This window comes from Colossoma macropomum, unplaced genomic scaffold (genome assembly GCF_904425465.1).
Source record: "Colossoma macropomum unplaced genomic scaffold, Colossoma_macropomum, whole genome shotgun sequence".
Taxonomy (NCBI): Eukaryota; Metazoa; Chordata; class Actinopteri; order Characiformes; family Serrasalmidae; genus Colossoma; species Colossoma macropomum.
This window is the reverse complement of record NW_023494784.1, coordinates 29,273,339-29,417,517: the sequence shown is the minus strand read 5'-3', so window position 1 is coordinate 29,417,517 and position 144,179 is coordinate 29,273,339. Positions and strand designations below refer to the sequence as shown.

The 144,179-nt window shown below is 38.9% G+C and overlaps 4 protein-coding genes across 18 annotated transcripts in view; 3 read left to right on the top strand and 1 right to left on the bottom strand.

Annotated features, from left to right (window-relative positions):
• Positions 1-18,741: 18,741 nt before the first annotated feature.
• tank (TRAF family member-associated NFKB activator) lies at positions 18,742-31,541 on the bottom strand. The gene is made up of 8 exons (XM_036567748.1): positions 31,336-31,541; positions 30,153-30,292; positions 29,946-30,057; positions 28,389-28,501; positions 27,240-27,301; positions 25,932-26,050; positions 23,487-23,851; positions 18,742-19,177 (listed from the first exon to the last, which is right to left on the bottom strand). Exons 2-8 carry the CDS (start codon positions 30,285-30,287, stop codon positions 19,022-19,024), a joined length of 1,062 nt encoding a protein of 353 aa, XP_036423641.1. The 5' UTR covers positions 30,288-30,292; positions 31,336-31,541; the 3' UTR covers positions 18,742-19,021.
• A 23,927-nt stretch (positions 31,542-55,468) lies between these two features.
• LOC118806312 (RNA-binding motif, single-stranded-interacting protein 1) lies at positions 55,469-109,358 on the top strand. 3 transcript variants are annotated; one of them, XM_036567740.1, is made up of 15 exons: positions 68,609-68,775; positions 68,864-68,995; positions 77,124-77,305; positions 83,528-83,586; positions 89,977-90,068; positions 98,789-98,946; positions 99,870-99,949; positions 101,070-101,185; positions 101,593-101,642; positions 102,228-102,315; positions 103,809-103,859; positions 104,458-104,568; positions 106,182-106,256; positions 106,344-106,422; positions 106,844-109,358. In XM_036567740.1, the coding sequence occupies exons 2-14, from the start codon at positions 68,945-68,947 to the stop codon at positions 106,413-106,415; spliced, it is 1,185 nt and encodes a 394-aa protein (XP_036423633.1). In that variant the 5' UTR covers positions 68,609-68,775; positions 68,864-68,944; the 3' UTR covers positions 106,416-106,422; positions 106,844-109,358. The 3 variants fall into 3 exon arrangements, with proteins under 3 accessions (XP_036423621.1, XP_036423633.1, XP_036423627.1); XM_036567728.1 differs by lacking the exons at positions 68,609-68,775; positions 68,864-68,995 and adding an exon at positions 55,469-55,649; XM_036567734.1 differs by having other exon boundaries at positions 68,609-68,995.
• A 4,925-nt stretch (positions 109,359-114,283) lies between these two features.
• cd302 (CD302 molecule) lies at positions 114,284-126,935 on the top strand. 3 transcript variants are annotated; one of them, XR_005007108.1, is made up of 7 exons: positions 114,284-114,705; positions 115,552-115,677; positions 115,786-115,896; positions 117,495-117,674; positions 118,479-118,499; positions 124,885-125,201; positions 126,509-126,935. XR_005007108.1 is itself a non-coding variant. In XM_036567727.1 (6 exons), exons 1-6 carry the CDS (start codon positions 114,621-114,623, stop codon positions 124,977-124,979), a joined length of 618 nt encoding a protein of 205 aa, XP_036423620.1. In that variant the 5' UTR covers positions 114,284-114,620; the 3' UTR covers positions 124,980-126,935. The 3 variants fall into 3 exon arrangements, 2 of the variants coding, with proteins under 2 accessions (XP_036423620.1, XP_036423619.1); XM_036567727.1 differs by having other exon boundaries at positions 124,885-126,935; XM_036567726.1 differs by lacking the exons at positions 124,885-125,201; positions 126,509-126,935 and adding an exon at positions 119,696-121,321 and having other exon boundaries at positions 114,287-114,705.
• A 5,526-nt stretch (positions 126,936-132,461) lies between these two features.
• The window catches only part of LOC118806202 (bromodomain adjacent to zinc finger domain protein 2B), a 75,114-nt gene continuing 63,396 nt past the window's right edge, over positions 132,462-144,179 (top strand). For 7 of the 11 annotated variants that reach the window (XM_036567724.1, XM_036567709.1, XM_036567725.1 and 4 more), the window contains exons 1-2: positions 132,462-132,681; positions 143,757-143,805. The gene's annotated coding sequence lies outside the window, so the exon portion shown is untranslated. Of the gene's footprint in view, positions 132,682-132,788; positions 132,883-133,201; positions 133,221-143,394; positions 143,555-143,756; positions 143,806-144,179 lie in introns of those variants that run through there. The other 4 variants (XM_036567668.1, XM_036567678.1, XM_036567687.1 and 1 more) reach the window with 4 other exon arrangements.

Sequence of the window (144,179 nt, the reverse complement as noted above, 5' to 3'; positions counted from 1 at the left end):
CACAGTCAGTCTAAAATTGACCACATGCTGAATTTTATTTTCTGAAATAATGCAGACACTCTCCTTTTAAGCCAGGCCTAAATTTGCACATTTTCTGGTTTGGAAGGCCATCCAAACCTTAACGAATCATGCAAATTCTGAAGTAAAATATTTTTACACAATCATCCATTTCAGAAACTAGAGATATCAAAGTTACATAAAAACATGTTAGGGCTTTGTTCTACCCAGGGTGGGGGTATTTCAACTTCTACGGGCCTTTGTTCCTTTAGCAATATACACATTCAATGATGTTGAGGGCTGGACTATGGGGTGGACAGTCAACTGTTGGGAGAACACCAGCAGTAAATGTTCTTCTTTCCTCTATTTTCTCAGTAAGCTGACAGCTGCACATCCTTCCAGATTTGTCTTCTCTCAGTGGAAGGATGGACAGAAACACCTGTGATTTTTTCAGATCTGAAGCAAGAGTGGAGCTTGATTTTTTTCTCTCTTCCAAATGTGTAGAAGGATATAAAATAATCTAACCCGAGGAGATTATTATTTTATATCTAATCTCCTCAGAAACATCAACTGAAAAATTAATACTTGTAAAAGAAGTACTTGTCATCTCTGACTTCTGCAGAGTACTGCATTTGAGAAATACTAGATGAAGTGTTGATCTTTTGTGTGGTATTGTCAGTATTAGATCTGCTAGAATCATGTTGGAGCAACATTTTGTCTTCACTTTAATGTGTAATGCAAATCAAATGGGAGCAGAAGTAGAGCACATTGATGGAATGTTATTCATGAGCTCTGCTCCTTCTGTCTTCCTCTGTGAACATATAAAGCACCCAAAGCCTGGTCTGGATTCAAACGGCTGTATATCCACACCAAGCCTTATGGCCTTTCACTGAGCAACATGTTATGTTACATAGCATGGCTGTCGTGTCAGAACCTTAACTCTCTCTTTTTTTTCTTAACAATTTAACTTCACCAGCTGCCCTGTATGTTATGTGAACATTACATGACAAATAGAAACAGTCCAACACTTTAATCTTCACATTAATGTCATTTTTATATATTAACATATGCTTTTATTATTCTCTATATTAAAATACACTATTAGAAATAAAGGTAATGTGTAGGTACATTGTTCATTCATCAAGGAACAATGTAAATCCACAATGTAATAACAATAACCCTCAGTAACAGTAACAGTAACCCTCGAAGTGACAAAGGTCCGATTGTGTGCGCTAAATAAGTTTGTCCCAGGCTTTTCATAACCTAATGTTTTAAAACAGGAACATAAAATTAAAAGCCTGGAGACGAGATGGGGTGTGTGGAGTCAATACAACTTAGAAAATACAATAATACAATTATGTTCCCTGACTGAAGGTACTGAGATGTACCCCTGAGGTTACCACCACAGTGACAAGAGGGGTACTGCCAGTGATAGTGTCATACCTCTATTTCTGACACTGTACATTAAACTTAGCAATGCATTATGCTGCTCCAATAAAGTTACCATTTGAGAGGTACAAGGTTTTGTGACGTCAGCGACAAAACACTTACATCTGATCACTTCTGTTCCGCTATCTATGTTTCAATATTTGAACAATATTCAATAAATCAGAGGAAACATTGTTTAACCTCTTTAGCATGGCAATCTACCTGTGTAAACAATGCTAATGGCCATTGTTTTTATTGTTCAGTGGTGACAAACATCTCTGCTCTACTCACTACAGGCCTTTTCAGCGTCTGGCCTGACAACCCTCAATGTTTTTGTAGCGGTAGACTACATTTCAGTCCCAAGCCTCTCTGAGTCAATGGTAGGCTGCTCAAGGCAACCAAAGCCAAATCACTGATGTGTATTATTGGTCTGAACGATAGCGAGGATCTAATATCAGGAATCACAGAGGGAAGAAAAGGGCTAATGTCCCAACTAAAAACATCTTTTATCACCAGCTATGGTCCCGTTAGCGACTGCTTAGTTTGTTGCTAGTCTCTTTAAATATTTAGCAGGCTGAGTGACCCGGGGAGTGCATCCGGGCTTTGTGACCATTTTGTTCTTTCTGCTGCCATGCACTGTCAGACGTCTACAAGTGAAGAACATCAGCCACTGTCCCCTGCAAGCCCTGGGCATTAAAAATTCAGGCTAACTCTACTTTTTAAGCCATTTCTGATGAAAAGTGCAGAGAAATGAAACTGACTTATGCCAAATGAATATCACTGGATTGCTGTGATTGTGCCTCTGATGTTTGTAGGGTTGAAATTATTTATAAAACATCAATTTTAGCTTAAGACACATGATGGCATGAAGTGTGCGCACTTCTCTTCAGAACCCTTGGAGAATTTCAACATATTTGGCCTGAACTTCAAAGAGAGAGAAACCTGAGCCTCAGGGTTGTTCAGATTTGCCCCTGAAGAAAAGCAGTACTGCTCACATGCAGTGAGAGCAATCCAACTTGCCGTTGCCTACTTTGCGCCTCTTGCTACATCTAACATTGCTAAAATATATGGTTTAATAACAGAAGTATTGCTAAGTCTGCTCGAAATAAAGCTGCACTCTTTTGTCCCATATCTGTAATGTCTCCAAGACCACTCTAAGCATGTATTACCTGAGAAATATATTCAAAATAAGACATATGCATGCCATACAAGATTCAGAGATATTAATTCATACTTTTATTACTGCTACACTGTTAAAAATAATGGTTCTTTAGGGTTTCTTTAGTAAAGGAAATGGTTCTATATAGAACCATGAACACTCAAAGAACCCTTTGCATTAAATGGAAATAGTTCTTCAGATTAATAGAGAATGTATTGTATATGGTTCTACATAGCACCTTTCTGAAAAGGTTTCTGCTATTGTTACAAGCTTGACAATGTAACAAAAGGAGAACCCTTTTTGGTGCTAAATAGAATCCATTCATAAAGGTTCTATATAGCATCACCTTCAGCACATTTCCCATCAATATGAAGAGCTGTTTCATCAGGCAAAGAACCCTTTAATGATGCAAAAGTGTTAATGTTTCTATATAGAACCATTTTCTTTACTAAAGAACCCTTGAAGAACCATCTTTTAAGTGTGTGCTTTGCATCTTGAAAGGGTTCTTCAGATTGATAGAAAATGTGCTGTGTATGGTTCTATATAGAACCATTTTAAACTGGTTCTATATAGCACCAGAAGCATTCTATTACTACTGTAATATATTGTCCATCATGCTGTCTGTCTAAATAGGCTCCAACCAGCAGCGTGAAAGTCTGAGCATCTTATTTAGTTTACACTGGCTCCCTGTTAAGTTCTGCATTGACTACAAGTTCTTGCTAATGACATTTAATGCTCTCCAAGGTACTAATTTGGGTATTAATAAGCTAAATAATCATAATACAAAATCATCACTTATAGGGTACTTTTTATTAGGAGGCGGCTGTTCCAAACCCTAACCCTAAAATTTAAACTTGTGAAAATAAAACGTAATCTTTTTTTTTTAAATGATTTGTTTACATATTGTTTATTTCTTTTAAAGTTGAAAGATTTAGATTTATCATGAGTTTCAATTTTAAATAAAAACACTATTAAATGCTGTCCCACTTTTTCAAGTCACTACTGAAACATAAAGAGTTTTAGTCCATAAGTGGAACCTTATTTTAGCCACTCCCTGCATACAGAGCAGGAGGTGAGACTGCATCCCTGTCCCTCATGGCCACATGGTGAGCAGTTAGATCCCATTATTTTGAAGTAAACATGTCCCAAACTCTGAACGTCAGTGTGTAACCTTAAGAATTGTCACTACTAAAACATAAAAAAAAAATAGTTTTAATGAAAATATTATGATTGTATGTGTGTACAACTGTTCAAAGCTGTGTTTGCTACTCATGTACTTGCCAACAAATTTGAATTATGCTTAAAATTACGTAAAATTGTCTAACTACCGTTGCTATGTCACGTTATTGTGTTATGATTGTTTTGGTGACAAAATGCTTTCAACAGTTCAATGATTAGTTTTAATAAAATAAACATAATTGGGGTATAGAGTCACTCAAAAGAATTCTAGTGTAAAGTCCAAGTCAGTTAAAAGTCTGAAATTTGTTTTCAGCTCTTGAACCTATTTGGTAGAATGATAATATATATATAAACATATCATAAACTCTGGAATAGCATTCCAGAGAGTATTAGGAATGCAAGCTCAATAGGTGTTTTTAAATCCAGATTAAAAACATATTTGTTTAGTCTTGCATATGCCCAGAAGTACTGTGGCTCATTTTCACCACTGTGGTGTGTAGAATGTGGTGTTTTCATCTTTCCAGTGTTTTATATTTCTGTGTACAACATGTTGAGATTTTATACCTAAAATGTAAAAAATATTATTATTGTTGTTGCTGTTATTATTATTATTATCATTATTATTATTATTATTATTATTATCACTAGCAAAGCACCATGATAAATGTATATACAAATACTCCATATAAATGAATTACTGGCATTTCTAAGGTAGTCAATCATAAAAAAAATATCTGCAGACATTCAGATCTGATACAGTGCAAATATTCCTGCACTTTGCTAATATAAATTTTACACATGGTTGTAAAATCGCCAGAAGGAGCAGAGAGCAGAACATTAGTGAGAGTAAACAATATCACACTGGTGAGACATCTTGGTTTGACTAGCTGAGTGTAGCAGCAGGCCAGAACGCCTGTTTCACTTAAAATGCACCAGCAGGTGAAGGACCCTCAGCTTGGCTTCCAAACTAGTAAATATAAAGCAGCAGTGCAGTCAGTATCTCATCCCCACAAGCGTTGTGCGCTTTAAGGCTCACTGTAGCTGTAACATTTTTACACAGTAAAATCTTTGACCACAGAAGAGCTGCTGCAGTATTTAAAAGACTCAAATTACACCTTCCCACAAATGTGATCAAATGTTTTAGTCCTATGGGATTAGTCTTAAATCACCCATTTATCAGTGCTCAAATAGAGTTATTTTCTTAAATACGTTCACCAGTCTTAAGTACCCTCCGCAATACAGAAATAAAATGCTATGTCCTTGTGTTCAGCTTATAAAAGCAAGCCCTGAGCCAATTTCTGTGAACTGGGTAGTGCGCCTATCTCCTCCTCCCCATGGCAAAGTGAAATGGAATTGCCTCTCACATTCAAAGACAGCTCAGTGAAGGTGATAATAGAGCTACTCCCTGCTGTCTACAGTCAGGAAATAGGAAAGTGGCATATGGGGCCAGGAACCAAACAGAACAGGAGCTGCAGCCTGGCAAGATAGGAAACCAAAGGAAAGGTTAATGATCATTCTGGAATTCTAGCGGGAGAAAGTCTACTTGAAGTTGAGAGAGTGGGGGTAAGGACACAGAAAGAGGAAAAAGATGTTTCGGTGGCTTCCTTTACTGCACACCTGCCACAAAACACTTCTGAAAGAAGAAACGCACTCCTGTCGATCACCTCAGTTTTGTACAAGGATGCTGAAGATTGCACAGTCCAAACTCTTCCTTTGTCCTTTAACTGTATTGATCTCCCCAGTTCTATATATATTTCAACATTCAACTGTAATCACATTTCAATACATCTGGGATAAAGAACATAATAAAATGTTACAGTCCTTACCTTCCAACCCCTAAAATCAATCCTGCATTTACAGAGACAAGCATTAAAAGCACACAAAATCCTACTCCACCTACACAGAAACACCTTCCCAGGTAACGTCACCTGGCCCTGCTTCCAGCCCGCAGAGCCGACACACACCGCCCCGAAGCCATGCTACGATGGAAATGAGAGGCAGAGCTCAGAAAGGCTGCTCAAATGGCCTGAGAGGCTAGCAGTAATCACACGTAGGAGAAAAAAAAAGAAGAAGAAGAAAAAGAAAAGGAAAAAAATACAATAGTCACTGATGTTAAAATTGTCTCTTTCACTACGTGAGAGTGCAAACATGAAAATGAGAGCTACGTGTGTAGCAGGGACGGAGTGCTAACGTTAAGCAAATGGAGAAACTTGCTTTCAATTTTTCACCCGGCTACCACACCTTGGCCGAGGCAGTTTGTACCCACTCAGCACTCATGTCTGCCTACCAGGCCTTTAAGTATCAATTAAACTAGCAGTGGGATTAGCCACTTCATCATGAAGCAATTTGCACTGTGTTGCTCCTCTGCTGTGCCTTTGCTCACATTCATTTGAGGCTTTTTTTCTTCATCACTGTTCTATGATAAAGGTATTTGTAAAAGCAGATGACAACTGTTGAAGGACAGAGAGTTCTGGCATTGTAGCTGCAAGAAACCATCGTACAAAAACAAAAGAGAGAGGGAGGGAACAAAGGGAGAGAGAGAGAGAGAGAGAGAGAGAGAGAGAGAGAGAGAACTCTCACAGCTCATCTGACTTACACAGTACATACACCCATCTAAGCTAAAATGCACATGAGTACATGTCAATTCAGACACATATGTAACGTCCTGCTGTATACATATCACATGTTCATATTATTTAATTACAAATGCATAACCATACATTTCTCTCTCTCTTTGTTTTTCACAAACACACACACACACACACACACACACAACCACAATCACACACACAGATTTGTTTTCATACATCAAGACATTTTCATATGTCCCATATGCATTATATACAGTACTGAGCAAGTCAAAGACCACCCTCCAATCTTTTCATTTCTAGTCAACACAGCCTTTAAGCACAAATTATTCATTTTTCAGGAGATATTTCTGAAGAGATTACATTTAAAATAATCCAGCTCCGCAGGGAAAGGGATGCTGAAAGGAAACTCAGTGAAAAAACAGGAGTGTCCAAACAAAATGGAATTCCTAACCACTGTCATCATCAGATAAACAGCGTTTAAAGCTTTCATCTTTGAGAGAGAGGAGAAAATCAAGCTCCAGTCTTGCTTCAGATCTGAAAAATCCACAAGTGTTTCTGTCCATCCCTCCACTGTGAGAAGACCACTCAACACTATGAGCCTGAAAGGATGTGTAGCTGTAAAGAAGCCCTTACTGACAAAAGCAAAACTGAGCAAAATTTGCAAATCAAACAAAGAAACTGTTGGTGTTCTCAGAACGATAGGCTGACCACCCCAGAGTGACTGAATGTGATTGGGATAATTGGATCATTAGAAGCATAAAATGCAACCAACTTCTAGAACTGAACTTTGGAGGGGTGGAAAATTATTCCTGCAGATTTCTTTGAAAAAACTGAATGCAAGCCTCATAAGAACAATAGACGCTGTGATAAAAAAAAGACAGGTCACTAATCTGAAATTCTGATATTATATTTAGTTTTTGATGTGTTTTTGTAATTTTCTGTTAAACAAATGTTTCTGCACTTTTTTTTACCAGAAAAATTATACTCAAAAAGCAATTTATCTTGGTGGTAAGCATGAATTTGATCAGAAAAAATACCAATATTACAATTAATATAAAAACATTACCAGAATATGTAGCGGTTTTATGTATGTCAGTGTGTTTGTTTATCCATTTCCAAACCTCTCCTTGATGAAGCCCAGTGGTATTTGTGGTTATGATCCAAGACCTGGATTGGCTGCTCAGTCCTTCACTAATAAAAATCAGGGCTGCTGCTGATGGAGTTAAACAAATACATGTGGCTGGGGGAGTCAAGGAGAAATCTGGAACTAAACCTGTGTTCTTCTAACCAGAAATTCTTTTTACTGTATTTGTTTACTTGTATTTATTCTAATGCTACATGCTGATTTTACTGGCAAAAACACATGTACTGTTGAGAGAAATAGTTTCTAAGTGTCTAAGGCTTTTGCCCAGTACTGCATAATATGTACTCAATATGTAATAAGGATATTTTAACCTGAGTAACCTGATTGAAATATTTTTGCCCTTTAGTTTAAAATAAGAAACATGCAGCTTTGGTTATGAAGCACTTTAAACAGTCAGAAATATTTTTCTTAATCATGACATTAAGTTAGTCATGACGTAAGTTACCCTGTTTTTCTCTGTGATTTCTACAAAATCATCACATTTGAATCCAGAAAATGCACAAAAACAAAAATGTACATTCACACGCAGACAGGCACACACACACACACACACCAAAATTCTCAGTAGTTATTTTGATCATCCTGTTAGGGTAAATGTTATTGAGTTTGTATAATACAGTATTTCTGTATCATTATATGTCTTTCCTCCTTTGCTTTTCCTCCTTCCCTAAATTGTTTTAGCATAAGGCTTTGTTATCCAGCTAGGGCCAGCTTGCTGCAGCAGATGACGGGTCTGGGAGGCATATGTCACAAAGACAACATCCAGCTCCCGTCTGACAGCGGCATCATCTCACCCTAACAAGTTATCGCTGTAATGCTGAGGTGACATGACAGTGTCTGCACGGGCAGATGGATCAATAACACAGGTGCCGCGACTCTGTGCCATCGACCTGCTCTGCTCTATACGGACAATGTCACTGAGTCCAGTATAGCGCATCATAGAAAAAGCCTTTCTCCAGATAAAACATCTCAGCCGGCTTGAGCTGTGTGTGTGATTTTTATGCTAGTGTATCCGAGACTATACTTGATTTAGTCAGTAACGTCTCTAATGATGAATCACTACACTTGACCTTATATTTTTACATGATGTTAGAGGTAAATAAAAAGGGTTAGCATCTTTTTGCCCCTTTCTATCAACATCTTCAAGCTCACACAAGAAATCCAATATATTGTTGAAATATTCAGCAGTGGTGTTTTATTTGTCCCTTTGGAGTGGCAGTGAGTATGATTTAGTAATGCAGATGGAGGAATCTGCCAGCACAAATCTCTCTCTCTCTCTCTCTCTCTCTCTCTCTCTCTTTCTCTCTCCATCTCTCTCTCTCCATCTCTCTTTCTGTCTCTCTCTGCTGCCATGATGGAAGAACTGACATGTCTGAGATGATACAAAAATAATCCGCACTTGATAGCCATCCACTATGTCTGTATGTGCCATCACTCTATAGGGAAAAGCTACTGCCTCTGACATGGAAACATATAGACAGACCCATAGCACACTGGATCTATATTAATCAGGATATGTATTAAAAAGATAGATATAAACCTGGATATGTATAAAATAGGACATATATACATTAGTATATGTATTAATCAGCATCTATACTAATTAGGATATGTATTAATCAGCATATATATTATTTGGGATATGTATTCATCAGAATGTGTATTAATCAGGGTATGTATTAATCAGCATATATATTAATCGGGATATGTATTAGTCAGGATGTGTATTAATCAGGGTATGTGTTTAACTGGATATGTATTAATCAGTATATTGTCACTGTCTAAACAAATCCTTATATTGCCAGTTTTTGTCCTTATATCATTTTTTGTTTTTTAACATAATGTAAAAATATCAGCTGTTCTTCATATTGTCATAAAGCCATATTGTTAAAATATTTACGAGGAATGGACCAATAGAAATGGTCCAAATGGCTTGGAATAAAATCTCCTTACATTAACTTCCACTGAAAATTCAGAACATTTTTTCCTTCTACTGTAAAGTTGCCATTTTGGAGTTTTTTGTCTGACAGCAACAATATGTATTACACTGAATATAGACAAAATAATAAAAATAACAATAATAATAACAACAATAATAATAATCATCATCATTAGTGGTAATATTAGCTTATTAATTATTAACCCTAATAATAATCATACTACTACTACTACTACTAATAATAATAATAATAATAATAGTGTGATCATATTAGCTTATTAATAATCCTAGTAATATCATACTAATACTGCTGCTGATAATACTACTAATACTTCTACTACTACTATTAATAATAACAAAAATAATAATTATTATAATAATGTCTATTTACTCTGTAATCACAAAGTAATATGTGTTTGCTGATCAGGTTAAACCTTCCCCATAAGTTTTCAGTCAAACATATGATACAGTTTAATGTATAAAGCTGATGCAACGCACAAGTTACAGGCTGATGAAATATCCACCATTCCTAGTGTATACATCCCCCTTTATGCACATTTTCCATGACGTAGCGCATACATAATGACCATCCATAATGACTTACGAAGGCAAACATGAGTAGAAGGAGCTGGGCGCTGCAGGAAAAACAACAGCAACTCACCGTGCTCTGGAGGTGTGGGCTCCCTGACTAGCAGATTAGGGTTGTGGGAGCACTTTGCAGGTTGTTGTCACAGGCTAGCCGAGGGAGAATTGCGCTTGCTTATCCCCAGACAGATGAGACTGTGAACATAAGTGCACAGCCAATTTGTGCTGCACTAAATTAAAAGGCTCCAAAAACATTAAATGAATTTTTTCCACATCATCAACACATCATGGACGTACACACTTTTAAAGACTCAATATGTCTAACATCACATCGCTAATTCCCGGCTTTCTACCCCTCATTTGCTTATATGAATTTGAGTATTCAGGCTCACGTGCAGATAAAAATATTGGTATGACTATTAAAGACATCCCTGATATATAGCATATTGGTACCCCAAGCCTTATAACACGATTAGTCAGTCTGCTGTAGTGCACTGTAAGAATGTGGGTGAGTAATAAGTGAGTTTACTATCTGAGAAGAACAAAAGCTACAGCTCAGTAGGAGTGCTGCTCTCGGACACTAGCGTTATATCCAAGGTGTCATTTTCACAGTGCTACCAATAAGAATACAAAAAGTGCTAGAAATCTCTCATAACACAACAGCTGACAAACAACAGTGTTGTCACAATAGTTTTTTTTTTCTGACTTTGTCTGGCCAAAAGGGACAGCTGTTAGTTCCTTAGTAAAAGTGAATGGGGTTTATATTGTATATTGGTTTTAAAAAGGCTCCTCTGTAGAGGCTCAGGGAGCCTGGGCACTAATGAAGCTGTCTACCCACTACCCGAGGTGTCAGTCATTCTCTCCTCCTGCCAGAGCAGACCCGCTCTCCGTTCCACCACGGCCAGATGGTTTCTTCACACTGCATAAATAAATGGACGCGGGTGTGTGGACCTCTATAGCACAGATCACAGTCTTACTGCACATACAGGATTCTGCCATGGTCATCTTAATGATGACACAAACTACGATCTCATAACCTGAGGGGTGAGCAGAGCGAGAGCGAGAGAGAGAGGGAGAGAGAGAGAGAAAGAGAGAGAGGGATAATAATAATAATACAGTAGCCACATAAGAGGTCCAAGCTGAGGCCACTGACGCTTTGGCTGTGTTTAAAGCAGCTCTGTGGACAGAGTGTTAAGTGCAGGCCTGTCTGCTCTTCACTGTACACAGATCACACCTCAAAGTGTTATCCCCTTAGAACTTGTCCACAGATTTGTTAACATCATTAGATAGATTGCCTCACCTTTGCCCATGGTGTGAACCACTATCAGTTATGCCACCGTCCTTTGATTATTATATTCCATTAGAATACCTGCTAATGAATCGTGAAACATGGTGTTATAGTGTAAATGTAGGTTCAGTATCACTATTCGGTGCACGTTCACAGTGGTGTGCACACACTTTTATTTAATTACAGGCTGAGTTTACCTTTAGGTGAGTGGTTGAAGCGAGGATGTCCGAACAACACGTAGACAAAAAGGTGTTTCCAATTCTGCTGTCTGCCTCAGTCATTAGAAGCTGGCAGCGGTGCAGCTCCTACCTGTAAATGGACTCGGAGGAAAACAGAAGAAGTGCCCGGTGAGAATTTCACCAGGGGCTTGAAAATTCACACCCATCCAAGGTGTTGTTTAGGCGTCTGATAAACATGTGAGAAAATAATGGGCTGGGAGAGGAGTGGGTGCTTCAACCACAGAGACCAGAGTCAAGATCGAGATTTTAGAATAATTAACATTGTGATCAAGATGATATCAGTCCGTTACTCGTCATTCATTCAATAGGAGCAACAAAGGAAAGCGAGATGGAGAGAGACAACATAGAGCTGAGAGCATCTTGGACACCAGAGTTGTAGATCCAATTGAGGCTGCGAACGGCCATATGGACTGGTGTGAAAATAGAATGCCAGAGTAGAGTAGGAGAAGAACGGGAGAAAAAAATAATAATAAATACACACAGCATTTTAGATATGATGCTACAACAAGGAGCCAAATCGCTCCTCAGCTAGGGACAAAACAACCGTGCTGGTTTTACACAACGTGCTGTCTTTCTTTCTCCTACTGTCAATTTTTATTCCTCCTCTTTTGTCCCATCACTGGATCATATGCTCTTCAGCTTGAGTACTATCAAGGAAAGCATAATGGAACACAATGCGATCCTGAGGTCCCCGAGTCCTTATATGGCAGCCATAAGAGTGGCCCAAACATTGGGAACAGGCAGAGAATGAAAAACAAAGTGCATGCGAGTCTCTCCTCCCCTCTCGCCTGCTGCCTGATGTTCAGAGCCTGCCTGTTATCGGAGGTGTTAATTGGCAAATTCAGTACAAGTCAAGAGCATGTTCCCCGTCGTCCTCGCCCAGCTAGGCTAGGTCATTAAGCCGAGAATGGATTCTCTCATGCTGCCTTAACCCTTGCAGCGCTCCAGAAGCAGCACAAGCTGCAGAGAAAAGCCTTTTATGTCCATTATGCCACTCAAGTGGATTCAAGATTTGATAACGCTGGTTAAACTGCTGTTCCCCAGCCTTGAAGAGCCGATGTTTCAAGTATCAAGTATTTCAAAAATAGAGCTGTAGGCCTACTGTCAGTATTCTCAAGCAAGTCACTACAGTCACATAATTTAGCATTTAGTTATTACTCAGCATTTCCTGTACCACTTCAGAAAGGTCATGCCTTTTTTCAGAAACTTCAGTTATAAATACACATGAAAAAGACAGAACACTGAGTCTCGAAAGTTGGCAGTTCTTTAAATACACAGCCACAATTGTTCTGTGTGAACGTCAGCAATAAGCTGCATGTAGCAGTGTATAGTTTAACAGTCTCCAGGCCTGGGCACTACAGAAGCCTCTCCTCCTTCCTCTGGTTCCCCAGTAACGGCAGCATCCTCTGGGGTTCTGGGTGCGATCTCACCAATGCCTCTGTCATCACTTGCTGTGACTGCCAAATCTGTGCTCCAGAAACGAGGGCTCGCAAACCAGCACCGAAACAAACACACAATGCAGGCAGGGCTGTTCAGAGACCTACCGAAGGCAGCCTTTAGCTTCAACACATTTCCGTTGACACGAGGAAGAATCACACGGCAGCTGAACCAACGGGGAGCGAGGCCTTTTGGATAACTCGCAAAGTGTGGGGTGGCTCCTCTGTCTTGTGTCCTTACATTTGGTTTGCATCCCAAATGTTTGCAGGCCAGAGACGCCCAAATATGTTTCTGTAGGAAGCTGTTGATCGTTCATATGACTCTGTTATAGAGATATGGAGAGATTGATATCAAGTCATCAAGATTTTTAGCTTATCAGCTGTTTTGTGGTCACAGATGCATGAAAAAATGAAGCATACTAAATATGCTAAACTACACGTAGAACCTGCAAGTGACATAAATGAATCAAATATCAAAGTATGTGATAATTAATCAATGTACTAGACTGGTAATTTGCTTGCAAAGAAGATTTAAAATTATAGATGCATTTCACTCACATGTAGGCTATAAAAATGGACGCAGAAATGAAATCACTGCCGTCAAATCTTACTTCTCAGACCTCTGTACAGAAACATTATGAAATACCACACGGAAGCTTCATCACAAACACTTTGAAAAATAATATGGGAAATATCCTTCTTCCCATTAAACTTTGTCAGTGGTAATGATGAGGCTGCCTCTAACTTCCTGCTAATTAACACTTCATGCTAATTCTACAATCCTTTTCTTTTTTCACCCTAACTGCTAGTTGGCAATACACTGGGTGTGCTGCAGTCATTGAGCTGCACCAAGCTTGTTTTTCTTTGGCTACTTCAAGGCAGATCATAGATCGAGATCTATCATTCCAATACAAGTTTAGTTATCATTTGGCAAAATTCTTCAAAGGTCTTTTTGTGGAATGAACTAAGCATGCCCTTATAGCTACAGCTGGAATTATTTTGCACAGAGTCAGTGATCTTGTAATTATGTGTCTGTCAAAAAAAAGAAACGAAAGCCAAGGCGAACAAAACAATGCTAGAACTCAAATTAATCTCACACTGCTTGTGGGAAATCTGCAAAAAACATATTTTTAAAGATGGCTACACAGATATCCTGCATTATTAATCAAATCACAACCGATGCTGATGCTAATATGCTGAATGAGTTAGTTCCACTCTATGTGATCCTCAGCGCTGTTCACAGACTGACTAAAAATACCTGTGCAGATATACACCAGCTTAAACATTACTGAAAGTCATATTTGCAGCTGTGTCATTAATGATAATTACAATGTCTAGTCTGGCTATTAGCTAGATTAATACCCTATTGCTCTATGTAATTGCACAGTAGCTGCATACATGGCAATACACAGGATATTGAGTAAGTAAAGTGACTGAATAAACAACACTGCTGTACTCAGGGGCCATTTCTCATACTCGGTTTAAAGCTATTGGACCTGCTCTTGAGACATGTTAGAACACCATCATCACTGTCTATAAACTTCCTGGCTATGTATATGCTACACAAATCTGGGGTTTCTGTAAAGTTGAGTGTTTCTGGTAATAAATTGTACAATAAATATGGACAACTTCAAGTTTTCTATTCAGAGTGTTAGAAAATAAGTTATTATATTTAATGGACACATAGAAACACTGATAGAGACATGTTTTGAAGGCAAACGGCTCCTTGAGGAATTAAGCAGGCCCACATAAAAACCTAACTAATTATGTGCCTATAATTTGATTAGCCATATTAAAACATATGTTGCAATATGACAATAAAAAGTTTCTCTGACTCATATGAAATGTAATTGAACAACATTCGTGTCATTATTCTACTGATTTGAAATTTTGCTACAACTTTATTTTTCACACAAAAAAAAAAGATCTCAGCACAATTACCAAAAAAAAAAAAAACACGTTTCGCTCTATTATCCGGTAAGCAGACATAAGGTGGCATTAATTGAAGTAAAATTAGGTACAAATGAAACAGCAACAGATGTTTCAAATCATGCTAATTTTATGTCATTACACGGCCCTTAATCTTTGACGGTAAATAGCAACTCAGATTGAATTCTGCTACCAAACCTAATTCATATCTCCACCGTGATACAGCCTTAATATTTTTTTTCTTTTTCTTTTTTTGCTGTTAGGCTACAGGTAGATACCGAAAAACAATAATAATAAAAATAATAATAATAAAAACAACCCGAGGCGATTTCTATATGTGAAACTGCTGCTCATTTTCCTCATCAAACATCATATGGCTAAAGTGAAGCGCTCACTTTCTAAACCGGAGTGTAAATTTAGAAGGCTCGCGCGCAGAGCTGACAGCCTACGAGCAATAGAACTCGATTCCTGCTTGAAGGAACCTTTTGGCTCATTCATGCGTTGGAGGATTTTGTGCCAGCACAAATATGTCATCTCTCTCTCTCCCTCTTCTCTCTCTCCCTCTCTTTTTCCTCGCGTTGGAGGTGACTCCGCTCCCCTGAAGCCGGAGCCTGTACTATTTTTCCCTGAACTGAGCGCGGCTCGGAGCTCTGGAGCGGCAGCGTGGCTGATTAGCATGCAGTAATAATGATGGCGAGCCGGGCTCCATTGTTCTAACACCTCCCCTCTCCTCCGCACCAATCTGTCACCGTGCAGCGGGCGCGCGCTGCCTCAGACGCTGCACTCCACAAATGAGATGGATAATTAGTTGCCCCTCACGAATGCCTCACTCTTCTCACCCCTGATTGCTTTCACCTTTTTGCTCCTGGCAATTTTGACACCTCGTAATCAGCCTGCTGCTTCTCCCTTTCAATCCATATCCATCCTCTTCCTCCCTCTCGGCCTTTTTAGACTCCTGCAAGGGGGGCTACGTAGGCTACTTCTCTTTTTTTGCCCAAAAAACACTCCGTGCTGGCTAGCCCACGCAGCTAGCCTCGTGTTCAACTAGCCTATCCTAGCCTGTTCTGGCTGAAAGAGAGGGCCTAGCTGATAGAGGACGACTGTAGAGCGAGGCTTCAGTCAGCTTCTTCGCTAACTTGTTCTTCAAATTTTCCCGTTCCACCTTAAATGGTGAGGCCCCAGAATGTGTGCTGCACCATTTAAGGTGGAACGGGAAAATTGTAACAAGAAGCTGCCGAACAGGAAGCCAACTTCAGCCTCGTGCTTGTAGAGCACATTTAACCTCATCGTTAGTACCCCTTAGGAAGACTGGGATACATGTAACTTTGTCGTTTTTTACTTTTGTCTCCTAACTTACATTGGTTCGATTCAAATGGGGAAAACTGAGTCAACGTAGGCTACAAGGAGCAGGGCAAAAAAACCCACATGAGTCTAGTAACTGTCAGTACAGCTTCCTTCTTCCAAATAACGAGCACTGACAACATAATTATGTAGAAGCATCTGTCCACGGCTCCAGTGAGAGAGCCTTCTCCGAGCCTTCACAGGGCTCATGGAGAGAGGGAGCCATTAGGGAGAGCGGCGCTAGCAGATACGCCGCAGCTCCAGAATAAATTCTCTCTTGTTCCCTGTGATCTGCTGAGGGGGACGAGAATTAAAGCGGGCCTGCTGGTCCAATTCGAATCGGGCATTATGCAGAACACATTGTACGCGTTCAAGATGTAATATTCAGCTTTGTAAATACACAGGACAATCATCTGATAATCAAACGTGTTTTCCTGCGGGGGCGTTTTTTTATTTGGTGGGGGGCGGTTACGATGCAAGGCTTGAAAATGTTTAAAATGCTAACCGGGTGTCTGGTGTCTATCTACTATTGCTGAATGTGTTATATACGTAGATAGTAGAATGTTTTCGCGACTATATTCGAGCTTGCTGACCACCATTATTTCATTATACTATTATTTTTGTAGGCCAATATTAACTGCTTTAAGAATGACCGCCTCAGTTACTGACAATCATTCTACACAGGTGGGGCCATATAAGCAGTATTAGTCTTACGTATGTGCTTGATGATCTGTATTTTATCTGATATCCACACTCTTAAAAAGATGCTTCTTCAAGGGTTCTCATGTAAAGGCTTTGTAAATTCTATTTAGAACAACGAAAATGATTCTATAATGTCAAGCCTGTAACAATAGAAGAACCCTTTTTGGTGGTATATAGAACCATTTCACAATGCAAAGAACCATTTAAGCATTAAATGACATGGTTCTAAATAGAAACTCATGTTTTTTTTTTTTGTTTTTTTTTTGAAGAACCATCTTTTTTTAATCGTGTAGATGATGTTATACTGAGCACATTACCACTGGAAAGTATGTGAGTCTCATTTGCAGACACTACGACAGACTGTGTAGGGAAACTGAGAACTAGTATGTAAGCATATGGAACTGCAAATATGCTGGAAATGAGAAAGAGAGCAAACATGCACTCGTTCTCACGGGAATACCACACTGCTTATAGCTGCAGTTATAGTTCCATTACATCTTTTTCCTCATAATCTATCATACTGCACCATATGTCCTATTTACACCACCGAAATTCATGCAATCATTACAGGAGATAATCCCTCACAGCACACTGATTACAGACTTATATTTTCTGCTTGCTATTTTCTCCCATCAATTCATTTGTATCACATTCACCAAAACCATTGAAAGCATCTCCTCAGTCAAACCAATGCAGCCTACGCTGAATCAATAAAAAATCCAGTTTGCAGTCTTCACACCAGCTCATCTACCCAGCACAAGTGTTAGCAGGCAGTAATCCTGGGGCCTGCAAGGTCCTCACTGCACACGCATGTGTTTCAGTACACATATTTTCCCTATTTCCTTAGCACATCATCACACGAGCTGGTGAAAATTATTACATTTGTTTGCGAAGCTGCTAATGATCTACTCCCACAGTCCAATGCTGCAGGAAGGTGACAGACTAAAACAGTCCATTAGAAAATACATCTAGTCTCACTCAAGCATTACTGTACTTATCAATATGACATGCTGTATAGAAAAAATGCAGGTTAACAATAGGTAAGAGAAACCTCCATGTTTTCATTTGAAAGAATTACGGAGGAGCTCACCCACATGATCAGAAGTCTGTAGATAATCTTAGGTAATACACAGATTTACCAATGCACAGTTAACCAATGTAACTGATGCGTTCCTTTATGTTTTGAAATAATACAGTGGCCTTCAAAATGCCTTTTGTGCATTCATCTGGATATGGAAAAAAGATATTTAATGCATGCCTAATAGCATCAGGGCACCAAACATTACACTATCAATAATAAAGTAATTGTGCATATAATTGCTCGGCAAATATGCAACAGATACACTGTGTAGTAACAAAGTTTTAATTAACCTGCAATACCTGTGCAAAACTGCTCTCAAAGACCATATGGCGTTGAAACATCAAAATAATTATCCAACAATTATTTCTCATTCTGCTTGGAATCTGCCATACAGCTGGTTCAAATTAAAATAAAGATATTAAATTAAGTCAAGAGTTATTGCTAGCTAACTTTTCATTGAAAAGAAAACTACACTGACCACATGCTTTTTAATGTAATCCCTTTGCCTGATCTGCAATGTTACTGAATCTGTTGATTAGAGTGTCTAAAGAAAACTAGACTGAAGTGAGTTTATTCAGTTGCTTTAGCATGAAGAACCTTAAAAATAGCTACAGTCTTCCAGCTACAGAGTAAAAACGTTTGCTTTGAAATCATGGAACATGACTACAGTACAGTAAATGCATTTCAAACGAATACAGTCTAATAAACTGGAAGCATTTCTTTATTATATGGACAATTCAAACTCATTCAAAAGTCCCTCATTGCAAACCAGACAGGGTAATTAACTTGTAAAGGCCACAAAATGTACCGTTTAAAGTTTTACAAATTAAATAAGTGAGCGCGGAGACCTCCCCTCCCTCTACACTCTCAATGAAAGCCAAAGTGACTGCCGTGTGGCGCACTGGTTTTGTAGAGAGATCAGGCAACAAAGGCATGAATAAGGCATGGCGTCGGCTTGTAGACAGCCCCTGTGCCTGGCTGTGTCAATCGCCCTGGAAGTGTGAATTGAGGTGGCTGTATATGAGGTCTAGGGGAACAGTAGCCTTGCAAAAAGCACACTGCCTCGGGCTGGCCGTCTGAGCAGACTCCATGCTTGATGCCTCCGACGCCATAGCGGAGAGATCAGGGCTCCATAGAGGCTGCTCAGAGAGAGAGAGAAAGAGAGAGGACACTACTTTAGCGACAGGTTAGTGTTTCATGCACCACAGTTGTAGAGTTGGTACTGCATTTCAACATGAGATATGTAACATTATACAAAAATTAAGATAATAACATACCAGTTCACCATCTGATATTTAATGATCTTAAAAATGACAAAGCAGTTGAGTAAAAATCCATGGACTCCATGGATGAGTGTCACAATTTGCTAAACTGCTATAAAATCCAACTGTAGGCTCCAGTATAATAAGGGGGCTATTCTGGGCTGCAGATGTGTGCATTAGTTCCCTGTCTATTAGGTTCCTTTCTGTTCCCTAACACAAAAAATCTCCTAATTACATGAATGCATACTACAAGGATGTATAAAGTGTAATTGCATTTATGTGCTACATGTTATGTGACACGCAAAAAGCACAACTCTAAATCACTCGCCACCCTTAGAAAGAATTTTTTTCTAGGGACATAATTATACACCCTATGCAAATTCTACAGTGCTTAGTTTAGAGAAAGTTAAATCGTAGACTTGAGTTTAATCTTTAATCTAACATGCAGTACACCAATCACATGTTGGCTCTCCTCCTACAACTTCATGTATCAACACTTAGTTTGACTTTTTTTCAGGACCAGGACTTGTGTAAGAGAAAAGGCAATAAACTCTGCTTAAATGAAGCCTAGATCAGGATTCATATTTAAGGGAAGGCATTCAAGTTGCAGTTCTCTGAAAATCATATTTTTTACGCACATTTCCATAACAGATGAGCCTGGGGAATGTGTGCTAATCTTCAACTAACCCAGAGCTAAAAGAACAGTACGAAGAGGTGTGTAAGGAGTGTATGACAACACAGAACAAGACAGTATGTGATTCTCAGCTCTCTGTGGTCTTAGCACATCTTAATTGAGATCTTAAACAGAGCAGCACAGTTTGAAACCCTCTGCAGATGTAGCACTCATACATGTATTTCAAGAATTTTCCAGTAAAACACAGAAAAAAAGGTTCAATCTTCAGTCAGTTTTTCCAACACAGGACAATACTGGAAGTCTCACAGCCAAAAAGTAAGCAGGATGTAAGTCATTCAAACCTAGAGCTGTGTGATATGGCAAAAATGTAATATCACAATACTCCAAGAATGATACATGATATATCACAATATTTATTTTTTTTCTGAGATCTAATATGTTGGAACAGACAAAGTAGTGCCTCGTTTAAAAATATTTTCAAAAACTATGAATACAATCATTTGTAATCAACATTTCACATACTGTGCTGCAGTAAAATTCATTTAAACAGGACTAATTATGCTCTCTTTGTAATCAACATGTAGTCGGTTCGTGTTTTTTGAGTACTGACAGTATCCAGGATGAGCTCAGAAAAGCATATTGTGACATATTGTGAAGTAAATGATCATGATAACAATAAATATTGTCAAACACTGTCATATCGCCCAGCTCTATTCAGACCAGTGGTTCACTTTCTGTCTGTAAAAACTAATCTACAGCCCTGCCAGCTATTGGACTAATCAGACCCAATATCTGCCCAAGGCTGCACTGTATTCAAGCCTAAAACTGAAGTAGGATATTTTGGGAACATGTCTTTTGGGCGTATGAATCCTTGGCTCTTTGGACTTGGGCAATACATGCAAATCTATTTACCTATTACTTTTTCAGATATGAACACATTCTTTCACATATCTATTACAGTCGTAGTCTGAGTGATCTCTCATCTGCCTAAAAAAGAGCAAAATACACCTCTCTCCGGTTTTTAGGGTTCCTGATCTTGTTTCTATAGGGGGTGCTTCTATAGGGTTCTGTAACAAAACATTAAGGATCTAGCCCTATAGCAGTTGTTTTCAACCCCAATCCTAAGCACTCTCTATTCCACATGTTTTGTTGTCCCTCATCTAACACACCTGCTTCAACTCATTAACTAATTAACAAGCCTCTTCTGTACCCGCTTTTGCTTTTCTTTACTATTTCTCTACATGAGCATCAACTTATTCCAGTACAGAGGAAGGCCTGCTCTTGTTTGGAGTTCCATGAATAAATGTGGATATGGAGCAATAATGGATATGTGGCACTGTCAGTGCATGACAGCTATTATATTATATTACTGGTTCTTCAGGGCACAGAGAATTTTAAGGAACCTTTTAGAAAGCAAAAAGTTTCAGAAAAATATGTTTAGGGATATGTGATATACTGGTAGCTGAAATATGATTTGTCAATAAGTGAGAAAATGTCATTATTTTTATCGACCCGATACTGGAATTACAGGTGATAATACCAACTGAAGCCCTATTTTAGTTGGAGTATGTACTGTAGTCACTAGTGTTGGACATTTCTATTCTTTTCAAAAGGACAGCACAGAGGAGGATTGGCATTCAACCCCAGCCAGACAGAAACACCACTGCTATTCTAAAGTAATATAGAGTATACAAACACAAGCCTTCCAGTGCTATATAACTCTAATTGTAAACAGCTCTGAAGTCTGTTTAATAATTTAAAATATTTAAATGTAATAATGTATAGAGTAACAATAATTAGCCACTGTCCAAAATAAAACGTTTCCATATTTTTCTGATTTTTATATTTATTTTCTATTTACTTTTTATTTACATTTGTACACAGCAGCTGCTCTTTACATTGTGTAAAAATCATGATGAATGAATGAATAGAAATGGCACAAAATGACTTGGAATAAAATCTTTTTTACTTTTAGTTTACATATATTGAAAGATAATAATGTTTTCTCTTCTCCTGTAAAGTTATAAATTTGGAGATATATGTTTTTTTTTTTTTGGACAGCAATGATTTTCACATCAGATTTAGCTGTGTCACAGCTATGTAAAATGTATTAATGATCAATGATCAGGTCCTAACCTCACTGCACTTCATTTATGGATTATAGTGTGAACTTGTTTTAAAATGCAAAAAAAAGCAAGAAATGAATATTAGAAATTGGTTTATGGTTATTAGTATCGGTTTCTGCCACAATAAGGAGTTAATTATCAATTATTGCATTGGAAATTCCATGTTGATGCATTCTGTATTTTTTTCAGGCATATTTGTTTACTAGTTCAATGACAAATAAAGCTTTCAAAATGATAAACATTTTTAGAAGGATTAATTTTAAATATATATACATTATTAGAGATTATTAAAAGGATATGATGTGCATGTGTGTATCTATTCAATGCATTGATATTACCTTCACGGCTTTTATGTTAGTATAAATTCTTTTTAAACAGGATTATCAATTTTCTGATGTCAGGTGACGCCACTATATTACATGATAAAGTTATTTACCACTACTGAAAATGTGTTTAAACTAGTCTTTTTACTTGGACACCTGTATGAACCTTTGTCCTGGAACAAACATTTATTTTTTCAAATACACAAACATCATAGTAACACATATTCATGGCTTTCCGGGGTCATCCCACCTGACTAGGTAAAGTGAACCAGCCTAATCGTGACTCACAACTGACCTTTTTTCAACAGTTGTGAAAGGGCTACTTGGTCACTTGTGGTCTTCTATATGGTGCAGTACCATGCTCATCTTTCTTAAAAGCATGTCAGAATAAAAGTCTGTTGCTGTGGATTGTGGCACATGACAGTTTAAATGTGGCTCTACTGGACCTTCTTTCTATCAACTAAATATTGTGATAAGAATCATGTATCATAAAAATGTCCTCAAGTATCATGATATTATATTTTTGCCATATCAAGCACCCCAATGCCAAATTATTTTATTTAGGTTTTTATATGGCTAAATTACTTTTTTAAATAGTTTTATCTGCATATACGGTTGGACGGTCACACCACTTGACTTTGGAAGGCATAAATGCCTAAAATTAATTTTATTTTGATGCACTGACAATGTATTCACATAAAGCAAGTATTGTAGTATATTCTGATATATGTCATGTATATATTAATTTATTTAAAAATAATGGACTTGGACATAATAAGCGCATGTCATATTACTGACCCTACTACAAACCGATCATGGTGATATCTCTCAGGTCACTTGTATTTTTACTTTATCCCAAGTTACTAAGGTTGTTTCCACTTTCTGTGGCCCTTAAACTGGGGGTAACAAAGTTTAAATACCCTGGTTACTGCTTTAGTGTAAATAAAGTAAATGTCTATTGAACTAAAGGTTATACTTTTTTCTGTTAATCAGGCCATATGCTACATGCTGGCAGGCCTACTAATCTACGTCAAATGTGCTTAACCATTCTTCCTCACCATCAAGCATACAACTAATCAAACAGGCATGTAAGAGGTTCTCACCTGTTGCGGACCCCGTACAGCTTCATGCGATGCTGATGCAGGAGGGAGGTGTGATGGAGAAGACAAAAATGAAGAGAGGGACTCTTCCATCACTGCTGAAAAAGGCTCCACCAGGTCCTTCCTGTGCAGGGACAGGGGTATGTTCTTGTCTGGGGCACTATGCAAGAACTCATATTCACTGTCTGTGGGAGGCGGGAATTTTACATCGCCCATAAAATCAGCGTCATCGGGGTTGATGCCACGTGACGCCAAGGAGCTAGAGGTCAAGTGATCATTGACCTCTGACCTTGAGGAGGAGGAGAAAGGCACCTCAGCTTGTTCGGATGTGTCGTCAGTGCACTGGATGGGCATGGAGAACTGTTGCTCTGCAGTAGCAAAGAAATACACAAAACAGTTGTTTGGGCTGGTAAAACTTGTCTTTCATCTACAACCAATTTGAACGCATGAGAATTCTCATTTATACATTGGTATACTGAATGCTTTTGTTTAAAGGGACCCTGATTTGGGGCCATGTGTGAGAGAAAAATAACAGCACTCAAATTACAACAAGAGTGGCAAGGGCAGATACATGAAAAGCATTAATAAAAGGCTATCCTACACCAATACCAAGCTTTAATTTCTCACCTGGACTTACTATACTACCACACTGAGGCCTACCCTTTGACAAAAGCTAGACAATAACTTCACAGGTGCTTTCCCAATACTGAGCCGAATGAAAAAACTAACTATTATGGTCTTTGTTTGGACTAAGGTTTTCTGTTTTCTGCTGGTATCCTTGTGCCTTCATATAGATGTAAGAAGATCAGTATGCAAACTATGAAAAAAATCACAGTAGTGATGTATGCACCATGCAACGCTGAATATTCAAGAGCATCTCTGGCATTTCTAACACCTAACAAAGCTCTGAGAATCTGAGAACCCCACAACTACTGCAGCTATGGCTGACAAAGCCAAAACCCACTCAGACATAACCTTGACATACTGTTACTAAATGAACAATAACTGAACACACCAATAATTCATAACACCAATAATTCGCCAGCCCAGAAAAACAAAATAGCGATGTGATAATGAATCATATTGAGTGGCTGACTGTGTTATTATACACCCAAAGTAAAAAGCATTTTTCCTAAAATTTCCAAATTTCTGCACAATTAAATTGTTACAATGTAAACAAAGTCATTAATGCGTCAGAAATTTTCACAGTAGCGGTGAGGGGAATCAGACATCTAAAGTATTCAATACTTTTAAAGGCTACCTCATATAAAAGTATTACATGAAATGGTACTAATATGTTGCATGATGCTTGAGACCTATTTTTACAAAAGGCTATTGGCTTAAAATGTTCTTAAAATATATGCAGGGCAGAGAAGCATACGCAAGGCAAAAAAAACTTTTTTTTCTGGATTTATCATAATTTAACTGTTATCAACATACAAAAGTTTAGTAGACACATGTAGTCATGAATCCATATGAACAAAACCAGATTTACCAGTATTTTCACCATTATTAATGTATAAAAAGTCACGTTTAGGTTTACTGGTCTTTTTGGACAGTGAATGAAACTATTCTATGTGAGTTGCAGACATCATGTCCCCTGGTTCCTATCACCACCAATATAAAGAAATCTGAATTTCTCTACAATGCCCCGTCTCAAATCAAACGACTCTGAATGACTCTGTTTACATCTCAATAATTGAATTATGCCTGTAATGTCTGTAATTATTGTGCCTAATAACCCATTTCTTGCTGACAACCCACAAGCCATCATTTAATCAGAACTGATCTTTACAGGAAAAAGGCAGTTATATGATGATTGTGAGTGCTGGTCAAATATAAGAGGTCAATTCTCTAGGCATGTTTCTTTTACTTTACAATTGACTCTTTTTTACACGTAAAAACGTTCTCACCTACATCTGGTGCTCTGGAACACCATTTTTATCTGTGGTACATGGCTGGGTTAACTACGAAAAAGCCTTGCCTAGATTGTGTGTGAAAGCACCTTGTCCTTTCTGCCAGTCCTTCACCAGATTCCATAGCTAAAATTACATTACATGGACATATTGTTTCTCTTCATCAAACAAAAGGCATCTAATTGCATAACTTTGCAATGTTAATTAAACATGTTCATCTGTTATGTCTATTTTAATCCAGTGCAAAGGGCAGTGGATGCAGCAGCAGTAACACTGGAACTGCTTGCCTTTGCTCCAGGTGGTTCTGTCTTTAATTGCGCACAGGATAATACACAATAGCTAATATCCTGTTATGACATTTCCAAAGTAATTGTTAACTCCACAGCTCCATTCCTCATTTCTCATAATTTAATTAGAGCAAAAAACAACATTACAAAAAAACGGGACTCGGCTAAGGCACAACAGCCATAATTTAATGGAGACGTTTATCCTAAAATATCAAATTAAATGTAAAAACTGTAAATAATGTTACCGTTTGCAGTATCATTTCCTTTGTGTATTCTTTTCAGGTGATCTTTCTGTCGCCTTGCGAGAGTTTGAATCCTCTGGAAAGTCCCTTGGATTTCCTGAAGAGCGTCTAGAACATCCTCCCTAAGAACCAAAAAAAGAGGCAAGTGTTGAGCAAGCACTTCCACTGTATGTGTTCACAAAGTGGGTCACAAACACAGCCAGAACTCTCATTACAAAACAAGCAGTACTGCAAGATAATTTGGTCCTTTTTTTCTGAGAAAACAGCAAACCTGCGCATTTCTATAGCTAGACAGTTGTATACAAAAGTTTGAACACCTCTGGTCAAATTAATGTTGATTTTCTGAGTGAAAGTAAGTTAATATGCCCTCTACATGGAACATACTTATATATTAGTAGTTAGAAATAGTGCACCATTTCTATTTATTTGTTAGGTAAAAACATTTTTGCACTAGGAAAATTTTGTTTTATTTTGCTTTGGTAAAATGGTAAATTCAGCACATAAAAAGTATTTGTGCATTAGGAGGATGTGAAGATGTGTGCATATTTTCATGTACAAAATCAACAAAACATGTAATTTGTCCAGAGGTGCCCAAAGTTTTGCACACAACTGTACATTTTACCTGCAGCTAATACATATCTGGGCACTAACTTGTATGTATCCTCTAAGACAGCTAATAACTAATTAGAATTTTGTCAAGACCCAGTCATTAAGTGTTACTAAAACAGCAAAAGCAAAACTATTTTGTGAATAAAATAACTCTGTTAATGGGGGCTAACCTTTCACTTTAATTACCGACAGAAAAAAACAAAAAGAAGCATATTTTTCCTTTGAAGCTGGCATTTACAATGCATCTTAAAATATGTTTCAGAATTGGAGACCTTCAACAGCATCCCAAAACCACCATAGCATAATGATCATCCTAAAATACAGACAGACTGTTCACAGTGTTACTGGCCATCTTATAATGATTCATTGTGCTCTGACTGTTTTGGGAAACGGGCCCCAGAAGTGTTAAGAATACAACCAGCGAGGCCATGCGCGTGACGCATCTCAGGACCAGAGCCGTGTTTCTATGTCAAGAGTGAGTTGTAAGATAGGCGAGTGAGTATCACTTTGAATACTATCTGTAACTGTTAAAACGATGTCAGCGTGACAATGCTTTAGGACGTCTGGCATGCTCTGGTTCTTTCTCTGTAAGTTAAAGGAATTTGTCTGCTAAGAAGTGAAACCAGTTAACATAATCTAAATGAGGAGCCTTCATGAATTTAAACGCTGGTATCTTTTACACGAGAAGTCTGAACCACATACGTCTTCATGCCGCTGATTCCAGGTACTGTACGGGGAATCGTCTGAGCACACTCCATGGCTTCCTTCATCACACATTATCCACAAAATAAAGAGAAAAAAATAGTATTAACATAATCCAATTCTGAGAGACATTAATACCATATAATGAATATTGTGAAACAAATTATTACTCTGATAATTACTCCAGAGAACTGATTTATAAACCTTTAGTCCTGTACTATACTGTATTTGCTCTTTTATATCCTTTATAATCATATCTATTCTGTACTAGACTGCAGTGAACCTATAACTGTCTGTCACTGTCACAAACTAAAATTTCATTTACATTAAGGAACTTTCTTTAAAGTGAGAAAGGCGAAGTCTCTCATGCTACAGCTCAATATAATAGACATGCTCCTAAAACCATTATGCTGTAGCGCCCCCTGTTGTTGATAATATTGACAAGTGTTAAACAATTGAAAAGAATTATCATGGTGGATTCAATTAGAGAAAAATTCTCACTATGGACAGATAGCGCTGAGAAATGATATCAAACTGTGAAGAAAAAGAACTACATCTTTTTCACACATTTCTCACAATTTAACCCTCGACTGAACTGTGGATAAGTGGGAAAGCAGCTCAGGCGCTGCCATCAGATCTTCTGCCTGCTTTCTACTAATAATATCAGAATAAAGACGGTGGGGGCGGGGGCATATGTTTTAGTAAGTACAATCCATTCAGGAAAATTAGGCTAGATTTTCAAGGCTTCGAACAACAACAGGACGACAGAAAACGCTCTATGTGTTCTGCGTGGGGGTCTATGCATTGCAGGTCAGTAACAAATTACAGCATCTCTCTGAAAAAGACACTTCTGTTGTAACAGATTTCCAACAGATTTCTACCTTTAACAAAAACAGATAAGCAGGGGTTCTGAGAGCTCCCGTTGAGCACAGAATTCTCAGTCACATAACATAACAAAAACATAGACAGGCAAAGATTTCTCAACTTAGAAATTACCAGGTTGACATTTAACGCCTTTCAAAATGTATCTCGTGTTATAAACAACAATCGAATAGATGCCTTCCTCCAGCCTAAAGAGATGAATGCAGCATTTGTATTTTCAGACACTGAGATGATAAGGATCTGCGACCAGCACGGGGATGCACCTACCAGGACATGGTTAGTCCTGTGGGAAGTGGTGGGGTTGCCAGGCCACTGATTGCTAGGTGACAACCTTTCAGTTTCCTGTTTTCGGTCTGCAGCCTCGCAACATTTCACTTCCCCTGGAAAAAACACAACACATAGTCTTAAACATAAATGCCAAACCATAAATTACATAAGCCTACAAGAACACATTTATGTAAAAATATTTAGTGTCAACTGTTTAAATTGAATTTAAAATGTGGGAATGGCATCCAAACCACATGTAATAATGCCAATATGATCTTGCCTTGCACTGAAAAACATCACAATTACATGACCAAAAAATAATATGGAACTAATACTTATGACAACCTTTTCTCAATGTGTGAATGTGTTGATCACAACAGAATTCACCTCCCCAAATCATTTAATGCGTCAAAACAAATTACTTTTGCCAAACACATCTTTACCAAACACTCATCCCACCACACAAAATAACAAATTTGACCAAACAAAAAAGTAGGCCTAGGTGCTGTTATGAGAATCACTCTGTTGTACAACTCTAACTAAATTCAAAACATTTGAATCAAAATCGAATAAACCTAAATCAAAATCAAATAAACTTAAATCAAACTAAGTCAGTGTAAATCTTATACATGACATACAGAATAATCCATTTCATTGAGGTAATGCACAGAAAGGATTTACTGTTCAACTGTTTTGCTCAGTAAGTGTTCAATGCTGCTAAATCATTACAAAAAAAATCTCATTCCCAAATGCAAAAAATAAGGCCCCACAGCTCAGCTTCTTCTCTCACGCCCACCAAACACAAATAAGGCTTGGTATAACAGCAAAATGTCTTACGGCATGTTCATCATCTCACTTAGCTCTGCTTAGCTTCTCCGGGGTTTAACATTTTTAGCATAAAATCAGCAGTTGAACTGACCGACTGAGACCTACTGTAACTTATGATAGTGTGACACTCACATGAGCCCCTGACATTTTGAACACAGAGGAACAGAAATTAGGTTTGTTCACAGTTAAAACCTATGAAGTTGTAGAGTAATAACAGAATAAGATAATAAATTTGTACGTGTCTTTTTATATTGTAAACAACAGTGGTTCCAAACTTTTGCTCAGTATTGTATATGAATGTACACACATACTGACATTTTGGAGTTCTATTTTAGGGTAATGTGGCAATGTTGTGTGTCTGAAAGGAAGCGATGAAAACTGCAGTGCATGAAATGTCACTGCTTGCTGTTTTGATTATTTAGATTATGGTTTTGCCCTGAAGGGCAATCGAATAAAAATGTAATATGTGACTGATACATAATAGATCCATTTAATAGACTATGATTAAAATTAGGTCAGGCTTAAACCTAAAAATAAGAAAAAAGTCTGGAAAACTGGCCCAGTATTATAGCACTAAAACTACAAAATTAAATTTTTACTTGAGAATATTTTTTCCAAGGTCTCAACACATTGGCAGGGACCATTTCTTTGGTTACATACATTGTGTGATATAGGTTTAGTGTATATATAATAAAAGAAAATAATTTCTTGGGTCAGTTTCTGACTAACCTGAACCATACTTTACTGCTGAACTCAACTGTGCTTTCAGCTCTGAAATCAGCTGCTCTTGGTCTTCTATCTTCCTCTTCAGCTGCTGAGTACATCGTTCAAACTGCTCCGTCTAAACACACACACACAGAGGTCTGTGTTTATTTTAGAATAAAGAAAGATATTTTAAAAAAGAAGAAACTTAATGGACTGTAGTCTGTACTGAACCTTCTGCTGTAGTTCCTTTTTGGCATTTTCTTTCTCAATCAAGACATTGCGATAGGCTTCATAGGCTTTGTTCAGCTGATCACTAATGTTTCGTTCCATGCCGTGGCCTTCAGTAACATCACTGTCAGCTGTCATGAGTCCTGCAGCCAGAAAACATACTCTAACAAACATGTCAAAGGCAAGTAAATACATAACAATACCTCAGGCATGAGAGCAGAACCACGGCACAGTCTGTATAGGCCACGCTGTCCTATACAACAGATGTTTACAACAGACGTGTCATTCCTCTGTTTAGTGGATTCTGGACTATACCATCATTGATCATGAGCCCAATTGTAATCTGAATATTTTATTTAGCTTCTTTAAAGTCTATAAATCCTGGAGAATTAGTTTTTGAGTGATTTGAAAAGTGCATATCAACAGACTAGTTTTAAGAGAAAAAAACAAGTTCTACCAAACTAGTCTGTACCCAAGTCAAGCCTAAACATCTAGAATATCAAGAATATCATTCCAGAATATCAAGAATATCATTCCAGAATATCAAGAATATCATACCAGAATATCAAGCTTTGGTGTGCAGAAATAAAAGCTTGGTTAAACAGAATAAAAAGAGAGGAAAATATTTTTAAAGCTACTAAGCCTGTTCATTTAACGCATCTAAACGTTTTCATATTTAAGACATCTAGTAGAACACCTAACCTAAGACGCTATGTATGATGTACCACCGAATAAAGCTGTTGAAAGTTTAAGTTAAATAAAGTAAGCTTTAAAAGAGAAATACATTAACAGGACGGTTGAAAATAAGCGTCATATTCATGTTTCCAAGATTTTTAAACTGTTTGCATGAATAGCTCACTTTTTAAACCACTTTTGTAGGTCTATCTCTACATCTCAGAGAGCCTGTACTGTGAAATATGGGAAGTAAAAGGACGCTCACAGCCATCGCTAATGGAATGACAAACTTTACCCGTCCGTCGAAACATTACAGCGAAACAACGTAAAGTCGGTGAAAATGAAAAGTAAACCTTGATTCTGGCGATATTATTTAGCTCAAGTACAAAACCGACGGTATCGAAATACCGACAGTAGCTCGCTAACTAACGTTAACAACGCCTTAACTACACACAACTAGCAGCCACTCTAGCTAGCAAGCGTGGCTAACTGCCCGTGAATGGAGCCTTACCTTCATTCGGAAAGTGCCAAAAGATCTACGTTTAGCTATCGCTTTGACATTGCCGAGCTCTCTTGCTGCCGGTCTAGTCTACAACTTTATTTTCACATTGAAAAGGAGGGGAGGAAATGGAGTGTTTCGCACAAATGGACGTTTGACATGTTTTACAATGAGCTGGGAACTTCCCTCGGGGAATCCCCGCTGCCCTGCCGCTTCCGCCTGCCGCCGCTCCGCCAATCAGCGTCGCTGTGGCTCCTCGTGCTGGATGCCTGTGTGTGAGCCCGAGCTACAGCCTGCAGCCTACTTATCTGACTTAAGCCTGCTGCAAACGCCGGTTGAAGAGCAGGCAAAGTACTCAGAAGTTTGTAGAGATCTGTTCATCCAACGTTTCTTATGAAATCAAGGGTGCTAATAGGGAGTTTGCCCCCTTTTGCTGCAGTAGCAGACTCTACTCTTCTGGGAAGGCAGAAGTATTTGCTGTGAGTATTTGATGGCATTCAGGCACAAGAGCATCAGTGAGCTCAGGTACTGATGTAAAATGACTAGTTATGGATCACAAATGCCACTCCAGCTCATCCCAAATGTTTGATGGTGATACAGTTTATCCCAAGTGTATTTTAAGGTGTTGCAACTCATCCCAAAGGAATCTGACAGTGATGCAATTCATCCCAAATGTATTTTAAGGTGCTGCAACTCATCCCAAAGGTGCTGGGTGGTGCTCCAAAAGTAACGCAATTGCATAGCTGATGCTTGGCATTGGTCATGGTGACCTTTATTCTAATGTGCAGCTGCTCCAGAGTAAGGCAGGGCAATATGACGCTATATCGTTATTGTGAATTATGTCAAAATATAATATGCTTTTCTGAACATATCAGGGATATCATCAGTACTTGTAGAATACTGAACAACTGCATGCTTACTTATTAAGAGAGTAAAATTTGTCTCATTTAACTGGATTTAGTGCAACACAGTATGCAAAATATTGAATAAAAATCATTGCATTCACAGATTTTTTTAAATGTAGCTCTGTTAGTTCTTTTTTTTCTGTTTCAACTGATCAGATGTCTGAAAAAAATAAATATTGTGACATTATTGTGTATCACTGGAGCTTTTTTTCCCAGTTCTGCTGCAGTATATCTTCTGTACTTCTAATGACGCCTACAGCTGAAGAGACACCCGTCTTCCACTGTGGTTCTCTCTTGTAGTTTAACCACCACGACTTTGTCTCTTTATTTCTTTAAAGCTTGGTAATGTGCTGCACCTATATGGCCATAGTATAAACCACAGTTTCAACTGCACATGTGCTAAATGAGTATTTGCAAGGGCTGCAAATATTGTGGTAAATAAAGTGTCAACTGCATGAACTTTATAGATATAGTGCACTAAAATTTGTTCTCATCATCAATCATGAGGTATTCTCCCATTGCACCTTGACAATTTTCTGAGTGAAAGATGATACTAGGGACTCAGCGGTACTTTAGCCTTTTTACTTGATGGTAGATCAGAGTGGTGGGGAATTATTGGTTATATTATTTTTCCCCATCTTTTGGAGAATGGTGATGTAATCAAAATTTTTATAGGCAAAACGTCATTACATTTATTTGGTCTTTTAAAAAATATGGTATGATTAATTGTGCTTAATATGACCAGGGATACATGCTAACAAGATTTTAAAAAAAGGCCAATTTGGATTTCAGGTTGACATTAAACAGCACATTAGGGTCAGAGTGGTGAGAAAGCACTGCAATCATGTGTGCTGCTGGAAACCATGCAGTTATTACCATAAGATGGCAGTGTTGCTATTGTTTGTGGTAGGCAGTAGCTGACAGCGGTGTAAGGCCCAGACCACTTTTATTCTCTTCTCACCTTTGTCTTTGTGGACCTAGAGAAGTGGTAATAATCTGATACTCATTTTACTTTGTCCTGTAGAGTAAGACTGGTTATCTGAGTCATCTAGTCATTTACATCAAGCAAAAATGCAATGGTAAGGACAGACATTCGGTTTAGTCTCCATCTCTAAGAAATGAAATGGCTTTTTACAGCTCATAAATCATCATCCTTTCTAGCTCAGACATTCAAGGACACATGAAAAAGAGCTGAAGATGTTCTATGGAGATTCTATTCGATGGTGCTCTTACTGTGGTGATAGAATTGTTCACATTCTTAACATTCCACAGTTTAAGGCTCTCTCAGCATGAAGTATGCCTGGGTGTGAGCATGTAAGCATGCAAGCATGTCTGTGTGTGTCTGATTTTTCCCAACTTTTCCTTCAACCGGAAAGCCCCAGGATTTATAGTGAAGCACAATCCATTGAAGCATCAGCTGAGGGTGGAGGATTTGAGCTGTTTTCTTTCTGCTGTGTGCTCTGATGTATAAATGTCTCTTTATCATGCCCTGTTTTCTCTAGCAGATGCATATTAATTGGCTTTTCACTTTGAATTTCCCCTTTTCCACTGAGGACCAGATGCTATGCCTGAGGCAAGTATTTAGTCAAGTATGTACTGTGTAAGCGGTTACAATGTAGTTAATAATTCAAGATGCGTTCCCTGCGTTAGCAGTGCATTGCGGTAGTATACAGAGAGGCATCAAATTTACACTGTAATGCTTGTGACATATTAACGTAGCACATAGAATCAAACCTATATGAGTAGAATAACTACACATAAACCAGGAAAAATCTTTAAAATGCTCTCACTGTAATTGAAGAGTGCCATTCCAATATGCTGTATCCATTTGTAACAATTATATATATGAAGTTTTTGAAAAGAGTAATAGCTGTCGTATAATGGAAAGCACATATTTATTTCTCTAATAAAGTTAGTATTAATCATAATACACCATTGATATTTGCTTTATGTCTAAGGTCCACTCAGACGTTTCAGATTTTTTGTTTCAGACATTGTCTAATATGCACAGGATGTTTGATTCTATGTTTTTAAATTAGGAAACACCTTTCGAAAGAAACGTCTGTGGTTGCAGATAAGGATTGTGTCTCACTTCACAAACTCAGACTCACAATGAGACAGGCGTGTGGAGTGTCTGTGCAGATGTCTGTCATTCCTCTGTGCTTGGTTGTAACCTCACTGCTTTATATGCGTAAGTCTCACACACACACACACGCACACAAACACACACACACACACACACACACACTCTAAACAAAGAGACACACCTACACACCACACCTCAGACTGAAAAAAATCTGTGAAACCTTTTGGGACATTCTAGTGAATGGTAACTCAGTCTGCTGTGTTCCTCTTTTTGGTGAAACACTGCACTGAATGCATTTAGCATGTCACATGTTCTAGATTATTCACATGGAACCAGTTCTGATAATCAGCATAGACATGAAAAACAACTGCTCTTATCACACCTTGTGCATAGTAGCCATAGCCAGTCTGCTTGATCTTGACCACTGGTTAATTTATGCTTTAAGCGTTCTTTAAATCAGGGTCTGAATTGCCTCACTAATGAAGATTTAACCCCTTCAAAAGGAAGTAGAAATAAAAAATTCTGATGTGTTCTTAGAAATTATACATAATAAATCATTTTAACATTAAATACTAGCTATGTTTCCTCGGCCATGCCAGAAAGATGCATATGACACAGTTTCCTCCACTCTTTCAGCAGGCCATACTACTCCTGTACTGTTGATGCTGTCTCAGGCTTGACTCCCTCTTACACAGGAATTCGCTGTCATCTTGGAAATTGTTATTGAATTGGAACTGTGTCACCATCAGATAAACAGCACCTAAAACTTTCATCTTTGAGAGACAGGAGAAAATCAAGTTGGATCAAGCCGGTATTGTAAAAATAAAATAGATTAAAAGAAAAGAAAATTTACAAAACAAACAAAGAAGCTGCTGGTGTTCTCAGAACAATGGACTGACCACCAGAGTCCAGACCTCAGCATCACTGAACATGTTTGAGATTACTTGGATCATGAGAAGCAAAAAGTGAACCAACTTCTAAGACTGAACTTTGGACATAGAAAAATATTCTTGCCGATTTCTTTGAAAAAACTGAAAGCAAGTATCTAAACAATGAAAATTTTTATATTATATTTAGTTGTTGAGGCTTTTGTGTTTTGCTTATATTTTCTGCTCTTTTCCTGAGGCAAAAACATTAACAACTTGTATTTAATAGCCATTTTAACTGGAAAGTAAACCTTAAACATAAGACATTCTACATAGTAAGTATCCCCATATAATCATCATAAAGAAAAATTTCTGACCTCAGGTGTCATAGTTTAATTCACACTCTGCTTTAAATGCATCCAAACTTGATTTAAATATGTGCAAGTCTGGTATTCTACAATAACTCAGACTAACTGGAAAGCTATCAGTCATTTCCTATAATAGAGTCGTTCTTGGCGCTGAGAGCAATCTTATCCCACACCGTTGACTCCAGCAGGGTGGGTAACCTGAGCCCATCCAGCAGGCTGCTATCTGATCCCCCTCCTCCAGACAGAGAACACGCTGCATCCAGCATGCTCTCGCCATGCAACTGTCAATCACCTGGCACAAGCAAAGGGCAGCCATGTGAGTGGTGGATTGGAGAGAGGAGGAGGGACAAAGGCAATGTCCCAAATGCAAACAGCGCCAGAGTCAGCGGGTTCAGGTTTATCTGTTGGCACAGAGCAAGGTCCCTCAGAGAGTGGAGGGAGAGAATACATTGCACTTGAATATGAAATCGGATAGCAGATGTGTTTCCGCATTTCACTGTCGGCCACGCAGGTTCGTGAGGGGCATGTCTGACTGACTACAAGAATGTTCCACTTTTCTCTTTAAATATACGTATTTATTAAATCTTCTGCAACTCTTTAAGATATTGTGTCTTCATATAAGAGGAATCTTTCACACGTCCTGTATAATGGCAGCTTTTATTCTCAAGCCGAAAGAATCCCTGAAATGTTTTACAGACAGGGAGCTCTACAGAACTCCTTTAGTCAATCTGATGGAAATACATTACTGTAATGGAGGCCTGTAGTACACTGGATGCCCATATGCATCTGTTATAGTCAGCATAGAGTCATGAAAACCTTCTTATTGCTGTTATACCGAAACGCATTGAAAATATCAGCTGACTTATACAACATGAGCATGTCTTGATGCGCAGCCCAAATGGCATGGTGCCTAACTGAGAAATATATATATAACTGATATATATATATTTTTTTTAATCTTAACAAAATTTCAGTCTAGGCTGAGTGAAACATGGTATCAACTGAGCTTTTTTGCTCGATGATAAGTGGGGTGGTGAGAGGAGACAGCGAAATTATTCGTTACCTGACCACTAATGCATGTAATTCAGAATACATTTACATTTTAGGACATAGTTATTACTATTTGATAGAAGATTATAGAAAAACAAGAGTTTTGTTTTTCAATGTAATGGTATGAAAAATTTTGCTTAATTTGACATGGTCAATTTTCAGGTTGTAAAGTTAGAAACTTTAGCATTTATTAAAGAACTTTTTTTATTCTAGTGTAAAGCTAACATTTTAAGGGATAAGAGGCTTTGTTATGACAATGATATTATATTTAATGACTGCTTTATGACTGTTCCTTTTGGTCTCTCTCTTTCTGAAGGAATAGTTTGGTGAAAAATCAAATTCACCCAATTTTCTACGTCGAATTTTGTTTTTTTTAGTTTAGAACTGGAGCTATGAGGCTAATGTTGTTAATAAACACTAGAATAAAATAGTCACCCAAATAGCCGAAATTGTTTCTGTAAAAATGCATCACCAAAACCTCTCCCAGCCCACTCAAACCGCATCCAGGGGCTGCACAGACTTGCCGATGTGGTTTAGGTAGTATGACTCTGAACTATAAAAATAGACAAAGCTTCACGGCTACAGGCAGCCATTTCAGACAACACCAGAGCTGGTATTCACAAAGCAGGAGTGATCTAGGATCAAATTCAAACTCCTTATTTGTGATGGTCACTGTCCCAACTGATTCCAATCAGGACTCCTACTCCTGAGGTGCTTTGTGAATACAGACCCTGTTTTCTGAAGTGGCAGCTCACAGTTTTGTTCATTTTGATAGATCACAGTAAGTCATACTGTGCTGTAAACCACATCAGCAAGTCTGTTCAACCTTAATGAAGAATTGGATGAAGTTTGAGTGGATTGAGAGAAAATGTAGTCATACAGAAACAGTGTGGGTTATTTGGGTGACTATTGAGTCCTAGTGTTTGTTAGCAATATTAGCCTTGTATCTCCAGTTCTAAACTAAAAGAAGCCAATTTTGGATTTAAACCATGTCTTGGCTGATCATGCACATCTGGGGTAAGTGGAAAATTGTGTGCATTTGATTTTTTGCCAAACCATTCCTCTAATGTCTTCCTCTCTCCACCACCCCTCAGCTCCCCTCCAATTCACTCTGTCTCTCTCAGCTGACCTCTTTCCTGTGCTCAGTCATTTGTTATAAAATAGTGCAGCGCAAAGTTAGCGTGCTCGCTTACCTGTCTGTTTTACTCATTTACTGCAGCACCACTTCACCTTTCCTCTTTTGTCCCCACTTGTCTTCTCTCATCCTCCTGTCTTTGCCCTTCCTCCACACTTCCACACAATGACTTGAGATCTACACATACACACACAAACATATGTAAGCCTATAATCAAGAGCGAGATGTGTGTATATGAGTGTGTGTGCATGTCACAGGCTGCTGAGCAGTGTATGCTTGTGAAGGCCTCAGGGGAAGACCAGAAGGCATAACGGGGAATTCACACAGTCCTCCATCTCTCAGCACTTTACACACGCTTGCAGAGGAAACTCAGCCACAGTGGTGCTGCTTTCTATGAAACTCAATAAGCACCAAATATATCTGGGTCCTAAATGACTTCCTCCAAGACATGTGGTAAAGCAGCTACTGTATATGGAGCATTTTAAATTGTGCTTGTTTCTTATTGCCATGTCATTCTTGTATCATATGAGAAGTGATAGATAGGGCAAGTTGTATTAATGATAAAAGGTCAGTAGGAGGTCATTTGAGACTCTGATCACCTGAGCAGCTCAGCCTTGTGTTACTCCACATGGCAGCTTCAGCAGCTCTTCACGAGAACGGACAAGGGTGTAGCTATCGACCTGAACCATCACTGGCTGCCTGCCGAAGTGAGTCAAATGCTTTCCTGAGCAAAGAGGATAATGGCCTACTGCACTAAAGAGTAGGTTGGTGGGTAAGATCCGGTTTCTCTTGAGACTGAAACAGCAATTTATATAGAAATCCAGCATTATTATCTCTTTAAAGTTTGCACAGTCATTTTTAATTTGATGTCTTTCTTTGACTAATGCTTTTTCTCTTTGACTTGTGTTCTCAACCATTGTAAACACCTTTGGGTTATTGCACAGCACTATCAAATAGAACATACTATTAGTAGTAGTAGTATTACTTCACATAATGTAAAGATTCTTTAAGGATGCTTCCTAGAACCTTTTCCATATATGGAGGTTCTTCAAACTTTGAAAACATTCTTCACATTCATCTCATTTACAAAAATGGTTCTCTGGGAAACCAAAAGAGATTCATCTGTAGTATTGATCAAAGAACCATTTGTGGCACCCTATTTAATAGTATATTACTATTCTTGGTAATAATAATGTATTCTGTTTTTATAGGGCTGTTCAATACCCAATGTGCTTGCAACAGCTGAGAACACAGACATTAAACAAAATACAAGATTAAAGACATCTGTCAAAGAAAAAGATTTCGCTCAATAAAAAAATGCAAAGAACCATCCATTAAAGCGTTCTTTAAGAAAACAAATGAGGTTCTTCTATGGCACCGTGCAAAAAACACTTGGCACATTTTTAAGAGTGTAGTAGAGTGTAGTAGTGGTAGCAGCTCACACATCTAGGCATTTCATTTCTTTTACATTATTTATGATATTCAAGACAGAATTTCATAAGAAGTGCTCCAGGATCAACAGTTTGGGAGAGGAGCATCCGGTTGCAAAGCTTTTGCTAACAGGCAGATGCCTTTCTCATGAATTTTTCTTGAATTGTAAAGCATATTGAGTCATGATCATAGTTCACTTGTAAGGCCTAAAGTAAATTATAATTAACTAATTAACTTAGGTGATTCATGTTGGACGAGATGCTAGATGATTCATGCTACATTCATGTTAGTGTCTAAGCCTGTGGTGGCTCCACTGTCTACAGTGGCTTGGTTTTTTTCTCACTCTCTCACTCTCCCCCTCCCCTCTACCAAAACAGAGCCTAACAGGAGAACAGTGGTAAATCTTTGTCCTGTCAGATGGTTTCCCCCACATGTCTGAGAGGCAGCAAAATAAACAGACTGCTGTAGGTCTGCAGTGAGAGGAGATCAGACGTAGAGAGAGCGGCTGAGCATGCTGGGGGAGGGAGATCAGACGCAGGGCAAAGCTACAAACTTAGGCATCCTGGGGGAGAGAGAGGGCTTGTGCTGGAATGCAGAGAGAGCGAGAGCTCATAGATCACATTTCAGTGAAGCACAGTGCCCAAGTGCTGAGACACAAGTTAAATAGCCGAGTCGATATGTGGCACGACTGAGAGACGAGCCGCACGCGGGCTCTGAATGTTTATCAGCTGATCTGAGGTAAGTGGTAATGCTAGCACCCAGACCTCATCTGTTATAGCTGAGGATAGGAGACAATACAAGAACTGCTCTCAGATTAGCACACAAGCACATTTCTGCCAACAAATCAAAAACTCCAGAGCTTTTTTTTGTGTTTTTTTGGCTTATGGTCTAATGTGCTCTATTGTCATATATGACTCATGCAACTGACGTCATATTTCTCTGAAGTTTCATTTCCAAGTATTCTAGACACATTACTTTGATCTGCTTCCAAGGCAACTCATAGACTATTCCAGCATTGCTTAATAGATTTGTAATCTTCATACAATTTGCTATAGGCACTTTTACATGAATAAAAAAGCATGTTAGCCCCCCTTCCCCTGCCAACCCATTCTTTCCAGAACATATATATTCATTAATAATGCATGCACAGACATACACACACACACTCAGTGCTGAGCATGAAACCAACAGTAGAAAGTGACGGTGTTGTTTAAGCAGAGGCTCTGGCTTTAGAGTCTCCTGGTAGAGTAGTTTATTGCAATATCTATTTGTACTGATGTCTCAGACATATGCAGTAAAAATATATATATAAAAGACACACACATTCACAAAGCAATTGCAAAATGTATGCCTTGTGAATGCATGCAAATGCCAAAGTGGTAAACTGAATGGGGACTGAAACATTCTTTACTACGTTACTTCCTGACTGACACAAATAAGACAAAACCCAAACAAAATGACAGCCAAATCCCAAACTATAGCTGGACTCCAAAGGCTAGTCCAGGTGAGTTGTATTCTAAATTGCTGTGTACAAAAAAAATCTTCAAAAAAAATGGTAAAATCAAGGGTGCCAGACAAAACCAATATATTGACGGTGAAAGTATGTTTTCTCAATGATGGTAAAAATCTGTAATGAATCTTTAATGAATTACAGTCATTTAATTTCTTAGACATACTACCTTTTACTGTAATTTAGTAGTTTTAGACAGCATTTTACTGTAATAATAAATAACAAGCATTTAAATAGATGCAAAATGTCTGTGAAGTAAAGGTGGTAATTTATTGTTGTGAATTTACATTCCATTTGTGATGAATCAGGCTGGGTCAGACACACGCACATGCAAAGAGAAGGACTTTTTTCAGTAAAAATAGGAAAATTCTAATTAGCGCCGTAGAGACGGGCCAAAATCAATACCAAAAAACAGTAATGTGAAAACATAAGGCTATGAGCAAAAACCAGGAGCAGTCTAAGATCAAACAGGGGAGAAAAATAGTAAGCCAAACTGTGGAAGGGCAGAGCAAAAATCTAAATCCTAAAATACAGGCAAAAGTCAAAAACAGACAAACAGGAAAAGAACACTCAGTATGCACAGGAAAGAGATCACTGGTGCAATACTTCGCAAAGTTTGAGTGAAGAGTAAATAGTATATAAAGAGTCCGTACATAACAAACAGCTGCCGTTTGTCAATGTCAGTACCCAGGTGAGCTAAATCTCTGGAACGGCTCACGATTGGTCAATGATTCGTGATTCCCTGTTGCATTCTGGGAAGTAGAGTGTAGATCAGTCTGTTAACTGAGCGAGCCAGAGGGAAGTGTGACATTAAACCCCCCATGCCACCCCGAGGACTCCAAGTTGAACGAGGAATGCCCACGATGACCACCACCCACGCGGCTGGAAGTACCACCGGAGCAATCCCCACCAGAACAACCACCGACTCGACTGGACCAGGACTCCGAGAGATGACCCCTGGAATGATCCCGAAGACAGGGAGCAGGCCATTTAGGAAACCCCCAGTGAGAGTTAGTTATAAGTGCAGGGTCAAGGGTATCCCTGGCCAGCACCCAATATTGCTCCTGTGGCCAGCTGTTGGACGGCATAGACTGGAGCTCAATCAACCTCTGTCGGTGGAGGTAGCGTCACATCAAGCGAGGCCTCATCCAGCGAGGCCTCATCCAGCAGACCTGAAATGACAGGCTTGAGAATAGATACATGAACCCATGTACTTGGGAGTTTTTTACGCCCAAACCTAAAATCTCTGATCAATAACCAAACCCGGTCTCCAGGTTAATAGGAGGGCATCTCTTTATAACGTTGCAGAGCTGATTCAATGTGTTGGTGTATTTCCTCCCTGACTTCTTCACTTCGACACATCCATTCATCGACTTCTGGAACACCCGTGCTAGGGGCTCACCAAGGAGCAACTAGAGGTCAATAGCCTAAGACACACTGGACGGCAGTTAAACCAGTCAAGGAGCTGATTAAGGAGTTTTGGGTCATTCAGTCCAAACTGGATATCGGCCCCAGTCTGTAGGGTTGTTATGACAGAACATGCTTAAAAACTTCACTAATTGCAGATTGACCTGCTCACATTGTCCATTGGATTATGGGTGATACCCAGATGTTAGGCTTACCGAAACTCCTGTATGCTTGAAAAAGGCTGTCCAAACCTGCGATGTAAACTGAGGGCCTCTATCTGACACAACATCCTCAGGCATCCTATAACACCAAAATGCATGATTAACTAGAGCCTCTGCTGTTGAATGATTGGAAAGGGCACAAAACGAACACTACGAGAAAATCTGTCAACTACTGTGAGAATAGTGGTGTATGAGAGTAACTATGGGAGATTGGTGATCTAAGGCAATACGGGACAAGAGGTGAGCTGAAATAGGCAAAGGCATTAGTTTAATGTCTTGGGGATTTTACACTGAGCACATACTGAACAGGATGATACAAACCGATGTATGTCAGAATTAAGCTTCCCCCACCAATAACCACCAGGAAAGAATTGTTGTGTGTGCCCCTCCCCGGGGATGACCAGAACTTAGCAAGGAGTGGACCAATTTAATCAAGTGATCCCGAAACGGTTCTGGCACAAAAACCTTGCCTGTGGGGCACTGACTGGGGACAGTGATATAAGGCCTCTGCTGTTTCTTCATCAATCTTCCACTGGACAGAGGTGATGTGAACCTCAGATGGGAGAATTGTCTCTGGTTCCTCTTCCCTCTCTCTGACATTCTGGTTCTGAAATATCCTAGATAGGGTGTCAGCCTTGATATTACGAGTACCAGGAAGAAAAGAAATACTAAAACAGAAAAACACAAAGACCACCTAGTCTGGCAGGAGTTAAGATGTTTAGCATTTTTTAGGTATTCCAGGTTTTTATGGTCGATAAGAACAGTGAAGGGGTGACTGGCCCCATCCAACCAATGCCTACACTTCTCCAAAGGTACTTCACATCTAACAGTTCCTTGTCACCACAGTTATGTTCAGCAGAGGTAAGCTTATGGGAATAGAATGCGACTGGGTGTAGTTTACGTGGATTGCCTGAGTGCTGTGAAAGTACAACTCCGACACCAGTTTCGGAGGCGTCCACTTTGACCACGAAGGGTTCAGTCAGATCAGGATGCTTCAAAATGGGAGCTTGAGGCTGTTGAAAGTTGCCTCTGCCTGAGGGTTCCAGGTGAGTTTTTAATGGGCCCTTTTAACAGTGCGGTGAGGGGGAAGCGATACTGCTAAAGTTCCATATGAAGCATTGATAGAAGTCAGCAAACCCAAAAAACGTTTGTAAATATTTGACTGAGGTAGGAAGTGGCCAGTTAACTACAGACTCAACCTTTTGGTCATCCATAATTATACCATTAGGGCTGATAACCTATCCTAAAAAGGATTTGTTTGTAAATGGAATTCACATTTCTCCCCTTTAACGTATAGCTGGTTATCCAAAAGCCTTTTTAACACAGAATGAACCTGAGTAGCGTGTATTACAATCAGGTGAGTACACTAGAACGTCGTCAGTATAAATAATCATAAACCTCCCTATCAATCCCTACAGTGGGATATTGAATACAGTGATTGTGACAAATCATCGTACATCGTTGACTAAGAATGAAATGTGTTCTGAATGTAGAGTACTCGTTTGGAGGTGTAATGCAGTGGTAGTTGGTAACCGGTTCACTGTCTAAGGTAGTAATACGTAGGTAAGTCTTCAAGGGTTCCATAGGAATTTGTAACTGTGATACCAGATTGGCATGAATGAAGTTGCCTTCAGCACCAGAGTCAATCAAGGCTGAAACAGCAGACATTCTTTGTTGGCAGTAAATAATCACAGGCAGAAAGGAAGGGGCCGGCGCCATGGCCACCACCGAACCTGCAAAGCCTTTCTTTGGGGAACAGATGAGATGAGTCATGGGCTCAGTTGTCTCCTTTGTGATGCTGACGGGCAGGCTGACCTTGGGTGTACAATACTGGGTGAGGCTTGTTCATTTTAGTTTTCTTTCATGGAGCAATTGGTCAAGATAAATGGCGAGAGAGACGAGCTGATTAAGAGACAAACCCTCATCCTTACAAGCTAGTCCAGTTAGCACGTCACTGTTCAGTCCTTGACGGAACATAACAATGAGGGCTGGTTCGTTCCACCCACTACCAGCAGCAAGTGTGTGAAACTCCCTGGCATATTCAGATACTATGCAATGACCTTGGCGCAGATAAACTAAAATATATCCACAAACCTTCCCTTCATGAGAATGATCAAAAACTTCAAAATGCTTCAAATTGCTCCAAAAATTCTTTATATGTGGTATTGTGTATTTGTGGCCATATGGCCGTAGTCCATTCCAAAGTCTTTTCAGTGAGGTGTGAGACCACAAAAGCTATCTTGGCCTGATCTGAACTAACATGGGAATTACTAAAAAAAACAGAGCACTGTAACAAAAATCCTCAGCATTTGTCAGGCGTACCGTTGAACTTGTCAGGCTTAGTCACTGGAAAAACTGCTGCAGCTGCAGCTGGTGGTGAGGGGGTGCTATTGTGAGGAGCTTCTAAAGGGTTTACCACCCTGGCTTGTAACTGAGTAGTATGTTTCTTCATACTAGTAACCAGCTGTGACAGCTGATCTTGCTGCTTACCTTGCTGCTGAGCCAGATTGTTGAGAGATTGTGACAACCCCTCTAGCAGCTGTTGGTGTTGACCGAGTAACTGGCCTTGGTTGGCTATAGCCCTCTGGAAAGCCTCCACATCCTCCATCTGTAGTTCGGTTGAAGTATTACACCATTTCTGCAAATGAAGCAGTTTTAAAGTAGAGTATATGTGTGGTTTAATTAGTATATGGTTTATTTACATGCAGTACCTACATCCTTTTTTCCAAAAAAATTGACTTTATAGTTTTACAGTACCTTTGCAGTGCAAATAATTTTTTACAGATTGCTATACACAGCCGAGAAATGCAGCCTACATTCTGACAGTTTTTGGGGACTCTACTGGAGTATCCTTCATGGTCTTCTGTCAACCATAATCTTTGCACATGTGTGTAACGCAAAAGAAGTTCAAAGGAACCACAAATTAAAATACAACACATTGTTTAATCAGACCAGTTAAATGTACTGTAAAATATACTTCACACTATTTCTTTAGTTGTGTATCTGACTAAGAGGGTATAAAGTAAATTCAAACAAATTAATGGTCTGCCTGCCACATTACATCATTCATATCAGTGTTTTGTGTGACAGCTTACAATCATTCAAATAAGACTCTAATAAGTCTCACACTAATAAGACTCCATTCTGACGACGTGACCAGAGAATACATGTCCCCATAATATAGATATAGCAGATAAAATAAAAAAAACAAAACTGTACATAAATCATACATTTAAAAAATTGCACTGTATTCTACAAATATGCAATAAAAGACAACTAATGTGAGGAGTACAGGCAGAGCCACTGAGAGGCCATGGATGATGGTGGGAACACAAAATATTAATTTATTATTAAGTTAATAATTAAGTTATATGCTTTTTATGTAGAATATGAACCACCACAACAGAAAAGGTTTTTGTACATGAAACACCACAACAGAAAAAGTTACAGCTAAATGGAACCATTTAGGCATAAAATATATGCGGTACTGTGCAAAATGTTTAAAATCATTTTCCTCAGCAGTAACTGTGTTTTTGTTTGTAAAACACTATATAACCACAGAATATATACAAATAAACATTAATTCATATAACAAAAAAACAAGATTTTCTTGTTTTCAAAAAAGTATGTGAGAATTTGTGAGCTAGTTAGAAGAGCACAGGTTTGGTTCCCAATTTCTCGTTAATGCCTCCAGCCATCAGAAGGATTTGTTCCCTCACCAGCACTCCTGACTTAACTTAATATGCAAGGTGCAGTGCTTACAGTGGTGTGAAAAAGTATTTGCCCCCACCTGGGTTCTGCTATTTTTGTTAATTTGTCACATTTAAATGTCTCAGATCATCCAACTAATTTTAATGTAAGATAAAGACAACATGAGTAAACACAAAAGGCAGCTTTTAAATTATTATTCCATTTAATGAAGATATTTATTAAAAATGTATATCACCTATGTGAAAAAGTAATTGCCACTAGACCACATAACTGGTTGTGCCACCCTTGGCAGTAACAACTGCAATCTAATGTTTGCGATAACTTGTGATGAGTCTTTTACATCACTGTGGAGGAATTTTGTCCCACTCTTCTTTGCAGAATTGTTTTAATTCAGCCAACACTGGAGTGTTTTCAAGGATGAACTGCTTGTTTAATTTTTTGCCACAGCATCTCAATGGGATTCAAGTGAGGACTTTGATTCAGCCACTCCAGAACCGTAATTTTGTTTCTTTTAAGCCATTCAAAGGTGGACTTGCTTGTGTGCTTCAGATCATTGTTCTGCTGCATAACCCAAAAGTGCTTGAGCTTTAGGTCACAAACTGATGGGTGGGCATCCTCCTTCAGGATTTTCTGATAGAGAGCAGAATGGTTCCATCAATTATGGTTCCATCAATTATGACAAGTCATGCAGGTCCTGCAGAAGCAGAGCAGCCCCAGAGCATCACACTACCACCACCGTGTTTGACTGTTGGTATGATGTTCTTATGGTGCATTGCGGTGTTAGCTTTATACCAGATATAACGGGGTCCATGTCTTCCAAAACATTCCACCTTTGACTCATCAGTCCACAGAATATCATCCCAAAAGTCTTGGGGGTCATCTAGATGTTTTTTGGCAAATGCGGGACGAGCCTTTGTGTTCTTTTTGGTCAGCAGTGGCTGGCGCCTTGCAACTCTCCCATGGATGCTATTTTGCCCAGTGCCTTTGTTATTGTGGAATTGTGTACACTGACCTTAACTGAGGTAAGTGAGGCCTGCAGTTCTTAAGATGTTTGTCTGGGTTCTTTTGTAACCTCCTGGATGAGTCATCTATGAACTTTTGGTGAAATTTTGTTAGGCCAGCCACTCGTGGGAAGGTTCACCACTGTTCTAAGTTTTTTCCATTTGTGGATAATGGCTCTCACTGTGGTTCGCTGGAGTCCCAGAGTCTTAGCCTTGACTTTGTGACCCTTTTCAGACTGGTAGTTTTCAATTACATTGTTTCGCGTCTGTATTTTAATCTTATCATATGATACTTTTTGAGACCTGCTAGCCTGCTTCATATTGTCGGACAGGTTTTTTTAAGTAATGTTTAAATTCAACAGGTCTGGCAGTATCCATGCCTGGATGTGGCTAGTAATATTGAAACCCAATAGTCAACTGAAAGGGCCAATTACTTTTTCACATAGGGCCAGGTAGGGCTGAACAGCATTTTTCCTTCAAAATATGAAATCCTCATTCAAAAAAAGCATTTTGTGTTTACGTGGGTTATCTTTGTATGATATTAAAAGTATTCTGATGATCTGAAACATTCAAGTGTAAAAAATATGCACAAATAAAAGAATCAGGAAGGAGGCAAATACTTTTTCACAGCACTGTAACTAGTGTTGACTAGCCTAACCAGGTATTGGATGATGTCTACAAATAATATGGGACTGCCATGAGCAGAGGACTTACATTACTAATGATTATATATACTAAAAAATAATGTTATTTGTAATTATTGTAATATTACTGGTTTGTGAGCAAATCAACTTATAATCCCCAGATAAATCACCTTTTTTAAAAAATAGAATTTTCTCAGGTGCCTAAAGCTTTTGCACAGTACTGCATATGGTGCCGAAACTTAATCTAAAAAGTAATACTGACTCTAAGACATATGAGTATTCTGTTATTTAGTCAAATCTGTTGGCAAATTCTGTTTTTTGAAATTCTTGTGGGAGTGGTCTGAAGACCAGACTGACCAATAGTTTTGCACATGACAAAGGTCACTAAGCTGATGGACTGGACAAACACCTCACAGAATCAGAGCTTTGCAAAAACACCATGACAACACAATGCATGTGTCAGCATGAAGGAAAGCCCCAAAGTTCTCTGACCTTTCAGCCCAGCACTTTATATATTAATCTGCATAACTAACACATCAGAGAAATGAGACAAACTGTACATATCAACATATCTCCACATCAGGTACAGAGTTCATACTTAATGTCATACTTATACATTAATGCATTATTTTACTCACCTCAGATAAAGTAATTTAAGCTGGGTTATTTCCTACAGAGCTATACTGGACCATATTTAATTCTCTCTACACACAAAAAGTTTCAAAATACCAGAATTTGTGACCACAGAGCCAAAGTTTCATAAAGCGTTTGAGATATATTTCACAGTGTGATATACTCAAATGAGTCATTTTGAAACATGATGTCATGGGTTTGGGACATTCACACAAACCATTGATCTTAAAGCAGCTTTGCCTGACTTCTAAAAGTGTCTTAGGCCTTTTCTGACTTTTCATATCTACAGGTTTTCTGTACTGTGCTTTAACTTTTATATGTGACTATGTTAACTTGTATGTATGTATGTGTATTTAGTTAAATGCTAAGCTGTTAACAGTGTGATGAAGTTTATGTTGACTCACATTGTTAAACTGTAAACACTGTACTGAAACCCTGCTACATAACATTGACATAAACTGATGTCTGCCATAAATGTGTCATGGCAGACATCATATGCTGTCATGTGTTGTCATGATGTTATTATATTTGATGTCATGACAGCTAATTAGGGTACACTTAGAATGTGACATAACCTGTCATGACAATTAATGGTAATGGTAACATGATACTGTTAATGTACTGAAAAAAATTATCTTGACCACTCATGACAGCATATGACATCTGCCATGACATATTTATAGCATGGTTATGTCAATATTATGTAGCAAGGTTCAAGTAAATTGTTCCCTTGTACTTTTTCTGTATCCACAAAGTACGCACCGGTGCTCACCAGTATTGTTTATCATTTGTTGCATTTGTTTATTAAATTATTGCAAAAATTGTACAAATAAGAGAAAACTCGTTGAAAGTGTCTGATATGTGAAACTGCTGTACTAAACGCATGGGGGTATTAGAGAACACTCCCTGCCAGTGTGTGTTCCACACTGACCTCCATAATAGATGATTGCGCATGATAAATGAGTGTGTCACATGGCTCCATCTGGAAGTAGGGAAGCGGCTGAAGCAGCAGCAGCAGCAGGTAATGGATTGGGGGGGCAGGATCTCTGAGAAGGGAGGTCACCTGGAACAACAGATCCCACACCTCCTTCACAGTGCCCAGTCATATCTCAATTCATAATTACAGCTAGCTTTTAGCTTTTAAACTCACATACACACACACACACACACACACACACACACGTACACACACACACACTCACACACACATTTTTTTTTTGTATTTATGTCAGAACGTGGAGTCATTCATATGCGCCATATACATTTTATATTATACAGTACTGTGCAAACTATAAAAACCAAAGCACATTATTTAAAACCATTTATCTTGGCAATGTGTGTTTTGTGCTTGCAAAAACATTATATATATTTAGAATAAAAGCAAATAAACTTAAATAAAGTAGGACATATCAAGAATTTTATTTGAAAGTTTGAAAAATACCCCAACCATTGTGTGTATTTGTTAAATTCCATCACTGCACATTTGATTTCACATAATGATGCACTGGTTAACCAAACCAGGTATGGTATAAAAACTACAAATAATACTGAGCTTCCACAAAGGATAGATTTGAAAAGGTTTAAACAAAACACTAACATTAAAAAATCACAATTATAATCACTACAATTGTATTAATATTATTTGTAAGTATTTATTTTTTTTCTGAGCAAATAAACACTTACTGTCCAGATAAATAGGTTTTTAAATCTAATATTCTCAGATGCCTAAAACTTTTGCACAATACTGTATATGTAATTACTAGGGGTGTAACGGTACACATATTTTCAGTACAATATTTTGATGCAATTTTCAATTCTGAGGTCAAGATTTAATTTCGATAACAAAGATCCAATCCCATTTCTCCTCTTGCTCCTACCACTTAGCCCTTACCCCTCCGTTTTGCACACTCACACCTAGGGGTGCGATGTCCCGACTTTTGTTGAGATAGAGGGGTTGGGGCGAAGTGTTAGGGCTACATGGCCCTCCAAACGAAGTATATGAGAAAGAAAGAAACAACAGCAAGATGGCTGCGCAAGAGACCACAGGCACCCTCGGTATTTTCTCCACTAAAACATTACCATAACTATTGTATTATCTTAGTTTACTGTTGTTTCAATACAGTATGGTCTGTTTCTTCATAACAAGCATAAAAAAATCACTAGTAGTATGCTGATGTCTTGATAGCTAGCTAGCTAAATTTCCCGTTCCACCTGAAATGGTGGAAGAAGAATTGGGGTGGACAATGTCACATCTCGCCTCTTTAAAGGCATATGATGCCCTAAATTTAACTAAAGACCAGCAGTGAGGTTGTTGAACTTTACCCTCCCCTGCTATCACTGCAGACTGGCAGGGTCACCTACAGAGCACCGCCTGTTAATGAAGAAATGTTCTTTTTTATTTGAGGGTTATTCCGTTCGTAGGGGAAGATTTGAGCCTCCACCCCTTGTAACTCAGTTCCCCAGGGCAAGGTGACATTGGAAAACAAGGTGTAGGGGTAAAAATAAGAAATGGGATGGGCCACAATAAGCACCAAAAATCTCAACACCTAGAAATTGGAAGCAGCTTGACTTCAGAAAAGCTCAGTTATTTGAGCCGGGGTTTGTGCAGAGTGTAAGCCCCTCCCCCCTCCTCTCTCACTTTACTCTGATGGAATGCACCCAGATGCCTAGTGTTGATCACTGACAGTGATTTTCGCAAAAGATGCCGATGCTCAGAATAGACCAAGGACCAAGAATAGACCAAGACCAAATCTCAATACACTACGTGGAATGTTCAATGTCATGTTTGATGTTCATTTTATTTTTTTATTTTTTATATTATATCAAGTTTACACCCTTAGTATTTACCTACATGTAATATAAATTTCTAAGCCCAACCCAAAATAAATATTTTCCCTCATTTCAGTTTTAAATAAAGATAATAATAAACTTAAATAAACATAAAGCTTTTCTAAAATGTTTTTTTACAAAGTCAGGATCTTTCATTGTTGGTCCTTACATTGTAGGTTAGCAAAATATACAAAAACAATCTTACAGATGCCCATACACACAGACATATGTGCCATTACATTATATTACGGCCCTATATATCTGAACAATTAAACTTAATTTATTCACTTTTCACTTTTGGATCTAGAGAAATACGTTTGCTGTCCATTTGAAACGGTAGTAAAACACCATTGTTTTCCTTTTCTGATGATGGCTGCATTTTGCGCAAACCTGTAACCAAAACTTATGCAGCTGTTTGAATATGATCAAAAACAAAAACAAAAAAACTAACAAAAATTATGTCAAAACAAGTGTGTATTTTTTGGATGTTAAACTTCTGTACTAAATATAGGTCAACAATACTTAACAGGGCCAGGTGGAAGATTTCTTTTGGAGACAATGAATGCCAGAAGATGAAGATCTAAGTTGGCATACAAGCATGTAGATCTGAATCAAGATGGAGCTGAGCCCTTCAGAGCCTGGAATGTGAAACCAGAGCTACGTGTCTGATTCTGAGCCAGTGAAATGGTCTCAGTCAAGGAGTCAAATGGGAGAATTACAGATTCTATACAAGAGAAATGTTGCATGGGGAAGATAAGAAGTCCAAAAATGTGGAAATAACCATCTAACAGCTCACAATGTCAAAGGAGAAGAAGGACCAAGGACATACAGTTCCCCCTGACTATGTGGAGATCTCTCCTTGTATCCAGACTGCTTGGTGTCAAGGAGGTTGTTGATCTCAGGATGGGAAGATGAGCAAGGACAGACCGATCCATGGTTCGGAACAAAAAAATGAAGAGACTCAAATGGGTTTACAGGTTGTGACATTTATTAGGTTAAGGGTCGGTTGCTCCAGTAGTGGAATCAGGCAGTGTTTTCATCAGAGCTTTGATGTAATGTGTTATAACCTATTCATAAAACAACATGATAAATACATGTATCAGTCATATTCATAAAGGGAATGTTTGATTTGAACATTTAAGAAGGCAGATGTCACAAGGAACTTTTAGAGTAGAGACAAAAGTATATACATCTATATAGACCTATTAATAAATCAAATAGATTATGATTTATTCATATTTTACAAATAATTTAGGTGACTATACATTGAAAATGCTGATAGTAGCCAAAAGAAAGCAGATCTTTCAGCCCTGTTACTGTTATACAGCTCTGTTGCATTTAATGGGTGCAAATAAGTAAATGCATAAGTAGCAAACACATAAAATATGGGAAATTGTGGGAATGCTGAATATGAGAATATTGTGTGGCATTAAAAAATGTTACATTATGATTTTTTTAATGAAGATCTCATTGAAAAATGTAAAAGATGTTCAGATGTCAAACTGATTAATGAAATGATGTTAAAATTTTAGGATTATTAAGGATTGTAATTCTTATATCTTATATCAAGGAATCACCCACATACTAATATACACTGCAAAATGTGGAACAGGGCAGAATTTGAGTTTTTGAGGTTTGGATTTTTGCAAAAATTGCTTTTGTCCATCTAACCAATTAATTTTTGCTTTGCATTGTTGCATGCAATGTATTTATTTCAGTTAAATAAGGTTAGTTAAATTGCTTGTTACCATATAAAGTCAAATATTAGCAGATACATAAAATATGGGAAATTACGAGAGTGACAAACCATTTTTTACAGTATAGCACATACACACATAAACACACACACACATACAGAAGGACAATTACCAGTCAAATGAAATGCCTAACTGTACTCGCAGTTCATGTCCATCTCCAACTCTACCATTTTGCAGGGGAATAGAAGGTTTAATGGCTGCTTGCCTTCCAGTGTTGAGGTCTGCCACAGCTCTTCCTACTCAGGCACTCAAACATGATGTTTCCTGTCTCTGGAAGAAGCACAGGAAACGCTCTCACATGAGCCTCTGGCTGAGCTCCAACTCCACGGCCCCATTCAGCCAGAACGCCAAACAAATACTGCAGCCCTTATTCAACTATAGCAGCACAAAACTACATGAAGTCCAATTGCCGTAACCTCTTCACAGAGCACTGAATCACACAGCCATCATTCCCCTGGTAATACCCCCCCAACCCACCCCAGTAAAACCACCCTTTCCCACCTTACTCCCCTTTCCATCCCCTTTAGATTGATGATGTTATGTAATATCACTTACAATGTCAATTTTACATATTTTAATTGAAGGGTTCTGACCTAAAACACATTATAGCACTTCCAAGAATTTTTTTTATTTCATGATCTACATTTCTGGGAATGGGCTTCACATATAACAAATATCAGTGCTATATTGGGATTAAAACAATCACTTTAATAAGAAAAAGCTGCACTTCTTCTCAAAAACTATTTAAATCCAATATTGTTGCAAATTGATGTACAGCATTTTGGATGTAGTTGTCTGGGATGTATTTGCACCTCCAGCTAGTTCTTTGAATGCCCCCCGCCCCGTTTAATCACTGTATACATCTGCCTTGCTCCAAAACCTTTTCAGTAAATGTTTGATGAAAAAATGTTATAGGCAGTAGTTTTGAGCGTTGTGGGCACAAATCCACTGTCACATTAGTGTATTATTTATTAATGTATTAGTGGTGATGGGAACATGGAGTTGTGATGTTTACAACATAAGCATTTTATTTACTATCCCAAACAATCACATATATCTTCTGTGTTTTGTATGTAAGGCTGATAATGGTAAAATAGAGGTAAAACTGAAATACGTTTTTTAATACTATTTTGCTTTACTACACCCTGCATGTGCCACGAATGCCTTTAAAAAAATGCTTAAAACTCAAAACTATTCTAAAACAATGTCTCGGGCTTCTGGTAACATATCTGTAACTATTTCATTAGCTTTTAGATGTATTAAAATATTCAGACGTCTGGTTCCTATCACCACCGCTGTGAACAATTCTGACTCAAATGTCTGTATAATACCGCATTCGAACCATTCTTGATTTTCTTTAGACTTAATTATCTAAACAATTTTTAAAAAGTGGGATTCCCTTTCACTGTAAAAAAAAAATATAATTTTATCTTATAAAATAAGTAAGTAAACCAGTTCAAGTTTATTAAATATCAAATACTAAGTTAACAGAACAATAATTGTGCATGCTATGTTCTGTAAACTCACTATTTAAAGTATAATAAAATTCAAATGAACCAGCAAAGTTGTTTACTTTATTGAGTAAAAAAAAAAATTAGTTTGTAGGGTTTAAGCGATATAATTGTAAAACAATGTTAATTATGTTTTACATTGCATTCTAATGCAGATGCATCATTTTAAGAGTAATGTATGTAAAACATAATTACATTTTATTTAATTAATAACAATCTCTGGACCTAAGTATTAAATAAAATGTACTGTCACTGTCACATCTGGTAACTTAACAGGAGAAGGAAAAAAAGTCCCTAACTTTGAATTTAAGTTAAAAGATATTTTTCTGAGTTATTTGGGACAAGTTCTATCGCTCCACTCAGCATATTTTAAGCTGTCTTAAATTCTGTAAAAAAAGAAAAAAAGAAAGTGGAGATGCAATATATATACATATATATATATATATATATATATATATATATATATATATATATATATATATATATATCGCTGCTGTTAGAAGAAAATCTTGTATCTCCATTTTTGTCTTTTTCAGTTTTTTACATAATTTGAAAATGCCTGTTGCCCTTTACATTGTGTGTAAATTTGATAAAGAACTATTATACTATAACCTATTCATCTTGGCAGTAAGTGTTTTGTTCTGTAAAATACTATATGGCATTAGAATAAGTAGAAATAAACATAAACACAGTACAAGCAACAAGTTTTTGAAGAATTATTAGAGAAATAATAGTTAGAACACGTTTGGTTTCTAAATTGTTGTTATTCCCCAGCCATCTCACGAATTTGCAGCACAATTAATCATAAGGATTGATGAGTTAAACAACAACAACAAAAGCTAACACACACATTTTACTGTGTATTGTTGGTTTGTTACGTTGTGTTTCTTCCAGTATTAGTCACTATGTAACATATATGACCTCTATTACGAGCCTAATAGACTTGATATGATGATGAGTGCTGTTCTACTGAAGTAAACCCCTGGCTGCTCTCCACTGCAGCTCCACCGCCCACAACTCTCTCTCTCTCTTTCTCTCTCACACACACACACACACACACTCCCTCTCCCTCTCTCTGTGCGTGTATGCGTGTGTCGGTAACCGGTAGAGCTCGTTGGCTGGTTTCAGTCTCGCGCAGAGCCGCTGTGATCTCCAGCTCGCGCTGCCGCTCCGTATCTGCACCTCTATCTTCATGGGCAGGGTGTGGAGGCACATGTACCCCCAGTACTCCTATTACTACCCCCCGTACCTGCAAGCCAAGGTATAGTAGAATACGCGCTCTGACTGTCTTCTGCTCAGCATGTCTGTCGCTAAAGCTGTTCTAGCCCGTTTCAGAGACGCTTCTAACGCTGTAGGCTACTAACGACGTTAACTTTGTTAAGTTTGTGCTTGGGAGGGGGGGTTCAGGGTGGGTTTTGAGAGCTTTCAGAACGGCCCCCTTTACAGAACCGTGCCCGTTCGGCGTTAGCCTGCTGTGTTCAGTACTGTCGAAAATCGTCTTTTTCCAGTATTTGTTTCGCCTTTTCCCCTTTTTATCCTCCCGTCTGTGTGGCTGTGGTGTTGTGATGAGGTCTGCTCAGTCCTGGGCTTTGTCCTGCTCCGGGCTGTGGCTCTGAATTCCAATGCCATTACACAGTCTCTCTGCCAGCTGGCGAGCTGAAAGATTACACGTTTCTCCACTATGAAAGCTTGCTAGAATGAGCAGTGTGTTGAAAGCCCATGCAGGATGGCGTGTAGCCTGTATCTACAGCACTTCAAGAGTATCCCTTTCTTCTGGAATGGATTAGTGTTGTTGGTGCTCACTGTGAAGAAGCAGGCAGCAGATTAGACGAGATGATTCTGCCTTATTCCTAATGCATTTCAGAATGGTGTGGTTAAAGGTCATTCATGAATGAGGGAACATCTGGTCACAAAGCAGATGTGTTGTATCACATTCTCCTAATACTGGAATAAACGGGTTCCAGAACTTTTATACATGATGATGTCCCAGTGGTTTCGTGCTTATGTAGGTGAAATTAAGCCAGGCACAAAGTGTGGAAGGTTCTTCTAGAGGGAAGGACAATCGCGTGGTCCACAGCAGACGCCACAGCCCAGATCAATACTGAGGCATTTCTTGGGTGGAGCTGATCCATTATGCTGTCTGTGGAAAAGATACATATTTTAGTATCAGTTTCATCTGGTCTGATGTCGTCTCACCCGAGCTTTTCAGCATTCCTCCAGCTGCTCTTGAAAGATATAGCAAATGTTTAGTAGAATTCTAAAGATCCAAATTCATGCCTCCAAAAGAAATGAATACTGATGCTGCTAATCATTAGCAACTTTTTACAGTGGGCTCACATGTTTCATCGCTCACATGGCCCATCATTCTCTTTAAATTATTAATTAAGCCAAAGAGTGGGCCATTATGCTGTTATTCAGTTCATCTGGCTTTGATTCATTATGCTTTAATAAACCATAAATGTATGATTAAGCTTTTGGCTGAACGCTGTTGACCATAAATAGCAAACTCAGTGGTTCCCTCTCACATGAAGGAGATCAGAAGCATTTTACTGGACGTACAGGGCCTCTTGTAGCCCAGTATGGGACGGAGCGTGCTGGACTGCAGTTAGAAGTGTATAAGAGAGTGTTGAGGCAGAAGCAGGAAGGCGTGCTGAGCTTTGTTTTACAGCATGTTGACTTTACATGCAGCAAGCCATATATACAAAAGGAGCATATAACTCTAAACAGTGCCTTACTCAGGACTATACAAAGAGGACCCAGTCCATAAACTGTTACACTGCAATAGAGCGAAGGGAATTAATGATGCCAATTTTAGTGCAATCTCTGCCATCACACCATGTGACTGTCCCTTATATCCGAGAGAATAAGTGGTTGTCTTTTGATAATTAGACTTTTCTGCTTTTTAGCCTGCTCCAGAGCCTCTTTAGTTCAGTTGCTATTTTTACTTGCTATTTTGGGTGCGGGCCCTCATAAATGACTGTTATGGGACATGTTCAGATGCTTTCGTAAAATAAGGGCAGACGGGGAGGCGAGGAATGAATAGCAGAATTTTGCAGTCTGATCTCTTTCAAGACAGTGTGACAGAGAGCTTTGATCTTGATCTGAACGTCTGTGAGACAGACCATAGTGACAGGACATGGGAACAGGGGAGAAGCTGGACTGTTAGAAGTGTTCACAAATGCTTACTGAGACATGGAGCTGGCAGCTCTTTACTGTACATGAGTATCCAAATATAGGAATAGCTAAATATAGAACTGTGCATATTCAATCTGCTTTAGGTTAAAAATGTCTTGTAGCCGTTCTGCAAGTGTGGTCAGAGAGGATTGTCTGTTTTCATGGATAAATATCATGATAAAATATACACATCACATACACTTTAAAATACCCAGTGCTGGATTAACTCTCAGTTTTTTATTTGTGTCTAGCTGGGCCTATAAGTGTTAATTTAACTGCGTGTGTAGGTGTTAATTCATTGGGGATTTTGCTCTGTATGTGCAACATAAGAATATAATACAATGGCCTATTGATTTGTTGCATAGCCCTAATAACTACGGTAAGAAAACTCCACGCTGTTTATTGCAAATCACAGTTGAGGAAATTGTATCCAGGCATCATAAAAAGACACTCTGATGTTTTCTAATGGAAATTAATGTATAGATCCATTCTGCTTATAAAATGAAGTATAACAACAGCAGCTTTCCTTCATACAAACATGAAAATGAGCGATAATAAAAGTATTTGTTCCTGAATTCTTAAGAACTGAAATTTGTCACTAAGTATGAATCTTGTTGGACTTATTGAACAGCCGTGTTACTGCTGTGATGAAGCTGAAACATTACCATCCCGATTAACTGTGTCCAAATGCCCAGCAGTGGAGCAGGAAAACCAGCAAACCTCCTGCATTTCGTTTATGGTTAGGAGCCATCTCGTGTTATCCAAGAAAAATATCTAGTTCGTTGGTGGGCTGGCTATGTCAGTACAGGCCTTTGAGGAGCAGGGCTTGAGCACATTAGCTGCCATTGGACGTTACACGCCAGGCGCACTAACAAAGGCATTAGGCCGAGCCTGAAAAAGGCCTATACAATGTTTACAATAAAGTTTGAAGAGTTGCCTGGCAGCAGAATGTACACAATTAAAGCACGGTGTGGTCGTGCTCATTATCTGTGCTGTGGGCTGAAAGAGCGCCCATTGTGTTCATATGATTCTCATTCTGGGAACTTTTTTTGACAAGAGCGAAACGAGGGTCCCGCGCTCAATGGTGCCCGTAGCACTGCTGCACTACTCTGCCAAGAGCCTCTTTCACCAGTGCGGGGAAACACTCCAGCAGCCTATCAGTGCAGTGACACTGTCAATGAGACGCACACAGGCGGGTCAGCCTGTAATAGCCCTGCCTTTGTTGATCTGTGTAAACATGTCATTAAATTAATACGTGATGAAATAAAGGGGAATTGTGTAAGTGCTGAATTGCTTGTGCCCAGTGGCCAGCATTCAATTGCAAAAGGGATTGCATTGCAAATGCTAAATGTGGCCGAGATCTTTCGAGTGTTTATTGCTTTATTGCTCTTTGTGTGAGATGAATATTTTATTCATGCGCCAAAGAAGAGTGATAAGCTCTCAAACAGAAATGGAGCCACTGACGGAATGGCCAGAGCAGGGAACGCGGAAAATAATGGAACTGACATGTCAGTGTCATTCACTTTGCCTCAGGCAATATACAGGTTCATTTTTATTTAGTAATGGCAGCATGCCTGCGTTATTAATCCATTGATTTTGAGGTTTAATACTATGAAATGGATCTTTCCAGCTCACATTTTAATCCTTTGACATCCATATATTAAATTCAAAACATTGTAAACAGGCCTACCCAAACATATTGAAATATTATGCACATTATGTGTCAGTATGGATTAATTTTGTGTCATAGAAACACATCTGAAACCTCTATATTCTGCATAATTATGATTCAGATATGTAGCCATTTTAACCTAAATATTACCAATGCATAAAAAACACAAAACAATTATAGTGTACAGCAATAGAGACTATTATATGTACAAGCTAATGACTTTTGTCTGTGTTTCTGTAGTGTAGACACGTGTGTGTGTCTGGTCAGAGCCGTGCTGAAGAGGTGCTGCTCTGTTAAAGGGGTCATGTGCAGTGGTGTGTGTGTGTGTGTGTGTGTGTGTGTGTGTGTGTGTGTGTGGTGCGGGGGTTCACCAGGCTGTCTCCCCTCAGTGTAACGAGCTAAACTCAGCTCAGCTGCCTCTCTCATTAGCCCTCATCATGTGCCTGTCTGCTGTCTGGCCTTGGAGAACCAACAGTGAGGGAGAAAAATGATCATCTTCTTCATGCAGTGTAGTTCAGGGCAGAATTTTTAAAAAAAAAAACAAAAAAAAAACAAAGGACTAGTTGTTGCCCATATCTTATAAAGACTGATATTATAGCAATTAATATTTTGAGAGTAGTCAATTTGAATGTCATTTGATTTAGTTCATAATTTATACTATAACATAAGAAACATAGAAACAACTAACTAATCTTTATAGTAGTATGGTGTAGTAAGTAATCTTTACATAGGATAGCAATCTTTGGAGTGTAGTATGTATATGCATATGTATGTGTCATCATTATAGTAGTATATCATGTGAATGCATGCATAATTTTTATAGTAGTATAGTAAGGCTGTTGTTTTTAAACTGTCAGTCATAACGCACTGGTGGGTCACGAGGAACCTGGATTAGTTACTGTTTTTGCTTTTCCATGAGAGCAGAGCTTAGTGAAGCACACTGTAGATCAGAAGTGGAAACCACTCTGCTTCTGCTCTGCTGCCACTTCTGAAGTGCTCCGGTGTTGTCAAAGCATCCCTACACAAAGTGCAGTTATTGAGGGTCATGAAAATGATAATGTAAGGGAAGCGCAGCCGGGATACTCAAAGTTTCAAGTCTTTTTTTTTTTGCTGCTTGCTATGAGCTATATGCTACTAGAAACAAAATATTCTCATTTATTACTCACAACTGATTATTTCCCCATAATGCACCAGCACTCATTTTACTTGCTGCCGTAAGGATTCAAAACAAATTTAAATAACGTGTAATGTCTAGATGAATAATAAATAATAATAAGTAAATGTGTAAATGTGTTCACACTAAAGGTAAGAACTAAATGGATTACTTCTAAACACAGTGTAAGTGTAATTATTAGCCATACTAAGTGTGTAATACTGTAGACCTCTGCATATTTCTTTTGTTGTTATTTCTGTTGTCATGCTATTGCACTTGTTGACTGAAAAAGCAGTCCAAACATTACCGTGACATGTCCTGACATGAAGTTTGGGAAGACTTGTTGTATACTATGTACATATATCAATGATCTTTATAATAGTATATGATATTATGTGTATGTACAGTGCTGTGAACAAGTCTTAAGCAAATTGTTTCATTGCAACATTAGAATAAATACAAACAAACATTATTGCAGTAAATTACAGCAAACGGTAAACAGTAAAATCACAGTAAACTTGATTGTATTAGTAGCAAGAATTTCTTATTTTCAAAAAAGTAGTTAATATCTTTTGAGCTGGTTAGAAGAACACGTTTGGTTTCAGATTTCTCCTTGACGACCCCAGGCATTGCATAGATTTGTAAAATTCCATCACCAGCACGCCTGATTTCATTTAATGAGGCACTGATTAGCCAAACCAGGTATTAAATGATAACTACAAGTGCTATGAGAAGGGGTGCCTAAAACTTTTGCACAGTACCGTATGAGTCATTTGAATACGTTCATTAGTAAGTTAAACTAACTTACTTGTCAACTAGTAAGTTAACAGAACAATAATCTATGTTTTACAATCTGTTAACATATTCTTTGAAGTTCAATTAACTCAAAACTTTAAGGCAAACTCGTTACAATTTTTTTAATTCTATGTTATATGTGTGTATACTTAATCGTTACAATAGTATATAGTAAAATTAATTCATATTGATGATATATCAATATATAGTATATATATTGACTATAGTAGTCAATTTCATGTCATTTGATTTGGTTCATTATTTAGGCTACAATGTATATAAAGATTTAAACAAATAACTTGTATATGTCAGCTTTATCATCTTTATATTTAAATGCAGATTTTAATAACAATATTAATAAAAGTTCTCCAGTTATATAGCTTTATTATTCAGTAACTACTATACAGTTTTCAGTACATACTACTGCAATAACAGTGTAGTTATGGGAGTGAAGTGTTGGTTCAAATACAAGCCCTTTCAGTTTAAGGGGTCAAAAAGCATATCTGTCCATCTTCTATTGTCTATACTAATATTAAACAAATGATGTAATAGGCATTTCCCACATTTGCCGTTGTACTTCTAATTAGACTGAGCACTCGGACCCCTCCCCCAGCCCTGTCTCACTCTCTCACTCGCTCTCTGTGCTCTCTGCGCTTTGTGAGCGCAGTGTCTTCCTGTGTGGCAGTAGGACGTGCTCCCTCCCACACGTAAACACGCCGAGCTGTGTAGCTTGTGTGTGTGTGTGTGTGTGCATGTACCCACGGCGACACTCACTCTGTGCCGTGGCTGTTGCAGTTGACGATGAGCGCATGGCCGCCTCTGAAGAGTCCGGGCCCTCGGCTGCTGCCGAGCAACACACACAGGAAGGTAAACACATGCGTGGGGATTTTGAAAACACTCTCACTACTGACACAGAATGTACAGACAGTTCGTCTTATGACTGTCACAGAAAAAGAAGACGTGTATTATAATCAGAGGAAGCAGAGAGAGAGAGCGAGAGAGAGAGAGAGAGAGAGAGAGAGAGAGAGAGAGAGAGCCTTGGTAATAAAGATGTACTATTTTGTCATGGCAGAGTAAATTGGATTGTATTTGTAATTGAATTGAGGTTCAGAGAGAGAGAGAGCGATAGAGAGGGAGTGAGAGAGAGAAATGTGGTGTGAGAGGAAAAGGACAGAGCGCAGTGCTCAAGCAGAGAGGGGAGAGAGAGAAGTGTGCCTGGGCTGGGCTCTCTTTAACTAATGTACTGAGTTCAAAAACCACTTCTGCTTTCATCCAGTGGACCTCAGCTCATTTTCACCTTGTTCCCCTGCGAGGCAGAGAGATACAGCTTAGCAACTTGGGTGAGAGGGAGAGAGAGAAAGAGAGACACAGAAAAACAGAAAGAGAGAGACAGAGAGAGAGAAAGAGAGAGACAGAGAGTCTGTTTGTGCAGGCAAATGTGGATGTGTGTCAAAATGTGTGTGTGTGGGGCTTTTTGGAAGATGCTTCCTTTACTGAAGTAGCAGTTATGGACAAATGAACAGTGTTACTGTGTTGCAAAAGTTACCGGCATCTGAGAGCATTACATGTAAATCCATTTATTTTTAAGCGTGTATTTATATAGAAAACACTAGTTAGTGATAGACTAAAGACAAAAATGCAAATTAACAATGCATTGTGATTTTATGTGTGTCAGTGTGTAACCATTTCCAAATCTCTCCTCAATGTAGCCCAAGATTATACCATCCAGTACATAGTGCAGCTAATCAGTCTTTCATTAAATGAAATCTGATGTGCTGCTGATGGACTTTAAAGGGCCCATATCAGGGGGAACTGAATTTACCTTGCTTTTTTGTATATGGACATTAAAAAAAAACAGGACAGCTGTTTTTGTGATATCACAAAAACAAACATATTTGCATATATTTGCCTATTCAACCTATAGCAGTTTAGCTCCTTTTACATATACCGGTCTTAAAGGTATCAGAACATAAAGACAGGTTGGAAAATGGTTATTTAAAAATGAATAATGAATAAATAATAAGTGTTTTTGGTACAGAAACTCAAATAAATATCATAGGAGGACCTTAAAAATATAAAGTATATGAGCTCTTTGACCAACCGTGTGATTGCAGGGGTACAGTGAGACATCAGGAATCAAACTTGTATTGTTCTAACTATATTCTTCTAACCATCATATAATTTTTCTTAAACACAGAATTACAGTATATATGTTGATTTGTATTTATTCCAACATTATATAGTTTTTGTCTGTTTTTACTTACAGCTGAGATAAATAGCTTTTACTATTTCATGGCTGTCTAAGGCCCCATTCACACCTGACATTGACATGTGTCTTGGGTGATCGGATCATAAGTGGACAGCGCTAAGTACAGGTGTGAATGGGGTCCAGTTCATCTAGGAGACACACTGTGAAATGATCATATGGGTGGGCAACATGACAAAAATATATCATCACGATACTTGAAGCTGTTTTTACAATATACAATATGTATCACAGTATTAAGTTTTGAGGTTTGATAAGTTGTAACAGAAAAAAAACATAACCAGTAGTGCCAGATTTAAAAATACTCTGAAAAACGATGACGAGTGATTTTTGTTCAATGTTTCACATACTCTGTTGTACTAAACACAACTAAATTGGACTAATTTATGCTCTTCCGGTGAAAAAAACATGCAGTCAGTCAGGGTTCTTGAATTACTGACTATATCCATGATATAATCAGAAAAGCATAATGTGCATAATGCATCACAATAATGATAAAATATTGTTATATTGCCCAGCCCTATCTGATGACTCAAATCACCTTCAGATGTGGTCAGGGATGTCAGGGAAGTAAGCTAACACATCCTCGACAACAACAAAGGACCACCTTAATCATCTGCGTCATCACAGCAGGACCCAAAGCATCTGCGTTGATTCTTTTTCCATGTCCTCTAGCAATCCATTCATCTAAACATTTATAACAGCCTGTACATGTACATAAACAAGGACTCATGGGACATTTTTGTATAACATATGCAGAAAGAGACTGATGTAGTAAATGTGCAGGGTCTCCTTCATCCAGTCACAAAATCTGATCACAAGTGGCCACTGGAGACACATTCGAGATACATGAAAATGCCAGGTGTAAGCAGCTACGCGTCTCCCTGTCTACTTATGATCAGATCCTTTGAGACAGTGGTTATGCTAATTCCTGGTATGAACAGGGCCTATGGCTTTTGCACAGTACTGCATATTGCACACAGTGCATGGGCAGCTGCAGCACATCACAGCAGCCTGCTTCACTGCTGAGTTGCAGCAGCTAGAGTGAGTGAATGCTTTGACTGTGACGTCTTTGACTCTGCCGCACACGTATATGTTGCAGAATGATCTCCTGCTAGACGGTCTCGGTGCTAGACAAAGTCGTGAACGTTCTGACAGCTTGGAAACAGAATGTATTTTTGGCGCTATGCAGATGGACCTACTGTTGTGCTGTCACTGCCGCAGTAGGTCTGTTGTGGTGATATTGGGGTGTTGTCATATTTGGAATACTCTAATTTTTTAGCAGCGTGTCTACATTTTATTTAAAATAATTGGCTTCAACTACACATTGCGCTCTCTCTCTCTCTCTCTCTCTCTCTCTCTCTCTCTCTCTCTCTCTCTCTCTCACTCTCTCTCTCTCTGGCCTCTGCTGATTCGGCATATTCCCTTATCTCATCGGCTGATAACCTGCTGGCATCACACGCTCACACAGAACGATGGCACTAGGTCACTGACACAACCTTCTATGTCCTCTTGAGTGTGTAGCGTTGCATTATACATAGATCTGAGCGTTCATTCACTCAGTGTAGAGTAATAGTGCTCTGCTCAGTAATAGCAGAAGTACTGAAACAAATCTGTATGATGCATAACTCAGAACTTACGGTTAAGATGGTAAACCTCCAGCATTAAGCCCAAAACCCAAAAGTAACCTCAAATTTACACTTGCAGTTTTATTCTCTTCAACCTATAGGAAGAGTGTAAATTCGTGAGTGTGAATTGTCAAACCCATCACAGTCGAAGCATTCACTCATACTAGCTGCTGCAGCTCAGCAGTGAAGCAGGCTGCCAATGCAGTGTGTGCAACATAAAGAACTGTGCAAAAGTCTTAGGCCCTGTTCACACTTGATCTGACAGATTACTGTGTGTGTTTGTGCTGTATTTTGCAGTAGGCATTCAGCTCGTCCAGCTCTTCGTTTTAAATGCTCAGGGAAAAGACTCATATTAAATAAGAACTGAACTTAGTGTACTATATATTTTTGTCTTTCAAATAAAGGAAAGCTATATTACAGGGTAATCCTGTAATATAGCTGTGATATGTGATTGTCTTTAACTTTCCTCCTTCAAAGCTCGGCTAAAAACATACCTTTTTTCTCAACACTTTCATTCTTCTGCGCACTGAAGGTTTTTTCCCTGCCTTTTTAAAGTGACCTTGGGTTTGAGAAAGGTGCTGAAAAAACTGAGCTTCTTCTTCTTTTTCTTCTTCTTCTTCGTGCTCTTCTTCTTCTTCTAATTTTTATTATTATTAATACATTTTAATACAAGTTAATGGCATTGGAAACAGACCACTAGCCGAAGTACTACTTGTGATGCTGCGTGACACTTGAGTGTTTTCAGAGAGTGGGTTTGCTACAAATGGATGGCATAAATTTTGGTTATTTTTCTGCATTTGCAACCCTACATATTTCTCTGTAAATCTAATACAGGTACATGTCTTTCCATTTTACACATATACAAAACAGTTTAGAAATGTAACAGCATTGCTATCAGCATTGGCAGATATGTGTATGAAAAATATCCTATATCTGTGCATGGCTGATTATAATTTATTATAATATTCACGTATTATGAGACATATTTACAAACAATAACTTTTGTTTGATTTAAAGCCCTAGAATGCTACTAAAATGTCATTCTATATGGCCGTCTTCTAGTTAGAACTAGCTTTTCCTAGAAATTTCATAGAACTACCTCTTTGATGCATTTTGTGTTTGTGGCTTTAGATGATCTCAGATCCAGATATATGAAGTTTTGCCAGAGCACAGAGAGCTCAGGTGTTTTCCTTATAGTTACACTAACCAAAGTTTCTGATGTCTCTGTGATTGGTTTGTTTTTCTCAGCTGGTGTGGTTCTCGCCTAATGTGTATCACACTATGTTTGCGGTGGCACAAGAAGCAGCTTGCGTAATGTTATTTAAAGTTTATCCAAAGCCCCTGACACAAACGGACGAGGAGGAGATCGCCTCTGAGGCTCAGCGTTTTACTGTGAAGGGTTTTAAAGGAATATCAAATGCATACATTGTTGTCAAAGCTTACTGACAGGATGGAGCAGCAGCGTTTGAGATTATTCACACTGCAGTGTGCTCTTAAGGTCACATTAGAATTCAGAACAGCAGACTGAAAGTGCTGAGGTCGGGGGATATTTTAGTAGATAACAGGAAATGCCGGGTTTGAGGTTTGAGGACAAGCCATTAGAGTTTCAGTTAGAGACAGAGAGAGAGAAAGAGAGAGAGAGAGAGAGAGAGAGAGAGAGAGGGGTAAACATATTCAAATATACTAGATATATGTATGAGAGATTACAGATTCTTTGTAAACATTCTTAACTACCATTGATGCCAGTAAAGCCTCTTGTGTTAAACAGGAAAAGGTGAGCAAGGGGAACTAATTTGGGTAGTGCACAGAAAAATTGACCAGCAGATTAGAGCCTCCTTTGCAGGGAATAATGTAGGCAGGCTGGTGATCTTGCTTTTTCGCTTCAGCATCACAATGGACTGCTACCAGCACGCTGGAGCTCTTCTAAGGTCAGCTTAAGGTCTGGTGGTCATTACATTTGTCCATTTCTTTTTCTCTCCTTCCTTTTCACCTGTTTCAGGAACAGTGATTAATGCTTAAGCTTCATGTTGTCTGTATGAGGAGGTCAGTGTAGACCCTGTGATGTTGGTTTGTTCTGGAATGTAAGTCGCTGGATGACTGCGTGAAAGACTGCTTGTGGCCTTCCAGTCTATATCCACCTATTATCTGTATTCCTGCTTTTATACCCAGCTTTTATTAGTTTCCATAGAATACCATCAGCAGCTTTTTTCAGTAGAGGTGGGCAATGTGGCAAAATCTGTGATATCACGATACTTTGAGAAGTTATCACAATATATGATATGTCACAATATTTTTCTGACATCTGGTAAGTTGGAACAGACACCATGTTTAAAAACTACTATCAAAAAGTATGAATCCAGTTGTTTATATTTAACGTTTCATACAATAAAACACTAAATCCAGTTAAACATGACTAATCATGCTCTTTTTGTAATTAAACATGCAGTTGGAAAGTTTTTTGACTTAAGATATGCACAATACGCTCAGAAAAGCTTGTGGCATATTATGACATGATTATCACAATAATAATAAATATTGTCATATTTATTATTATTGGTAGACAGGTATATAGTTTATTCATATGAAACTGTTTAGCTGTGGCCCAAGTGGGCTTTGACCTGTTATTGTTTTAACATAGATATTAGCCTACAGTCCATCTTTTCCCAGGATTTTTGTATTGATATATTGTTTGCACATATGCTACAGACATCCCATTTGGTAAAATGTAATTTATCCTAAGATGAAGCCCAGCCAGGCGTTACAGGAATTATGGCATATTTTACAGTAGCTTAACCTGCTGTGTGCCTTTAATATTTAAGACATTTCTCTTTGGTTGTCAAGATTGTTGGACTTTATTATCATCATTAGAAGTTAAAATATTTTCTTACCAAACTGCATTTTATGCACAACCTAAATTTATATGCTTATTTAATCATATTTAAGTTTAACCTATATTTAAGATAAACTTGTTATTCGTCTCTACATCTTCCATATGATATTCAAAAGATCTGCTTTGGTTTGGATTCAAATGTACTTTTAATGAAGTCAGAATAGAAAAAATGAAGCTTTTCCAGCAATGTCTCCTGATAGAACGGAGCTCACAATGCAGAGTAGCTGCTTAGCTACAATTGTTCTGGAAAACAGAAAACGGATTTCCCCAATAGATATATGAAGTTTAGTTACATTAGATTTGCTCTTATTACACTAAACTTGTGTTAATTCAGTCCTAAAAAAAACACACAACACACAGCGATTTCTAAACCACAGAGTAGTTGATGGCCGCGCAGAGGAATGTGAAATATGCACGCTTGGAGAAAGAAGGGGTACTCAGAGGGGGGGAGTGGTGGAGCATTTTATAGCTTATATGCAATAATGTCACAATTTAATACATTTGGCACAAATAGTTATTGAGAGCATTTTGTTAATTATGATTTTCAAAAACACATCCACACAAATCGTAATATTTTGGATTGAGATGTATGCCGTAGTTCCAGGTCATCCCTATGGCAGAGAGCGCGATGGTTCGGTCCGTAGTGGGAGGGGCTGTTGTGTGAGGAACTCGGCGCAGATCAATGAACGCCGCTAAACAAACGGGTTGGGCAATACAGCCAAGTTGAGCTCAGCCGTAGGAGATCTGCTCACTGCACGCCAGCGCACAGCGCTTTTTCCTACACTTCAGCGGAGTGAATAAGTGTAAAAGTGAGCTTCAGTAACAGCGTCGACAGGTCTCTATGTTTTGTAAAATCAAATGTACAACTTTACCAGCCCTTTATCTCTTGGACTCTAGCGCTTACAACAAACAAGCGACGAACAACAACTGACAGGGAATCAGCTTCACATCGGGAAAGTCGATACTTCCAATTCGAGGATGATTTTTGCGAATTCTGGCAACCCGCTGAGAACTACGTATCGTAAACAGGTAAAAAATATCTTATTTATATAGCTTTAGCTGTTGTGTAGGTTTGTATATAGCTATAAACCTAATATATAGTAAGTGGTAGAAAGTGGCTTCTGAAAAAAAAACGCCGAGTAACCCGCGAGGTGAGTATTATGAGGTTATGCTGTAAGAAATATCGTGAACGTAAGCATAAGCAGCAGCAGCTGGGGCTGTGTGTTTGCACATATGCCACAGACAGACATCCCATTTGGTGAAGTGTCATGTATCTTAAGCCTGTACTTTCGTTTAAGGTCCCAGGCAGGCGTTAGAGGAATTATGGCGTGTTTTACAGTAGCTTAAACTATTGTGTGCCTTTCATATTGAAGATATTTCCTTCTGGTTGTGGAGAGTGTTGTGGTTCGTTGGGAGTAGAGACATTTCCGCTTTGTGTGATGATGTAAACACTGTTTTCTTATACAGCGTTTCATTCAGAAATTATTATTTTTTTTATTATATAGCTTCGTTTTACATTTGCCCTTTTTTAATTTTACTCTTCTAACTGATAACATATCATCAAAATGTCACTTTTCTTCTGTGTGACATTCAGAATATCTGCTTTTGCAGTTGGCACCAACAGTTTACTTTTTAAACGAGTTGGAATAGAATGATAAAGCTTTCTCGGTAATGTACCTTGTTTTAAGCACAAGTCACAGATGTGAGCTGCATTTGATAGATGCATGCACCCTGGCCAGAGTTCTCGTCCAGGTAAGGTTGAGGGCAGGTGAGCACTGGGAATGAATGACCTTGCCTCATCTTTCAATTCTGGTAGAATAAGATGGCAATGCCTCTGAAGATGCAACTGCATTAGTTTGAATGATGATAAAATGTGGATAATGTGCTTTCGGTGCCCTTCTCAATTATGAATTCTGATTTATCAGCACATCAGCAGATTAATTGGTTGATAGAGAGAGCGAGACAGAGAGAGACACTCAAGAGGATTATGCATATTCATAGGCAGGTTTAGCAGTGACAGGGTGTGTGAACGGAGCAGGGAGAGGTGAGGAGCTTTCAGGGCGAGGCCTGTTACTGCTAGGCCAGAGTATTTCCAGCACGGATATGACGAGCTATCTGAGTCTGGGGCAGGCCGATAAGAGTCTGGTCTCTCCCCTCCTTTCTCTCTCTCTCTCTCTCTCTCTGCCTCTCTCACTCACTGGTTCTCTCTCTCCTTTTTGGAGCTGAACACACTGCAGAAAGGAACAAACAGGCTTTGAGATGGTCAGAAAAGGCAGGTCTGTCTTTTAGGCCATAAGACTGAAAGACAGAGGACTGTAAAAGTGGACAGGGGGAATGCTCACTCTCTCCTCAAAGATGCTCTTTGTCCTCATGTTGCCCCGACCAGTGGAATACTTCCTGGTAGAGAGTCTGTCCTCCGGTGGAACGATCAGATAATCAATTTTGTTTTTAAGAGGTCTGTCCCAGAAGCAGTCTTAACAGATGCTAAATGAAAAATGAACTCGCCGTTCCTCTGTGAGGAGGGAGTCGTTGCAAAGGCGGAAAAGTATAATTTCATTCCAGTCTCGTGAGAATGTTGTTCAGTCTTCTTGGATGGGTCTGACTGTCAGAGTAGTACATCATTAAAAATGTTTACTGTCAGTCAATTGAAAATGTGACAAGGAGTGTATCCTCTTGGACTGCAACAAAGTGAGAAAAATATATGTTTACAGTTCACACTATGATTTACTAGGCATGAATACCTGTGCTTGGCAGAAAATGCGTGAGGGTTTTAACATTGTGGAGGAATTCTACAGATTTTGTAAATGTGCATAATTAAAATGTTAAGATGTAGACAGAGGCGTTCAGAGTGGTTTGATGTAAAATGTGGCATTCTAAAAGAAAATTACAGACTCGTTCACAGTGGCGGTGATAGGAACCAGATGTCTGAAGTGATGAATGTCTTTAAAAGCTAAATCACAGAACGTTGTTACATGAAATGGTTACGATTACATTGCCTGATGCCTTAGACATTGTTTTATGATAGTGTTGATATACCTTATTTGACATAAGGTATTTTAATATAAGATATTGACATAAGGTTATTGTTGTTCATATAATGCCTGCATGTCAGAGAGGTACATATAAAAATGCAAAAGACCACCCAAAGAAAACTTTTTATTTACCGCTGTTTACCTTTATCGACATCACATTTAAAACATAGCGTACACATGTAGCTTCACTGGTTATTTTGAAAAGTAAATAACGTGGCTATATTTGTGTTTTAGATGTCATGATCCATCGTCATTATCTTGAAATGGTACATTAGCTTTTACTTTCGTTATTCCAGAGTCGTTTTACTTGATTTTGGGTTTGGGCTCTTCTACCTAAATCTGGTCTTAACATCCTTACTGTTGACTTTGAAAGTCTTGTCTTTGTGTTTTATCACTTGTTGGACTCATGAGTCTGTCCTATTTGCTGTGTCACAACCTCGTAGCCTCTGTGCAGCTCTTTTGAACTATACTATAAAGTGCCATTGGGTTGCCAGACCATTTGAATGAGCTTGAGCCTGTCCCTGCCATAAATGCCCCCTTTGTGTTGAGACCTTTAATGGAATGATATTTTGTTCAGCATTACTGGATTTCACTGAGTTGAGGCCTGTTTTTCAGCACCCTGCAATCTCAGCTTCGTGCAGCAGGGCTTTGGCTTTGATGCAGCTATTAAGTGCATGCTGGATTGAAAATACAACTCACAGCTGGAGTATGATATAAAATTTCAAATTATTTATTTTTTAAAATGTTATCTGATATCTTTAAATTATTTTTCATTCCATGAAAAACTTACAGAGCCTATATCTTGAGCAAGCAATCAACATTCGAGGAAGAAAAAGACACAATTAACCAGATTTGGACAACTGTCTTTGACTATCAGTGGAAAAGTCAAAGTCTCCAGTCACAAAACCAGCTAGAGTAGATTTAAATGCAAGTAATTTAATGAGGCACAGTGACCATACCTGAGTTATGTCATGTTCTCTAATGAGGCCTCTCTCAGCTCTCCTGCCTCTTTTAGACAGCCTTTGCAGAGAAAGGAAATGGTTGGATTCTGAAAGGAAATTCCTGTAGATTTTAGCTTCCAGCCAAAGATTTATGTCTGGCACCCAAACATTTGGGACAGAGGCATAAACAAGGCGTTCCTGAGTGGCGAACAAGTCTGATTATTATTACAGAGTTGAAATTTAAGTATACATGCAGAAATAAGGTAGTAGTATCAACTAGTGATTAATGCTGGGAGGTACTGAGAAAATTCTATATCTTTTTTCGAATATAGCATGTTTATATGGTATTTGGTGATATTTAAGATTACATAAATAAAACTAAGCTCATGCTTCCTGAGTGCTGGTACTCTGTGCTAAAAGATTGTCTCACAAATCTGATATAGATATAAATTTAAATTTAAATTGGACTGTTCTGTTGACTACTTATTGCATGCATGTTCAACTCACAATCTGAAGCAAATGACATACGTTGTGGTTAACTGTCAGGTCTTGGATGCGTAAAGTGCACAGAATAGAATTAAAAAAATAAAAAATAAACTGCTTGGCAACACGGACGCTATTTTATAGAATAGCATGTTATCATGAATGCAATACTTGTTATCGATCAGTCCTGCTAAAATTAAATCAGTATTGACAGCAATGCTGATATACCTGTACAGATGATATATTGTGATATTAAAAATTGTGCTATCGTGTGTTCCAGGGAAGCCTTTTGAAGCATCAATTCAGGGCCTGTTTCCTTTCTTAGACTTAAACTGGAGATGAAACAGAGACTAATAAGAATAGTCAGTCATTTAGACACAGCCCAGCCCTCAAAGCTTAATTGTTAAGGTGGTTCTTGTTCACTACCATCACTTTGCTTTGTCATAGGGGAGTGTTTCTGATGAGTTCCAGTGTACCACCTATGACTAGTTTGGGCTGGGCTACTTCTTTAGAGCTGTGTTATTTAGCTTTAAATTCAGATGCATTTGGGATGATATTTCCTTTACCATTGTTTTTGCCCAGTTTTCCTCCACATTAGGAAGCTTTTGAGTCTTTTCTTTATCAGGCTGGAGTAGAGAGCAGGTGCCAGGGCACCCCCACCACACACACTTCTCACAAAGTAATTTTAAGGCTTCCTGTTCAGCTTTCGCTTCAGAAATACTTTCAGGATGAGCAGTAATGAGCACGGAGGTGCAGTCGACTATATTCTCAGAAGCTGATTTTGTGGGGCATGATAATTCCATCCATTGAAAACAAGAGCTAGCTTTCCTGACCAGTCTGCCACTTGCCAGGTTTGGGTGAAAACAAGGTTAAATGCATGTATGGGTAAGGATAATGAGAGCGAGATCAGAGTGTACTGCCAGTATACTGTCTTTCCAAGTAGGCTGTTCCCGTTTCGTTGAAAAGTTGGTAATTTCATCTTTGTTTGCTAGTCTGCGCACACCTTAGAGAAGCAGTCCATGGGGTAAAAAAGAAAGAGAACGTTCGGGATGCAGGCCTAAAACACTCTCCCGGCTTGAAATCTCAGCCAGGGAGTGTCGAGTTGCAGAGCTGGGGAGACGTGCGAATGCTGGAAAGACGATCAGAGCCTCTGGAGCCCGCCCAGCCTGCAATTGCTCAACTCTGTCACTGCTTCATTCTTTGGATTCCAAACGCTTCCTTTTTTCTTGTGACTGCCCGAAAATACGGAGAAGGCCAGAAAAAAGGGGTAATCAGAGTGTAACAGAGGGAGTACTTGAAGAGGAAAAGCTCCCCCAGCTCTGAACATCTGTGTCCATGCAAACAGGACGGAAGTGATTGGCTCCGCCACACAAGAGCTCTTTTATAATGTGAAGAATAGGGCCATCTAACCGGCGCACTCAAAGCCTGTCCAAATATCCCTCAAGATTTTTTCTGCTATGTGTGGTCTTTTGAATAGAGAACACGATTCCAATTAAGGGTTTACATTCAGTGTGAGCGTTGCACATTTCTGTGGAAGTCTGCGAAAGGCCTATGAATGTGGAATGTGTTTTAAGAGACATTGCGCTTAACCCTGTCTTTATCTGTTGAATCACAGTTAGCATACTGAGGCACAAATCATCGCTGTCGTGCCGTTTTTTCTTTTGTGCATAATTTGAAAGCTTCAAATCAATCAATCAACCTTTATTTAAACTCGGAGTACATTGAGGGATATCCTCATTTACAAATACCCTTTGCGTTATGTTTAAACTTGTGTGATGAATTAGCCAACTTTAAATGGTCCAAAATTGCTTGTAAAACCATCTGGTTATGTTAACTTCCATCCCAAGTTAAAGTTTTTTTTATATCTTAAAAAAAAATTGATGTTTTAATAATGGCGATGGACAGTTTTGTTCTGACAGCAAGTATATATTGCTGGGAAGTTTGGATTAAATAGTTTTCTTATGTGTACATGGGTTAAATCCCAAGTCTTATGTTTTGTGAATTTCTTCAAATCTAGAAAAATATGCTTTATTAGTACTCTGCGTTTGGGCAGTTTTATATGTAAAGCATATTTTTTTTTTTTGTGCGCACACACACACACACACACACACACGCACACGCACACACACACACCCTGCAGGGTTTGATGTGGTGTTCATTCTTTTCCTGTTGCTTACTTTTCATTCCCAGACATGTCTCTCTGACTTGTTTGCATGTGAGGACCTTGGCATGCAAGTGGTTTCCTTTCTGTGTGTGTGTGTGTGTGTGTGTGTGTGTGTGTGTGTGTGTGTGTGTGTGTGCGTATGCCAGTGTCAATACATAAACATTTGTAAAAATGTTGGAATTGGGCTCTACCTGGATCAGCATTACAGAGAAGCATAACATTTATTTGTATATATTATGGTTACAAATGCAGTACGACGAATAAAATGCAAACATTTTAGCACAGTAAGTGTTTTGCTCTGACGGTGTACAATAAAGACATCCTTAAATATTGGATTGAAATCTAAACATCTGCAAGATGGCAATTTAAGCAGCAGTTATCTGCCAGTAACAATATGATAATGTTAAGGCCCTCTAATAGCCTTTTCTCATTGTATTTTTGTGTCTTAGATTATAAAGAATGTGCAGACTAAAAGACTAAAAAGGTGACCTCTAGCATGCAATATATCATCAAATATTGGTTTGAAACATTGACCACATCTAGTCATCTGTTTGAAGCCGAAACATTTTTTAAAGCTTTTTTTAAAGCTTTTTTCTGATGATAACAATTTGATTCTAATATCACCATGCATCCATAATAATTAGACCTGCTTAATTGACTTGTAGTGCAGCACAGTAAGTGAAACATCGAACAACCATCATTGTACTTATCATTGTTTATTTTTTAATAGTTTTTTTTTTATTATTTGGCATTGCTGGTGCATTCTGGCTGCCCCAAAGTATCAAACCTATGAAAATCTAAATATTATGTATTTATGTGACTTAGTGTATCGTGAAAATGTCTTCGAGCATTTTAATATCCCTGTAAGGCCTTAAGCTTTACCGGAATAGTCTTGTAAGGAAGTCAAGCAGAATGCATAACCCCAGATTTTTCCTTTAGCTGTGTGCTCTGAGGTCAGAGCTGCAGGGCCAATGCACCTGCTTTTTACTGCTTTGAAAGGAGAGGAGAGGAGACTTCAGAGGAGATATGGATCACAGTAAAGCGAGATATTCATCCTCACTTGCTTGTAGACATTGTGGAGTCAGTCTGTTTGCAGACATGAATACAGTAGTCTACTTCTGCTTGCTTCTTTTAGACTTCCTAGTAGATTTTTCCCCCTCCCAGTATCAGTGCTGCACACATATACATATACATGTTTTGCTGTCTTGTCTTGCATAGTTTTGTACTGTATTTATTCCCAGGCAAGGGATGATCCAATATATTGTGATGCAAAAATGTGACTGTGCATTGTAGAGGTGGCTAATATTAGCCACTTTATATTAATTGTATCATATTGTGCAGTTGCATTGTTTGGACACAAAAGATCAGAAAAACAGTCCTCTTAACCCACACAGCATATTGAGTGTCATATGACACACTCCCAGCCTCAACTTAAACCACACCAGCACGTTCAGTGTCATAAGTCACACTCCTTCCGTCTTTGTTCTCTAGTCTCGCTAGTTGTGGGACAAAGATTTAGTCATCGTTTTTCTTCATTTGTGAATCAGATTGAATCGTGAACTGAGTCGATTGTTACAGTCCTAGTATCATACAGCACTGCCTTTTGCACTGTTGCACACAGAAAGAGTGCACTGTGTACTACAAATACTAGCCAGCCCTGTTATAGAGCTGTTCGGATTCCAACTTCGTCACATCATAGGCATTCTCCAGTCAGTTCACTATATAGCAAACCCTATGTGGCAAATAGTGAGTGAGTTAACAAGTGAACCGTTTTGAACACAGTGTATGTCTTGGTCACTTGTGTGGCCTAATAAACATTGGCCCTGTGTTGTATATTGCACCGAGGCCCTGAAGGAACATTATTTTGTTCCACTGTATGCTTTTACATAGTTGGGATGAGAGTTCTTGATTTTGATTTTAAGACACTAACTAGGAAATTGTCCTGTGTATGACAGGGAGTCAACCTGACAAAGCTAAAACGTTCTTTCTTCATGCAGGCTAGGTGTGTTTCCAGCAGTAATGGATCTGCATAAGCATCACTGCAGCCTGCCTTCCAGAGCCTGTGCCTCAAGCATCTCAATACAATTGTTGATCTAGTATCTACCCCACCCCCATACTCATTAGGATGCAAATGCAGGCAGAAACTGGCCATAGCCAAGCCCTTTTACTGTAAGTTTGATCAATAAGACTCCAAAGGAGGCTTTCACACCCAGGTTCCATCTCTCCTCCTTAATCCACATAATGAATGCAGCAGTGGACAGCAGGATTAGCCTATAGCTTTACCTCCCTGCAGTCCATAATCAGCTTTTGTTTATCTAATAATTGTCAATAATTCCATTTGTCATTCCCACACTCGCCACATTGTATTCACTTTGACTCAGCTTGAGTCCAAAATGACACAGGCTTGCAAACCTTCCCTTTTGTCTGTCATTTTCTTTCTCTCCACCAGATCTAAGGGCCAGGTTTACCTTTCACATCAATGTGCCATTCTGTTTCTTCGCACTGACCCTGTTTTGTTTTTCTGTCGTTTTTGGCAGCCTCCTGTTGGCCCCTCGTCCCAGCCCATGGCCCCACCCAGCCCCGGAACCAACAGCAGCACCAATCAGAGCAGCAGTAGCAGCAGCACGGCAGGCTGGGAGCAGCTCAGCAAAACCAACCTGTATATCCGGGGGTTGCCCCCAGCAACCACCGACCATGACCTGGTCAAGCTCTGCCAGCCGTGAGTACTCCACATCCTCTCATTAGTGCCGTTATTGATCCGCTATTGACACGTTAATTTTTTTTTTCTCCTCAGTCTCAGTAACGGAGAGACTTAGGGGTGGGCAGCCTTGGACCAAAATGATAGTTCTGAATGAAGGTGGTAATACTTCAAAAGGCTTTCATGTTTACTGAAGTAGATGAAGAGATGGGAGCAGGGCCTCCTGCAGATCTGAATTACTGGCTGTGACTCATTAATCCCAGTCGGACTCTGAGAGGAAAGTGCTGCTCCGAAATGGAGATCGATTACGGCTCGAGGAGGGGAATATGGTCTGAAATACGCAAACATCAATCCTCTGTATCAGCACGGTTCCAATCACCACACACTGGGTCTGGTATATGGCTATAATCCGTTGAGCCACAGTGGCACAGTGGTTGTTTGATAAGCTCCCTATAGATGTGAAACCAGTCGTAAGATTAGACAGACACTATGACCTCTGACCACAAATAACATTAATATGGTCTTTCACAACATGTAAGAATGTTCAGTGCTCTTTTGCGTCATACAGGGTTTGAGATGCATTCATGCAGAAATTGAGTAGTATCCATAGGTTTCTGTTCTCTGCATTGTTACTCAAATTAAAGTACTGATAATCACAGTCAGCTTCCTACAGTAACCAAGTGAAGATTTTCAGTATTATTGGGCTGTAAGCGCACGTCTCCCCTTTAGAGCTCTAAACCAGGAGTAATGTGGTGAATAAATGATCAGTTATGATGACTGTCAGACTGTGGGGTGGTTTGAAATGGTTTTAAGAGGCGGGACAGAATCCACTCAACTAAGAGTCAGAGTGGAGTTGTGAAGGGGGGCTAAGAGAGACTAATAGGCCATTGACATGCCTATGGCAGAGAGAAGAAACCGATAGATGGGATTTGATGGGAGTATTGCGTTTTCATCTGAAATGGAATAATTACATCTGCATGTAGGGATATGCATATAAGGGAGCTGTAAGCCGATGCCAATATCCAATATTTTCATGTACATATCTGCAGATGACTATGCCAGTATGTAAACGGATACAAAATGTAGAAATCGTGACTAGATTCATTTGGATTAGCGTTAAAGAGAAACTAAAACGTATCTATGTACAGTTATGAATGCAGTAAAATGATTAAAGTTTAGCACAGTAACCTAGTATCACCATAGCATTTTGCTCTTACAGAGTACCGTAAATACATCATCAAATATCAGTTTGAAATATCGGTTAAATCCGTAAGATGCCAATCAATTTTTTTAAGCAGTTATCTGCCGATACCAATGTAATACCAATGTAATACCAATGTAATTCCGAAATCTTTATCTGCGCAGGCAGACTGATCCAAAAGGGCTGACAGTACATTATGTCAAAGGACCACCAACTCCATAAAGGTCTTCCACAATGAAGGCCCTCGAACAGCCTTTTCTCATTGTATTTTTGTATCTCTGATTGTGGAGGCTCTGGTGACTAAAAGACCAGCGAGGTGACTTTGAAATCTCATTTTCCTCGTCTTCCAAACCTCCTGTCAACCAACCACCCCCTCCACACACACATACTCACGCACTCGCACAGAAAGACTATAAGATGTTGACATTGCTGCACATTCAATCTCGTTCTTCCTCCTCTATGGCTTCCCTGCAGTGTTTGCTAAGGAGGGGAGTCGCTCTTTATAGCGAAGAAGACAAACTGTAGCAATTTCGGTTTCCACATCATTTCCACATCATTGAGAAAATCAAATGTCTCTCTTGCTGGAGTCTAATTACATAGCCAAATGTTTCTGTTATGGTTCACAAACCACTGCAATTTTTGTGTATTTGAAGAATTAGTCAATACTTTTAGACACAGTATTGAGTTCAAATGAAACAAGGAGCCTGTTTCAAAGGTGGAGACTTTAATCACCATCTCAAAATAGAATGCCACAACAGAGTGACTACAGTGCTTAGCAGTAGCCGTTTAAGGTTGTGGATTAATGTAAGGTGAGGGCCAGGGGTGTGATCTCCAAACCATTAGCTGCATTTAGCTTAATCTCATCCTGATAGCTAAAGAGCTTTCCCCTTTAACCTTTTAACTCACCCTGTGCAACTTTTCCAGGTCAGAAAAGAGGCCAAAGTATTATTAAACAAAGATATTGTACCTTTTGGAGTCAAATAGAATCGTGAAGAGTCCTGAGTCAAACACAAATTTGGTGACTTAGTTGAGTTTTTAAAGCTTTAACATATTCACCAGTTCTTAAGACAATTATGAGCATTTATTTTGTTCATTATAAGTCGATTTGGCATTGTTTTTGTCAGTTTTAAGTTAACACAGGTTTGTTTTCTGCATACTTAATTTCCTTTTCTTTTTGCTTACCACAGCAGCAATGCAGGAGTACAGTACAAAGATTGCAAAATATGTTACATTTATAAAAAGGGCAAGTATCTGGTAAAAAGGACAGTTTACTGGATTTACAGGCGTAGTAGGCCTACACTGAACACTGAATATTCTCAAATGTTTTAAGGAAAACGGTTGAATTGTGAGTTCATTGGGCCTTTATTTGTTGTATTTATTAGCTCACGTTATTGGCTAAATTAAGTGAAGGCAAGTCAAATAAGTTGAAGACATTTGTTTTGCAGGAACAGTTCGAATGAATGCAGCGTGAGATTCGGAACAGTGGCCAATCAGAGAGGCCTGAGATAAGCTTTTGCGTTTTGTGCCGACGTACGCAACTGCTTTTTGACGTATTATTGAATCTTTTCTCAATTTCTGTAGGCTTTTTTGGAGATTGTTCCTGTGCCTCCTCAGGTTGGATGTTACTAATTTGTAAGAAACATTACACAGTCTAGTTGAACATTACACAATCTCTGGCCCTGAACAGAAAGTTTGCTGTTGGCTGCAGATCAGAGGACAGCTCCGTGCCGTGTGTGCTTTAGCGGATAGTAGTATGACCCTGAACAGTGTCTATAGAAATCAATAAGTGCATGGTGAATAGTGAGAGGAGCTACAAATAGGCTGAGTAATAGGATGAAGGCAGGGCAGGAACAGCGGGTGAGATGGCAGTTGCATTGTTCTCCTTGCTGCGTCTCTGGCAGGGATGACACCTTATCTCTATCACTAGCCTATGCAATCCGATTCTAATGGATTTTCAATGGAAGCTAATGGAGAGAGGGACTAATAGGGAGAGTTGTTCTCTGCTGGCCCCCTGTCCCCCTATAAAGCAGAGCAGGAAGCTTATAAAACCCATTTAAGAGCCAGGAAGGACCACTGTGCTCCTGTCACAGACCTTTGGAGAGATTTATGAATGACATTCATCAACCTTTCATAATGGTGCTGTGTCCTCAATCAACCTGCAGTGGCCTAAAACGCAGCAGGGTAATCCATTTGCCTTTCTTACCTCCTAACCCTTCCCACTTTCCACTGGCATTCTAAACTGAGCAAGAGATGGGCTTTCGGGGACTGGTGGTTTCAGATTGAGATTCCTTTAATGATTAATTTGGGGCAACTCTTTGGAAACCCCCTCATGCTCCTGGCCTGGAATCAGCAGAGAAAAGCAGAAGGTCACGGCAGCTGAGAGAGACTGCACTGGCGCGGGCTTTAAGGGTCATCCTCCATAATTGGATTTCAAATCTCATAATGGTTTTGGTGTTTGGATATTAATTGAACGGGATTAATGCTGTTTTTCCCTCCCCCCGTTCGCCTGGGTATGATGGGTAAGGCTCTGTTACATATAGGACAAGAGGTCAAGAGTCTTCTTTTAAAGAAAATCTGTTCCCTGCTTTCCAAGAGAAGTCAGAGGTCAAATTTCTTTTCAGATGTGTCCTTCTCTAGCCTACTGTGCGCTATATGACTTCCTCAAGGATCTGTTCCATCTCTCTTTCAACTCTACCCTTTCTGTGATTACACAATACGCCCTGCTGTGCTCTGTTCCCTCTGGCCAAGATTGCACATGCCATGTTCAGCTGAAGCTGTATTTCAAAAAAAAAAAAAGAAACAAAACAAGGACAAATCAAAGCACTTCACATGAGTAATTTTTCTAAACATTTATCTTTCCCTGAAATTAGGTACAGCCAATTGTCTGTGTAATTGGGCTGTTCTCACAAAAGGACTTTCAGTGACCATCACAGTGCATATGGAACCTGCCAGTGCATCTTTTCAGACTACCATATATGCGGCATTGGCAAACACTTTGATGTGTTTAAGCAAAAATAAGCTTTTTGTGCTTCACTAAATTGCTTTGTCTCTTGTCATGAGTCTAAAATGGCATTATTTACGCAGACCAGTCAGTTTGGAAGTTCAGATGCTCATACACCTTGGCCAAGGTGGCCTCCATCTGGGAGTGTTTACCCTGATTGTTTTGTTTCTCTGGCCGATGTTTTGTTTTTGCTCTGTGTGTGGCCACCTGGTTCATTCTGGAAAACACTCACCATTGGCTCACAGTGTTTTGGGTTCAATGTCAAGTTCATTTGTCAGGCTGTTCAGCGTTAGTGACATTGCTCTGGTGTGCATCCTGTTTGTGGCCTTGAGCTGACTCAAGAGTGCCTTGCTGTTCTGCTAGGGCCTGTCTCATGAAGCAAGTTTACCTTAGACAGAGTTCCTGACTAAGACCCAATCCCATTTCACCCCTTGCCCCTACCACTTAAGCCTTAGCCCTCTGTTTTGCGCGTTCACGTCTAGGGTTAGGGTGTCCCAATTTTTGTTGAGACAGAGGGGTAGGGCGAAGTGTTAGGGCTACATGGCCCTCCAAACAGAGGTTTTTCAGAGGCTCGCTCCAAACGGAGTGTTATGAGAATCACGATAACCATTGTATTATCTCGTTTTAATTTATTATGGTCGTTTTCTTTATAACAAGCATAAAAAATTGCTAATAGCATGCTAATGTCTTGGTAGCTAGCTAGCTAGCTAACTTTCCTGTTCCACCTTAAATAGTCCAGCAGTATTGACGCCTGAAGCGCCCAAATGTAGCTAACTGCTGCACCATTTAAGGTGGAACAAGAAAATTCAAACAAGAAGCTGGTGAATAGCTGACTTCAGCGTTATATCACTGAAGAATTAGCGGTGGGCGATAATAAATATTTGTCTTATACCCCCTCTTTGAAAGCATATGATGCCCTAAATGTAACTAAAGCCCAGCAGTGGGGTTGCTGAACTTTTCCCTTCTTTGCTGTCACTGAAGATGGGCTGGGTCGCCTACAGAGCACCGCTAGTAGCCTGTTAATGAAGCAATGTTTTTTTTCAACTTGTTTTACAAAGTCTGTTAACAACTGCCTCTGTTAATTCATATTTAGATACTCAAGCAGTGATTAATCCCTGTGCATGTGCACATGTAAGGAAGGTTTTGTGACAAACAGGCAATCGTGTGAAAAGTGAGAAGCCGATTGGCTTATTTTTAAAAGGATGAGAACTTTTGCTTGAATATGTGGAAAGTAAAGCATTTCTAATGGTAATAAACAGTGTGACCACCGCTGTTGTCGTGCTGGAGTTTACTGCAGTAATAATTGCTTTATATTCTTGTATCTATGTAGTATGAGTCTATCTATGTAGTATGATTTGCTTTCTCTGCTTAAACTAACATTGTTCATGTGACTGATGCCACAAACATCACAAAGAAGAAAAGTGACCACCTCCATCGTCCCTGATTGGTTATAAGCTCACCCTGATTGGTTCAAGAGTAGTTTATGATCCGAAATTCTAAATTCTGAACTTAACGTGCCCTGGAGCTGGTGAGGATCCTGGGTGAGATCGAGCTAATCTAAAAGTTAGCAACCTAAGCAAGAAATTGTGCTTTGTGAGACAGGCCCCTGGTCTCATAAAGGCAGCATTAGCTAGCAGATATAGTTTTAGATTAGATTATTTAGAGTGCATGTGGCAAAAGGAAATACAATGTGTGTCATTTTTTTCTCGAATTAGCAGAACAAAGATATCTGGAGTTAAATTTATTTTCATTTAATGTTATTCTTGCTTTTGTTTCTGAAGGTCAGGCCGCTGTCTCCAGAACAGATTGTGTTCTTGTAGTGTTTTAAGAAGAAAGTGCTGCTTTCGGGAACGTTTCAGTCTAAAAACAACTTCCTGTCTCTCATGTTTGGGAGGTGATGTCATAAAGTCTTGGGCAAGCTGTGTTATTTCTGTGTGTGTGTGTGTGTGTAGAAGTGGGTGGGGGAGTGTTGTAAGACAGACTCCAGCTGTCTGCTGTTTTAATCCATCCACCAATACTGTTCTCTTTGTTCTTTTCACAGTTACGGCAAAATTGTATCAACGAAGGCTATCCTGGATAAGACTACAAACAAGTGCAAAGGTGCGTATCATTTGCCATCTTTTCAACGAACACCACACGTTTTTTTTCCACCCTTTTCCTCTGACATTGGCCTGTTTGAGACTGCTGAGAATGCTCAGTACAGCAGATTCAAGCCATCAAATATACTGATCCTTTATAAAGGTATAAGGCACTGATGTGTCCCACACATAGGCAGTACTTGGTAGTAGGGCTGGGCAGTATGACAGTATTTATTGCTGTTGTGATAAAGTATATCACAATATGTTTCAGTATGTCTTTCTGAACATATCGTGAATATCATCCGAACTTCACAACTGCATGTTTGATTAAACAGAAAGCATTATTAGTCTTGTTTAATTAGACTTGGTGTGACATAGTATATAAAATGTTGAATACAAACATACATAGTTTTTGATACTCACAGTTAATTGGAAAAATAATGATACTACTCTACTTCCATATGACCTCTTTTTAGCAGCCATCTAAGCATAATTTGTTCAGTTTTCCAATTTTTCCAATTTTCAAAAAATGTTATATTGTTATAAATAAACAAGGGCACCCTTCACATAACATAGGACGCAACGTCAGCTACTTGTGTTTCAACTTTTCCAAACCGTACATGCCTTATTTTAATTCCCAATTAAGAAACAGAATACTAAGATGAGTTTGGAGATCCGTATATATTAGAATACCACCACCATGCTCCCATCATCCTGATGCTTTATTTCAGACCTATGAGAAACAATGGATACTGCATATGTAGGCATTTATAGTGTTCAAATTTAATTTATAGTGTTCATATTTCAGAAGTTAGTGCTTCAGTGACAGCAGTGTGTCTCTGATGTTTGACTTTTCTTAGTTGGATCAAACAGAGCTGTGTGCTGGACTCTTTGCCAGCTCTTGTTTCCATGAGCAATACAAATTCCACTTCCCTGCTCTGACTCATGCCCTCTTGGCAGCTGTACGTATATGTGTGAGTGTGTATTGGGCTGTATCTGTATATCTGTATGTGTGTGTGAGTTTCTTTTCTCTAACCCATACAGAACAATGCCAAGGCTAATATCCTGATAACAAAATTTTGTAAAGGTCTTCTTGTGCACACAAAACGATGGAAAAAGTGATTTTACATAGTAAAACTTGTGGACATTTCAGGATTATTGTATCAGGGTTATTTATTATATATATATATATATATATATATATATATATATATTTTCTGTTGCAGTTGTTTCTTAAAAAATAAAGGTGAATGTCCACACATGGATTATAATAATGCTCCATTAAGCAGTTTTAGTTGGACAAAACACCAATATGAAAATAACAAGCTTATATAGGGACAGGTAGTGACATCACAAAGCTATCAAGAGATACATGGTTAAAAACCAACGTCAGAGACCACCCTTCATTTACTTAAAAAATGGCCATTAAGTACAAGGTAATTGTTTGTTTTCAGGAGATATTTCTGAGGAGATATAAGTAAGGGTAAAAATAAAAGAAAATTAAATGGAAAAAAAACAGAAGTTTGAGTTCAAGAATTATTAAAAGATGCAAAGAAAATGGGACTCCTAACAACTTAGTGACAGTTTTGGTGGTCTACCATCAGATAAACAGTCCTTAAAGCTTTCATCTTTGAGGGTGAGGAGAATATCAAGCTCCACTCTTGCCTGAGATCTTCAGATTCTGTCAGTCCTTCTATTGTGAGAAGACAGCTTAATGATGTGGATGTGAAAGGATGTGTAACTGTCAAGAAGCCATTACTGAGAAAAGGAAATGAAAAAAAAAGGTTCTCAGAACAATGGACTGGCCATGGTATTTCTATGTGAGGATCGATTCACAGAAGGAAACATGAGGATCAGAAGTTTGTATATGTAACAGTGTTACATTTATAGCTATAGACCAGTCACAGGCAGGATGAGGTCGCAGAACTAAAGACTAGTTTATGAGTTCTATTTATTAGCCTTTACATGCTGTACCGTACTAACTTATACCCCTGCATCTTTCATGCTTTTTGCTTCGAAAGCTTTTCCATTTGAAGTTTACAGCCGGCCCAGGAGTATTATTGTGTGTGAGTGTCATTGTGCTGCTTTGCGGGTCTGGGTGGATCAGGAAACAGATAGCCAGGCCTTTGGGCAGGGAGGGAGGGAGGGAGGGAGGGAGGAGAAGGTGTCCTCTGTATCAGCTCTCTGAACTCCCTGCTGTTATTTCTGCTCTGGCTATGCTGGCTAGGTCAGGCCCTTGGTGTGCTTCCAGGGTGGAGGTGATGCAAGAGAGAGAGATAAAGAGAGAAGGAAAGAGAGAAAAAATGGCATAGCCTGGATTCTGGCTCTGTTCCTGGCTCTGGCACCTCAGAGACCTGGCCGCCCTGGACCTCAGCACGCAGTCACAATGCTGTGGATTATTTATACGCTGAGTAATCTCAGCCTGTCGGAGAAGACTGACAAGGGTGTGTATGTGTGTGGTGTGCATGGTCTGTAATCCTATCTCGAGATTGACTGACTGTGTGTGCTCAGGGAGTGCTGCCAACGAAGTGCTTACATCTCAGTTATCAGCTCTGTAACTCTCCATAGTTTAAAAGCAGTTGCACAATAGTCTGTGTAGCCATGTGAAATACAACATGTACAGTAAGACACACCCAGAGCTCTAAAACCCACTGAAGCACCAGACACCTCTACTTTCACTTTCCTTTTCACTAGTGCTTCTGCGTGCTGTGAAAGTTTGGGTGATGCCTCTACCCTGGAAACATTTGGTATTCTGTGGTGCATTGTTGCCCTGAGAGCACTTCTTATTGCAGTTTTGTAATTCTTTGCTACTTGTGCTCTGTAGTCTGTTTGAGCCCTGTACGTCATAGTTTAGCGTCAGTGCTCACGGTGTTATGCTGGGAGAGTGGTTGAGCTGGCTGTACTTGTGGTCGGACGTGTTTGCTGGTTAAATATAGCTGCAATAGCAGCACCAACAAGGCCCTGCAGCACAGGCACAGACAGAAGTGACTGAGCGGCCAGACCGACTGTAGATCAGGACTGATTAGGGGTGTAAAAATGCATTGATGTATTGATCTGAAGACGGCAAATAAACTGCCTAGATTTTAGTATGTTAGAATTGATTATAATAATTTTTTAATAGTAATCAATAATGTATGAGGCAAAAAGTCTATATTGTAAACATAAAGATCCAGTAAAAAGAGCTTCTTCCATGTTTTTTAATGTCTTTATTCCATCACTGTGTGAATAGTTCTTCATGTCAGCGTAATGCACCATATATATGGTAAAGCATAATGGTTTCTGTCCCCCCACTTTAAAGACTGGGGCAAGACTTCTAACTTGGCCTGGCTCTGTAACATGATTTAATTGTAAGACAGTCTGAATAAGAACGTCTGCCAAATGCGGAAATGTAAATATAAAGCAACCTAATTAGGAGCAGTGACGCCTGGTTGAAATAGAAGTACTTGAGCATTTAAAGTTGTATTCTCAAGCACTAAAAGCACATTTCTGCCATGGGAAGATGCAACCAGTTAGAAGATTTTTACACTTCTGCAACACATTATAAATATGTATTAAATGATACTTAATCCAGAAATTGCAAAGACGAGAAGTTAACCCACAATGGGGCAGTAGGTCAAAAATGCAGCATTGTACCCACAGCCATATGGATTCAGTTTTAGATTGATTAGCCTGAGCAGTGGAAAAAAAATTGCAAACAAGCTACTCTTTACAGCAGCCCCCTAAATAAGCACTCTTCATTCCCCATGTGCTTATTACTCTTAGATGCACATTCTTCTACATAAATGCGCACACAGTGGTGCATAACAGTGTTGCATGCCATCCTAAACACTGTCACAGTGAGATCATCGCTGGATTGTGAACACCAGTGATTTGAATATAAAGTACTGTGCAAAAGTCAGAGACCACGCTGTTTATTTATTTCCACTCAAAACAGCCAGAGTGCATTTTTTAAAATGTTCAGCCTTATGGGGGGAAAAAAGCATGAAAAAATATATTCAACAGACAACTGCACAGAGGCCTCAACAACAAAATATAATGTAATTTTTTATATTTAGATTTTTTAAATCTTTTTTGTATTTAGTGTGTCCAGCTCTTGCCTTTATTATAGCTTCTATTCTTCTCGGATGACTTGCTCTCTTTTTTCTTTGTTTTTCAAAGAAATCTTTTGGGATATTTTTCCACCAAAGTCCCACCAAAGCACCAAGCTATTAGAAGTTGGTTGCATTTTCTCCTTCTCACAATGTAATTCAAAGCACATTCATTGATATTGAGGTCTGGACTCTCTGGAGTCTGTTGTTCTAAAAATACTAGCAGCTGCTTTGTTTAATTTGCAGATTTTCTCCCTTTTTGTCTTTCATTTTCTCAGTAAGGGCTTCTTGACAGCTACACATCCTTTCAGAGCCATAGCATTGAGTTGTCTGGTTTTTTTTTCAGATTTGAAGCAAGAGCGGAGCTTAATTGTTTTTTTTGTATTTTTTTTTTTGTAGATTAACTTACATCCAGTCACCTCAGAAATCTCTCCTGAAAAAAATGAAGAACATACCTAATGGCTATTTTGACTGTTAATTAAATGAATGATGGTCTCTGACTTTTACACAGTACTGTGGGTGTTATTGCACTGCCTAGATTTGTAAGAAAACTGCAGAATTTTTGTTGTGCTTGTAAATCAAATGCCTCAATTACAGCTTTTCATGATTAACTAAATGCAACTGTCTTTGGAATTGGATCTGGCCATCTGTCATTTGATAAACTTGCCCAACTCTTTTGATAAACAAATTGACTGTGCAGCCTTTACACACAACAATTGAAAGCATTGCTTGAGTAGGAGTCAGCCTAGTCACTCACAGGTTACCTTCACACCTTCATACACACATCTGTCAAATCCACTCACACAGGGTTAAATTTAGTAGCTCTGTTGTACTTATTACACACTGTTTAACCCTCAGCACACATGCACACACTTAAACACCACCACAGATTTGTGTGTAGGCCAAGTGTGGTCATACATGTCCTATGCAAAAGACCCCTCTGTGTCCAGAGTTTGTATTAATAAAAATAAATAAATGTGTTTGTGTATAGTGACTTTATCAGATTATATAGTGCCTTTCTCTCAATGTTCATCAAAAGAGAAAAGTCTTCAGGTCAAGAAGTTGAATTACAGAATTTGGGGGTCATTTCACTAAAATGAAGTCTGGTGCACAGAAGAACAAGCAGGGTACAGAATGCTGGAATTAAAGAGATCAGAGAGATACACAGTGACAAGACCATAAAGGACTTAGAATAGAGAGAAGAACTTTCTTTCTAATATTTAAATACACTGGCAACCAAAACAGTTTACTAAGAATGGGAGTGATATGCACAAATCAGTTAGTGTGTGTAATCACTTTGGTAGCTTTTGAATGTACTGAAGTTTAAGGGTTTTAGTCAGTAGACAAATGAAAAGAGAATTACAGTAATCAATATGGGAAAAAAATTAAGGGGGAGAGAAGATTAGGGGGAGAGAAGAAGTGGACCAAGAACTGAACCCAGAAGCACCCCTTGGCTAACAGGAGTAGTGGGTGATTTGTTCGGTATTGGTTGTCTGTAGTATGATGTGATCGAAATCGGTCTAGGGCTGTGATTGCAGTACCAATAGAAGAGAGATAGGAAAGAAGTATATCATGGTTTACAGTTCAGAAATGGTAATGGAAGAGGAGGATGTTAAAAACAATGTGTCGGCAAGCGGGAGGTCATTTACAACTCTGAAAAGAGTAGATTAGGTATTATCCTAAGTTCAGAAGCCAAACTGGAAGTGTTCAAGGTGATGTTCAGTGAGAAAAGCTTGAGGTTACATAGCTAGTTTTAAGGGCATTAAGGACAGAAACAGGAGATGTCTGTGTGGTGGCTTAGAAAATGCACATATGCAAGTTATGAATAAAGGTCTTCTATTTACAGTTTCCTAATCATGAATTTTGTGAAAAAGGTTTGGGTTGTATTAATGAAAATAGATATTTTTATGTGTAGTAGACTATACTACTAGATTATATTTATATACTTTTCTGTGAATTATGTTCTAGTCTCATCTCTGTTACCTGTTACTGCAAACACTAGCAATGTAGTACACAGTGAGAATTTGGATACAGTATCACTTTTTTAACTGTTTGGGTTGTCTCCTCCTATAATTTGGATTGGAAATGAGCCAGTGGTTATTGGTGTAAATAACTAGACAGACAGCTTTAACTGAAATGTATTTGCACCCTTATGACAAAGGTTTCAGAATTCTTCTTCAGAAAAATCTTTTGAATGTACTCCAGCCCCACCACCCTGACAAGTAGAAATTGCATACACTTAGGATGGCCACGGGCTGTCAAATTCATCTATATAGGAATGCTACATGTTACGATAAGTGAAAAATTGGGTTATGTGTTCTCAGGTTATGGCTTTGTGGACTTTGACAGCCCTGCTGCTGCACAGAAAGCCGTCAACGCTCTAAAAACCAGCGGCGTGCAGGCACAGATGGCAAAGGTAAGAGCACACCTGTTATATTCTCACTCTCTCTGTCTCGCTCTCTCTCTCTCATTCTTTACCTGGAACTGTCTCTTCCTCATCTGCTGTCAGATGATGTATCTCTAGGCTCTGTGATGGACGTGTGGATTTCAGCACAGTAGCGTCAGCAGGGCTTTAACAAAATTTAAGATTAATTCATTTTTATTTGATTTCTTTCTGTAAAAGAATCATTTAATTTCTTGAACTGGCTGAATTGAAACTGTCCAAACTAAACAATCTAACCAGTTTTATTTGGGATGCCAGTTTGTAATGTCCAGAGAGCAGTAGTGGACAATAGTGAGAATTATAAGTGCGGACATTTCATTGGTCCTAGCAATAAAACTTTTTCAAAATAGATTTTTTTTTAATAATCTAAGTGTTAAAACAAGCCTAACATTGTTAACAAATACTATAAGTCAATAGTCACCCACATCTTTTCCATAAACATGTCCCTAAAACTTCACATTTTCTTTTGTCTCTATTTATATACATACACCTTCAAATTAAAAAAATATTAACAGGTATTAAAAGAAACCGTAACCACAAATATAATCTGTAGTGTCTATGAGTGATGTACAATTATGTAAAGAGGAGTTACAATTCAGCACAACACCATTGTCTTAAATGACTGTTTCCTGCATTTACCTACACAGTGAAGTATTTTTCATGTTTACAGTTTATAATACATCATGCTGTGTCCTAAACCACTTCATTGAGTTTACCTGACCTTAATGAAGACCTGGATGCAGTTTGACCGAGTTGAGAGAAGTTTGGGGGATGTATCTACTGTAAAGATTTGGGTAACTATTGACCTTTAGCGTTTGTTAGCAACATTAGCCTCGTAGCTCCAGTGCTAAAATAAAGATGCAAAATTTGGACATCAAACATGTCTTGGGTGATCGACTATATCTGTGCTAAGGGGAAAATTGTAGAAACTAGGCTTTTTTGACAAACCATTCCAGGTTAAGTTTGAGTTAGAGCCATAAAATATTGACATAAAATGCAATGTCCCGACAGCTTTATCGAACATTGCGATGACTATATGAGAAGCAATAAATTATTATTAAAATAGTGTGCCTTTTTCTGACTGGTTGTGATGCAAATACAGACCCATATCAAGCTAACCTCACCTTTAAGTAAATAGCAAAATAGAAAATTACAAAAAATACCATTCACTATAGTGCAACATAATAAAAAAGGCTAAGGAGTGGTCAGCATTACCTCAACAGCTTTTTCTATAAGGGCTATAAAACCAATTAAATACATATTTATTTTTTTAAATTGGCATGGAAGAACTACAACTACTACTACATATTTTTGCTTATTTATTTATTTGTTTGTTTGGTTTAGTTATTAAAAATGTTTGTTGTGACAGTAGCCATTTTTGCCTCATACACTTAAAACACAATACTGAGTGTGAGTACTACCCAAATGTTTGATGTGTTTTTACAGGCTTGTAGTATTTGAGCTGTGCACACGTTTTTTAATTGGCTGTTTAGCCAAATGGTTAAGTTGCTCATCTTCCACATAGGAGTACAATCCTAGCGCAGAGAAGCGCACATTAGGTTTTTAACGATTTGTGGTAATTTGATCTGTCTGTCATCATAGCTTTTATTGATGTGTTTATAGCAGAAACTTGCATCACAATAACAATAAAAACACAATTTATCATGCAGCTCTAATTTAGCTGTATGTATAGTATTGTAGTATTGAGCTAATTCAGTAATAGTCAGTGGACGTACTCTTGTTTATAAGTGTCCGCTTGCTTGATTGTTGAGGCTATTTTAGTTTTTTAGGCATCCATGTTAATGTATGACGAACAGTCTGTGTAGTGTGTGTGTGTGTTGGGGGAGAGAGAAGAAAGATACTGTCAGCAGGGTGACGTTATCCAGTGGGAATCCTCCCTGGGGTCTCTCTCTCTCTTTCTCTCTCTCTCTCTCTCTCTCTCTCACTCACTCTCACTCTCTGTCTCTGTCTCTGTCTCTCCTCGGACAAACACATGCACGCACACACGTGGTAAACACACAGGAGCCTCTGTGTTCCTATGACAAGGCTCTTCACTTGCCACAAAGCGCAGACTGTCTGAGGCACACCCAGTACAGGCACTAACATAAAACTTACATCCTATAATCGCACTCATTTTACACACACATGCGCGTATACACGCAAGCACACATACACACACACTACGCCAAATGCTTAGGTGTTGGCAGCAAGTGGCACAATAAAGCCACATCTGAGAGAAAATGGTATAGAGACAGAGAGAGAAATAGAGAGAATCAGTCAGTCAGATGGCTTCTTAGCAGCCTTCACCACTACCCTCCTTATTCAGAACTCTCTGTTCATTCCTAAAGATATGCTGTGGCCTAAGTATGAAAAGGGATCAGAGAGAGAGAGAGAAAAGGGGAGTGAGAGAGCAGGACAGAGAGATATAATAAGAGGGATTACGAGAGGCAGGGGGTTTGCAGCTGTGCAGGTTTTCCTGTAGGAAAATTTCACTTCCAACAATTAGGCACATTTTAATTCTGGGTTTCTGTGTTACAGCATGAGTTTTACAGTGTGCCTGTGCCTGTGTGCATTTTTGTACATTTTCGGGAGAAAAATGTCCTCAACTTGACAGGGCTGACCTAAACAATGTCAGGAGCGACAACATGGTCTTGACTTTGTAAAGCTGTTTCATTGTTTTAATTTTTTAAAACTAGACAAATAGGGCAAAAAAAAATTTTTTTTTTGTTGCTGAGGTTAGGATAAGTGTTAGTAAGTAAGTATATAATAATAAGTAAGTAGTATGTAAAGGTACATATACAGTACTGCGTAAAAGTCTTAGGCCCATAAGCAAATTGAATACAAATATTTATCTCAGCAGTAAGCATGTTGCTGCCAGTAAATCACTGTATGACATTAGAATAAATACAAATGAGCATAAATACAGTAAAAAGTAAGAAGAATTTCATGTTTTCAGAAAAGTGCATTTTAAGTGGTTAGTTGAACACATTTACATACAGAAAATCACAACTTATTGTATGAATATTATTTGTATTTATTCTAAAATCTTTTTTTTTCTGAGTAAATAAACACTGCCCAGATAAATATTTTAAATATAAATATAAATTAGCTGTGGTGACAGACTTTTGCAAAATGTTGTATAATACATGACCCTACATCCTGATATTTTATTAAAACAAACCTGTCTGTCCGTCTGTCTGTCTGTCTGTCTTTAACGCACTGTAGATGAACTCTTCTCTGTAGTGTGTAAAAGTGAGCTGCAGCAGCAAAACTCCCAGCACTTTTACATTGCTCCACTAAAGCAAAGGAAGTAAATAATTGGAGGTAGTCATGGTAACAGGTCTGTTGACGCCGTGGCAACCAGGCCCTATGAAAGCTGTGTAAGGCTCTGTGGAGCTCTATAGGCATGGACAAGCTACTGGATGTGCCCTCTGAACCTTTTCCTTTTCCAATTAGAGCAGTGCTGTTTGGGGCGACACGGGCCAGTTTAAGTCCAGCTTTTGTTCCGGGCACAGCTCGTTAGAAAGTCAAGATTTTTCCTTTAACTTTTCTCCAAAGGCCTTTTTTCTTTTCTTTTTTAATTTTCTTTGTTCAGACAAATCAGACCCGACCTGTGTGGACTTAATGAACTCTTTCCTTTTCCCTCTTCCCTTTTTGCTCTTTTGTCAGGTTCCATTCAGTAATTTTAAGTGGTTAGTAAGCTGTAGGTTTGGTTAGAAGGTGTGTTAATTGGAGGGCAGGAATTTCAAATGAATCTCAGAACTTTCCTCACTGTACAAACACATTTTCTGCCAGTGATAGTAAGAAAGTAAACATTCATGATTGAAGCGCAGTTGTGTGGCAGGATTGCACGGCACAGAAAGAGTGCTGCATGAGTGTAGTGGGCTTTTGGCTGAGTGGAGAAAACCATAATTGCTAATAAAAGAGTGAAGGGAATGATGCATGGATGTTTTCTTTCTCTCATGCTGTGCCAGCCTCCTTATCAAGAACTGTTTAAAGCAACAGATGTGTGTTCCTTTATTGTGTATCTGAATTACTGCAAGATAGGTAACATTATTATCTTATTGCATCCATATACTGTAGTAACTTTTCAGATCAACATTATAATAGATGGAATTGATTTCTCAAATGACAGAAGTGTCAGATGAGGAGAATAACGAGCTAAAAGCTACAGTTAAGACAGTATGTAGGTACCTGGCTGTCTAGAAAACGTACCTGAGTTTGGCTTTTTTTCATGGGGAAAGAAAACTTTTCTGTTTTGCCGCTGTTCAAGAAAAGTCCCTTTTTTAACATCGTTTGAACACAGCAGCTGTCCTTTTACATTGTGTTATAATGTCATGCTAAACAGATCAATCAGAATGCTTCTAAATGACTTCTAAATCTCTTTACATTAACTTGCATTAAAAGTTGATGTTTTTCCTTCTCCCATTAGAATTTTGGAGATACATATGCAGAGCAGTGATGGTAGATTTATAGATAAGCCCCGGATTCCACATAATTTACATAGAATTTAAAAAAAGGTTTGAAGGATGGGTTGGGGGTTGGAGAAAACTTCCTGACAGGCCGGATATAGCCTGCGGGCCACAGCTTGATGATCCCATTTGTAGAGTGTGTACTGTTCAAGTGCCGCATGCTTTGTTTGACTGTCTGTGTGTGTTTTCCTTGGACGTCTCCCTCACCTCTTGTATGCTATAAACAGAGAGATAGAGTTAACTTATAGACATTACCCATGATTACTGTCTGCTGTTTCTTACTGTCATGCACACACACCCTGTTTTGGCTCTCATTCTCAGTGTGTCTGTCTCTGTAACACACACACACACACACACACACACACACACACACACACACACACACACACACACACACAGTCAGTCATGTGACCTGGGCTGATTGGATGGTTAGCTGGTGACCTGCTTCTCTGCACAAACAGATGTCTTATCGAGCCCTGCCAAAATTCTGTCCTGTACAAAAGTCTCCTGTTCACACGCACAGATATTCACATACATTTAAATACTTACAGGTGCATACACGTCCTAATAAATGTACACTCATAAAATTCTGTAATTCCTCTGAACTGACCTGTGTGTGCGTGTGCGTGTACGTGTGCGTGTGCGTGTGTGTGTGTGTGTGTGCGTGTGTGTGTGTGTGTGTGTGTGTACATACACACATTGTGGTTCCTTTGAACTGACCAGACATATATGAATGCAGATTTATGTATATATGTATATATATATTTGCATTCATGTATACGTATATGTGTGAGATGCTGCACATGTGGGTGTGTTTATGTGGTTTTGAGGAAACGTGGCCTTTTCCACTGCATCTCTATCCATGCTCTCTGTAATCCCCCTCTACCCAAAGAGCTCTGAAGCTGTTAATGCTGGAGCTGAGAGCAGTAATTTAGCATTGCGTGTCTGCAACTACTCAGCCTCCAGCCATCACCGCTAATCTCCGCTCACACATTTAACCCACTAATCTGCTGACCAAGCGCTCTTCCCTACTGCATCAAATCATATGGCATGGGCATTAGGTCACTGAGCTGCCCTTGATTCCAAACCAGATGAGTCAATTTAAGTAACGCTAGCGGTTTACCTCCCTTCCTCTGATGGATGTACAGTAAAACCTTATAGTGTTGGCGTTCAACAGGCTATTGGATGTAATTTGCACAATGTCTGAGAGGGGCGTAGATCTCTGACCTCACACTGAATCAGTTCATTCATGATTTGTTGAGAAATGATTCAGTGCATTATGAAATCACAGATTTTGCTATGACCTTGGTCGATTATTAAAAAAGAAATCACAAACACTTTATTAGGTTCATCTACCCTGTATCAACACTCATTGACCATTGTATCACGTCCACTTGCCATATAGATGCATTTTTTTATTTATGCAGTTACAAACTGTTCCTTTTGTTTGTCTATATAATTTATGTTATCCTGTTCACCGGTGGTCAGGATCACCACCACCACTGCTGGTATCATTTGGGTGGTGGACCATACAGAAACTGATCACTGATGACTAGCACAAACTGTGCAGCAACAGATGAGCTGCAATCTGTAACTTTACATCTACAAGCTGGACCATTGGAGTCTGATAAAGTGGACGATAGGTGTTTAGTGTTAAAAAAAAAAAACTCTGGCGACACTGCTGTCCCTGATTCACTCATACCAGTTCAACACATATTAACATGCCACCGCCATGTTAGTGTGACTGCCGTGCTAAGAATGATGCATAATAGCTATTGGTGGTCTTGTGGAGGTCCTAACTATTGATGAATGACGTAGAGTGGGCTGCCAAATTATGAAACGCAGGTGAACTGTATGGTAAGTGGACCTGATAAATAGGTCAGTGAGTCTAGATACAAGCTAAGTGTACATAATAATGTGGTAAGTGAAGGTATTTTGGCAATAAAATCAGAAAATAAACTTTTATGCTTCATTAAAAATTATTGTAATCTGTTGTAATCAGTAGCATTTCAAAATCACTGCAGTTGAATCAGCATCTTCACATAGACGAATCGCAATGCATCAATGCTTATTTCCACCCCCAGTGCCTGGCATTGAGTTGTGGTAACTGTATAACCAGAGGCTGACAGCACTGCTGGATCTCTACCCCCACGCTACGTCTCTCTATGCTCCCTCATTGAGCCCCTTGCCCTGGGTACAGCCTCTAAGAGTTACTCAGTGTTCCCTAATAATGCAGTGTTGATTTTTCTGTCAGTGAATTACTTTAGTAATCCAATCCTTTCTCCCTCACTTCTTTCTTTCTTTCTTTCTTTCTTTTTCTCTTTTTCCTTCCTTCATTCTCTCCTTCTTTCTTTCTTTCTTTCTTTCTCTCCTTCTGTCTTCCTTTCTTTCTTCCCTTCCCTATTTTGTTCTTTCTGGCAGGAGCTGAATGCAGTAGGATGTTAATGAATATTAATGAGGCGGCCCCTCTCTCCTGGGAGTCTCTCTCTCTTTCCTCCACTCACTCTCTCTCTCTGTTTCTGCTGATGCTGATGTAACTCAGGAAATAAGCTGATGTGACGCTGTTTGGAGGAGGCGGCCAAGACCTGCATGCAAATTGCAGCTCATCAGTATTCATGCTGACTGACCCTTTATTAACTAAAGCACCTAGTGCAGGAGAGAGAAGCAGTCATTTAAACACTCATAGATCTGTCCTAAAACGCACAACCAGAGAGTTAGCAATTTGTATTCATGCTGTCAGGACGTCCCACAGCTTTGCTACTGAGGGTATGAAAACAGTTCCCCATTGATCTGTTCTTTTCCAGATCATCTCCCTAAATCATCTCCCTAATTTTTTTAGATTGGTTTACTGTTTATTACTTTGTAACAGTACTGAGTGAAGCGTATCAGAGGGGGTTTCCAGCCCTTGGTAGAAGTGGCTCACTGCCAGTATCCTCAATCATGTTGTGCAGCTTGTGTGAAATCGAGAACTCTATGCTGTCAGTCAGAACCATAATTTTTTTTGCTTAACAACAATGGAGTGATCCTACTTGGAGAAGTTGGACAGATCCTTTGTGGCTTTACCTGGAGCTTTTAGGAGTATAAGCCCTGTGCCACAGACAGAGAGGAAGTGGTGAATCACTCGGTAATGCTGCTGTCCTGAGTGCAGTCCAGCCGTGCAGCCGTTAACTGATCAAACAGAGACCTGTGAAAGGAAACCTCTGTGTCTGTGTGTGCGCGCACATGCATGCGTACCGGTTGATTAGATGATAAGATCCAGACTCCAGGTGTTTTTACAGCTGTTGGGACGCAGGTGTTGCTTTTTAATGCTTTAATGCTTTTTTGTGACTATTGCAGATAGGGGGCACAATATATTGACAACTACATTATTCACAGAAAAGTGGGGAAAATGAATAGTTGTTGTTATTATTACTGGTACAATATTAGTATTGATTGATGATAATTACAGACAGTTACATGATGCCTCATTTGTGCTTGTCAGGTTTAATTGTCATGTCTGCTTTAGCGGTCATGGCTACATAAAAGTTAATCAATGATCTATCTTTAGAGTATTAACCTGGCTTACACTCACTGCATATGGACTGTGGTGTGAAATGTAAGGGTACACACATTGAATGTGCCAGTTGGGCCATGAGATCGACACATGAGATCGACCACAATCGGAAATCAATTTATTGTTTGTATTTTGGCAGATGTGTGTAGCAATTTTATGGCATTAAATAATGTGAGGCATGTAAGTGCCTTTGTGCTGTATTTGAATGCTGCTGCTACACCAGTTCCAAAATATTGTGGCATCATTATGCATGACTCATTGTGCCAAATAGCCAGTTGCTTCTTACTTTTAATGTGCCACTTTTTTGGATTAATGCTATTTAAATAAGACAGCTTTTTTACTTACAAATTTAAAATGTTAGGATATTAAAGAGCAAATAATGCACAAAAGAATATCCTGATAAAATTACAGTTACAAAAAATGTCCTTTCAGTGGCTCTGTAGTGCTGGCCACAACAAGATGTTGATTACTGGTTCTCATCATTCTTCCAGAAATTCTCTATCACTGCATTAGTCATTACTGATATTTCTGTTGATGCCCACATAATAACTGTGCTGTGTAGTTACAGGATCAAGAGACCATGTAGTACATAACACCAACAGACCTGTCACTTCACTTTGGTTCACTTCTGTTCTTTCTCTCTCACTGTTTTTCTTCTCTCTGCACAGCAACAGGAGCAGGACCCCACTAACCTGTACATATCTAATCTGCCACTCTCCATGGACGAGCAGGAGCTTGAGGCTATGCTGAAGCCCTTCGGTCAGGTGGTCTCTACACGCATTCTCCGGGACGCTAACGGGTCTAGCCGGGGAGTTGGATTTGCCAGGTGAGGGTCACCCTGGGCCATAACGCTGGAGACTCAGTGGCCATGACTATGGTTTTAATTTCGCATTCAGACGTTTCCCAGTGACACAAAGTGGATCCACCCAAAAACAAGTCTTATGTGTGCACTCTTGTGGAATGCCATTATTTTGGTGTCATTACTACTTCATTATAATGTTTCCTATTTACTTATTAAGCCCTGGAATGGGGTGAGGTGGGAATGACTCAGATTTGAATGAACACTCCTTTCTCACTGTTTCATAGCTGATCTCTGACATACTGCTCTCACTCAGTCTCTTCAGCTGTGTGTGTGTGTGTGTGTGTGTGTGTGTGTGTGTTTGTGTGTGTGAGAACAAGTATCAGCTTGAATGATAGTCTACAGCTGCAGTATATTATCTCACCTCACCTGCCCCCGAGGCAGTGTGGCTGCACCGAATTCAATCCCACACACACTCCTTGCTGCTCCCTGTGCCACTTGCTGCACCTGATTTAAAAATGCCTGAGGAGCCTAAATGTTTCAGAACATTTCAAAAGTATTCTTTTAACAATAACCTGAATTACAGTGATATAATGATACACAACACGCAGTAGATCAGTTTTTTTCACTGGCTGAAGCAGCCAGCACCTCCAGTGCTACTTACTTATGTTACTTATGTAGTTTATCATTTCACATTTTCCACTTAGCACCTGCAACGACAGAAATCACTAGGGATGTGTGATGGTATTGGAATCGTGTTGTTTTCAGAAGATTTGCTTGAGAATTGGAATTGGAGAGATGTTTAGATATTTCAAACTGATATTTGATATTTTGAAGCATATTGTTTTATCTTGATAACAAAATTTACCACAATAACAATAAAACATCATAATATTGTCCATTTCTTTTGTGCTTGTGTTTAGTAAAGGGTGATTTCCTCTGTTTTGTAGAATGGAGTCCACAGAAAAATGTGATGCTGTTATTTCTCACTTCAATGGAAAGTTTCTCAAGACGCCAGCCGGAGTAATGGGTAAGAAAGAACTGTGTGTGTCTTTTATGTGTCATCATTTTTGTGTATGTGTGTATGTGTGTGTGTGTGTGTGTGTGTGTGTGTGTGTGTGTGTGTGTGTGTGTGTGTGTGTGCTCTTCTTATTAATTGTATTTGGCTGTTCATTAAGAAGCAGCACTTTTACAGATTTCTGCAAGAGCAAATTCATTCCCTATTCATTTGCCAGTAGTGATTCCCTGCTTTCACCCGCAAAGCTTCAAGCTACATCAGCCTCAAAGCTGCACAGCACGTCGAATGAATGTTGGCTTAGATTGAAGCAAACACAGAGAATAAACAAAAAGAACTGCTGTACTATAGGCCTAATGCAGGAGTAAGTGCTTATTGATTACTGAAGGCAGCTTCTGGTTAATGTTGAAATCAGTGTGCAGGGTTTCTCTCTCTCGTTCTCTCTTGCTCGCTCTCCTGTTCTCTCTCTTACTTGCACTCTCTTTCTCATTCGTACTCTTTATTTTTTCTCCTGTCTGTTCCTCTGTCTCTCTTTTCTCTTCTATCTCTCACTTGCTTTCCCTGTCTTTATCTCCTCCTTAGCTCTTTTTCTCTTTCACTTTCTTTTTCTCTCACTTCCTTTAAATAGCAGGCCTTTTCCCTAAATTATGCCTAAATAAAGGATTTTCGAAGTGAAAGTGCCCTCCCCCCACCTCGTGTTTTTTGTGAAGGGTCTTTGCTGTGTTTGGCCCTGATGCTGCCCCTCTCTCTCTCTCTCTCTCTCTCTCTCTCTCTCTCTCTCTCTCTCTCTTTCTCTTTCTAAGCTTCGTAATTGGATTATTAGCCTGAAATAGTCTCCGCTGCCCATACTGCCTTTCCGAAAAAGGAGGAGGGCAAGGGGGATTATGGGAAGGCGGCTAGCAGTTAGATGTCTATATTTTTAGTGTAGTGGGAAAAAGTGGACAGTTTGAGTGGAGGCGGGCTATCCCCCAGGTGACAGACGTAGTAGAGAACAGACTGGACAGAATGATGTGTGCTATGCTAATATCCCTCTCTCTTGCACCCCCCCTCTCTCTTGCCCCCCCCCCTCTCTTGCCCCCCCTCTCTCCCCTGCCCCCCCCCCTCTCTCCTTCTCTCTCCTTCTCTCTCCATGTAGCCCCTAGTGAGCCACTGCTGTGTAAGTTTGCTGATGGAGGGCAGAAAAAGCGACAGAGCCAAAATAAATACGTGCCGAACGGACGAGCGTGGGCCAGAGATGGAGAGGCCAGACTTGTGAGTGCTGGGTGTGTGTGTGTATGTGTGTGTGGTTCTGTATGTCATCAGGAGTGATATTTTTACTCCATTAATAGATATTGTATATGTGTATACTGAATTATCTTGGATTTACTTCATTTTCACACTATATAAAAAACAGTCCCTGTAGTTACCTCATCAGAGGTTCTCTCTAAGGCTGTGTTTGTGTGAGTGAATACTGATGGATGAGTGAAGCTAAAAGGCTATGTGGGAGTGTGTATGTGTGTGAGAGAGACCGGCAGAAAGGGAGAGTGTGTGGGAGTAAAGGAGAAGGCCGTAAACGCTCACTGGAATAAGAATCACAGTGGTGGCGAAATATTCATGAGCCTCTCTCTCTCTCTCTCTCTCTCTCTCTCTCTCTCTCTCTCTTTTTCTCTTTTTTTCAGGCTGGAATGACGCTCACATATGACCCCACTGCTGCAGCTATGCAGAATGGGTAAGTGCAGCACACAGCAGCACACAGACCCTCTCACCTTTTTCATCTGTGAGTAAACAAACATGCACACTGCCAACAGGCCTGCCTCAGTTCAATTAATTCAGGATAGCTTTATTGGCATGACTGGATCAAGGACAACATTACCAAAGCATAAAAAAACAGCAGTAAGAACAACGGTAATAATACTGGTAACAATAATAATCAGCAAACCACAGAGATATATCTAAATTTGGCCTTTGGTATATTTGGTGTATAAAACGTATTTAAGGTATGGATCATTGTGTTAATAGTGAGGAGTTTGCCTCTCAGGCAGTGGCATGTTGATACAGTATTTTGCAGCAAGAAGTGCAGTGTGCCCCTCTTTAAGCTTACTTAATTGTTTTTCCAATTGTGTCGTTTTTTCCAAATTTCTCACCTGTAATTCAGTGACCACAGAGTCTGTTCTGTCTGGGCACTCAGGAGTTTTTATATCTGCCTTTTTCTGTGGCTACATTATTGTAACTCAGTCAGACTTGTTCAAGATCTGTCACTGCTTTGTATCTCTCTGTTCTCTTGTTCTTTGTGACCCTCTGTTACTCTCTGCAGATTCTATCCCACCCCTTACAGCATTACTAACCGAATGATCGCCCAGACAGCCATGTCACCATACATCTCCCCAGTGTCCACATATCCGGTATGTATCAATCCAGTGTTTGATCAAACGCCTGCTTTAGTGGAAAAGAAAACTCTCTTTTTCCAGCCAGGGTATGATCCCAGACTTACTCTGATTTCAATAATAATGTATGTTTCAGATTTTGGTGGAGTGTCTCTGATAGGAATTGCTAATATGGCATAAGTGTAATATTGCAACGCTTAAATAATGCAATAGAGTACACAGTACATGATATTACATGATAAAGTGCACAGTACATGATATTAAGCCAATTTTAAAAAAGTTCAGTAACTTTAACTTTATTGTTCATACATTTGCATTCAGTATAACAATGAAGGGGAGGAAAAGGGAAAGTGTTTAAAATAAGACAAATGATAAGATAATTTGTAACATCCAATCATCTCCTTAATACCATGCAGTTTTAATTCGACAGTTTGACATTGAATTCTTTGCAGACTTTCTACAGTTTGTTTAAATCTCTGTTTTTTCATGGAGCGAGCAGTTGGCTAGTGTTTTAAAAACACTGATGCTACGTTCAGTATACTGAGAAAACTGTGTCACATAATTTATCATAGTGATAATAAAATATCATCATATTGTCCATCCATATTTTCTTGTAAAGCTTATGCTGGGGGAGTAGGTCCTAGACAAGATTACAGGTTTTGGTCAGAAACGTATATGACCTCTTTCGCTGATATCTTTTTAAGATGGGAGCAAGTATATTTCCAAGAAGTTTCCAAGAAGAGCTTAACTCTCTTCTTAAGGTGAAAGTACAAACTGAAAATGTTACTATAGGCAACAGTCTGGTGAAGAGTAACTTCATACATTACAATACTTTACCAGCCTTTTGAAGTGGATGGGATGCAGCAAGATGGAAGCAGTCAGCAATTTTATTTCTGCTTGAGATTATGCAGATTCTGATCATTTGGGCTAGTTGTGTTAATTTAAATGTAAGTCTACGATGGACTGTTAATGTAGTATAGATAATATGTATGAAGTATAATGTGAGTGATAAACGGTTGAAATAGGTTTAGCAGACATGAAAACAAGTATTTTGTTCTCTCTGCTAAACACTTAAAGATTTACATGTTGTACAACAGACATCCTGTGCAGAACAGTGGATGTGAAGTCATCCACAGCATAGGTGAGTTAAAGCATCACCGTATGGCAGCTATTATCAGTCAGGTCATAATATTAAACTGATACCAAAACTGTGATGCTGAGTAATTGTCTGAGAATAACTGAACACTGCCTTTTATTTGAATACATAATAGTCTTTGATACACGTCTGATGTTTATCTTGTGTGTTTAGTTGTTTGATTGTTAACACTGCTGTGCGACTGAGAGTATCTCACTCTTGCACTGCTAACACCAGGAGTGCGAAACCTACAGAAATAGTGACTGCCTTGGCAGTGTATGTTTACTCTCTCCCTCTGTGTGTGTGTGTGTGTGTGTGGTGTGTGTGTGTGTGTGTGTGTGTGTGTGTGTGTGTGTACATGCACTCAATATTTCAGGTGCAGAATCCATCTTGGGTCACTCACCAGCCCTACATTATGCAACATCCGGTAAGAATACTTGTAAAAATGATCAATGCTGTGTTGGGTGGTTCTTCGTTCCACACAGAACCCTGTGTATATATAACTTAAAAGGCCCATATCATAGAAAATTGAAATAAGAGATTGATGTAGTATGTAAACGTTATGTTTCAGAACTTACAGTTCACTCCCCAGTAACAAAGAGACAGTATCAAAAACAGCCTGTTTAATTCTAATCGATAAAGATAAAAAATTACATGTTACAATGAATTATGACTGTTTTTGCTACATGGTTCACAAAAATGTCATAAGTGGACCTCAATACAAGACAAAATATAGGATATGGGCCCCTTTCAGGTTTAGCTCCATAAAGTACAGGGTAATTATATATATATATATATATACATATATATATATATATATATATATATATATTTATATATATATATATATATATATATATATATATATATATATATATATATATATATATATATATGTATGTATATCATTTCAAAGCAGCTTTATCAAGACTCTGGCCTAAGACCCACATCCTATATCCTATATGGCCAGTCTGAATGCTGTGAATGTTCTGTGATGTCTCTCTTACTCTTTGGCTCTTCTGTAGGGAGCTGTAATATCGCCCTCTATGGATCCCTCCATGTCACTGCAGCCAACGTCCATGATGAGCCCCCTCACTCAGCAGATGAGTCACCTTTCTCTGGGCAGCACAGGAGCGGTGAGGACACACGCACACTTACACTGAAACAAAGATCAACATGTGCATTTTTACATATAAGCAAATACAAAATATGTCACATGTTTATGTGAGACAGTACACTCACTCTGATAGGCCATTACCAGGGCAGAGACAGCTGTCCAATCTAAATCTCTGGTTTCCGGTCTCACAGACTTTGCATTTACATTCTGTGATGTTCACTGAAGTACTCAGCGTCATCATGTCAGATCTGTGAAGCAGCACAGCTGTTAGTGTGTTAAAAAAAAAATAGAAAAAAGTGATGAGAGGGCCATTCAGCTCAGCTCCTGTGGTTGACATTGAGGCTAAATCTGCTTATTATTGTGTTTATTACTTTCTTTGAAAGATATTCTTTCTTTTGTTTAAATAAATGTCATTTTTATTTATTTTTTGGAGCTCCTCCAGTTTCGTTTACAACTCCACAAGCAAGTCTAGAGAAGACCAGAGATTTAGATTGGGCATTAGATTTTAGACATGGACCTTTTTTTGGGTTTAAATAGATAAAAAGAAATAATTAGCATGAAATAAATAAGTAATTAATGCAGGAAACAACTGCAGTACCTTTCAAAAGTTTACATTTTTTGTCATATTTCATAATATTTTACTATATATAGCATACCAAAAGATATTTTTAGATGTTTTACTGAATATTTCAAATATTTGGGGAACAAGAAGACATTTCAAAATGTAATACTATAATTATTTATTTAGATTCCTCTTCTGTCAAGTTTTGGCCTTGATCATTTGATCATTGAAAAGACATTCTGGATTCAAAATCATCTACAGCTCTATTCATTCTGGAATCATCTAAAACAATTTTTTTCTGTTTCCTACACATTATATAGAACTGTGATGTTGCACAGGACTATCATATTAAAACAATTTTATACATTTGTCTGCAAGATGGGATGAGATTTATTTAATTGAAAACATTGCAAACTTTTAAATGGTAGTGTACATGCTGAATAAAGTGTAAAGTACATATACAGAGTTTATAAGTTAAACCATATAAATAGAGATAAACAGACAGACTCACAGAGACAGAAAGTTGTGCAATCCCAAAGAACATTGTTATTTAGTGAATATTCAGATCATTGCTGTCAGATCAAAGCCTAGTAACTCCATATTTTTTTACACACTGTATTTGAACACATTTAATAATACCATCTGTTTTTTATGTTAAAATGTGAACTGTAAAAATTTCATGATCAATGGACCAATAGAAGAAATCCAGAATTACTTGGTATAAACTGGGTATCTTTCCCTTACCTGAAACATTACCATTTTGGAGATAGAAGGGCTGCGTCTTAAATCACATGCCACCTTACTGAATAGTATGTGAAAAATAGTGCACCACCATTAGCAGTACAGTCTTTAGTATAGTATTTATAGTGTATTAGTGTGTAGAGATGAAGCAAGGTTTTTGTTCTGACAGTGACGATATGCAATTGTTATTAACGTCAACATGCCGCAGGTGAACTTGCTGTCAAGGAAGGTGTTCCAAGTTGAGACAGAAGTAATGTTTGTTTAAGGTGTGTAATGTAGTTGTACAAGTCATGCATGCATTCTTTACATCTTTTATTTGTTTGTCGCAGTTCATGCCAGCTAACGCAGTGATGCAGGGCGCATACATCCCTCAGTACACTCCTATGCAGCCTGCTGCAGTGGAGGTTAGTGCAGTTATATGTCTTATTTTTTTAACAGAATTTTTTTGTGATGCATTGCAAAAGACAATTACAATTTATTTTGATTCACAGGACAACAGCCCTCAGCCCCAGGTGGAGTCAGCTGGTGATCATTCTCCCTACACCTACCAACAAACCAAGTGATGAAGAGGTACGGCTTACAGTTCAAGCGAATAATGCTTTGGCTGCAATGAAACATCAAATATCACATCCTGCACCACAAAAGCATTTACTGTTGCATTTCTTGATGATCTACCCCCAGCTCTCAGATTCTACTAGTCAAGTAACCCTGACTGTCTAAATGAAAGGGCCTGTTTTTCTGAGAGGAATTCTGAGTGAATTAGGATTATGATTAAGCGAATGAAGATTTATGATTCGAGCTGTCAGGTGTCATTTTGTTTGAAATCAGATGTTTGGCCAAATCGTATTACACAATTTTCCCCTTACCCTAAATAAGAGTAATAAGGTTGCTCTGCCAAAACATGTTTATTGCCCAAAGCTTGCTCCTTTAGTTTTGCACTGGAGCTACGCCTAACAAGTAATGGAAGCTTATCTGTTGTCGTGTTGTCCAGGACCCTCAGCGCTCAGGAGACCGTGAGGGGATTCTGCTTCAACAATCATGCTTCCTCTGATGGATTAAGCTCGACCATTCGATCGACGTTTGCACAGGTTCTACGATGAGTTTCCTCTGTTTTTAAAACAACTATCCAGACTATTTTTGGTATAAGTTCTATGAGGTGCAAATAAAATATTAATTTCATCAAAGGATGCTAGCTATCGAAGAAGAAAATGACAAAAGGAAAAAAAAGTTTTATTTTAATAGAAAGAACGTTTATTTTTACCAAGGAATCGTCACATGGTTGCAAGAACTCAAAGGAGCATGTGACTTGATGTGCATGGTAGCAGAGGTGTCCATTGTTAATATTTTTTTATGATTTAAGATTTGTGTGTGTGTGTCTGTGTTTGTTTGTTTTTTTTTTTTTTCTTTGTACTGATCTGGTTTTGTTGTTTGTAGAGATTTATTGGCCGGACATCCTGAGAAAGATGTGTTTTTGGGTTTGGTTTTTTTTTATTTTTTTTTGTGCTTGCAGTGTGAGTGTTGCTATGGTGAAGTGTTACGTTTCCTCTTGTACAGTGTGTTTTGTCCTATTGATCTAGAATGATCTTACTCTCTCTTTCTCTCTCTTTCTCTCTCTCTCTCACTCTCTCTCCCTGTCTCTCACATCAAATTTGCCTTAAATTCTTTCCATACAGCTGTACAGGTAGCCTCTAGCTGAGGCTGAACCAGAGAAAGAGACGGCCTTGTAAATCAGCCGAATAGGGCTTTTCTTAGGATCTAGCTAATGAAATTCGCTTTGCCTAGTTTAGGTGTTTTGCTTTTTACTGATCCTCTTAGAGCTTTTAGAGTAGAACATGTGATGAGTGATAAAAGATGATGGAGTTTAAATAAGGTGTAATGTTTTTGTAATCAGAGGGACGAAGCCTCTGGTTGTTTGAATGTGGTAGAAATTCTGCTGAATGAACACATTTTTAAATTGCCTTTTAGAAAAATTCGCTGTTGTAGTTTAGCTGAACATGTACGTGCGGGTGGGGGGAAGTGGTTTGACCAAGTCTTTTTATTTTTCCTTTGATTGTTTTGAAGGGAGGGGGTTATGGTCTGTCTCCCAGACAGAATATAATTGTCCTTTTTTTATTATTATTTCTTTCAGTTTTGATGCAGACAGATGTGCTTTTGTGATTGTGTACAGATTAATTAAGCCTTCCAGAGGCAACTTTAAGCAAACGTTCTGTGGAAGTTTCTGGAAGAGATTGATTTTCTGTAGATTTTAGTTTGTCTAGCTCTTTTCTAGGAAGCAAACAGAACTCGGCACTTTCAATCAAAGTTTACTTCACCAAAGACAGTGAGCTAGCAAACAAGAAATAAGGTAATGGATATAATGTCATTTTCTCCTTGGGCAGGATACAATTCTAAGACTTTCTACTGGACTAGACTGCAATTTCGAGAATGTGCCTTTTTTGTATATATGCATCCAGCTGTCTTTAGTTGTTGTCAAAGTTTGGACACATGCATGAAGGAAGATTTGGATCCAACAAGTGCCACAAGCATCACTACAGAGCACACGAAACTGAAATACGAAACTAGAACACGCAAAAGGAGAAGTTTGAAACTATGAACTGAGCAGCACAGTGATACTCTGCTATGGTATTGTTCAGCATGAAAATGTTCATTTTTTTATTTTCTTTTAAAATCACATTAGGCTTTAATTTAGGCTTTATTAGGTTGTCTTCCACAAGACTGTGTTTCTGAACTGGTGGTCCTATTGACCAATTATCTACCTCAGAGTTGCTTTCTCCTCTGTTTTGATTGGCCGGGCTAGCAGGTTCAGCCCGCCCCTCCAGACCAAACGGCTAGCTCTGGAGCTGCCCGCATATACACATGTTTTGTTTTCAGGTTGTTTTTAAATACTTTAATTTTTTTTTTTCTTAAAACTAAATTTTTTAATGACATTGTTATTATTATGAGGATAGATGTGCGTTGAACGTGATAGTCTTGTCTAGACATTCAGTTTCATAGTTTCAAAAGCAAAACACTGCTGCTTAATCACAGGATGTTCCAGTAGTCGACAAAGTCCATTGAAAAGAAAAAGAAAGAAGGAGAGAAATAAAGAAAAAAAATATCAAAACTGAAAGTTGTGGTATTTCTAGGATCTGTTTCTGAGACATTGTCGCTGTTCAGTCCCAGTCCAGACTTTCAGCAGCACAGGCCTCACAGCTCTGGTGCGTGTGTGTGTGTGCGTATGGGGCAGAGTTTGAAGAATGTTTGAGGTGTGTGTGTGTGTGTGTGTGTGTGTGTGTGTGTGTGTGTGAGTGAGAGAGAGAGAAAGAAAGAGAGACTGAAGAATGCGTGAGCAGGAGTTATGTGTGGGCGAAGCTTCTAGTAACACCTGAACCAAGTGCCAATGTATAGCTGGATGAAAGAGTGGGAGACGTACAGAAAGAATCGCTCATGAACATGAAACATCACTTACTAGACAGCCATTAAGTTATGAAAAAAAAGTAATAATTTATGAACAGAGAAGTTTTGTACAGACTGTTTGAAGAAATAAAAGTTTTTCATAGAGATATCTATATGAGAGTTTATTTTATTTTGTTTGTTTCACATGTGCCACAAACTTGCCTGTGGTAACTTGTCCGGTTAAAGAGAAACCTTCCTCTGTGTTTGTTTGTTTTTTTCCTTTTTCTTTTTTGTTTTTTTGGTTTTTTTTTTTTTGTGGTCTTTGTCAAAGCCAAAAAACTTTTTAATTAGATTGTTCCTTAAGCTTTATTTTTGTTCATTTCTTTGAATTTTTTGAATAAAAACTCAAATTTAGTGGGTTGTGTAGACTTTCCGTCTTTTTTCTGGCTAATAAAGGGGAAAGATATTTTCACTGCCGTAGCTCACTGATGAGCCTCAAGTTCCATGAGATGTCATACCCTCATGGAACTTAAGATGTTTGGGCACTAAGACTGCCTCACTAATAAACACACTTCTGCTGCCTGTGTTCTATTAATAATAAAGATGCCTACATTTTTCAATACCAAAAAATGTAAATTTCAAAAATTTAAGAAGCAGTGCAGATTGACAGATTAAGCTAAAAAAGGGAAATCTTGTTTTAACATAATCACAATATTCAGAAAATCGGCTCATTTACACTGTAAAAAGCGAAAGCAATCCGAACAACTGAAGGTCTCTTCTTCTCACTCTTCTTACTTCTCACTCACACCACCAGGGGTCGGTGTTGCTGTGATATACACACAGTGTGTCTTAAATTAGAGCAGTGTTCTCTGGTGCTTTTCTTGTTTTTTGGTGCACTCTCGGATTAAAATAAAATAATATAAACCTCAAAAGTCACCACTGTGGCCATTTGCCAAGCAGTGCAGATACAGTCACAACACATATGAGATTTAAGACAAAAAAGGAATTAGTAACTAAATATTAATGACTAAAATGAGTTCAATGAGGACTACTTTCCTCGCAAAAATTCTTGATTAGAAGTAAATGTATAATAATTTGAAAATACCCAGGAAAATACAATGCCATTAAAATTGCACTTGAGTAAATGTAACTAATTACTACCCCCTCTGGCTACTGCCACCCTTTGTGTAACTCTACGCACTGTAGACATTTTTCTAAACTATGGTGTAAAATATTGCTTCACAGGAGAACAGTCTTTAAAAAGTGGAAGATTTTAAAAAGTGATTGATTTATAGGGATTTATCCTTAATGAACACTGGGGCAAGGCCTGTGATCAACAGATGGGCCCAAGAAGGATCTGGAGCAATGAGGGACTGGGGTGTGCTTGTGAGTGTGTGTGTAGTGGCGTTACGCCACCCTACAGGAGGCCTAGAGGACCAGACGAGGAGTGAGACTCAGACTGCAGCTGTCTGCTGTCAGCCACCTGCGCCCACTATCAAACCCTGCAAAGTCCACAAGCTCTATAAGTTAAAGGTAGAACACTCACAGTCCAGCATTTCAAATTTACATGGTATTGACAATTAAACAATATCAATGATTACACAATGTTAATATGAACTGTTTAACAGTGAGAAGTGGGGTCATGATAGAGTGTACGTATTTTTTTTTTGTTGTTCTGAGGTGACAGTTTTATATGGGGAGAAAAAAGCAGAACAAGCACATTTTGCAAGTTTAGTATTTTTGACGGATTTTCCTGTGGTCCTCTTGTCTTTTTACTCCATTTGTTTCAGTTTTCTTCTCTTTTTTTTCTATATTTCAGCCACTAAACTGAGGCTCTTCCTTTAATTCCAATTTCTTGCTTCCTAAACAGTCCATATGCTGGAAAACCAGATGTTCCTTACTTTTTTTTTTAAATAACAGAGTTTGACATACCATGTAAATACTGTTAAAGTTTCAAAGTGCACCATTCACTCCGCTGTCCATAAATGGAAACTAAGCTCATTTTGAATTTATTGGTTTTGTGATGCCACTAAAACAACAGAACAGACAGAAGTACTGGGACACCTACACATTATGCCTACAGGAGCTTTTATGACATCCCATTCTAAATCCATAGGCATTAATATGGAGTTGATCCCTCTTTGCAGCTATAACAGCTTCTACTCTTTTGAGCTTTCTACAAGATTTTGGAGTGTGTCTGGGGGAATTTTTGTCTATTCATCCAGAAGAGCATTTGTGAGGTCAGGCACTGATGTTGGACGAGAGGGTCTGGCTCTGAATCTGCGTCCTAGTTTATCCCGAAGGTGTTCAGTGGGGTTGAGGTCAGTGCTCTGTGTGGGCCAGCCAAGTTCTTCCACACCAAACCCAACCATGCCTTTATAGACCTTGCTTTGTGCACTGGGGCTCAGTCATGCTGGAACAGAAAATGGTCTTCCCCAAACTGTTCCTACAAATGTCTTGGTCTGCCGAAGCATAAAGATTTCTTTTCACTTGAACTAAGGAGCCTAGACCAACCCCGGAAAAACAACCCCATAGCGACCCCGCTCTGTAACTGTGTGTTGCTGTGGTTCCTAAATGCTTCCACTATTCAATAATACCACTCACAGCTTATCGTGGAAAATCCAGAAGTAAAGAAATTATGCTAACTGATGGTAGCATCCTATTACAGTACCATGCTAAAATTAAGCGAGCTCTTTCTTTCACAAATGTTTGTAAAGGCAGACTGCATGGCTAGATGCTTGTATATATCTGCTGATTCAACCTACAGCAGTTTGCTCCACTCGTTCACGCTGAAGTTATTAGAAGTGTTTCAGCCTGTCTTTTTTTCTGTACTGCTATGATACTATACTACTATAATACTATAATAAGTTAGAACATAGCTAATATATAGCTCATATATATACTGGTTTTGGTGCATAAAGTCACATAAATGTTATAAGTGGACCTCATGGGAAAAAAAGCAGAAGAAAAATGTAGAATGTGGCCGTTTAAACTCATCTCCCACAACCTTGGAACGTCTGAGAAGAAATCTTGCTTGAAGTAACTTGGAGTGGTTTAATTTGACCAGTCTATTACAGTTCAACACTGTAAAGTCACACATATCCACAGTCTACTCATTACTGATTCATTTGTGTTGTTTTGCCTGTCGGACCGTCATGAGAATAAAAGGCCACACAACTCACACAACGTCAAAATAAAGAAGGCTGTGTTCCTCTCAAAGTCAACAACAGCTGATAAATAAACAGAGAAGGGTGCCTGGCTGGTGTGCTCTGTCTGCGAGTGACTGAAGACTGAGTCAGAAATGCTGGAACAGTCAGATCCCGTACATCTGATACCAAGAGCACCCTCTTATCCACAGCACCTTTAGCTTAGTACTCCATATGTCCTGAATTACACCATGTAATATGTTACTCAACCCAATATGGTAAGTAGTGATACACTTGTAATGCTTCTTCTTAGCTTGAAAACACAGGATTCGTTTGAAATTTCAATGAGGTTTATATTAAAGCCATTAAAGCCCTCCCCGCTCCCCCTCCCATTTTGTTTTTGTTTTTTTGTTTTTTTTTTTTAAGCTGTGAAAATTGTCGACCACTTTGGCACTAAGCTGGAATGTCTGGAGTGAAGAAAAGTCACACAGGCTTTTGTTGCTGGGCGAGACTTGGTGCAGTTTTTTTTTGCAAAAGCCAGCAAAGTCTTTTTGTATGGAACAGTGGGGTACACTCACACCCCACAGTTCGATCATGTGTGACACACACCCCACAGGGTGTGCATTGAGCTCCTCTTCTCGCCTCCAGCCTGCAGTCTCTCACTCTCTCTCTCATTCTCTCTCATGGGTTTCTCACTCAACTGCACTCGAAGGCTGCTGTTACACAAGAATTCAAACACACTAAAACATGCTGAGAACAGTTAAAGAGGGGCATTGTTTAGCGTGTGGTCACAGCTTCTCTTGTTGAGGAGAATAAGCTACTTTGACTGCAGAGTCGGTAAGCAGGCACCACACAGTACACTGCTTCAGTGACTACAGTCAGCTTCGGATATACTTAGTCATGTTCGCATGAGTGAGACTCTCTAACTATGGCCTTAGATTTGATTTCCCCTGTAAATGAAGCAAGAATGTTTTTCTCTCTCTCTCCTTTTTAATCATATGGCTCATATCCAACAGAGGTCACCAAGTACTCAAACATCCTCCATCTACTCTCACATTAAGAAACAGAAGGCTCCATCTAGAGGCCTTTTAAAGAAAGATGAGTAGGTTTGTCCTGAGCTATAAGTGTATGCCTCAAGGTTTTTACTCATTACCGTTCTCGCCATACCATGGCTTTCTGACTCATGTCCTAAACACTCCATGTATGGTTTCCCCTGTTGCAAAATATCTGATCCAATTTATCTTGAAGTAGATGATTCCACAAATTTTGTGCATTTCAGCCATTATAGCCCTTAAAAATGAAACTTAATATATATAGCACATTGTTCAAAATCATTTATCTTGGCAATATGTGTGTCTTTGTTTGTAAATACATTGTATATTTTTATAGAAGATTCAAATAAACAACATATATATGTGTGTGTGTGTGTGTGTGTGTGTGTGTGTGTGTGTGTGTGATTTTTTGGTCATTTGGATGATGCATCTTCCTGCTGTGACTTGTAAAATATTCCTGATATTTCATAGGGGTGAATATGTTCAGGATTGAATGAACGTTGTGGGACACAAATAATTCATTTTTCACAACCTATAATGCATGTCCCATGAAAGAGGATGTTTCAAGCATGAGATGTTAATAAAGTTAGTAAAAACGTATTCATGAGCTCAGGTGAGTTAGAGCAGAGAAATACTAAACTACTATTGATAATAATAATAATAATAATAATAATAATAATAATAATAGTTGTTGTTGTTGGCAATTATTCAGTAACAATCAAACCCAAACCAGTGACCTGTACAATATGACAGAAATTTGGTCCTTTCTACTCTCCAACTGAAACATTGATCCATTCCATAGTCCAAATAATTCCCAATCCTGGAGTTTCCGTGTACTACGCATGTTTGTTTGCACGTAGTGAGTGTTTGGGAGCAGTGATTAACTCAGCTGTGCAGAGCAAACTGGAGTCAGTGAGCAGGATTGAGAAGTGCAGGTCTGACAGCCAAGCGTGTGTGAACATATTCAAAGTTTCTGCTCGTAGCCAAGTTTTCTGGACGCGTTCCTTTTCTCCCCACTCGTTTTCGGGCGAGTTGGGCCTCCTGCGCAAGGATTGGCTAGTGGCGGAGGAGTATGAGGTGTTAGCCAATCCAAGTGCAGCGCACGAAGCACTACTAGCCAATCGTGGCGCGGAGGTGGGATTTGTTGGATTACAGGTGGGAAAAACAACAACGCGTTTTGGACCGCACTGAAAACATGGAGTCGGGGAAATGGCGCTTTACTTCGTCTCTAATCCTTGCTGTGTTAACGTTTTTATGCACGCACGGACAGGTTAATGGGGGTAAGTTGGAACATCTTAACATTTACAGATAAAATCTCTTTTGTGCTGAAGGAGCGCTGGAGAAGCGGTTCCTAGTGTTGTTTATTGCTTTTTACTATGGCGGTTATGGCAGCGTTCAGAAGTTATGGCTGAACACGAACCCTAAAGTAGTGGTTACATAACTAATAGGTTAGTGTAGTTTAATTGTGTGAAAATATGTTTTTAAAAAACATGGTGCGCATGTAGTGAACGCTTGACGAGGCTGAAGTCACCTTGTTATTCTGCAGCTTCTTGTTCTAATTTCTCGGTCCACCTTAAATAGTGCAGAAGTTCCATTCTGTCGCTTCAGGCGCGAGTCGCCAGAATGTAACTGCTGCACCATTAAAGGTGGATCGAGAAAATTAGAACAATACGCTGGCGAATAAGAAGCTGACTTCAGCTTCGTGAACGCCTGGCTCTACTTTACATTTTAGACATTGTTTGTCATTAATTTCTCTGACATGACGAACGAAAAATTACAGCAAGCCTTTAGTTTGCATATTTCTTCGTTTCTTTAACCTAATAACTAAATATAGGTGGCTGCCTAGCGTGTGTTCTGTGTCTAGCTTGATCACGAGATGGTGGCTGGAAGTTTCCACATATATAAAATGAAAGAGGAAGCGAGGTTATGGCACTGGGTATGGCCCATCATCTGGAATAGGCTGCTGCTGCACGTACGCAACGTTTAACGCTGGCTCTGAACCACAGGGGTCAAGCACAGTGAAGAGCAAGCTTAAGTCTAGCATAAAACCCCAAAATGTTTACTACCTCACGTACAAGAACTGCTGCAAAATGTTTAGCATTACCAAAAACTAAAACTTCCCACAGACTGCCCTGCTGATGGACGCACATGGGTACCCTTTGGCCAGAACTGCTACCACTTCCTGCATGGAGAAGAGGACGTCTTCAAACGCTACACCATGGAAAAGGCTAAAGAAATATGTAGAGACTTTGGTACCTGTCTCCTGCTCTTAAGTCACTTGTGTTCATATCTGCACATTGTTCCTGAGTGGCCTCTCAATGTGAAGTCCTAACACTGCTCTTGATCTTTTCCTCCACTAGCCCTCCTGACAGTGCTCAGCGCTGAAGAGAATGACTTCATCGCTGACTACAGCCTGAAAGTGTGGGAAGGCAACATCGATGTCTGGCTGGGAATGTACTACGACAGTGATGGTAATGTCTGATTTTGTTGTTTTGTCTTGCGTAACTACAAAAGAACTTTTCCCATACATAGTATGTTGCATCTTACCACTGGATCTTGTGCACACAGGCAGAAAGTGATCAGAAGTGCCTGTCTGCCCTAAAATTCATACACATTAACCAGTAGTCACTAGCCAAAGAAGCACAAATCGTATTTTGAAGATGTGGTTACTTTATTTGAGCCGCCATTACTTCTAAATAATGGAATTGAAAAAATAAATGCTGTGGTTCCTGAGAGCTTTTGAGACATTTGAATCATCTTCTAGAATAAATGTGTGTTGTTGCCCTTGAAATTAATGTAAAAAGTGTGACTTTAAGTAGAGTTTTGGACTTCGTCCAGTCTTTTCTCCTTTCACTCGCAGCTGGAATGCAGCAGAATGTGTTTAATCTCCTATGAGGCAACACCTGTCAGAGTTACTCTCCAGGCAGTTAGAGATCATATGTTTAATAGTGGCTCTTTGCTTTGTATTTCATAGAACTAAGCAATAAAAGAGCACTATGGAAAGAAAGGGAATTCATGACCTCATTAAACACCTCCAGCTGTGAAGGGGAATAATACTGCTTCCTCTTGCTTCACAACATCAGGACATCCTGTGGGTTTTTTAGTGAATTGTCTAGAACTATAGGCAAAAGAAAACAATTGAACAATACACTCCCATTCAAAAGTTTTGAATCAATGTTTTCAGTATGCACACAAGTTTATAAAGTGAGTCAAATATGCTAGTATTGTCCAACTTAAGAGATTTTAAATAAATACTATGACACTAGGATGCTGTAAATAAAAACTAGAAAATATGAATTTTTCTATGTGTCCAGAGCGATGAACAGAGCTGTTAAAGAGACTGAAGTGACAGAGACAGCTGAATAATGAGAAATTATAATAAAGTGATAATCTACAGTTCATCAGATCAAATCAATGCAGATTACTTGACAAAACAATTAATCTAAATAGATAACTATAATGTACTTTATAGAATTAATCTGGGAAATATTGAATTAACCACTAAAAATGCCAAGTAGTATGTAAAATTATACCACAAAAAATATACAAACATTAACTTGGCAAGTGATACAAAAGTTTTGATTGGTAGTTTATGCTCACACCTAGACAACAGTGTAACACTCAGATGCAGTATATTTCACTGATTAAATTCTGTGTTTATTTAATTAAGGCTGTTTGATCTGTAAAAAGCTTTTTGTAGACCTGCATCAATGTGAACTTAAGGCAGTAGCACCTTTCATACACTGCGGCCATTCAAAGTGTTTTAAAAATGAGAAAATACAAAGATAATTCAAATTAAAATTTAAGATGTAGGAGAATAGAAATTAAAAACTGTGACTAAAGCACAGTTATAAACAATAGATTTAAAAGAGATAAAAATAAGCATTAAATAAACAATTAAATTAAAACTTAAAATGGCACTGAGAACAAAACAGTTTAAAATCTTGTCAAGAGAACTGAATCTAAGAGTGATTGTTTTTGAAGTTTTTGTTACTATCACTATCAATTTCTCACTGTAATTCTATTGTATTTCTCTCTCTCTCTCCCTCTCTCCCTCTGTCTCTGCTAGATGATGAGTTTAAATGGAATGATGAGTCTCCTTTGACCTTTAAGAACTGGGAAGAGGGGGGTGCAGAAGATATGCCCCTGATTGACACATGTGTCGCACTGCACGTTGCCTCAAGGAAGTGGGAGAACGTCAGCTGCTCTGAGCAGCCGGAGAATGGAGTGGTGTGTAAAACAGCCCAGAGTAAGCTACTTTTACAGTACATATGCTTAAGACTATCAATACAGATAATCACATTGCCCATCAAAAAGTGCAGTGACACATAGCTTTTCAAAACATTTCTAATAAATGAGCATTCTAATAATTTTTTTTCAGTTTCCAATAATTTAACGCATATTATAGATGCACACATTTGTTACAGTAACTAAAAAAAGTGTGAAACTCTTTGTATGAAGAAAATGTGTAAAAAACGAAGCAGTTATTGCTGCTGTTTATTTTTTTTTTTCGAGGCAAGGTAAGTTTGTTTTGTAGCACCTTTCGTACACTGCAATCAATCAAGGTGCTTTTCAAATGAGAAAATACAAAGATAAATCAAATTAAACTTCAAAGAGATTAAGGAGGAGAAGAGCAATTGAAAACATGATTAAAACCATACTTTTAAACAAGAAGAATTTAAACTTTAAATTCAAAATGACCTTTTGGATGGTAAAGTGCCGTTACAGGAGAGAAGAGCGGCAGAGCTAACAGTGTTTTAAACTGAGCTGAAGGCCTGCTTACATAGAAATGTTGTCATCCCTGCAGAAAGTTTCGTCCCATCCAGTTAGTGATGTTCTCAAGACACTTACAAAGGGAGTCAAGGTGACCTTGGTTGTCTGGGGAATTATCCCTCAGAATGAACCTTAGATTTTAATCTTACACTTTTGCAAACTGCATACTCGTTTACTAAAACATTTTGAAAAGCTAAGTGTCCCACAGTCCTACCAGTATTTATAATAATGTTTTATTGGGAGAAATACTGATCCATGGGTTATTGCATTTGTTTTGCAGAAGCAGAAAAGATAAAAATGAGTAAGTAAAATTTTATTTATTTATTTATCTGCTTATTTATTTAGTACTTTTTGGGTTTTTTATCAGTTCATAGGTAAATCTTTTGAAAATGTCTATATGTGTATATTTTGTTTTCTACTGTAATATATTGTTTTCTCCTTTGGAAAGTTTACTATATGCCCAAAGGTATTTAGACACTCCTTTTAGAGTGGTATGAATGCCCTATGGATTGAGCGATGGAGCACCATTAAAGTCACAGTGTACGATTTCAATCCAATACACTTTTGTCAAATTGAGTAAATATCTCCCCGGCTCACTGTTCTGTGTGCGCACTGTAAAAAATCTGGTGTTTGTACATAGCCCTGGCTCTATAAATGGAAAATAAACAGTGTCTCAGGTTGAACTACACAACACTCTTCCAGCCAATCAGCAACAGGGAGCGTTTGTGCTGGTGCTTAGGACAGGGAGAAGGGGAGGAGTTACGTGCTGAACTCCAAGCATCATCAAGAAGGAGAGATGGCTGAGAAACTGCCAAAGAGGAGAAAATCTGAAGAACAAAGACTGAGAAAGAAGTTCCTAGATCAGGCAAAGGTGTTTCAACGGTGCAGAGACTTCCTAGAGTTCATGGTGAGGCGTTTCCTCTGAAAGTTGACAAGGCTGAAGCTGGCTTCCTGTACGCATTTTCCAGTTCTGCCCTAAATGTTGCAGTAGTTCCATTCTGGTGCCTGAGCTGCCTGATTGTAACTGACCATTAACGTTTGTGAAGGGTTTTATGGCCACGAAGATACCCCAGTGTCATTTGCCTTGGCAATGAGCGTCCATGAATTTGGGTGCTGGCGCTTCTGAAAGTGCCCTGAAGGGAGGGGTGTATTTGTTTTTCTGTAGAGTTCAAATATTAACAGTTGTTCTCCAGAATCGTATACTGCACCTTTAAATATCTTGTAGATAAGCTGGAGTGGCATTTGTGATCCAGAGCTAATTATCCAGCATCAGTACCTGACCACACTCCTGTGGCTGATTGCAGTCAAATCCTCACAGCAGTGTTCCAACATCTAGTGTAAAGGCTGCCCAGAAGAGTAGAGGCTGTTACTGCAGCAAAGGGGGGACATTATAAATGTGATGTGATTGTTGTTACTACAGTTGCTACCTACAGATATGCATACAAATAATTTGATCAGTTTGGTGAATGGCAATGTGTTGTTGTGTCTTTTGCTCAGATGGCAGTCCTGTCCTCTCAGCGCTGGTCATCCTGAGCGTAATTGTTATTCTGGGCGTTTCTGCTGTTGTCTGGTTCCTTCAGCAAAGGCACAGCTCCGGTTCTTCCCTGCTTCTCTCTTTCGAGTACCATCCTCCTTTCAGAGCACCCTCCGCTGACCAGACATGCCTGGTGGAGGCGGAAGAGATCGACGAAACTTCTTAAAGTCCAGCAGCCCAGAGGTTCCTGATGCTGTTGTGTTTTCAGCTATGCCCCATTAGAGATTAAATGACACTGTGGATGGGTGCATACTGCAAGGAGATCATCTGTTGTTTTTAGCTATGCAAAATTAAAGGGGTATTGATTTTGGTGTGGTTAGTTAATATGCTCAATCAACACCTCTTCCGTTTTGACTTTGGTTGATCCAGAGTTTGTCAAGGGTATCTACGCCTAGTTTATAGGAGGATGAAAGATGATGGACTACATGGTGCATTTTATAACTACAATACTGTTTGCTTGTTTTTGTGACAATTGGGACGTCATAGAGAAATTCAATTCTAAACAATGTCTGAAGGTGTATGACTGTTAGGTCCATTTAAACAATGGTAACAGTGCTAAGGCTTTGTAGGGGTCTGTGCACTGGCAGCACTAAGGATATGGGGATATGATGTAGAATTTGGACAAATTATGAATTACAAATGTTGTTTTGTACAAAACCGTCCTGAAACTCTTGGATGATACATCTAATTTTGAATAGAATTTTAGATGTCTAATTTTTCTAAAGACCTCCAAACTATAAGGAGGGAGTTGTTAAGCTATTTTTCTTCTAACTCAGTGTTCTTTCTAAATTTGGAAAATCTCCCTGTCTAGATGCTGATTTTTGCCAATTCAGTCATTCTATCCCATTATGAGCCAATATTCTTCTTTTTTTGAAAGCCATTAATTAAGAATGATAGATAAGCAGTGCAAATGTAAAATCTCAAGTTTGTAAGTATTTATTTAAATAGTGGGGATAAAGCATACAGATCAAAAGAGAAATCAATAACAGCTCTGATTTGGAAACCTTTCTTTGTTGGAAAATCCGTGATTGTGGACATACTTGATGTTGTCTCATGTTTTTCTGCAGAATCTGACTATTGTAATTGTAATATTAGTCAATGCTTATTTGTTTTGCTCCTCTAAACATGAGGAGGTGCCATAGAAATGAATCAAATCAAAGCAGAAGTCGTAATGATCATGAACGCTATGTCATCTACCCATTGTTCACATTCAGTATTGTAGCTGAATCACAAGCTTTTCAGAGTGAAATTTTTATTCATTTAAGAATGAAAGAAAAATCTCTTTCTGAGGTGTTTTGGATCTGTGACTCATACTGTATGATTTTTTTCCCCCTAGGGGTTTGTGTGTATGTGTGTGGGGGTGTGTGTGCTTTTTGTGTGAATATTTCTTTGAAGAATTCCATACTTTACTGCAGGTCACATAGCTTTTAAAGTTTAATATTTTGGAAAAAAAAAAACTATTGAATGTCTTTACTAACTTTTTGTCCAGTGCTACACAAATCAGAGCTCACTTATATATTTATGTAAAATGTTGATTATGGCTTGATCTTTGTGTATAGAATAAAAGCCAGTCACTTAGTACAAGTAAACATGGTTGTGTTCAGTTTTGCTCATTCTTGCATAGGTTTGCGGTATTTTGTACAATGATAGATCCATATGATGAACTATAGATGCAGCAAACGTGAAACTCTCAGAAGTGGAGGTTGAAGCCAAGACTTGGATTCGGCACTAATGATGTTTATTTTTTGTGAGCTAATAACAGGAATTACATTATAGCAGTCTATCAGGATAAGTCATGTCTGCTATTTCCAGTTTATTTCTGAGTCATACAGAACCTGAAGTGCTGGTAAATTGCCATGTGTGAATCCTGTGAATGATAAAACACAGCGGTATGAATTAGGACAGCAGATTGAGGCCAGATTAATTACCCCTAGAGGCATTTATACATCACTGTCAGTGATGCACCCTGGAAGTGTCAGTCTACCTGTTCCACTTCAGCTCCAGTGCATCTCCAGCTAGCCGCTGAATATGGAATCGCTGTAGGTCTTGGGGTTCTGTGAGTATGCTATTATTTATAATTGATGAAATTAACGTTGTAACCAAGGAGTTTATAGCTATGTTTTGGATCAGCACCACTTATTAATAGGAATTTTTTTATTAGTTCACATTGTGCAATAGGGATGGAATAGGGCTTGTGCACAAGTATCAGACATGCAGCCTTGTTCCAAACAGCAGCTAAATGCTAGCAAATTAGGAAAGCATAGTAGTGAACAGTAGAACATCAGGGTTAGCACTCCATGTGTTCACTACTGAAGGGCAGTGTGTTTTTTCATTATTACCTCCACCAAAATATGTAGAATAGCATATGTGTAAGTAAGAATGAAGCAAACCGTCTTATTCATGCCACGTTGTCCATAGCTGCAGTGGACTGCTTGAGAAGGTGTGTCTTCATTTGCTGTCTTGTACAGCTCTAAGTTGAGTGTGATTACTCAGTGAAGTGTTCCAGAAAAGTGAATTGTAGGGTGAACTGTGGCCCTGACTGATCAATTCTTTCAACAATAAATTGCAGTACACTCTTATTCAAGGGTTCTTTAGTAAAGGGAATGGTTCTACTTAGAACCACTTAATGCTTAAATGGTTCTTTGCATGGTGAACTGGTTCTTCAGACTAATGGAGAATGTGAATGAGAATGTTTTATATGGTTTTATATAGCACCAAAAAGGGTTCTATTGTTACAAGCTTGACATCGTAACAATAGAAGAACCATTTTGGTGCTATATACAACCACACTCTTAAAAAGATGGTTCTTTAAGGTTCTTTAGTAAAGACAGTTGTTCTATATAGAATCATGAACACTTAAAGGATTAACCTTAAAAGATTCTTTGCATAAAGGGTTCTTTGCATGATGAAATGGTTCTTCAGATTGATAGAGAATATTTTATATATGGTTCTGTAGCAGAACAATTTTCAAAAAGGTTCTTTATTGTTACAATGCCAATCTTATAATACAGGAAACCTTTGTAGTGTAGTATAGAACCATTTTCAAGAGGATTCTAAATATAACCATATACGGCACATTTTTCATCAATCTTTTGCATTTCGCAATACAAAGAACAATTTAAGCATGAAATGGTTCTATATATAACTTATGGTTCTAAAGAGAACCATTACCTTTACTAAAGAACCTATGAAAAACCATCTTATTTAAGAGTGTACTCCTCAGCATCACTGCTCACTTGGCTGTTAGTTATGTAATATCAGCTTATGGCCACTAGAGTGTGCTGTGACTCGTAAAAGTTATTGAGTGAAGAGGCGTTTCTGAGTTGATTCTGCCTCTGGGCAGTTCAGACCAGAGGTTCCCAAAGTCAGTCCTAGGGACCCAATACTCTGCACATGTTTGTGTTTATCATGCTCTAACACACCTGACCCAGCACAGCACCTTGTTAATTAGCTGTTGAGTTAAATTGTGTGTTCTGGGGAAAACAAAAAGGTGCAGTGTGGGTTTCCTGGGACTGGGACCCCCTGGTGTAAATGATAATGTAAATTATACAAAGGTAACCCTTCCAGTGACAGTTCTGTAAAAAGCATTGTATGCTGTCAAAACAACCTTTGACCATTCCCTCCATACACTTCCGTTTAGTCTGTAAATTAAGCGTGGCATTGTGCCAAGAGATAAAGTGAATATCACATTTTGAAGACATATCAAAAGAAGCTTAACATCAAAGGGGAATTACACCATTTGTTCCTGAATTTCTGTTGAGATGTAAACAAAGTCAGACAGAGTGGTTGATGTGAAATGGTGTACTGGAGAGAAATGTAGTCAGACTTCTGTACAGTGGTGGTGATAGGAACTAGAGGTCGCATCACTCTCTATATCTATAATGTAAATATAGCCCTTTTATTTCCTATCCAAAATGACAGGTGGACCCATACAATCATTCTGTATTTACATAATGTTGATAATAGCAAAAATAGTGACAAATCCACTATTTTCTTGGGGTACTAGTTTTCCTTTGCCTTTACATGCATTTTAAAAACACATTTTAGGCCAATATCTTATCTCAAAACTATCATAAAACAAAGTCTTAGACATATTCATTACCATTTCTTGTAATTGTTTTCTGTGAGGTAGCTTTTAGAAGTGTTAAACATTTCAGGTGTCTGGTTCCTATGATTAGGTTTCTATACCACTCTCAATGACTCTTTACATCTTACTAATTGCATCATGCAGACAGTTTGAGGAATTAGTGGAATTCCCCTTTAAATTATTTTGTTTTGGTTCATTGTTGTCTTGCTTAGCCGAATGTAGCTGATATGAGTTCGTTGTTGATTTGCAGAGGCCTTGGGAGCAGGATGTGATGGAAGGCAGCCACTACCTGTCATTATAGTCCAGTCGCTCCTCTGCTCCAAAGTCCACAAGACTGTGTGCGGGTCAGCAGGTTCGCTGAAACAGACTGATATCACTATGACACAGATATTCAGTCTGTTCAGACCTGCCTTTTAGCTGCAAGCTGGAGCTGTACCTTACACGGCTGGTTAACAGGATCAAATGTTAAATATAAGCCAGTTATAAAAAGGGCAAAAATTGTTCTGGTCGACGCAAGTGTTGAACAAAAGTTTGGATGAAGAACATCAAGGGACACTCTATAGTGTTTCTATAGTAATTCTAGTAGTGCCAGACTCGTTCTCACTGATCTACCTATATATGAGCAGAGAATATTTATGACTGTCTGAGGTCAGCAGGGTTGAGAGCAAGAAGAGGAAAGTTTTGTGCTGAGGACAATGGAGATTTCTCGGTTACTTGAAAGAGTAATCGGGTCATAGTATCTGTGGCATGCGGCCTTATCCGCGCTTGGAGTGAATCATCAGCATACACATAAATGTCAGGTCAAACTCTTACTCAGACTGCCTCAAACACACATATACACACCCTCGGGATTCCTGATGCTACAATATTATAAAACTTTTTAGACCTTTACGACCTTTGATAAACAGCTGTTAGAAGTTAAGAAATGTACCCAACCTACTTCACCCCCCCCCCATCTCTTGCTCTCTCTCTCTCTATTTATCTCTCTCTCATCTCCACAGATGTCTAAGAATGGAGGAATCCTCAGTGACGTTTTTATTCCTTTTCTCCCCTCCGGTTTCCCAGGGCTCAGGAGACTGTCGCAGCCTCTTAGGTCTGGACAAGTGAGACGAGACGTGCATATGCAACAAAGCCTAATTTATTGGAGAGGAATACAATAGTTCCTGGCTGGGAGAGGGGCGGACTGGAGGAGGATCCGCACGCTGCATCTGCACTGCAATGAGGACAATGGGAGAAACGCTCCTGCCTGCTTCTATATGCTGGCAGTTTCATTTTATAAGCCATGCAATCCAGCAAGCATACAGCTATAGGACAATGATGGCTGGAGTGATACTTCCAAAAAAGTATGAGAACATGATGCCTGCCACCATTAGCTGATCTAGGTATTGTCATTTTCTCAGCATACTCTAGTGTTTTTTCATGTTTTTACCCTTATGGCACATATCTCTCTTAAGTCACATTGGTGTAATTAATTTCATTATGAGAATAATGAACTAGACCACAGCTAAGAAGCATTATTGGTTTAGAAATGAACAAATTGTCTATCTTCCTAGGACTGTGCACTTACATTGTTTTTCTTAAATTGGATGTTCCTTATCATGCATAGAGGTGATTAACATAATTAATGGGCTTCTTGATATGAGTAAAAAGAGCCTCTCGTCTGTCGTTGCCTAAGATTCCTGGAGAATGATGGCCCCAGCTTTCATTCTAATTACACTGCACTGCCTAGCATGGTGCTTTATTTCGTCAGACAGGCTTCAGCTTTTGTCTTCTATCTCTCCTCTGCCTGTGCGCTCTCGGCTGCTGGCCTGTTCGCCTCAAGATGGATGGTCTGTGTGGAACATGCATTACACCAGGCCTGTCACCATTATGATTATGGCTGTAATGGCCTATTTTTGACCAAATAACACGAAAGGCGTCTCATTCACACGTCCCTGCTCTCCGCTGCTGCCTGAAGGAGGAAGGCGTTAGCTCTGACCTGAACTTGCTAATTAAAAGGGACAGAGGCGCACATTAATAAGACATGACATTCAGTGACAGTTGGCATGGAAATGTGCAGACCAGATAGGCTATTACAGCTGCTGCACACCAGGAATTGGAACCATTTTCGTCCTTTGTTGCAAAAAATGGTGTTTGCGCACGTGTACTGAAGCCACTAAAGACTTTCAAAGGCCTCGATGCGCTGCAGTTGGGGGTTAAACTAGGCCAGAGCTCACCTGAGTTGAGCTCCTGGCTTGTACTGAATTTAGGTTTTTACTAAATTCGATTGAATTACTATGATGCTTGGCCTTCTGACTTGCCAACTGACTGTTAATGCTAAATGTACTTAAAGAGTACATCATGGAAAACTGAATTTTCCTAACTTAAGAAAAATAAAAAAAAAACACTCTTCATTCCACAGTGAATGAAGTGTCCGTATATAGAAACTAAACTGAAAAAAACCCTGCTTTGAATTCAGTGTTTTTGTGATGTCAGAAAAACATCATATTTACAAATATTCACCTATTCAGCCTACAGCAGTATTACTCTGCCCATTCACACTAACTACACTAACTAGCTAATGTTATAAGCTGTGTTTCAGTCCGAATATAACAGCATGGTAACAAAAACAGCCAGTTTAATTCTTAGAGATAAAGAGAGGTTGGAAACCATCTTGTAAAAATTAATTTTGTCTGTTTTTGGTAAACAGAACAACACAAAAGTGGATGTCAGCAGAAAAAATCAAATGCAGTCAAAGTGTAGGATATGGGCCCCTTAAAGCAGTGAGACCTCTCTGGTGGAAATGTGTATTTACACACAACATTGCGGAGGAGCATTTTGTCTCGTCAGTTGAGCTTCGGACCCCCACAAGCGGATGAATCTGATGATTGCAAGCAAGTGGCACGAGTAATCAAAGAGGACTTGGTCAAAACTCCGTGAAGGACATTTCTTCTGAGGATATGAGTGAATTATCTACTAATGTCATCATACTTTCATAAGTATAATGTTGATTTTGCCTTTGAGACCTAAGCATTGAGTCGATGATGATAATATGTAAAGACATATGATGAAACTACGAAATCCGACCTGACATCTCTGACTATTAAATGGCTATTCAGGCCTTACAGGTCAACTCACAGCAGCGCACACGCCGTATTTAATGTGTTTTTTCTCCTGACTCAGTAACGCTACTTCTTTCAGTTTTAACAAAGAAAATCTTATGTACTGCTACTTTAAAGGTAAACATGTTTGTAGATTAATATTACTAATCAGCTTCATTGAAAAAAGGGAAATTGGTTAGTTATTTTATATAGGAAGGCTAAAGTTTTCAGTGTTGCAATGGTGAACCAACGTTTTCTGGATGAACTGTATTGTCTCTGCTAGCAGTCTGTCAAAAAAACAGGAGGCAGCTGCTCCAAGTATACAGTTATAAAGACAGGAAAGGTTCTTGATGTCAGATGGGTGGTATCACTGTTTGCAACAGTTTATTTTGCTAGTTTGAAGGCTTTATTGTGACTTTCATCTCTGTCAGATAAGAATCAGAAGATACATTGATAAAACGTTGATACCAAAACTGATAAACAAGGCATACTAAAAACAGCCAAGTAAACAAATTGACTTAATTAAGACAGGCTGGGAACCTCATATAACACTGCACATATTGAACAATTTTAAATTAAGAATATTAAGAATCCCAGTCAAACCCCTGGCTATAGTGATACTGTTGATGGACAAGCATGTAGGTTTTGCTATTCTGTGAATCAATAGTCACCCAACATCTCATTGTGGTTTCATTACAATATCTCTCAATAGCTCTGCTGTCCTCTTTATTTGCACTGTCCCTCTCTTCTCCTCCCTCCCTCTCTCCTTTACAGAGGTGCAGTCAGACAGAGGCACTCTGGCATGTGTTTCCCGTTCTGGGGCCCACTCCTGTCTCCTGCCCACTCCATGCTTCTAAGCATGCCCCAATTAACACAGCCAAAAAACAAAAAGTGGGATTAAGATGGCCTCCTATCCGAGGAGACCACTGAAGAAGAGGGCTGGCATGCCAAAAGAAAACTGCACTCATTTATCTTTCCACATCAGCTCGGACTTGCCATGTGCTCTTTCCTTTCACAGCTTTAAGTCTGTAAAGAGGCTGGGTCATGTGACAGTACATTCCAACTGTGGAAGGCTAGCATGTTTACTTGAATAGTTACAGGAGGTGAAGTGAGATCTGACCAGGAATTTTCTTAACTGAAGCTGGTCAGAGTTTAGGTGCATTAGTAGGTGAGTGTCACTTCTGTATTGTTTATTGTACTACAGTGCTCTACATTATACATAATGTTGCTTTTTAGGTGGACAACTACGCCATAAGAAATCATCTTCGTAGACTGACAAAGTAGAAGGCGACGCTCTTTAGAATTGCTGTAAGAGAAAGGTAGAAGATCTAGTTCAGTGCAGTCTATTCACCAGTTCATACAGCTTCGGAATGCTTTTGTACTGAACGTATAGCAGCTACGTGCGCTCAGCTTATGATGTGTAGCCATTTAGATCTTATTAAGGAGAAGTTTATTACAAATAGTGCTGATTATATCCTGCATATTGTTCTTTTTCACATTTTGAAAATGTTTCCCCATTTAGGAAATTGTGTTTCATTGAAGGCTCATAGGGATAAATATTATTGTTGTTATATATAGCATCAGACTACTCCCTGCAATAAGGGTGCTTTTCTCACTCTCAGCCTTGTTTTGTTGTACTTTAATACAAGAGGCTCTATAGAATTTGTCCTATAGTGTTTGACTGACCTGGGCAAGCACCTCTTTGCAGGCCCATTTGACCTGCACTTCATGGGTCATCCTGTGCTTAATTGTCTAGAAATGGTCACCTATGACGGTTGGTTTAAATCTTTATATGAGTGCTATTTTAATCCAGTATTATGTGAAATTCTACATTAATTTTAGCAACTAATTGCTATAATCCTGTGTTCTGTGGCCCACTTGAGCTACAGCTTCTATTTAACAGAAAATTACACAGAAGCCCCTCCAACTAAATATAATACATTTTTCTAGATCACCATTTCATTTTGTTACAACTTCTATCTTGCTTTCAGTTTTCAAGGAAATCTGCAGAGATATTCTTCCACACCTCCAAAGTTCAGTCTTAGAGGTTGCTTGAATTTTCTGCTTTGCACGATCCAAGTTCTCCCAAACATATTCAGTGATGTTAAGGTCAGTCTGTTGTTCTGAGAACACCAGAAGCTTCTTTTATTGATTTTCAAATTTTCTTCTCTTTTGTCTATTCTCTTTTCTCAGTAAGGGCTTCTTGACAGCTACACATCCTTTCAGACTCATAGCGCTGAGTTTCTTCTTACAGTGGAAGGATGGACAGAAGCACCTGTGGATTTTTTCAGATCTGAAGCAAGAGTGGAGCTCGATTTTCTCCTCTCTCTCAAAGATGAAAGCTTTAAGTACCGTTTATCTGATGAGGACAGGTTTGTTGGTCTACCAGATCTTATATGGTCATTCAGAGTCACATTTTCTCTAAATCTTTTATTCACTTCTGAACTTCAATTTTGGAAACTCTTTTGACTTTCTTCTTCCTCATGCAAGTGGATCATCTCATATTGAACCTCCTCAAAAATCTCCTGAAAAATGAATGAACTTGTACTTAATGGCCGTTTTGACTGGACATTAAATAAATGAAGGGAAGTCTCTGACTTCCGTAGCACTGTATATTAAAAAGACATATCTTTTTCAGCAAAACAACGATCAGATGAGCAGATAATAAGGATCATATTAACAGCCTTTATGGCTATTTCTGTTTGCCTTTAACTCATGCTGTCCAGCTTTGTGTCCAGCTGTGCCACAGGCTCAGCAGTGCCTACAATAGCCGTGCAAAAGCAGTCAGTAGTGTATGTGCGAGTGAGTGAGAAATCCCAGTCCCTCATAAGCACTTGCAGCGGCTCTGACTGCACCGCTTTGATCCCTCATCACGACCATGCCACTTTCACTCCCTTTCATACCCATTAAATATTAATGTACCTATGTAAATTATGCAATGAAATAAAGGGGCATTTTTTATTTATAAATACAAATATAAAACCATCAGCGAGGGATGTGGTGTTTGAATATTTGAATATATGAGCCCACGTAGCAAGCATATATACTGTCACCGTCTCAGTGAAATACATTTTGGAACATGACAGTAATGTATTCACACCACTTGCCCGACTACAGCAGCAGAGCAATTACTGGAAATAATCGTAATCTTTAACCACTTACAACACTGAAACAATCAAGGCAATGATGTTGTAAATGCAGTACAGGTTAACCACATGGCTATTACTTAAATCTCTTTAGGTAGAACAGACAAAACAGTACAACCCTCTGGACTCAGGCTCTATGAAGCTTTCAAAGAGAAAAGTGTCATCCTTTTTTTTTTAAGGGCTGGAAGGCTTGCAGCTTTAATGAAATTATAGAGTGTTATGTTCAGAGAAGATTAAAATCTGTGTTCTATAAACGTGTTAGGAGAAAATCAATAACTGCAAAGCAATTGCAAAGGCCCAGCAGATGACTTCTCAGGGATGCGCCATTACTGATACAATAAAAAATATATAAATATATATACAATAATTATTAAAAGCAAATCACCACATTAATTTGTTTTCCGTCAGTCTAGGGAGAGATCATCTTTATGCTTTCTTTCTGTCTCATTATACTTTCTAATCAAGACTCCTTTTAAAAGCTGCTTTTTAAAGGAGAGACAGGCTGGTTGCCCTTCCCCCACCATACTTGCTTTGCAGTCATTGTACTTGCACTTATTATGCTACAAAAGACTGAGCCAGGCTGACATTTCCATGCTATGGATAAGAGCCTGGTATGCGAGGCTCCTGTGATAATGACATTGCTTTGAGCTCGCTCTCCCCCCTATGCGTTCCCTCATCAACATTCTCCAATACAATTAAAATCTCAGCATCTCCCTGCTAGGGTGACAAACGCATCAAATCATTTCTCCCCCCGGTCTGTGTTCGTGATGAGCCGAGCGGGCTTGTCTCTTCCTGCATCTCTAAGAGCGATGCAAAAACTGACCCCCCAGCTCTCCAGGAGGAAGATGGAGGAAATCAATGAGCTCAAGAGACAGCGAGCAGCCACATAAACCTGCTTTAAATTCCGAAAGCTGAATAAGGATTTTTCCACATCTTTAATTCAGGAGTGTCTGAGTGACTTTGTCTCTTAAATGACTCCCACTGCGCAATTACCAGGAACGCCTGTTCTCTGCAAGAAACGGCTTCCTTATGTGAGAGAAAATCATCAGTCATTTACAGCTGCTGTTATGGGCCTTTAGACCTTTGGATTTAAGAATACAAACCAATGTGATCTGTGCTTTAATCCAGATGCTGGGTTACTCTTCTGTTCTTCTCCCTATTCAGCAGTGTTGAGGCACTTTTTAATAAGAAATCTTCTAAACACTTCAGTTTTTCTTCACATGCTTCTCCTCAGGTTTAAACTTACTAAATTACAGTAGCCTCTCTACATCAGAGTGTGTAAGGTCTCTCTCATGTTGCTGCTGGTGGAAGACTGAGCAACATGTTAGTTTTTTTTGTGTTTTTTGGTACGCTGAGCCAACAACCCCTTTACCCATTTCCTCTCTCAACCCTCAGTCCAACTTCCAAATCCAAACCAGGTCAGAAGGTCTCCAATCAGCACCCCCCCCTCCCCACAGACTCTGAGAGACAAACACAAGTCTTCAAATATTGAGGATATTGAGGCAAGCAAATACCCAATATATTCTAATTTGTGATTGACTAATTTTGTAACTAATATGTGCTAAAAGGTATACAATTTAATAAAAAACAATACTTAATTTAAAACTATAGTTCCATTGTTTAAGTTCCATAGTGTTAGTATTGAGCCTATAGTAATATATTTTTAGTTTATTCACTGTAAAAAATAAAATAAAAAAGAAATAAACATGACTTAAAATTTTAAGACAAATTACTTCACAGCCTTCACTGTAATACTATGTGCAAAAAGGGCCACAATTTAATAAAAACAAAAAAAAAAAAACACATAAAAAATCCATGTTGGTATTGAGCCTATACTTATATTCATATAATGGTAATCTGTTCATTCTATACACTAAAAAAACTCAGTGACAAATTACTTCACAGCACTCCTTTTTTTAATTGAACTCATTCTTTCAAGTTGAGTAAATCAAAAAAGTTGTGACGTAAGTTGCCTTAACGTTTTAAGTTGAACGAACTTTTTTTTCTTCACATTTTAATAATTTGTGCAAAGAGGACTGCAATTTAATAAAAACAACACTGAAATAAATAGATTTCCATAGTGTTAACATTGAACCAAGTAAATACCGATGTGTTTTTAATTGTGATGAATTTATTACAGAATAATAATATGAGCTAAAAAGGCAACAATTCAAAAAAAAAATTCAGTAAATCAGTGTGACAGTAAGCAATCAACCATATCAGTCTATCGATTTCTATTTATATCTACACCTGCTTAGTTACGAAATTGTGTCCTCAGACTTAGACGTCAATTTCATGTGTTTTGAATGGCAGTAAACCTTTAAATGAGTCTAGGAGAGGGAAACTATCTGAGAAGTAGCTCTGCTATCACTGACTGTAAGCAGGCGTGTAGACGGCGTTGTGACGTCATGGCCGTTCCTTGAACTGAAGCAGAATGAAGCGCGAGCAGAGTCTCCTTTAATCCGGAGACTCAAACACTCTCTCACTCACTCACAGCGCTCAGCCGCTTCCCTCACATCTGCTACCGGTGTCTCCCTCTTCGAAAGTCGACGAGAAGAAGATCTGTTTTTCTCCCGAATGAAGTATCTGGTACTTTAACAGCATCCGCAGCGGAGGTGTGAAAGTGTGAGAAGAAGGTGAGTTTCGGTGTTTTCTTTAGTTAGCTAGCTATTAGGCTAATTTTCCGGACAGTTTAGCTTAGCTGAACACACCGCTGCCTGCCTGCGTTTATCTCGTTGTTTGGAGTGATAGTGATAGTTCGCCCACAGCATTAGCCTTCCGGCTCAGACTCAGGAGAGACTACACTATGATGAGTAACCAAAACTCGCCAAAGAAAGGTAAACACATTTGGCAGATGGAAAGAAAAGATAAGAAAAAAAAAGGATTGGAAAAATGGTGACTTGCTGAGTTAAGTTATCTCATGAGCGATTAAGCTGCTAACGTTACTGGGCAGCAAGCCAAATCATCGACGAAACTTACTATCAAGACTGGTGGGTCTTTTACATCAGTCTTGCGGTGAAGTAGCTTGTTTTCTAGTTTCTAATGAAAGTGAACTATCTGTCTCTCCGTCTGCCTGCCTGCCTCAGCCGCCGCTGTGCCAGCCTCTTTGTGTTTGTGTGCTGACTCTTCATGTGGTTGTTGAACAGTTAAAGGAAGGAAAACTGAAAAACTCGTGGTGTGTGGATTAGGTTGTGATGAGATACGTACATGCGGAGCAACTAACCATAATTTCATTTATTTGTTTACTTATTTATATGAAAGTTTCAGCGCAGTTTATTCAGTTTAAATGTCGCTGCAGTGCTAATGGAAGTAGTCAGCCTGTTTAAATGTCATTATGCTTTTATGACCTCGTTAGCACCGCCATTCAAAAGTAAACAAAGGAAAACTGTCGTGGATTTATTTTTTTTTATTAGTTCGTGAACACATTTTGCAGTTTATTTTCGAGGAACTGTAAATCAATCTCTCTCTCTCTCTCTCTCTCTCTCTCTCTCTCTCTCTCTCTCTCTCTCTCTCTCTCTCTCTCTCTCGTCTTTATCTTTTGTGTCTCTTCCTTGAGGAAGCTGCGGCATGAATGACTTGTTTATTTAAATCTACTCACGAACAGCGATCTTTTCGCCATGGCCATGTTGTTCTCGTGATACTTCTAACCACTTTACCATTAATAAACCCAACGCGAGAAAAACTGGATTAAACTGGCCATGGGAAGTTTTGATGCGTCCTGCACTATTTGTCCAAAAGTTTGTAGACGCCTGCTCAGCTGTTCTTCTGAAAACAAGGGTATTAAGAGTGGGTTTGCCCTCCTTAGTTACAGTAACAGCTTTTATTCTTTTCGGTAGGTTTTTCCCTGGATGTTGGAAAATTGATGTGAGGATTTGATTGCATTCAGCTACAAGAGCATTAGGTCAGGTGTTGGTGTTGGATCATTAATTCTGGTTCAGAAGCACCACTTTAGCTCATCCCAGAGGTATTAGATTATTAGATTACTCTAGAAAACCCCTTCTTTATACCCCTCTGGCTGACTTTTGGCATTGGGTATGGTGACGCTTGTGGCTGTTTACAGAGCAGGTGCACCTCACCTTGCTGCATAGGTTAGGGTACTTATAGTGCACACTGGAATGGGCAAACTCGTAGCTGTTTTACAGTAATGGACCAAGAAAATGATTACAAGATAAGTCAAAATAGTGTGCAATGATCCCTAGAAATGATCTGGATATCTGAATGTCTGATGACCTTGGCTGTAATTATGTAGGAAATTATTGGGATTAAAAGTTCTAGTTCAAGATTTAGGCTTGTTTGGATATTCAAGCTTTTGTGCTGGTGCTCAGAAATAACTTGCAGTCCTTAGTAACTTGTTGCATACTTGTTGGGACCTGTTAGTCTGCAGTATGTTTTATTTATCCATTTCTTTTCATAAGTGTAGATTCCATTTAGCTGCCTGCCCTTCCTTAAAGTATGATTGTGTGTGGCAGGCTAAGCTGAGCTTGATCTGTGAAACAGGTTTAATTTCCAAAGCCTTTGAGGCTCTCACTGAACGTAATGACGTGAGCTGTGGTGATAGTGCCTCAGGTCCTTCTCTCTGGTGAATTTGAGCTTTCTGATCATATAATGAGCTACCTGCTTTTTTTCTTTTTTTTTTTTTTAATATACCATCATTACTGATTATAGCTCAAACCAGTGAGGTACACTGGTACATGATTGCAGCACTGTGTCTTCATTTAGGATTAAATCATCTTTGGATCAGTTTTTGTGTTGGGTATTAGTGTATTTGGTCTGTTTTTAGTGTTAATACATGGTGTTTCTAGCCCCATTCTTAGTTGTTTGGTTTGTGAATGTATGGTGAGGGTAATATAAGGAAAGGAGCATCTGTTCTGCCGAGCGTCCTGATGTGCTTCGCTCCTCTTCAGGGAGAGCAGCTCGCCACTCTGATGCATTGACTTGACAGCTGCTTGATTCTGTGGAGATGCTTGGAAACCATTAGTGGAAATGAATTGAAACCTCCCCCTTCCTTTTTTTCTTGCTCACACACACACACACACACACACACACACACACAGACAGGCTCGCTCACTTACTAAGGCACACACGCACTCGCTCACTCACAGTTTGTAGTGCAAACAAATGGCTATTGTTGCTTTTTGTGGCACAGCAGCTGAACACAAAAGAAGGTCCTGATATACTAGTTGTAGTACCTCAGCTGGAGAGAGACAGAGACAGAGAATGAGCAGAGTTGTCAGGGCTTGTTTTGTGGTTGAATTCTTTTTTTTTCTTTTTTTTTTCCCAGGGAGAAAAGTGCAGTAGCTTCATACATAAATCTAATCCTGGTTTAAATCCCTCCATGTGAATCTTTTAAACAACGAACGTGCAAATGTGGGATTACGAAGTGGGTTGACTTTACATGGATTTATTCTGTATTAAGCTACTAATCAAAATTTAGAAGAATGCTGGATTCACCAGAGCCATTGTTGTTCTCTTCGCTGTGTGTCACACTTTTCAGCGCTGCTCTTTCTAAGATGCTGTAATGCAAATGGATCTGTCCCTTCCAGTGGTCAATAAGTATTCCTACATTCCAAGTAACAATAATGAGCTATTGGACGCTGCAATGGTCATAAAGATTCTTTCCTTTATAATATAGCCTATCATTTACACAACTCGGAGAGCGCAGCAGGCCAAATAGGCTTAATCATATTATAAATGGCTGGTGGTGAGGAGGGGCGTCATCGCTGCCAATGAATCAACCAGTAACTAGATGCACAGCTAGAAGGTCATCACATTTCCCTCATATTTATTCAACAGTGTCGTCCTTGAGAATGCTTTCAGAATAAGGAAACAATAACGTGCCGCTGCAAATCCCTGGACTCTGCAGTCAGTTATTTAAGATTATGAAAAATAACGCCATGCTGTTTGAATGTGCTGTGCTCCCAGAGGATCTGTGACCTCAGAGGTGTAGAAATAGGCTAGTGTTTGGCACAGCACTTTTAAATGCAGGTCCTGATTATTAAAATGTTTTCGTAAAAGTTTCAGATGCAGAATGAATGCCACACATACAGTGTTCTCTGTTCTTGATGTCACCTTTAGACAGTTAAGCAAATAAGGAAGATGACTTTCCTGCATTTAAATCTCATGCATCTATATGGGAGAAAATGTGGCTTGTGCTGCTCAGGTTGGGTTTTGTCTCATTTACTAGGTTTTGACTGTTTATTACTCACCATTTGTTCCCAAGATCTAATTCAAGGTTTGCCTTGCATGGGTGCCACTGGATCATAAGTGGGTTAAAGCAGTATTTTTTACATAGGTCATCTGAGAAGATAACTAACAATTGTGTGTTGTTTTTCTGTGCTGTGCTGAAGGACATGTGATTCAGGGTCATTGAATACATTTGTGTGGCTTGTATCATCATTTTTTCCTTTTTCTTCTACCATGGGATGAGTTATGAAAAGGGAGACCTTGGTGTTTTGGGGTTTGTTTAAAGTGATGAACTGGACCCATCAATAATTTCTTAAATTATTATTTTAAAAAAAATGGCTGTATTGTGCCATAGAAACATCTCGCTCGCCCTCCCGTCTCTTCCCCTCTTTCCTGCCTTTTCTCTCATTAATCAGAGCCGTTGCTCTCCTGCTGTGGAGGCCAAGAGCTTCAGCAGTGTGACAGGTGCTTGTGTGTGTTGGGCCTCTGGCCTCTATTTCAGCCGCACGAAGGCAGCCCAGCCTTGGGCCTTCGCAGGCACACCCTGGAGGTTAATGCTGTATAATTTAGTGTCCCCCTATTTGTTTTTTAGATTGATGTCCCAGATCATTAAAGCCTTGGTGCATGTCCGTTTCTAGGTCAGGGTTGACACTTTCTGATTGGCGGAGCAAGAGGGGTATTACAGCGTGATGGTTTATTAGAAATGTGATGGGGTGATTATGCTCTCTATCTTTTTCTTTTCCTGTTATCCCTCTCTCCATCTCTTTCTTCCTCTCTTATAGATGGGTGTGATGTTTTGTGAGCTGAAGCAGCTCTGACGAAGGCCTCCTACTGCGTAAATGGGTGTGATATTTGAAATGCCAGTAGTTTGGGCTGTTTGCCCGCCTGCTACCCTCCATTAGCATCCTGGAGTGGAATAGTGTGTTCCCTACTCACAAGAACTGATGGGAGAGAGAGAGAAAGAGAGAGAGCGAGCGAGCAGTGTGTTGAGTAAGGTCCTGCATATTCATAACCAAGGGACAGCTGCTTTCCCTGGGAGCCCAGAGGCTCACTACCTATTATAAACCGTGCTCCCGCTCACACAGACTGTGCTTCAGCAAGCATACCCCTGTCTTATTTATTGATTTCTCTGCATTTAAAATCTGGTCACTCCTGCCACAAAGCCTCTCTATTTTAGCTGTGCTAGCAGCCGCCTCTGCAGACACCATTTTTAAATATTTAATTTTCTCCTAACGCAGCATGAAATGATAGAGGGAAGAGAACGACAAAGTCCATCCCTGAACAAGCGTGAGGCAGCCAGCAGAATCTAGGAAGACCAGGTTTATTTCACATTTCTGTGAATGTGTTTGTGTGTGCGTACTCTATGTCGGTGAGCACTAAGCAGATGCTGAAGGCTGTTACGTCCCAGTATGTTGTAAAAGACTAGTTTAACACCTTTGAAATATTTTGAAATATTACCTGCTATCGAGGTCTTTTTTTCAGTAATGTTCCATTTACTAGCTGGCTCAGACATTAGGATTAGTTGGGTTTGATTATTTGACTCATTATTCTTAATTTTTGAGAGTCTTTGTTGCCTATTTTTTAAAGAAATACTGTACTGTGCAAAAATCAGACTACCTTTTCATTTATTCAGTTTTTAGTCAAAATGGCCATTAAGTACTGATGTAGTTCAGTTTTCAGCGGCAGGGAAAAAACAGAAAACGTGTGTTTAAATGAAAGATACAAACAACTAAATGTAATTTAATTTAATTTCATGCTTTTAGTTTGTCAAAGAAAGTCTGCAGGGGTATTTTTTAAAAGAACTTTGCTTCTAATTATCCAGGTAATCCCATTTACAAATTTAGGCTCATCAATCCATAGAGCCTTGCTCCACATGCTCCAATGTCCAGTTTTGCGGTTCTAGTGCAGGCTGTCTTTTGAAGTAAGAGCTTCTGTAGTGTGTTGGACTGTCTTCTAACAGTGGAATGATGGACAAAAACACCTGTGGAATTTTTTTCAGATCTGAAGCAAAAGTGGAGCTTGACTTTCTCCTGTTTCTCAACAATGAAAGCTTGAAGTACTGCTTATCTGATGATGACAGGTTTGGTGGTCTGCCAGGTCTTGCACGGTTGTTAGGAGTCCCCTTTTCCCCTCTATCTTTTAATGTTTTACTTTTAACTCCTATATATAAGTTAAATCTCCTGTATTTAACTTTTTCTTTTGACTTTCCCCTGTATTTTGCAAGTGGATTATCTCATATCTAATCTACTCGCAAATAAGGTATGTTTAGTGAGTTGCTAGTGTGAATGTTTGTATCTCTGTGAAGCAAAACATAATGTTAGAAACACCTTGTGTTGCAAACATACAGATAGATTTTTATTATATTTAGTTATTGAGGCTTTTGTGTAATAACCATCCCAAGTAAATTGTAATTATTAGTCTTGGAATGCAATTATTTCATTAGTGTGGTAGAATGAGCAAGAAGACTGGTGTGTGTAAAGACAAATGGTAATTGTGTTGACTGACTGCAGATGATGCTACACTGTTAGAACTGGAACAACAACAATGATCCATTTTGTTCTTTGTCCGCACACACGCCAAATAATCACCTACCTATCAGTCTGGGACTCTGGAACCATATATTATGTAGAGCGAAGGCTACTAGTTGTGGTTCAAGCGGAGTAGGAAGAGAATACAATAGAGTGAATACTGGATGAATACAGTAGAAACTATTGAATAAATAGTAGCTTATTGAATCTGTTCAGTAGCTGAGAAATGAGTGTAATATGCTCTATTCTGGGTGTGTGAATCACCAGGAAATGGTGTAACTCAACAAACCGTTACAGCAGCTTGACACAAAGAAACCTAAGAAGACAGATCTGCTTCTGGTGGCTGTTTCCGCCAACGAAACGGTTATTAGACTGTTAGCCCATTCCTGCAGACCCTCCCTCAGGGAATGGGGAGGTTGTGTTGTCACTTTCTTTAAATGATGGCAGAGAGTCACTTGGCTGTAACATTAGCCAACTCTGCCTGTGTGACACTTCAAAGAGTTTTGGGAGAAGTCCTTTCATTGGGGGGCCTGGTAGTGACCTCCTTTACTCCCCCACAGAGCTGGGGCTGAAATGCCAGAGCAGAAGAGAATAACACTCCCACCTAAGCGCTGTGCAAGCTGGCCGAGGTGACCTGGCAGGAAAGGCCCATCATGCAGGGGAGCCTTTTAATGGGGGATGTGTCCTCTGTTCTTTATTGGGGCTGGTATTGATGCTGCTGCTGGTTCTTGCTCTTTGATTGAAATCTCCCGAGCTCCTTCAGGCTAGCGCAGCTCCCTGGTGGAAGGCAAATATTTAGAGCTAAATTAAGCAGGCCGTAGGAGAGCGCTAGCAGCAGCAGCTTTTCGGAAGCGGCGCGTTAGGCTTCGGCCGCTCGCTGGGTTCAACAGCTATCCGTCGCTCAGCTGTCAGTGTGCCACAGTGTTCCACTCATCATGCTGCATGCTCAGCCTGCAAGAACTGAGGATCAAGACTGTAGAGCAGGTTGATGAATTTTAATAGAAAAACAGTATGAGTTGGAATCATTTGAATGGCAAAGGAGAAGTCAGTACTCGGAGGACACTCACTTTTCGGATGCGCTTTAAACAGGCAGTTTTGTGATAGACATACAGTTTGCAGTGCTGATTCTGTGTTGTCTTGCGTAGTTGTCTAAAGAGGACATAGCCTAGCTGTGTTTTCAGCCTTGTTTGATTTGACCTTCCCTATAACTGTTGAAACCTCATATTATCGACGCATTATCTAATTTGCAGGGTACTGAATGAAGTGGTTTAATATATTTTTTGGATGATATACTTTAAATCAAGTGCATGATACCTGGTTTATTCATGTATTATCTGCTGTGGTCATATGCTGGTCAAATTACGTTTTCTTGTTTTCTAAGTGGGGGGGAAAAAAGGACACATTGTCTCCAAACAACATACTCCTGTACATTTTAATGCATACTTACTGTTTATTTGTGTTGAATTTAATATATTGGGGAAAAATAAAACCTAAATATGGTCTGTGCAAAAATAAAGGCACGTTTCTTATTTATTAATTTATGTATGTTAAAACTTAGCAAATAAATAGAAATTATACTCTAAAATGTTCAGAAAAGTGCCATATTTAACACTGAGAGTGTTTAAACTTTTGTATACAACTTTATGATGCATCTTGTCTTACCTAGAACAGTACATTTGGTCCAAAGCCTCCTTCTCACCTATCCCTAATATTACTTCACCAGGGTATTATCACAACACTAGTATTATCACCCATCCCTAAATCCCTGTCTGCAGAAGATCCGTTGGTTTTGCGGTTTCTGCCATGTGTGATGTTTAGATTCCTATCTGCAAAGACCTGCCTGCTCTCTCTTGCTTCTCGCCTGAGTGAAGAGGGCTCTTGGCTCGATAACAGTTCTTGTATTTTCTTTCAGCGCCAGCGGTGTTTCACCTCACAGACTCACTGGTGTCTTGAGTGGCATTCCATGAAACTGAGCTCATGGACAAGCTAACTCTGAACTCAATCATAAGGTAGTACACAGTTGAGTGAAACTCAGATACTTTGACTATCTCAGGACTGCCTTAAAGAGACCTAGCCAGTATACTAACCATTGAATGCAGCTTCATAGTAAACTCCTCTGAACTGTAGTTCTGGTGCCGTTTACACCTGGCATTAACATGTCTCCTGTAGTGATGTGTCATTTTTGAACAAAGCCGACTCTTTGAGCCGCCAGAATCAACCATGTTGCTTTTCTCTTCATCTCCTCTTCTGTTTGTTGAGTTAGTAATCCATGTGATCTACGCTGAACGGCCTGTGCATGTACATCAACAAGTCACACAAAAATGTCCTGTGAATACAACAAATGCAGTGAGAGACTGGTGTGGTAAATGTGGATGGTACCCTTCCTGCAGTCATAAAATCTGCTCATAAGCTGTCGTTGGAGACGCATTGGAGACCTGTGGAAATGCCAGGTGTGAACTGTCTCGCTGTTCACTTGTGATCATATCACTCGAGACAGATGTGTGTGTGTGTGTGTGTGTGTGTGTGTGTGTGTGTGTGTGTGAACATGGCCTCTGATCCACACAAGTACACATTCTTGTTATTGTTAGTTTTGTAGCTATTTGAGAATTTCCCAATTCTCTCTCTCTCTTTCTTTCTTTCTTTCTTTCTCTCTCTCTCTCTCTCTCTCTCTCTCTCTCTCTCTCTCTCTCTCTCTCTCTCTCTCTCTCTCTCTCTCTCTCTCTCTCGCTCTCGCTCTCGCATGCACTCTGAGTGTTTGGACTACAGCTGAGAAACATCAAACCCTCAGTGCAGAATCACAGTCAGCAGAATGAGGGAACTTTTATCTTTGCTAGTTGATCATTGTTTAAACAAAGGTAGGCTAGAGCATTTTTCTAGGACTCTGCTTGGACTTTGGGAAAATCCTAGATATACATTTTCTTGTTTTGTGTTAGAAAATACAGGGTCAGTATGAGTCTTACGCTTACACCTTGTAGTTTTTTCCATATTGGTATTAGTAAAGAAACCATCTCTATTTAAAGTCCAAAATATTCTACTTTTAGAGCTGTGTAGTTACAGAATGGACAAAGAAATGTAGTGATAAAAGTCTTCTCCACTGTTTAATTAACTGTGTTAAACAGAAGCTCAGAGTTTTTAGGAAATATTCTATAACTCTCATCTCCTACTGTTGATTTTTTGTTTCAGCAGGTTTGCAGGTTTCATTCTTTCATGATATAATCAAGCAGTAGATCTAAAGAGGTTGAAAGACCTACGCAGCATCACAAAACATGTTTCACTGTGAGATGGCTGTATTTAGTGTATCTGTAGAAGTATGTAGCATGCATGTAGGTGAAGTATAATCCATGCTCACAGTTGTCTGTGAATACACACCAGTAGCACAGAAGCAGACCCAGACTGATCCATGTTTAATGAAAATAAGGGAAGCTACCAGCTGACCACAACATGTGAGAGGACGAGCTAGCAATGTTGCTGATAACACTTAGCCACTGATATGGAAGGAAGCAGAGAAGGAGACTGAATTATTCTCCCAGTGGGTATTCACCACTGAAAATGCTTGTTAATCTTCGTGCTGGCCTAATCTGCGTGCAACCCTTAGCATGTTACTGCACTGTGGTCTTGCATTTTGATAACCCCCAAGCTGTTTAGGGAAATGAAAGAATTCTCCTACCTGTTAAACAGTAGTCGTGAATAATGTGCTGGAAGGTGTACTTGTACATGCAGGATGACTGCTATAGCACTTCCCACATGTGGGCACTGTGAAGAGTATGTGTTTCTTGTTGTGTGTGTGTGTGTGTGTGTGTGTGTGTGTGTGTGTGTGTGTGTGTGTGTGTGTGTGTGTGTTTTCTTACTCAGCCTGTTTAAGTTGATGCCTTCTCATTTTTAAGAAAGTAGCTTTCTCATGCATGTTTCTCGTGCTTGTCATGTGATCCGCCCATGTATTATGAAGCAGACACAGTCTGTGGCTCTGTAACACCAACCCTACCATTTAGTATAATCTCTGCTGACTGTTTTTGTATTTGTTTTTTTTTTTCTTTTGGTTGTTTTTATATAATGAATAAGCTTGCTCTTACTCAGATGGTTCTATTTTGTTATTTTTATTATTAGCTGGCGGGAATGTAATGATGCACATATTTTGAGATGCTCTATGATTTTTGAAGATTTGATTTTTTTTTTATTTTATTTTAATTTTTAATATTTTATGTGTATAAAAAAAGTCCTGTAAGCATTAATTAAATGCTACACAGGCCCAATTTGACCAGAAACATCTAGACGTTAAGATCATCTACCATTTGAACTGCCCATATCATGGAAAACCTTTTCTCCCCTATTTAAATAAATGAGTTTGATGTAGCATATAAACATTGTTAAAATTTCTACATTGTTAAAACATTCACTCCATTCGTCTTATAGTCTTATAAAGTGAAACTGAATAAACTTTATTAGTAAATCTTAAGGGGAAAAGACACAAGTGTAGGAGATGGTCCCTTTAAAATAAACTTTCTGCTTTCGCTTGGATAAATACAATTGGTGTGTGTGTGTGTGTGTGTGTGTGTGTGTGTGTGTGTGTGTGTGTGTGTGTGTGTGTGTGTGTGTGTGTGTGTGTGTTATTTATTTAATTTTTTTAAAAACAAAAAAATTACAAAGTAGCTTATTGTGATCTTTTAAAGTGGTGCAACTGAGCTATAAGTAACCCAGAAAGAGAGAGGATGCACCCAGATATTAAGTTTTGATGACTGATGGTGGCTTCCATAAAAGGGGGCAAAGGAGAGATCCTCAGGATAGAGTGATTGGTGTATTGGTGATAGTTTTAAGTGTTTAATAAACAATTTTAATTTATTCATTTGTTTGTTTGTTTATTTGTTTATGTATTTATTTATTTTATTTCATTAGATTTTTCAATATCACATCAAAATTGCTACCCCCTTATTTGGTTTAACAGTAGGGTGTGTGTGTGTGTGTGTGTGTGTGTGTGTGTGTGTGTGTGTGTGTGTGTGTTGCAGGTCATGGAGCAGTGATGTCCCTGTGCTGAAGTCAAGTTCTCCTCAGTCAGTAAGTGTCTGAACCTGTGTACTCCATACTTCCCTGTTTGGAGATGTTTGTGTACCACAGATATATTGCAGATTATGTTGAATGCTATGCACACTATTAAATATGTGCATTATTTCCAGGAAACAACTGTTTACAGGCTGGGATTAATAAACGACAGGCCTGTTTCTTTCTTGTTAGATGCTGCTCTATTTGTTTTCCCTGCAGCACAATTCAGATTCATTTGATTTGCACCATTTAAGTGCAAGATGATGCCTCTCTTCCATTAGCCTCAATCAAACAGTTTGTCTTGGCAATTTTCTCTGGCACCTCACCCTTTGTTAAGCTGTTTTAAATTTCTTGGTTAGGTTGGTTGGCTTGCATGCCTTAAAGTGGGA

Excerpts from the sequence above, each read along its gene's own strand:
- tank (XM_036567748.1), bottom strand. The coding sequence starts at position 30,287 with ATGACAGCTGACAGTGATGTTACTGAAGGCCACGGCATGGAACGAAAC. Across the intron at positions 27,302-28,388 it reads ACAGGACTAACCATGTCCTG|GAAGCCATGGAGTGTGCTCA; the intron begins GTAGGTGCATCC and ends TGTGTGATGAAG. Across the intron at positions 23,852-25,931 it reads AGGAAATGATACTGCAAACG|AGCAACAGTTCTCCATGCCC; the intron begins GTAACATTATTT and ends TTGCTACTGCAG.
- cd302 (XM_036567726.1), top strand. The coding sequence starts at position 114,621 with ATGGAGTCGGGGAAATGGCGCTTTACTTCGTCTCTAATCCTTGCTGTG. Across the intron at positions 114,706-115,551 it reads GCACGGACAGGTTAATGGGG|ACTGCCCTGCTGATGGACGC; the intron begins GTAAGTTGGAAC and ends AACTTCCCACAG. Across the intron at positions 115,678-115,785 it reads AGAAATATGTAGAGACTTTG|CCCTCCTGACAGTGCTCAGC; the intron begins GTACCTGTCTCC and ends TTCCTCCACTAG.
- LOC118806312 (XM_036567728.1), top strand. The coding sequence starts at position 55,581 with ATGGGCAGGGTGTGGAGGCACATGTACCCCCAGTACTCCTATTACTAC. Across the intron at positions 77,306-83,527 it reads CTGGTCAAGCTCTGCCAGCC|TTACGGCAAAATTGTATCAA; the intron begins GTGAGTACTCCA and ends TTCTTTTCACAG. Across the intron at positions 98,947-99,869 it reads CGGGGAGTTGGATTTGCCAG|AATGGAGTCCACAGAAAAAT; the intron begins GTGAGGGTCACC and ends TCTGTTTTGTAG.